We start from the raw sequence: 142,913 nt of genomic DNA, 5'->3' as shown, positions 1-142,913 counted from the left end.
TCTGTCTGTCTGACTGTCATTTGTGTTTGTAGAGAAACCGGAGCACCCGGAGAAAACTTGTGTTTCAACAAGATTAGTTGATTTTCCTAAGAGAGCAAATTACAATGTCTGTCTGTCACTTGTGTTTTTAGAGAAACTGGAGCACCAAGAGAAAACGTATATTTGAAGTAGTCTCTCTCTCTCGTTTTTTTGGAAAACTGGAGCACCCAGAGAAAACCTTTTGTTAAAATGATTTGTGCTACCTTCAAAGCTAAGGCCTCATATGTCTGACGTAGCTAACAGACAATCTTACAAAGATGTTATGTAAACGAGAAGTGAAAGCTGCTGTTTTCACATCCCATCTCATTCCTTGTCCAGCTGAGAAACAGTTCTTCATTTGACTATGAAATGGATGGGAGTTTTACATTTTTAGAAGTCTGTTGGCAATTCTCAGAGAAGTGCACAGATTTGGAGTTCAGTGAGGGAAATCTGACATGCTTGGTATCGGTAACTTTCTGACAACCCAGTGAAGGTCTGCAAGCCTTGCTGGTTTTTCCGTCAACATGTTTGTCAGAAAACGTCGTTCTTCCCTCACGGGACTTGGAGCAACTTCTCCCTGGTCTTGCTGCTGGCAGAGTCTCCTTAACGTCGTCATAAACAGGCTGTTTGCGTTTCTCAATTTGGATTCTTTTAATACTTTCGCCTCCACACACTCTCTCCAACTCAATTAAGGACAGCATGTCTTTCCTCTCAGCCTCACGCAGTTCCTTCTTCTCCTGCTGTTTACGACGTATCTGGTAATCCCATGAGTCAGTCAGACACTTGGTAGCTGCAGCTTTTTTCTCTTTCGCCAGTTTTTTATGCTTTTGCTCTGCAGCTTCCCGATGTTTCGTTTCTTTCGATATCTTATCCTCCATAAAAGTCCTTTTCATATCTTCTTTTTTCTTTATAAGGGACAGTTGGTCGTACACGATTTTTTTACGTATTTCACGACTTCTGTCCTTATCATCAATGTCACAGTCACTATCATTATCTAGAACAACTGATTCATAATGAACATCTCTTCCTTGTTCACTGACGTTGTTCTGTGTCTTCAGGTTCTGCTGAACCTCCTTCTTCTGTCTCCTGGCTCCAATTTCCTCAGCTCGATATCCAGGAAGAACTCCTTCCCTTTCAGTCCTGTCCGTTTCAATCTTCTTTGACTGTTTGTATTGCTGTCTGGCAGCCAATTCATCAGCCAGAGGTTGTTGCTTTGTAGTTTTCTGCTGCTGCTGTACTTCATGTGACATTTTGGCAAACTCGTCCTTGGCCATCTTGTTACAAGACTTTTCCTGTAAAAGAGAATCACAAGCAGCTTCTTTCTTCAATATATAATCTAAACTGTCATCAAAAGATTTATTTTGCTCTTTTTTGTTAAGTTGAGTCTCATTATGTCTCAAAAATGTCCGGCTTGTCTCTTTCTTCTGTCTCCTCATTTCCATTTCTTCATTTTGATGCAGTCTATCTGACTGCATTATGGCAGCCATTTGTTGCCTTGCAATTTCAGCTCTGTCCTTCTTCTTCTGTTCTTTAATTTCAATTTGAGCATCCAATGTGTCGGTCAGAGACTTTTTCAAATTGGCTTTCTTCTCCCTCTCTTGTTCCTCTTCAAACTTCTGGCGTAGCTGCTGCTTGGCCCGCTCTTTGCAACGCTTTTCATCCAAAAGAACAAAGTTGGCAGCTTCTTTCTTCTTTATATAATCCAGATTTTCAAAAACAACCTTCTTACAATCCTCTAGACAATTCAACTTTTCAGGAAGCCTCATTTCACTCAATTGTTTTGGACAGTCTGATTCAGATTGATCCGTCTCGTCCTGTTTGAAGAATTGTCTATCTTTCTCCTTCTTGTGTCTCCTCGTCTCAATCTCCTCAATTTGACACAACCTGTCTGCTTCCATTATGGCAGCCAATTGGAGACTTTCAATTTTAGCCTTTTCCTTCTCTTTCTGCTTTTTATATTTAATTTGAACATCCCATGTGTCCGTCAGAGACTGTCTCATTGCATCTTTCTTCTTCTTCTCTTGTTCCTCTTGTAACTTCTGGATTAACTGCTGCTTAGCCCTCTCTGTACGACGCTTTTTCTCCAAAAGAATGTAATTGGCCGCCTCCTTCCGCTGTATTTCCTCTAGATTATCATAAACAATCTTCTTACAATCCTGTTCCGTTTTACGTGACGAAGGCTTGTTAAACTGTTTGTCATTTCCAGAAACCTCGTTGTATTTAGCTGTGGACGCGTAGGGAGTTCTTTGTCTCAGCAGTCCTTCTGGCATTTTGCTTTCAGAGTCTACATCTTCTGTGTATTTAGTCCAGTTTGAAATAAAGGTGTCTAAAGATTCTTCCTGTTCTCGAAGTCGCAAAGGTCGGTTGAGTTCTTCATTTTGTTGGGTCTTCAATGTCCTCAGTAAAGGAATAATCCTCTTGGGTAATTGACGAGAATCCATCTTCCGTTTCTGTCTCACGATGCAAAGAGTAAAATTCACTATAAATCCACTGAAACTTTCTGCACGTCTGGTACTAGAACACAAGTAACAAACTATTTAAGAGGTTTCAGAGCTGATGTCATATGACACAAAGCATTTGATCCTAATGACATCATCAGTTAGGTAGAAGTGTCGCATTAGTTGCTATTGCTATGGTAACCAGGAAAAGCTCTGAAGCGATTCCCACCTTCTAGTAAATCAGATATTTCAAACCATTAAAACATTTCCAAATAAATTCGTTCATATTAAGACACATGAAACTTTTCCCAACCATTTAGACTAGTTTCTGCCAATGTGGCTGTAATTGATATGGGCTTAACAATGTGCAAAACACAATCACCTGGTTTCCCATTAAATCTGCTCAACAGTGTTTTCCTCATCTAAAGACGTTTTTGATGAGGAAAAGTGTTTGATGAACTCAGGTTAAACTGTGGCCGTTTCTCATTTAGACATCTTTAGTGCTTTTCTCCTTTATCTCATTTTATTTTGTATAACATATGACATCCGGTTTTTGATTTGATGTTATTTTATTTTTATTTTGCTCTATATATGTTGTAGAATGGCAGCTTAACGACAGAAAGGAACAGAAGACAAGTTACAACAGCGTGTTAAAATGTGTCTAGTTATTAGCGAACCCCTTGATAGAGGCACAAGGTATGTTTGTTTTGTAAATAAGGACGGTTCTAATTTTTAATCAATTGAAATTGTGAATTTGTTGTATATAAACACTAGGGCATAGTTTTGAATTAGAGTTGATATTTTTAGAGTTTTAGTTGAAACGTTCTGGTTGTAAGAGTGTGTTTTTGTAGCTTACACTGTCCTTTGTGTGTGTGTGTGTGTGTGTGTGTGTGTGTGTGTGTGTGTGTGTGTGTGTGTGTGTGTGTGTGTGTGTGTGTGCATACAGCTATTACAGTGAAACTCAAGGTTTACTTCCAATAAACCTCACTGTTCATCAGTAAAGCCACAATCCTTCATTTGGGGCTGGGGTTGTTACACACTTTTTTATCTTTAATCCTATTAGGCGTGTGCTGCTGTTCATGCTTGTATTATATGTGTGTGGCCCAGTGTAGACAAATGAGCCAAATACTGGAAAACATAAGTGGGATTTTATTCCCGACTGTCCTCAGATGGAACAGTATTAATTTTGGTTTGATTTGTATGGAAGCTCATTGCTATCACACAGGAAAAAAAATATTTTGAGTGCTATCACGTTATAGCGTGATACTTATCTTAGACGTGATACGTATCTTGTTTAAACGTAATAATTGTATGTCCAGGAAGTGGCGGTTTTATGCTAGGCTAGTACAGTGGCTAACTGTACTAGTTTTTTCTGGGTGTGTCTCCTCAGCAGGCAGGAGCAGCAAAGGAAGACAAGTGCTGCAGGTGCTGGTAAAAAGCTCCTGCAGCATGTCACTTTCAGTTAGGGGGGAATAATATGCTGAGGAGTTTTAAGTTACATTTATTCTTTGATTGATCTTAGTTAGTTCTAATGATTTGCAGGCATGTAAATATGTGTTGGTACCGTTTATTAGGTTTGTGTAAGTAGTGTTTGTTGTTTGTTCTTTTTTTTTGGATCACCCCTTTACTTGGTATAAGTGGTGAACTTGCCTCAGGTATAAATGTTTCTCGCTCTCACTGTGAAGAGTAAAGAAATTGGAAAATGGCACAAAAAAAAAAGGTGGAATGAAAATAAGAAAGGAAAGAGATTATATGAAGTACAAAAGTCAGTATTAATTAGAAATATTAATGAGAAAAACAGAAGGGAAGAAATAATAATGATCAGATTAAGAGTAGGTCATACCTATTTAAATGACATTTTATATTTAATAGGGAGAAAAAATAATGATAAATGTGAATGATGTGCAGAGAAAGAACATGAACACGTATTGATGAACTGTAAAACATGTGAAGCTGAAAGGGGGAAATTGAGAAGAATAGTTGGAAGGACAGGTCAATTTATTTACAGATTAAGGAAAGCATTATTTATTTATCTTCAGAATAGAAAATTTAAAAACAGAATTTGATAGATGTAAAGGAATGTTGCTACACACTCGTGTACAGTAGGTGGCGGTATGCACCTTAAAGTTGCATGCGATCCGCCAGGATGGGCAGTGGCTTTCCTTCGGCCACTGTACCACCAAGACCTGATTGGTGGATTGCTGCAGAGATGCTTGTCCTTCTGGAAGATTCTCCTCTCCCCAAAGAGGAACCTTGGAGCTCTGCAGAGTGACCATTGGGTTGTTGGTCACATCCCTGATTAAGGCCCTTTTCTCCAGATCACTCAGTTCAGATACATATATTAATTCAATCTGGAGAGACTCAGATGGAGATAAGAAGACAATTAGAAGAGTTTATTGACAAACAGAATTTAACGTCTTTGGCACTCAGGCCCCGGCTGGGGATAACGGTTATCGCCGAGTTAGCGATAGGCTTCAGATGAGCATTCCCGATGCTGTTAGGAACGTCATCCCCCCGGGCCCACACTGGTGGTGGAGGTTGAAGAACGGTCTGGGCCTCAGGACCGGGCAAATGGAGGAGAAGGGGTGGTGGTGGGTTGAGCTCGGCTGGAGAGCAAAGGACACCATGAACGAAGGTCCTTATCAGCTGGGACTTGGTCAATGATTGGACGTGACGTGGCTTGGTCCAGCGTTGATAGGTCGACGATTGTGGGCTGGTCGCTTCAATTAACGGGTCCCGGTGGGGATAAAAGAGTCTTCCAGTTTGAATTTGCGCCTAGGCTTCATTTCAATCTGGAGAGACTCAGACGGAGATAAGAAGAGAATTAGAAGAGTTTATTGACAAACAGAATTTAAAGTCTTTGGCGCCCGGGCCCCGGCTTGGGATAACGGTTATCGCCGCGTTAGCGATAGGCTTCAGATGAGCATTCCCGATGCTGTTAGGAACCTCATCCCCCCAGGCCCACACTGGTGGTGGAGGTTGAAGAAGGGTCTGGGCCTCAGGACCGGGCAAATGGAGGAGAAGGGGTGGTGGTGGGTTGAGCTCGGCTGGAGAGCGAAGGACACCATGAATGAAGGTCCTTATCAGCTGGGACTTGGTCAATGATTGGACGTGACGTGGCTTGGTCCAGCGTTGATAGGTCGACGATTGTGGGCTGGTCGCTTCAATTAACGGGTCCCGGTGGGGATAAAAGAGTCTTCCAGTTTGAATTTGCGCCTAGGCTTCATTTCAATCTGGAGAGACTCAGACGGAGATAAGAAGAGAATTAGAAGAGTTTATTGACAAACAGAATTTAGTCTTTGGCGCCCGGGCCCCGGCTTGGGATAACGGTTATCGCAGTGTTAGTGATAGGCTTCAGATGAGCATTCCCGATGCTGTTAGGAACGTCATCCCCCAAAAAGAGGCCGAGGCCGTGAATATAAGGCAGAAAGTAAAAAGGGGAAAGAAGTTGCGCTGACTTTGGCTACCAAGTTAATAACGTAAAGGAAGTGACATGACAGCTAAAGGAGAGGGAGAGTAGGACGGGAAAGTGAAGACCAGCTGAGAATGCTGCCGGCCAAGAGGTGGTAGAATACACAAAACACAGGGCATGGGGACGTGGTGTGAGAGCCGGCTGGGGATACGGCAGGACGAGGGAGGAAGGGATGTTGGAAGGTGACGGCCGGCTGAGGACACAATGGGGCATAGAGTAGCAGAACGCAGGGCATAGGGATGCTGGAGGATAAGCTGGCTGGAAATGCTGCGGGCTAGTGGAATGGACGTGGGCGGGCGATAGCCGGCTGAGGACACGGCAGGGCATGATGATAGAAAAGCCGGCGGGGAATGCTTAGGGCGAGAATGAAGGGATACAAGCGGGGCTTAGAAGAGGGGATGCTGGTTTGAAAAACGCCAGCATTAACTAATGCAGGGTATAGGATAGAGGGAGCAGGGCATAAGATAAAGGGACGCGTTGAATAGAGGAGATGGAGCGGGGAATAGGATACGGGGCAGCTGGCTAGAAAAAGAAGCCAGCTGGTAGCGGCAGGGCTTAGGAGGTAACGATGACATGGAAGAGAACAGCAGGGGAAGGAACAGGACAAGGGATGAGGGGCAGCTGGTTAGAAAAAGAAGCAAGCTGGAAACCCAGCAGGGCATTGAAGGAGAGAGGCAGATGGCTGAAGGATGGCTAGGAATGGTTCGAGGCATAGGGAGATGTGACACTGGGAGAAGAGTGATTGCTATGGGTGAGCGGGGACACAGCGGGGCATGGGCTGCTGGTAGAAAAAGGCCGGCGGGGGACACAGCAGGGCAAGGGAAGGTGGAATGCTGATAGGTGAAGGCCAGCAGAGGTGATATAATGATACTATGGAGTGATATTACTGATAGAGAATGAAATGCCCCAAAAAGGAGCTGAGGCCAGGGCCGAAGCTCAGAATTAGAGGCAGGAGGAGCTAGGCTAACTAGGGGCTTACAGGCTGTGTCTCGAGGAGTAATTAGAAGATAATTGCAGAGATAGAGGTGAGAGATGAGAAGCTGGTAGATGAAGGTGAACAGAGGTAGAGTGGATGCTATGGAAAGATATGTTAGCTGGTGGAAGGAAGCTAGCTGGGAGATATTGAGATAGCAAAAAGAGGATGGGAGAATGAATAGACTAGAGTGAGAAAATAACTTCCTGCTACTGGAGATGGGATACTGATGCTAGGATCAGACTCACAGGGTGACGTTAGAGGAAACGGGCGAAAGACAAGATCATTCTAGAATGAACCTGAAAATAAAGGTGTGAAGGACGATGAGGGGAAGGACATGCATCACATTGGCTGCATAAGAGTGTGCACTTTTGCCTGAGGTTGACTAACCACCACCAGTGGATCGTGCAGTGCTCGTCTGGCACTGAGGGAAGCTGCGAACACGGAGGAGAGATACTCATTACGTGAAAAGAATGCTGAAGATGAACTGGGGATTTTTATATATATACCTATATATAAATTATGTAAAACTTTCGCACTTATTGGATTAAAGAACAATGACTCGCCAGATCTAGAACATCATCCGTGTGTTTATCTTCAGTTGCATTGGTTACTGCAACGCGACTTTGCGGGTCTTTCCAACAAATCAATCGAATGCTGCAGCTGATCAAAAATGCTACTGATCACGTTCTCACTAAAACCAGGAAGATGGAGCACAAAACGCCAGTTTTAAGATCCCCGACACTGGCTCCCTGTTGCTCAAAGAATGGACTTTGAAATACTATTGTTAGTTTGCAAATCGCTGAACGACTTGGTACCACGAAACAATGAAGATCTGCTGTAAAGCATCAACCTCCCAAGCTCATGAGGTCTTTCCGTTTGAGCCTGCTCTACGACCCCGGGACCAGACCAGAAAGAGAAGCAGCATTCAGCATCTAAACCCCGCGAATTGGATCAACTCCCAGGAGACCTTAAAACAGCTGAAACGCGACTTTGATCAATCTCGACTAAAACCCGCCTGTTTAGAATGTATTAGAAACATGCTCAATCACAAAGTTAATGATGGAACTTGACTTGATATCATGTTTTGTTTGTTGCTTCCCTATGCATGACCTTGGTTCTTGAGCTATTATGATATAAAAGCACTTGCGCTGAAAATACCTTGCTGCCAAAAACAGCTTTGTTGAGTTGGATCTTTAAATACTACAGCCGCCACGAGCATCCGGTAAGGGATGAGAGGAGAGATTTCTGGTTCAAAATTTATTAAATAGAGCTGAGAGTGGTCTACGAGAAATACAGAAAAAGAGACAAATGAAAGCTATTATTTTCACTCGCTATGAAGTAATTTTTTTTTTTTTTGTACCAGCAGATGGCAGCAAGAGACGACAAATAAACCGCAACGACGTTATCATGATGATAACTCTTTAGATTGTCATATCTGTATTTCAGTTGCACGGATATACGAATCCTGCTTGAATGCGGAGAAAACTTACTTTTATTCGTTGACCCGCTCTCTTGAACAAACAGCTCTGAACGGCCTCTAACGATTACTTCGTAACGCTGAACGTGAGCTCTTACGACAACGGCTGATGCAGCTTGAGAGTACAAGGAACCAAACCAATCAAGGTAAACGTGAATCGGACGGTTTCCTGAGCTCTTAAAGCGCAGTTATGTTAATCCATTTACGACATGCTATACAATAAGAATTTGATTGATTGATTTGGCTGGCTAGTTGAAAAGTGCCGTGCAACTACTTGACTTGGACCCAGGCGATGATGAGGGGGTTTGGTTCTTTTATATAAAGCCATGGCTTCAGAGCGGCTTGTTAACGAATCCGTAAGGGAAACCGTAAGGTGCTTTATGATGATTAGTTCAGAAGCGAGACGGAACGAACGCGTCCGAGCCTGGAACTTGAGTAAGCTAGAGAACAGGTTGCATAAACCAGGAAGTGGCAGAATAATCTGAGAAATAATGGTATGCAGATTTCAGACGAGTTTCGGATGAGAGATGAAACGTAAAAGCGCTGGATGGGACATGGCTTGAAATATGAGAAAATGGGACAGCTGCTTATTAGCGAAGAACGGCCCTGACTCCGGATGAAAATTAACGGGTAGGGCGAAATGAATCTATGAGGCTGAACATGTACCACGACATCGGTAGCCTGCAGGCCACTTGTTAACAAGCGTAAGGTAATATTAGAGTCAACTCTTAGCTATCTGTATTACTAGAGTCAACTCTTAGTTGTCTGTATTACTAGAGTCGACTTTTAGCTATCTGTATTATGAGAGTCACCTTTTAGCTATCTGTATTACTAGCCCTCTGATGCATGAATTATGAATCCCTGAGTCAAGATTTTTTTTAAATGTGTTTTTACTCTTCTTAGGGCACATGTGTCAAACTCCAGTCCTCAAGGGCCGCTGTCCTGCAACTTTTAGATGTGCCTCTGCTGCACCACACCTGAATAGAATAATTAGGTCATTAGCAAGGCTGTGGAGAACTGATCTACACAAGGAGGAGGTAATTAAGCCATTTCCTTCCAGCATTTCGTACCTGTGGCACATCTAAAAACTGCAGGACAGCGGCCCTCGAGGACTGGAGTTTGACACCCCTGTCTTAGGGCATGAAAAAACAAATATTAACTTTTTTTTTCAAAAATGTTATTTTTCCAGGAAGTTACAGAAATGTCCACTACAGTGGACTACATGCGCTTCAGCACTCAACATAGAACAATATGAACTTAACTGAAGAATAATTTCATCTGAGTTTGATCATAAATCCACGACCTCATATTCCATTGTGGGCTTTGAAAAGCACTTGAACATGCTTTCATACACTCTAACATTCTATAGCCCTTCTGTTAATCCAAACCAAGAGAACAATCTTCATCAAACAACTCCTCTTCTAACTTCTCTCCTAACTCATTTTCCTAACTCCTAGGCTACATGAAAATTGGCAAAGCATCCAAGGCACAGTGCCACATGGCACTGCATGCAGATGCATTTGGTCTTCCTTGTGCATGCAGCATCGTGGCATCTGTTTGCATTTTTGACTTGAGTGAGCTCGGGCCAGTGATTTCCTGCGCTGAACCTGACCTCCCTGGGTACTTTGGTCACTGCTCTGCACTTTGCTGGAGGTGGGGCTCCATTGGGTCTTCCTTTTCTTTTTTGCTGACCAGAGCCAAAATTGATCAGTGCACGGGCCACAGAAGCTTTGAAGATAAGGAGATTCATCTTTTCCAACCCAGACATCAGGTAGAGTCGCCAGGCATTTACAACAGTCACATCCAAAAAATGAAAGAACACTCTGATGTACCACCACTTGTTTCTACGTCTGTGGGGATACATTGCCACACACTGGTCAACGAGATCCACCCCACCCATGTGTTGGTTATAAAGGGCCACCGAGTAGAGTCTTTGGACACTGATCTTGGCTTGGCTTGACCAGTACATCCGTGTCCTAGGATACCGAATGTACCCCATGACCATGTTGATCCCTAGAAAAATTTGCATTTCTTTGTTTGTCACTGCCAGATTTTCTTTCCCTTTCTGCAGCACATACATGTTGGTGTTATGCACTATCACATCAGTGAGATCTAAGGGAAACAAATACCTAAAGAAATCAATTGGTTCTCTTCCATCAACATTTACTCTCCTTTCTCCTAGAAAAGGTGGTAAGTCTCCATCAAAGTTATTGTCTTGGACTTTCCAGACATATTTGCGGGGTTGAGTGCAGGTATGGCCCTTGTGAACATTTCTCACAGCAGGTACCATGTGGACATTTTCCTCAGCTCCCTCAACTTGCTGACCTCCATCTGCATCCTGTCCTTCATCATCCTGGCCCTCATCATCTTGACTTTCAGCATCCTGACTGTCTGCATCTCCTTCATCATCCGTATCTCCAATATTTCTAGTGTTTTCTGGCAGCCATTCCTCATCACTGCTGTCACTATACTCGTCATCAGAGGAGTCAGAGGGAATTTCCTCGACTATTCTATAGTGTTCCTTATTTGCTGCACTTGTGGTCTAAAATTATGAGAAAATTATAATTTTACTAACAGAAACTACAAATGATCTGAATAAAAAATTATCTTTTTAAAACTAACATAGATATACTCAAAATGAATTTAATTGCAAGCAAAACAGTTATAATGAAAGATAAATCAACTACATGACTCATATTAAAAATATAGTCAGCAATGCATGATGTCCACTGTGTTGGACACATGGTTAATTGCAATTTCCTACTTACATGAAATAAAATTTTCCAAACTAAGTTAATAATATTGTTACCTAGATGCTCCTGCATGTCAGCATATTTTTTTACCTCTAGGATTCTCCGAGAATAGAAGGATTGAGAGGATATTCCAGGAGTGGTCATTGACTGTGTCTGTCTGCCGGCCATATTGGACTCCGATGACATTAACTTGTAGTTACAACAACTTGCCACTGAATTAACCTCAGTGGAGGGGAGCAGTAGAGAGCATTCTAAGGACTGATATGCAATACCACCGTAGAAGCCATTGCATTTAGGAGACAATGACTTCTAAACAGCTGTCCACTGTAGTGACCGCTATGCACCAGAGGGCTAGAGTCGACTTTTAGCTATCTGTATTACTAGAGTCACCTTTTAGCTATCTGTATAACTAGAGTCGACTTTTAGCTATCTGTATTACTAGTCGACTTTTAGCTATCTGTATAACTAGAGTCGACTTTTAGCCATCTGTATTACTAGACTCGACTTTTAGCCATCTGTATTACTAGTCGACTTTTAGCTATCTGTATTACTAGAGTCGACTTTTAGCTATCTGTATTACTAGAGTCGACTTTTAGCTATCTGTATTACTAGTCGACTTTTAGCTATCTGTATAACTAGAGTCGACTTTTAGCTATCTGTATTACTAGTCGACTTTTAGCTATCTGTATTACTAGACTCGACTTTTAGCTATCTGTATTACTAGAGTCGACTTTTAGCCATCTGTATTACTAGTCAACTTTTAGCCATCTGTATTACTAGTCGACTTTTAGCTATCTGTATTACTAGTCGACTTTTAGCTATCTGTATTAGTAGAGTCGACTTTTAGCTATCTGTATTACTAGAGTCGACTTTTAGCTATCTGTATTACTAGTCGACTTTTAGCTATCTGTATTACTAGTCGACTTTTAGCTATCTGTATTACTAGAGTCGACTTTTAGCTATCTGTATTACTAGAGTCGACTTTTAGCTATCTGTATTACTAGTCGACTTTTAGCTATCTGTATTACTAGAGTCGACTTTTAGCCATCTGTATTACTAGTCGACTTTTAGCCATCTGTATTACTAGTCGACTTTTAGCTATCTGTATTACTAGTCGACTTTTAGCTATCTGTATTACTAGAGTCGACTTTTAGCTATCTGTATTACTAGTCGACTTTTAGCTATCTGTATTACTAGTCGACTTTTAGCTATCTGTATTACTAGAGTCGACTTTTAGCTATCTGTATTACTAGTCGACTTTTAGCTATCTGTATTACTAGTCGACTTTTAGCTATCTGTATTACTAGTCGACTTTTAGGTATCTGTATTATGACAGTCACCTTTTAGCTATGATTACCTGTATCAAACGGCCCTATTCGCCTCAGTCGGTTGGTTTGGGGAAAAACTGCGCGCGGTTCTTTGCATTTGCTGATTGTTGCCGAGGTTCTAACGCGCCTGCGCTCTCCTTCGCTGCCCTCGGGTGTAACCCAGCGCGTGCGTCTCAGCATTCATGATGCGTTTAAAGGCGGCTCGGAGAAAAAGGTTACGACATGAAAACATCAGATAAGCAGTTTTAACTGCGAAAAAGGGCGAGAACACATGTATGGGAAGTGCGGAAGCCCCTAAATGTAACTGAGGAGCGTCTGAAGGAAAAGAAGGAGCCGAGCACGCGGCTAAGCGGCTTTTATGACGGACGTTAGAGGTGGAAGGACGAGCAATCACGAAGAAAAGGATCTGGTGAGATAGCTGACTGAGAGCTGAGGCGTGCAGCTGAACAGGTTGAGCTCGGCTGGAGAGCGAAGGACACCATGAATGAAGGTCCTTATCAGCTGGGACTTGGTCGATGATTGGACGTGACGTGGCTTGGTCCGGCGGTGATAGGTGGACGATTGTGGGCTGGTCGCTTCAATTAACGGTCCCGGTGGGGATAAAAGAGTCTTCCAGTTTGAATTTGTGCCTAGGCTTCATTATGTAACTTAATATATATATAAGGTGTGAGGCCTTTTAATTAAATTTTTATGTCATCATTATCATTATATATATATATATATATATATATATATATACAGGCACGTGCAGAGGGGGGGGCTGGGGGTGCTTGAGCACCTGCCCTTTTTGCTCCTTGCCCTAAAGTGCCCTTTTGGTCCAATTTTTTTTTTTTTAAAGTTAATTTCCCAAGCCCTCCTCTGATATGTACTAAAATTATTATTTTTTGTTGTTGTTTTTATTTAAAGAAAAACAACATAATAAGCCCTTTGGGTCACCTTGTTACCTTTGACCTTTTGTTCGTGACGCATGACGCAGCTGCCTCCCGCTCAGTCAGTGAGACTGCGCAGTAGCTTACTGCGGAGCTTAACGTGGAGGAGGAAGGAAGGAAAAGTAAGGAAAAACTCGAGCTCAGAGGATAAGAACCACCCGCGGTGGGTGAGAAGGGAATTTTATATATATATATATATATATAACTTAATTGTCATAATTAAAATGTCAGGATCGGTGTTTTGTTTTGTTTTGTTTTTTGTGGAAGCCTGCTGCTTCCCACTTCCTCCACCAGATGCCGCCTAGGAGCAGAGCCCCTGGAGAGGCGTGGGGTCGAACCCGGGGACACACCTGTGGCGCATTGTCTGACTGAGGCTGGGAGTATTTAAGAAGCGGCGAGCGACACTTCCTTGCCTGAGTGTTTGTTTACCTTGGTAACAAATCGTTCCTGAGTAGGCCCTCTGAGCATTTCCCAAGATAATCGCCTCCTGTGTTTTTTCCCTGTTGTCAGGTTTACCTGGATTCCTCCGGAGTTTTCCGAGAGGAGAGTTCTGTGGGTCGTTTGTCCCGGACTCCGACCAGCCGTCAGTTCGCTCCTCCGCTCAGTCTGACTTACCTGTCCGCCCTCCAACGGTTCGTTGCCTCTCCACGCCGCCCCTGGGTCCGTTGTTGCTCCAAAGGAAACATCCATCCGCTCCTAGTTAGCCTTTCCCTGCGTCAACATACATATTCATCCACCTTCCTGGATTCGTTTATTCTAACAGCTTCTCCTCGTTGACAGTGGCTGAACTGGTTGCCCCTTCCAGACTCCTGCTCCGTGTTTTCTCCCCAACCCTATTCCCTCTTGTCAATAAACTCCATTATTGTTTTGCACACGCGTCTCCTGATTGTGTTTGTGCATGTGGGTTCGTAAACTGGAACCAAACATGACATAAAAGGCCTCACACTTTTAATGATGACATATATATGTAGGGCAGTGGCTTAAATATGTCAGCAGATGCCACCAAAATGTTAGATTTGTTCTTTGAGTTGTGGAAGTTGGTAAAGTGTGTCCGTTGAAGAACACCGTACTTGGCGTCTGTTACGGTGCGCTGGCAGTACAACGGTCAGTATTTGCTGTTAATTCTGAAGGTAAGCAATGCTGACCACCAGCTCCTCAATGTAGCCAAATGTTACTTTTAACGTCCAAGTAGTTAGTTTTCTATCGTTTTGTCTTTTTCTTTTTTTTTTTTAAATATATGCTGTATCTGTTAAACAAAAAAAAAATAATAATAATAATAACTGCGTTAATGAGACTTATATTGACACGCAGTATTTGCTGTGAATTCTGAAGGCGAAGCCGCTGCGCTGTCGGTTGGTCCGAATAAACGGTCTGAACCACGATCTCAACCGCCGTGTGTGTCCGATTTCTGCCTCAAGTTTCCTTCCGACAACCACCACCACTAGGAGTACTAGGTTTTTGATTTCTCCCCAGACTTACTGATACAGAGCCAAAAGACCCTGAGTCCAAACTGACGACTCTGATGGCTCAAATTAGCATTCTTCGTCAATTGTAAATGTGGCCGTTGACCGTCAGGCCAGAAGGTAGGAGTGTGAATAGTCCATGTTGGGGGTGGGTATCTATGATACCTACAACTAGTCAGTTTAGTTTTGAAGCATACATGAAGTGTTTTTGGAGAGATGTGACCTTTTGCAGCTGATCCATGATGTTGTGCTGCATTATCCAGGTCATTTTGCCAAATGTACATAGAGTTTGCAAAACATACAATCTGTTTCAAAAAATATGCAAAGGTTTTTCTAAAAGAAATTAGTAATGTCTCTCTTTGAAATAAAGCTAAGAGGGTATAAAATGACAGTTTAGAAATAAACTAACCAAATTAATTGTGTTGATCCACCTCAAAAAAATCATGCAAAAAGTGTAAGCAAAAGAAATCTGGGAGACTTTGCACATGCAAATTTGCATGCAGCCTTTTGTGCTGTGGAGGATAAATAGGTGACTGCTTCACCTATTTAGTTCACAAGAACTAATGGCATTTATTTCAGTCATAATCTTGCGGGGGGTGACCAAGGTTCCATCACTATGTGACAGCTGGTCAGCAAACCTGGCAAACATGGAAACATTTATCAGGCATGCATTGGGGTGCAGGAGAGACGGGTGGACTTCCTGGTTGAGCTTGCAAAAGAGTTGGGTAACTCTCATGTGAGTGAGAAGAAGGCACACAAGGAGAAACTGCTTCGGCAACAACCTTCCACACCCAGCTTAGGCAAAAGGGCGAAGTGTCAGGTCAACCATCGATGCAGGATGCGTGTCCTGAGGCCGAAACATCGTCAGTGACCCCTCACACCCCCACCATGGACTGTTCTCCCTGCTGCCCTCTGGAAAGAGGTTCTGCAGCATCCGGTGCAGGTCCACCTGGTTCCGAAACAGCTTTTTCCCACTTGCCATCAGACTGCTGAACTCTTAACTGGACTGCACTCAAAAACTGGTCTCCACTTTATACCTTGCACATGTACAGAGCTAAATAACTTCTATTTTACTGTCAGTCCTGCACTTTATATTTTATATTTAGATTTATATTCATATTTTATACTATATTTTATTTTACTCACAACATTGGAACCTCAAACACCGTCCTGAGCCGTATGCAACGAAACTTCGTTCTGTATACACCCTGTGCATTGAAAATGACAACAAAGTCAGTCGAAGTCGAAGTCTAAGGAACAATTGTGCAACTGTGAGATGCGTTGAGGCCATTACCAGGGTACTGATAAGGTAATGGCCCTATTTACAGAACAAAAGCACCTGCTAGATAAAATCCTTCAGGTCATTTGGCCTGTCTCTAGACTGAATAGGTATATGTCAAAATGGACTAACTCCAGCACTTCTAGTACTGGGAGTACTAGGTTTTTGATTTCTCCCCAGACTTACTGATACAGAGCCATAAGACCCTGAGTCCAAACTGACGACTCTGATGGCTCAAATTAGCATTCTTCGTCAATTGTAAATGTGGCCGTTGACCGTCAGGCCAGAAGGTAGGAGTGTGAATAGTCCATGTTGGGGGTGGGTATCTATGATACCTACAACTAGTCAGTTTAGTTTTGAAGCATACATGAAGTGTTTTTGGAGAGATGTGACCTTTTGCAGCTGATCCATGATGTTGTGCTGCATTATCCAGGTCATTTTGCCAAATGTACATAGAGTTTGCAAAACATACAATCTGTTTCAAAAAATATGCAAAGGTTTTTCTAAAAGAAATTAGTAATGTCTCTCTTTGAAATAAAGCTAAGAGGGTATAAAATGACAGTTTAGAAATAAACTAACCAAATTAATCTGATCATTATTATTTCTTCCCTTCTGTTTCTCTCATTAATATTTCTAATTAATACTGACTTTTGTACTTCATATAATCTCTTTCCTTTCTTATTTTCATCCCACCTTTTTTTTTTTTTTGCCATTTTCCAATTTCTTTACTCTTCACAGTGAGAGCGAGAAACATTTATACCTGAGGCAAGTTCACCACTTATACCAAGTAAAGGGGTGATCCAAAAAAAAAGAACAAACAACAAACACTACTTACACAAACCTAATAAACGGTACCAACACATATTTACATGCCTGCAAATCATTAGAACTAACTAAGATCAATCAAAGAATAAATGTAACTTAAAACTCCTCAGCATATTATTCCCCCCTAACTGAAAGTGACATGCTGCAGGAGCTTTTTACCAGCACCTGCAGCACTTGTCTTCCTTTGCTGCTCCTGCCTGCTGAGGAGACACACCCAGAAAAAACTAGTACAGTTAGCCACTGTACTAGCCTAGCATAAAACCGCCACTTCCTGGACATACAATTATCACGTTTAAACAAGATACGTATCACGTCTAAGATAAGTATCACGCTATAACGTGATAGCACTCAAAATATTTTTTTTCCTGTGTGATAGCAATGAGCTTCCATACAAATCAAACCAAAATTAATACTGTTCCATCTGAGGACAGTCGGGAATAAAATCCCACTTATGTTTTCCAGTATTTGGCTCATTTGTCTACACTGGGCCACACACATATATACAAGCATGAACAGCAGCACACGCCTAATAGGATTAAAGATAAAAAAGTGTGTAACACCCCCAGCCCCAAATGAAGGATTGTGGCTTTACTGATGAACAGTGAGGTTTATTGGAAGTAAACCTTGAGTTTCACTGTAATAGCTGTATGCACACACACACACACACACACACACAAAGGACAGTGTAAGCTATAAAAACACAACCAGAACGTTTCAACTAAAAATAATGTTCACCTCTAAAAATATCAACTCTAATTCAAAACTATGCCCTAGTGTTTATATACAACAAATTCACAATTTCAACTGATTAAAAATTAGAACCGTCCTTATTTACAAAACAAACATACCTTGTGCCTCTATCAAGGGGTTCGCTAATAACTAGACACATTTTAACACGCTGTTGTAACTTGTCTTCTGTTCCTTTCTGTCGTTAAGCTGCCATTCTACAACATATATAGAGCAAAATAAAAATAAAATAACATCAAATCAAAAACCGGACGTCATATGTTATACAAAATAAAATGAGATAAAGGAAAAAAGCGCTAAAGATGTCTAAATGAGAAACGGCCACAGTTTAACCTGAGTTCATCAAACACTTTTCCTCATCAAAAACGTCTTTAGATGAGGAAAACACTGTTGAGCAGATTTAATGGGAAACCAGGTGATTGTGTTTTGCACATTGTTAAGCCCATATCAATTACAGCCACATTGGCAGAAACTAGTCTAAATGGTTGGGAAAAGTTTCATGTGTCTTAATATGAACGAATTTATTTGGAAATGTTTTAATGGTTTGAAATATCTGCTTTACTAGAAGGTGGGAATCGCTTCAGAGCTTTTCCTGGTTACCATAGCAATAGCAACTAATGCGACACTTCTACCTAACTGATGATGTCATTAGGATCAAATGCTTTGTGTCATATGACATCAGCTCTGAAACCTCTTAAATAGTTTGTTACTTGTGTTCTAGTACCAGACGTGCAGAAAGTTTCAGTGGATTTATAGTGAATTTTACTCTTTGCATCGTGAGACAGAAACGGAAGATGGATTCTCGTCAATTACCCAAGAGGATTATTCCTTTACTGAGGACATTGAAGACCCAACAAAATGAAGAACTCAACCGACCTTTGCGACTTCGAGAACAGGAAGAATCTTTAGACACCTTTATTTCAAACTGGACTAAATACACAGAAGATGTAGACTCTGAAAGCAAAATGCCAGAAGGACTGCTGAGACAAAGAACTCCCTACGGGTCCACAGCTAAATACAACGAGGTTTCTGGAAATGACAAACAGTTTAACAAGCCTTCGTCACGTAAAACGGAACAGGATTGTAAGAAGATTGTTTATGATAATCTAGAGGAAATACAGCGGAAGGAGGCGGCCAATTACATTCTTTTGGAGAAAAAGCGTCGTACAGAGAGGGCTAAGCAGCAGTTAATCCAGAAGTTACAAGAGGAGCAAGAGAAGAAGAAGAAAGATGCAATGAGACAGTCTCTGACGGACACATGGGATGTTCAAATTAAATATAAAAAGCAGAAAGAGAAGGAAAAGGCTAAAATTGAAAGTCTCCAATTGGCTGCCATAATGGAAGCAGACAGGTTGTGTCAAATTGAGGAGATTGAGACGAGGAGACACAAGAAGGAGAAAGATAGACAATTCTTCAAACAGGACGAGACGGATCAATCTGAATCAGACTGCCCAAAACAATTGAGTGAAATGAGGCTTCCTGAAAAGTTGAATTGTCTAGAGGATTGTAAGAAGGTTGTTTTTGAAAATCTGGATTATATAAAGAAGAAAGAAGCTGCCAACTTTGTTCTTTTGGATGAAAAGCGTTGCAAAGAGCGGGCCAAGCAGCAGCTACGCCAGAAGTTTGAAGAGGAACAAGAGAGGGAGAAGAAAGCCAATTTGAAAAAGTCTCTGACCGACACATTGGATGCTCAAATTGAAATTAAAGAACAGAAGAAGAAGGACAGAGCTGAAATTGCAAGGCAACAAATGGCTGCCATAATGCAGTCAGATAGACTGCATCAAAATGAAGAAATGGAAATGAGGAGACAGAAGAAAGAGACAAGCCGGACATTTTTGAGACATAATGAGACTCAACTTAACAAAAAAGAGCAAAATAAATCTTTTGATGACAGTTTAGATTATATATTGAAGAAAGAAGCTGCTTGTGATTCTCTTTTACAGGAAAAGTCTTGTAACAAGATGGCCAAGGACGAGTTTGCCAAAATGTCACATGAAGTACAGCAGCAGCAGAAAACTACAAAGCAACAACCTCTGGCTGATGAATTGGCTGCCAGACAGCAATACAAACAGTCAAAGAAGATTGAAACGGACAGGACTGAAAGGGAAGGAGTTCTTCCTGGATATCGAGCTGAGGAAATTGGAGCCAGGAGACAGAAGAAGGAGGTTCAGCAGAACCTGAAGACACAGAACAACGTCAGTGAACAAGGAAGAGATGTTCATTATGAATCAGTTGTTCTAGATAATGATAGTGACTGTGACATTGATGATAAGGACAGAAGTCGTGAAATACGTAAAAAAATCGTGTACGACCAACTGTCCCTTATAAAGAAAAAGGAAGATATGAAAAGGACTTTTATGGAGGATAAGATATCGAAAGAAACGAAACATCGGGAAGCTGCAGAGCAAAAGCATAAAAAACTGGCGAAAGAGAAAAAAGCTGCAGCTACCAAGTGTCTGACTGACTCATGGGATTACCAGATACGTCGTAAACAGCAGGAGAAGAAGGAACTGCGTGAGGCTGAGAGGAAAGACATGCTGTCCTTAATTGAGTTGGAGAGAGTGTGTGGAGGCGAAAGTATTAAAAGAATCCAAATTGAGAAACGCAAACAGCCTGTTTATGACGACGTTAAGGAGACTCTGCCAGCAGCAAGACCAGGGAGAAGTTGCTCCAAGTCCCGTGAGGGAAGAACGACGTTTTCTGACAAACATGTTGACGGAAAAACCAGCAAGGCTTGCAGACCTTCACTGGGTTGTCAGAAAGTTACCGATACCAAGCATGTCAGATTTCCCTCACTGAACTCCAAAACTGTGCACTTCTCTGAGAATTGCCAACAGACTTCTAAAAATGTAAAACTCCCATCCATTTCATAGTCAAATGAAGAACTGTTTCTCAGCTGGACAAGGAATGAGATGGGATGTGAAAACAGCAGCTTTCACTTCTCGTTTACATAACATCTTTGTAAGATTGTCTGTTAGCTACGTCAGACATATGAGGCCTTAGCTTTGAAGGTAGCACAAATCATTTTAACAAAAGGTTTTCTCTGGGTGCTCCAGTTTTCCAAAAAAAACGAGAGAGACAGTGAGAGACTAATCCTACTTCAAATATACGTTTTCTCTTGGTGCTCCAGTTTCTCTAAAAACACAAGTGACAGACAGACATTGTAATTTGCTCTCTTAGTAAAATCAACTAATCTTGTTGAAACACAAGTTTTCTCCGGGTGCTCCGGTTTCTCTACAAACACAAATGACAGTCAGACAGACAGACAGACACACATTGTCTCTACAAACATGATGCTACATAGGTTAGCTAGCTATAAATAGATAGGTCTATCAATAGGTAGGCAGGTAGAAACATAGATCTATCAGTAACACTTTATTTGACAGACTGTGCATAAGACTGACATGACATCATAAACATGACATAACATCTGTCATGAACATGAAGGAGTCTTTATGAATATTTATGACTGTTGTCATGAAGTGTCATTCGGTAAATAATTACATTTTAAGGCGAAGCTGCATTAAAAGTGCCAACTTTGCATTATTTTGAAAATAAAGTGACATTAATGCAAGATTGGCACTTTTAATGGACTTTCACTGCAACATTTAGAGCAACTTTGCATTAAAAATGTCATAATAATGACATTAAAAGTCATTATCTGTCTTTGAATAGTATTAAATTGGAGTGATATATATATATATATATATATATATAATGACAACATTAAAAGTGTCATTATTATGACACTTTTAATGTCATAATTAAAAATGTGAGGCCTTTAAATTATGACAATTAAAATTAAAAGGCCTCACACCTTATATATATTAAGTTACGTTGCTAATGGGAGGGCAAACGGTTTTCTACTCTGCTGGGTTTTGAGTCATTTATTTGGTTCTACATGAAAATGGCAATATAACGGACATTGTAAAGTCAATAAATGGGATTTTAGCCGCTACAACATAATTACCTTCACTTCCGAGTTAATGTTCACTTTCCCTTTTCTCATGACCAGCGCCACCGCGTCAGATTCGTCTCTGGATTTCCGCTTCTCTGCAAAGGCAAACAGCCTTTTCTCATTTTCGTTGTAGTAAATGGCAGGAATCCTGAACACATCTCCGCCCTTTGACTTAAAAATGATTTGTTTTTCAATTCTTGGTTCGCCGCGTTTTGAACTGGTTTTACCCATGGATGCTAATAGAGAGAAAAGTGATTAACTAAAGAATTATTTAAGTGTTGAAGAAACAACGGTCTTCTTACTGGTTGTTTTGGGCAACGATTTTTGTAATGGGCGCTTACTTCCCGTTCGTTTCTTGTTCCCATGACGACCCAGATGTTATCATTTGGCTGTTTCCTGTGGTCGAAACATTGTTGCTTCTTAGAGTAATATTCTGTTAATGTACGTTAGGTGTCTGCAACATGTTTTTTCGAATATTTGTGTATTTATTGACATAAAATTATTTATTTTCAACACATAGCAGAGAATCGGAAGCGGTATTAAACCTTTTTCACGACAACCGGAAGCACTGTTTCTGGGTGCTGGGAAACTTCCTTTTTTTTTTTTTTTGCAAGTCTAAGTACACTAAAGAAGATGTTTCTCTTTTCAACACCTTTGATTAATTTTCCAACCTTTTCTTTCTCTATTGTGAAGAAAATTGCGGCGGCAAATTAGCATGCCAGTAAACTTGAGAAAGGATATGTGTGAAGAATATATCCACAGCTATCAAGGGAAGAAAAGACTTCTTGTAAGGGACTCCGTCCTGAACCTTTCAGATCTCTCCAGTCTTCTGGTTCTGGTTCTGGTTCTGGTTCTGGTTCCGGTTCTGGTCTGCTCTGAGTCCCCAGAGTCAGAACCAAACACGGAGAAGCAGCATTCAGCTTCCATGCACCACAAATCTGGAACAAAAAGAAAATTGCAAAACAGCTGAAACACTGTGTTCCTTTAAATCCACACTAATGACCAATCTGTGCTTTTGTACTGTACAAACACTAACCAACATTTTGATGTGTAAATGACGGCACTTGGGAAAATGTAATGTTTCACTTGTTGATTTTTGTGTTTTTCTGATGTAAAGCACTTTGAACTCTCTTGTTGTTGAAATGTGCTATACAAATACACTTGATTGACCGATAACCCAATCAACTTTTGTGTTATCAATCCAATGCCGTCAAAACTGATTGTGATTATGTCACTGATGTGTTTGAAGAAGCTCTTCCAGGTACCGACATCCTGGAGTCGGGAGAAAAACTACACCAGCTGGAGTCCCAGCCACTTATTGCTCTTGACCTGGATGGTCTCTCAAATTTTGCAGCTGGTACCATCCAAATTTGAGCCTGTGCCACAGGGCTCATTGATATCTTACCTGCGCCCACCTGAGAATGATGCTACGGTAGCATCATCCTGCACCACATGGCTCCTGTCTTCCCCTCTCTTCCTTCGACGCTGTGTAGTCTTCCGAACACGTGTTCTGTGCCCACACTTGGTCAACTTATGCGTCTTCAAGTGTCACTGGAAATGTCTCGTGAAATAGAGGCCAGAACCAAGGAGCAGCCCAGATGTCCTGCGTGGGCACAGCTTCGACAACCAGGACTTACAGCTAACTGTTTCAGTGAATCTGGCAGAGGAGGCGTCTGCTGCCAGATTCACTGGCAGCTCGGATGATCTGCCGCCCTGAAGACTGGCCTGCAGATGGAGTCGGAGATGCTGGCAAACTACACTGAGATGTTGGGGGTCAACGTGTGGGACTGCGGGATTCATTGTTCGCCTTGACACATTGTGTATTGGCGCAACTCCAGCTGGCAGGGTGTATGACCCATCAGAACCACCCCCGTTTGGACTGGTGGAGGTAAAAATCAGTGTGAAGAAGGACGTGCCTCAGATTGCTCACCTCAAGATTCAGGATGGCTAAGCGATTCTGAGGCGTTCACACGCATATATGATATATACAAGGTCAGCTGGCAGTCACTGGACTGGAATGGTGCGGCTTTGTCACTGACACACTTACAACAATAACTGCTGAGCTGCTGTGGCGTGATGAGTCTTTCAGTGCTCAGATGAAATCTAAACTGGACATGTTTTACTTCAACATATTCATCAATGTGATTATGTCAATGTAAGAATTATAAAATATATAACTTACATTTTTGTTCCTCTGCATTATGAATATTCAGACTGCCAGCTTAGTGAATCACTGTAAATAGTGTAAATTGTTTACAATTTACATTATTTACAAGAACTCGACGCTTATGAAAAACACATAAATGTGCCAATTTCTTTAAAATGAAATTGTATAATTTTGGGGAAAAATCACTTATTTTCCTGACTGTTACTGTCTTGGAACTTATGTTTTAAAAATGCTTTTTGATAAGGTTGTCTTAAATATTTGCAACTATTCTTGTTTTGCAGCATAATTGATATCAGTTTATAGCGTGCAGTCATAAAATGTTAACTTAAATAGTTATGGAGTTACCAGATATTGTAAACTGACTTGACTTGTGCTATATAAATAAATCTGACTGATGGAACTGTCATGTTTTTCTTCCCCAGTCACATCTCCTACGAATAGGATTATCCATATCTCCTGTCCTCATGATGGAGCGGCACTCCATTGGAATCTTCTGGAGGTGCTCTTGTCTGCAAAATCAGTTGGTTTTCTGCTTTATTATAGTATATGAATGCTGTACACCTCATGGTGGTCCTGGAAAGAAAGACAGTGTTTCTGGATAAAGAATAGTTCTATAATTTGCATCTGAAAAGCTTAACTAGCCAGGGTACCATTAGAAATTCAATTTTCACTAATCCCTCCAGCACAAACAGACGTTTTGATAAATGGTCACAAGGGAGCCTTGTGCAGTAAGTAAGTAACCCACATGTGTTTCCACTAATGGAAACACATTTTAGCAAAGTTTTTTCCTGCTGGATCAGTAGAAGGTGAATTTTACATTATGAAAGTTAAATATGACCTACTAAGTAATTGAACACACAGATGTTATTTTGCTAGTTAATATATAAAAGAAATCTAAAACCTCTTCCGATTTTTTCCAACCACTTTATGAATGGGAAAATATTGACAGAGAACATTGACAGCCAGTAACAAAGGAAATGGCAAGCAAACCTCTGGCTTTATCAAGGAAACTGTTAAACATCACTGATTACCGATCAGGGAAAGCAACACCACCTGTTAATAAATACCAATAAGAATTTGCGTGATCACACATAAAACTGTAAAGGACCTATCAGGGTGTTAGGCGACAACAATGAGGAAATACCTGTAGTTTAATATTGTGGGGGAAAAGCAGCAGATAACATTTGTTTAATCATTTCTGAGTTAAAGTTATATGCTGAATGCAGAGGCTGAGTTTCACTGCTAAGTTGTTGAAACCTTGGGCAGCGTTGAAATGAGAAAGCATAGAAAATGTGATGATTCTTACAAATACAACTGTAATTTATTGAGGTAGTAAGTGACTGACACCAACACCAGACTGGTTCCAACTCAGTGTTTTTCTGTGTATTTAAAGGACACTAGTTCTGCATTTGAACTTTCCTTTGCACAATGATGTGAATTTTTGTTTGCAGTTGTCACATTTTTAAATTTTCTAAACATTTTCAAGAGAAAATTCTTAGCCGAAATATTATCACCATGTTTGGCGTTCACAATTTAACTTTAGCATACAAAATTTTAAAAACTTGACATGTACATGTCTGCGTGGTAACTTAGACTTAGACTGACTTTATTGTCATTTTGCATGCACATGGTGTATACAGAACGAAATTTCGTTGCATACGGCTCAGAACAATGTTTGAGGTTCCAATGTAATGAGGTTACTTCAGAATAAAATAAAATACAATATAAAATATAAATGTAAATATAAATATCCTAAATCACTTGATGATCGTAATTCCAGCAGACGCTGGCGATCATATGCTAACTTACTGAGTGGATGCAAAGTTTGTAGCGTTTTAGGCGGCGTATTTTGCTCAAATACTCGCAAGTTGTCGAGAGCCCATGCAGCCGCAGCCATACAGGGCGCCGCCATTTTGTAATAATACAGTCTCTTTTTTTTTCTATGTCGACGTCTTTCATAGAATCCATAAAAAGCTTTTTATTGCAAAAATAATCTGACTGCATGGAAATAGCACTTGATTCTTTATGTTTTGCAGATTTTACACAAGATTATCTGGTTGTTTGGCAAAGAACATTTCCAGAAATTTCCCTGGAACATTAAAGGATATTTTTAGTGTTTTAGTGAGTTATAAGTTGTCAATACTTCCACTTCAGCCATAATTTACAACATAATAGCAAAACACTTTTTTAAAAAACCCTGAACTTGTCATGATGGGTTCAATATATCTAGCCCACATGCAGAACACAACACAGGAGACACGTATATAATTAAGTGAGTTTATTGCGAACACAAACTGGAAAAAATAGTGAAGCGACGGGTCTCGTCCAGGGGAGAAGCGGGCTCACAGAAACGCTCGGCTCACTGGCAAGGCAGAGTGGGGGAAGATGATGAGTTCAATGCCGTCGGAGACGGAAGTAACAACTGTTAATAGGAGCGGTCTTACTTGTTAGACGGAGGTTCGGAGTTTAGGAGGGGTTTGCTGAAGTGTCCGGGGACTTGGTCACTTTGTGGATCCAGATAGTCCAGAGCTCAGCCACAGAAGTCCAGAAGGCAACGAGGAAGTGGAACAGAGGACGGACAGGTAGGCTCATGCAGTGGTGACGGAGGGACGGCGTGACTGCCAACCAGGAAATCCAGGAGGACCTGAAAATAGAGGAAGGCAACGAGGAGATTACTAGACGATCAAAATCACGAGGAACGTAGAGAGAAGCTCTAGGGGCTCAGAGGTACCGTTACTGGCTAACACTCAGGCATCGAAGTACTGGCAGTCAGCTCCTCTTGTACACCTTGCCTGACGAGCAGATTGATCTCAGGTGCGCAGGAGGATGACACACCACTCCGGAGAGAGGTGAGTCTGGCGCTATCTGGTGGCTAGATGGTGAGAAGCAGCAAACAGACTCCCACAAGGAAAACAAAGAACCCCGGAACACAACAGTACCCCCCCCTCAACGGTCGCCACCTGGCGGCCGAGACGAAGAGGAGGGAAGCGACGAGCGGTAGTCCGTGATGAGGGAAGGATCTAAAATAAAAGAGCCAGGGACCCAGGAGCGATCCTCCGGACCGTAGCCCTCCCAATCGACAAGGTATTGCCAACCACGACCTCGTCGACGGGAGTCCACGATCCGGCGGACAGAGTAGGCAGGATGGCCATCAACGTCTCGGGGGGGAGGAGGGGGCTCGGAAGGAGGGCAGAGCATGCAGGTCTGGACGGGCTTTATCTGAGAAACGTGGAAAGTAGGATGAACTCGGAGGGAGGCTGGCAGACGGAGGCGAACAGCGGAGGGATTAATAACAGATTCAATTTTGAATGGACCAATAAAACGGGGAGACAGCTTCTTGGACATGGACTTCAGGGGAACATCACGGGACGACAACCAAACCTTCTGTCCGGGAGCGTAGCTGGGAGCAGGAACCCTTCTACGATCAGCCTGGCGTTTATTTTGTTCAGCAGTATTGTTGAGATTGCGGATGACTGTTTTCCAAATGTTCTGGCACCGGCGGATGTGGTGACGAACAGAGGTGACAGAAATGTTCCCTTCATCGGATGGAAGTAGCGGGGGTTGATAACCTAGGGAAGCTTCAAATGGGGACAGACCAGTTGCGGCAGAGATATGACTATTAAGGGCGTACTCGACCCATGGGAGGAACCGACACCAATCTGAAGGATTCGAGGAGGTGAAACAGCGGAGTGTAGTCTCGAGGTCTTGGTTGCGTCTTTCAGTTTGGCCATTAGTCTGGGGGTGAAAACCAGAGGTGAGAGAAACCTTAGCATGTAATGCAGAACAAAAATTCTTCCAAACTTGGGAAATGAACTGAGGACCTCGGTCTGATAAGATCTCCTGCGGGATGCCATGCAGGCGAAACACGTGTTTGATTAATAGTTGAGCAGTTTGAAAGGCCGTGGGTAACTTACGGAGTGGGATGAAATGGCAGGCTTTAGAAAAACGGTCAACAATGGTCAGAATAGTGGTCATACCTTTAGAGGGTGGTAAGCCGGTAACAAAGTCGACAGCGATGTAGGACCAGGGGCGTCTGGGTATGGGTAGTGGCAGAAGGAGACCGGATGGAGGCTGATGGGAAGACTTATTTCTAGAGCAGACTGTGCAGGCTGAGACATATTCTTTGACGTCCTTATGAATGGAGGACCACCAAAACTTACGGTTGATGAGAGCAATGGTTCGACTGATTCCTGGATGACCTGAGAATTTAGAAGCATGAACCCACTGGAGAACACGGGCTCGGATCGATGTGGGAATGTAGATCCTATTAGGTGGGCACGAGTTGGGGGCTGGTTCGGAGAGTTGAGCTTGTTTAATAAGATCTTCTATCTCCCAGGTGACAGTTGCCACGGTGCAGCTGGGAGGGAGGATTGTGGCAGGGACCTTCTCAGAGTCATAAGGCGAGTGGAGACGGGAGAGTGCATCTGGCTTGATATTTCGAGACCCTGGACGGTATGAAATAGACAGGTTAAATCTGGAGAAAAACAATGACCAACGTGACTGACGGGGATTAACCCTCTATGGCATGGCGTTGCCCTCAGGCAACAAACCACATAGCTGTACCTCACATTGCTCCTTTATTTTATTTTTTGGGGGGCATGATTTTTGACATATTTTTGTCCAAAAAATAGTTCTTTTATGAATATAGTTTTTGTTTGATTTGTATTTCATTTCTCATAATCAGTGTAGACAATCTTGGTGTTCTAGACCAATGTTACCCTGAGGCAACAAACCCAAATCTGGTTCCAGGAGGTGTCAGAGTCCGATTTTATGATTGACATGTAATTAGGGACCACCAAGCTCCCAAAGAATGCAGGAAAATATTTCTTCCCCACAAAAATAAAAAGTCATGCCATAGAGGGTTAAGTCTTTTCGCAGATTGCAGGTATGACAAGTTTTTATGATCGGTCCAGACTAGCACCGGGTGTTCAGCTCCCTCCAACCAGTGCCGCCACTCCTCCAAGGCCAGTTTTATAGCCAACAGTTCTCGATCTCCTACGTCATAGTTTCGTTCGGGAGGGGATAATCTGCGGGAAAAGAAGGCACACGGGTGAGTCTTATTGTCGTGGAAGGAGACCTGGGAGAGCACGGCTCCTACTCCAGTGTCTGAGGCGTCAACTTCTACAATGAACTGCTTGGACGGGTCTGGTTGGATGAGTATGGGAGCGTTGGCAAACAGGTTCTTTAGACGTGTGAAGGCGGTTTCCGCCTCCGGGGTCCAGCTGAATGGGACCTTGGTCGAGGTGAGAGAGGTTAGTGGTAAGGCGGTCTGACTGTAATTCCGAATAAAGCGGCGGTAGAAATTTGCGAACCCCAGAAAGCGCTGTAGTTGTTTTCGGGTCTCTGGGGTCGGCCACTCCAGCACAGCTCGGATCTTCTCCTCTGTTGGCCTTACCTGTCCGCCTCCTAATATAAATCCAAGGAAGGACACAGATGACTGGTGGAACTCACATTTCTCGGCTTTGACGTATAGCTTGTTTTCCAGGAGTCGTTGCAGAACCAGGCGGACATGGTGTTTGTGTTCCTCTAGAGACTTGGAGTAAATCAGAATGTCATCAAGATAAACAAATACAAAAACATTTAAGAAGTCTCTCAAAACATCATTTACCAGGGCTTGGAAGAAGGCAGGGGCGTTTGACAACCCAAATGGCATTACTAGGTATTCAAAATGACCTATTGGTGTCTTGAAAGCTGTTTTCCACTCATCTCCTTTGCGAATTCGGAGAAGATGGTAGGCATTTCTTAAATCAAGTTTCGAAAAAATGGTTGCACCATGAACAGGCTCGAAGGCAGAGGACAACAGAGGCAGGGGATACTTGTTCTTGACGGTAATGTTATTTAACCCTCTATAATCAATGCAGGGTCTAAGTGATCCATCTTTTTTACCCACAAAAAAGAATCCTGCCCCCAAGGGAGAAGAGGATGGGCGGATAATGCCGGCAGCCAGAGACTCCTTGATGTATCTCTCCATGGTCTCCCTCTCTGGCCGAGAGATATTGTATAGGCGGCTTGTGGGTAACGGAGCACCAGGTAGGAGGTCGATGGCACAATCATATGGCCGATGAGGTGGTAATGATAGAGCCTTGGACTTACTGAAAACTGGAGCGAGGTCATGGTAATCAGGAGGAATGGTTGACAGGTCAGGCGGATCGGCTTCCTGCAGGTCTGCCGGTAGAGGACCTGGGGGGACAGCTGAGCGAAGACAAGAGGAGTGACAAAAAGAGGACCAGGATTCAATATGCCTGTCGGACCAGTTTATACGGGGGTTGTGTTGTTGGAGCCATTTGAAACCAAGGATGATGGGAGAACAGGGTGTGGGGAAAACCAAAAATGAAGCTTGTTCACTGTGGTTTCCGGAGATTATTAGATGTAGTGGTTTGGTGCAGTGAGTTACTTGGGGAAGGGCCTTTCCATCGAGAGCAGAAACGCGTAGTGGAGCTGTTAAGGGTTCAGTCTCAATTGACATCTGTTGGACCAGGGAACTGTCAATGAGATTCTGTTCACATCCCGAATCAACCAAGGCGGACAAGGGGAATGACTGGTTCTGGTGGATTACGGTGGCTGGTAATGATAAGCGAGGAGAGTCTTTGCATAGGAGGTGGTCCGCCAACCTCCTCGCCCCTACTGGCGGACCTGGAGGTTTAAACGGACCGGGCATTGGGCAAGGAAGTGACCTGGGGACCCACAATACAGACATAGACGAGCGGAAATACGTCTTTGTCGTTCCTCTGGTGTGAGGCGAGTCCGGCCCACTTGCATGGGTTTGGGGTCCTGAAAAGTCTGGGAAGGAGAGATCGCTAGAGTGGTGTTAATGCCACCTGGATGCCTAGCCGGCGGTTCTCTCCGACTCTTTTCCCTGACACGAGACCTGATTCTATTATCGAGCCGCAGTGTTAGGCTTATTAGGTCTTCTAACGTCTCCGGTTCGTCTAGGGTGGCAAGTTCATCCTTAATACTTTCATTTAGAGCGTTAAAATACACACTCTTTAATGCGGCTGCATTCCAATCGGTACCTGCAGCTCTAATTCTAAAATCTATGGCAAAGTCTGCTATAGAACGCTGGCCCTGTTTGATTTTCATTAATTCACGTGAGTTAAATGATTTGTCTGAGTTATGACTAAATATCTGTCGAAACTCTTTCAAGAATGCATCAAACGAGCAGTTAAAACTGGCTGGTGATGGAAACCGGGCCTGGGCCCAAGCTAAGGCCTGCCCGGACAACAGGGACAGAACGTAAGCAATTTTCGCGCTGTCGTGAGCAAAACTCTGAGGTGAATGATTGAATATGATAGAGCATTGCAACAAAAAACCCTGACACTTGCTCAGATCACCTGTGAATCTTTCTGGGGTTGGAGGATGGATCTGGGAAAACGTGGGTTGGCCTGGCCGGTCTGGAACAGGAGCAGGATCTGGGGAAGGAGTCGGAGGAACAGAGCATTTTAGAAAATTAGCAATTTCTATTAGCTGTCGGTTGGTCTCGGCTTGTCGTGTGCCAAGTTCTCTTAAGGCGGTTTCGTGCGACTGTAGCAGGGTGTGTTGTTCAGTTAATGTTCTCCTGATTGCATCTGCTGGGCTTGTTTGCTGGCCTGAGTGTTCTGTCATGATGGGTTCAATATATCTAGCCCACATGCAGAACACAACACAGGAGACACGTATATAATTAAGTGAGTTTATTGCGAACACAAACTGGAAAAAATAGTGAAGCGACGGGTCTCGTCCAGGGGAGAAGCGGGCTCACAGAAACGCTCGGCTCACTGGCAAGGCAGAGTGGGGGAAGATGATGAGTTCAATGCCGTCGGAGACGGAAGTAACAACTGTTAATAGGAGCGGTCTTACTTGTTAGACGGAGGTTCGGAGTTTAGGAGGGGTTTGCTGAAGTGTCCGGGGACTTGGTCACTTTGTGGATCCAGATAGTCCAGAGCTCAGCCACAGAAGTCCAGAAGGCAACGAGGAAGTGGAACAGAGGACGGACAGGTAGGCTCATGCAGTGGTGACGGAGGGACGGCGTGACTGCCAACCAGGAAATCCAGGAGGACCTGAAAATAGAGGAAGGCAACGAGGAGATTACTAGACGATCAAAATCACGAGGAACGTAGAGAGAAGCTCTAGGGGCTCAGAGGTACCGTTACTGGCTAACACTCAGGCATCGAAGTACTGGCAGTCAGCTCCTCTTGTACACCTTGCCTGACGAGCAGATTGATCTCAGGTGCGCAGGAGGATGACACACCACTCCGGAGAGAGGTGAGTCTGGCGCTATCTGGTGGCTAGATGGTGAGAAGCAGCAAACAGACTCCCACAAGGAAAACAAAGAACCCCGGAACACAACAGAACTACATGTGACATGATACTTATATTCAGTAGAAATGGAGGAAGAAATGCAGGACGGGTCCTTAAACCACAGACTGCTGCACCATTGGACTATCACTCCATTAGATTTGTGGATTGCATAGTGTTTAAGAAGGATAGAGCAGTGATTTCCAATTGACCTAATCTGCCATGTACAGTCATCACATTCAGGAATGGGAGCTTGCCTCAGAAGATCACGTGATTGTGAATACTGGCAAGGATGAGGGAGCAGATAAAGATTTTTATTACCAAATGCGACAAATGCAGGTCAGTAGAACTCAAGCAATTAAGAGAGACACTACACCCATGTGACATAGCCTACACACCTTGGGCTAAGGCAGGAATGGATCTGTCTTCTTGGCACAATAAAAACTATTTGTGGACTGTTATTAAAATTAGAAGGTTGATAACCTTCTGAACACCTAAAGGTACAGTGGTCCACAAAATGAAGGCACGCTTTGCTTGGCAGGGGATTCCTGATGTGCTCATCTCTGATCACGGGCCACGATATACCACACAAGATTAGAGTGTTCAGCCAAATTTTTTTTTTATCAAATTTTGCCATTTGAGGTGACCAGAGATGGTGTGAAATGAGTGGAAATGGACTAACCACAAAAGTGCATGGGGCATTAAGATGTGCTGAACTGAAATGTTTATGAAGAGTTTTCCTTTAAATGTTCTGACCTCGTTGAATAGTTTTCATTCATTACTTGCCATATCCATGGAAACACTATAGGGTTACAATTTACAATTTTATTTAGATACACATTAAAAAATCATCTTCCAGCAAACAGGTAACATATTGTTTATGATCCAAGATTGATTTTTTTGTTAACAGGACAAGTCTAAAGTAACAAGTCTTATCAGCTCATGTGTGACAAAAGACTAGAATAATAATTAGTCAGCAACAATAAAGTCCAAGATAAAGACTCGAGAACTTTATCAGGCCCACACAGAGGAGTTGACTTCCAGAGACCAAAACTGAGGCTGGAAATGATCATGTTTTTTCCAGTACTGCTGATAGTCTGTGCTGTCTCTGCAGCTCAGCTTCAAGAGTCTGACGACATTATTTCAAATTTAAGGCAAACTGAGGCACAAGTAGGAGAACCAGACCATGACTCTGCTACCCAGCAGACCCACACACAGGACATCGATGCTGTTCTGAGAAAGATGGCTGCCTGGTTGGCTGGATTGAAGGTGGAGGTGAAGCACTTACAGAGAGAAAATGAAGGTATGTTTACAAAGAGAGTTATAGCATTTGGAAATACAATTTTTCATTGATAAAATGCTCATATAAAATGTTGATTGTTTTTTTTATTTGTCGTTACAAACAGCAAAGACAAAAGAGCTGTATTCACTCAACCAACAGTACCAAGGTACTGACCTGTAGTAGACAATTTCTAAAAGTTCAATTAAAAAGGTAACTTTGAATATATGATAGGCATGTACTTGTCAACTATAACATTGTTTTTGTCATTGTTTTTTTACTTTAGCACAGGAAAGACAGATGAAAGAACTGCGGCAACAGAACCAAGGTATCTCTTTTTTTTCTGCAAGGGAAGAAGCAATAGAAATGAAAAAGAAAGAATATATAATAAAGAGAAACAGGCGAGAAAGAGGTTCAAAGGAAAAGGAGATAAAAGTAGAGGACAGAAATAAGGGTAGAGAGAAAAATATGAGTCAACGCCTTGGAAGTTTACTTCCAGACCTGCAGAAACAAAACCAAGAAACCACAGCAACAAAAGACGTGTGTATATAACAATTCCAAGTATAACATCACTGAAAAGTACATGGTGCTAGTTAATACAAGATGTATTTACAGCAGTGTCTCTCAATTTCTCAAATTAGCAATAGCCTAAGAAAAATAAGTTCAAAGACCCTTTCTGGGTTTGCATCCCCCGAGCTCATACATTCATACAATAAATGTAAGACATGGCGAGACTCAGTAAGGATACAAATCAATAATTTAGAGCAAATACTCTACAGATAATGTCTTACTTAAGTCTTTGTTTTTCCATTCATTTCAGTGCAGGCAACAGAACTGGCTACTGTTAAAGCCAAGGCAAGCTTCACCGAAAACAGAGTGGAAGGTTAGTAATGTTTGAAGAAAACTTGTCATGACATCACTCACTTTCATGTCAGTCCCTCTGACACTCCCTGTCATTTGCTAAAACTTATTGTTATGTTTATGTAATAAATTTTAGACATGGGAAGACATTAGTAAGGAAACAAACCAATTACGGCATTGCTCTTATTTCACACCAAATCTTTGGTTTTCCTTTCATTTCAGCTCAGGCAGCAGAACTGGCTACTGTTCAGGCCAAGGTAGACAATGCTGAAAACCAAGTGGAGGCTCTGAAGAGAGAGGGAGAAGGTTTGTGAACTCTGAAGAAAACCTGTCATGGCAACACACTACACTGTTTTTATCTTCTCAAGGACTTTGCATTGATTTCCATTAATTTTTCATTCATTTCTACTGCATGCCTTACCATTTCCAGTTGCTTTACCTACCTAGTCCCAAACCTAACCTAAACTCAACTCACACGTTATTGTAAAACCTAATACTAATACTTCACTTCTTTTTATGGGGCCCACTCTTTGTGCCCCATAAGGAGTAGCAGGTCTTCACACAGTGCAGTGTTTGTGTAAAAAATTTACTTTACAACATACACACACCCCCACAAACAAACAAGGCCTACACACACTCAAACTTAACCACACATACATTTGAAATATGAAGAACATCATTCTCAGAATAGTGTTTTGATGATTTAATGAAAAAAGGTGAAATACAAAAACTTACAGAAAACCACAAGAGCCAGGGCAGAAGACAAAATAATAAATCCAAAGAACATCCAGGCAAGGAGACCCAAGGAGAACAGGGAGTAGAACGGGCAAGTGTAGAAGACAAAAGGATCCGGCAAGGAGTGACTGAAAATCAGAGGCTGAAGTATTGGAGATGTTGGATGCTGACCAAAAGACCTGGGCTGATTAGCCAACTGGTTGCAGGTGTGAGTGGAGGGAGAGAGAAGCTGGCACAGGGGGTGAGGGAGAGTGCACACAGGTGAGCAGAAAAAAAATCTAACAAACTCCAGTCCTCCAGTCGCTGTCCTGCAGTTTTTAGATGCACCACAGGTACAAAACACTGGAATGAAATGGCTTAATGACCTCCTCCTTGTGTAGATCAGTTCTCCAGAGCCTTAATGACCTAATTATTCTATTCAGGTGTGGTGCAGCAGAGGCACATCTAAAAGTTGCAGGACTGCGGCCCTCGAGGACTGGAGTTTGAGACCCCTGATAGACTGAAGAACAATAAAACTAGGCTAGCAAAGAAAAACCATAAGCAAGAAATATAACTAGAAACAGGAATAAGACAAATCTAATCAAAATAAGAAACTAACGCAGAAATAATGAAACTAATATCAAATCAAACTACAAAACAACCTAACTGTCTGGGATCCTGACACCATTATCCTTAGATAGCTACTAAAAACTTTAGAACATTCTATGTACTATTATAGTTCTTAGCTTCTGAGGTAAAATTAGCACTTTCTGCATTATTAGAATGACTCAAAATGGCAACCACACACTGCACAGGACGAAACAATGTTTGAAATGGTTGTTTTTTAGGTTTTTTTACACTTTTTTTTTCTTTTACACTTGCTACGTCGCAGGCTATCTGGTACTGTCTGCCTTTCCATCACTTTTGGCTAAAAGTATTTGAAGGCATATCAAGATGCCTAAGAAGATAAAAAATGTAAAAAAAAAAAATCAAATATCTTTTGTACATGTTAATTCGATTTATCATGTTAGTAGGCCTGTTAAAACAATATTTATTGTGACAGTTGTTAAGGTGTTTATTACTTATTTTCCCTGCTGTAATTTAATGATGTTCCATTTCTGTCTCTCAGCAAAACGTCTGGCTTTCTCTGCCTCTTTTTTGGCATTGACTCCAGGAGACTTTGGACCATTCAACACACACACAACTCTGGTCTTCAGACATGTTGTTACTAATATTGGAAGTGCCTACAACCAACATACAGGTGCTGCAATTTACGGCTTGTATTTTGCATTTACATGTGCTCACAATTGCAACATACTGTAAATGTGGTAAATTTGTTCTGATAGGAAAGGTAAGAAAAAGCTTACATATCTGGCCATGATGCTTCACAGGGCTGTTCACTGCACCAGTGAGAGGAGCGTATCACTTTGAGTTCTACATATATGGACATGGTTCTTCAAATCCTACATATATAGATGTAATGTTTCACTTGTTGATTTTTGTGTTTTTCTGATGTAAAGCACTTTGAACTCTCTTGTTGTTGAAATGTGCTATACAAATACACTTGATTGACCGATAACCCAATCAACTTTTGTGTTATCAATCCAATGCCGTCAAAACTGATTGTGATTATGTCACTGATGTGTTTGAAGAAGCTCTTCCAGGTACCGACATCCTGGCGTCGGAAGAAAAACTACACCAGCTGGAGTCCCAGCCACTTATTGCTCTTGACCTGGATGGTCTCTCAAATTTGCAGCTGGTACCATCCAAATTTGGGCCTGTGCCACAGGGCTCATTGATATCTTACCTGCGCCCACCTGAGAAGTTCTAAGGTAGCATCATCCTGCACCACATGGCTCCTGTCTTCCCCTCTCTTCCTTCGACGCTGTGCAGTCTTCCGAACATGTCTTAAGCCTAGTCTTAAAAGTAATCTATCTGCCACACGGACTAAAAGTAGAAGCTGGCTCCACAGGAGAGGACCATGTTCAAATTCTAACTTCAGGACCCATTTCCACCTTTTTATGTCTCTCATTTGTTTCTTGTGTAATAACTGTGGATGGGGTTATTACACAAATTCTTTTTTTTTTTTTTAAAAGAAGGAAATATAGCTGAAAGCAATTATTGTGTGCTTTGCAGAGAGGCAACAACATTAGTGCAAATTGCTGCATTGATATACAGTACAGACCAAAAGTTTGGACACACCTTCTCATTGAATTCAATGAGAAGGTGTGTCCAAACTTTTGGTCTGAACTGAGTACATGTGGAGATAATGAAAGAAAAAATCTGTGTGAATTTTAGTCATCTGAGAAGTTGTAAAGAAGTTGTCTAAATCATTTTCCTAATCCACTGACAAATTCAAACTGTTTTGAAGATAAGAATAACATAGGAAGTTTCCTCCCACCTCAGACTCTGCTGTCAATGATTATAAAAGAGGCAATCCTTTATAATTGCCTCGACAGGAGGAGCCAGACTCATTTTCTTTGTAATACGTTGCACTTGAGACTTTAAGCCATGGGCTGCAGCAATTCAACTCCAATGAAAACCCAGAAAGAGAAAACAACTGTTTTTCTCTCCAAGGAAATGATCTTCAGGATCCCTGGTCTCATATTTGATCATGAGAGAAAAACTCTGTTGGCCTTTGCAGAGAAACGAAAATGTGAAAAAGATTCCAGCAGCGTGGCTCTTGTCATGAAAGCAGGAAACCTGACTAAAGCCGGCAACTCTTGGGCAGTTGAGGTAAATATCAGCATTTATTCTTCAATTCTTTTTAGTAATCTGTGTTTTTTTTTTCCATCACTGTTGCAAAAAAAAAAAAAAAAAACCAAAAAACCATCAGTTCAATCAAAATGTTAAATGTTGATGTTTACTTTAATTGTTCCTGTTTAAGTGGTCAGATTCTAAAGAAGTCGTGAAGAAGAAAGATCTGGGTGGACACCGCCCTATGAACCCGTGCCCGATCTACGCAAAGAAAAGAAACACCATTTACCTGTTTTTCATCGGGGTTAAAGGAACCACTTCAGAAAGCCATCAGATATGTTGGGGCATCAACGAGACTCGTCTGTACTACATCGCAACCAAGGATGGCGGCGAAACCTGGAGCGACCACGTTGATCTGACTGAGACACTTCCTGAAATAAAGAATTGGGCAACATTTGGTGTCGGACCGGGCCATGGTATTCAGAGCGAGACTGGTAAACTAATCGTCCCTGCTTATGCTTACCCTTCCTGTTCTAGCTGTTGTGAAAGCTGCCGTAGCTGCCTGGCTAGTTTGTTTTGTTGCTGTGATTCCTTGTGTTGTACAAAGTGTTGTCCTCCTCCCCATGCGCTCATTATTTGTGGTGACAATGTGGAGAACTTCAAATGTGGAAACATGCTGGAACAAACATCACTTGAATGTGAAATAGCTGAGACGTCAACTGACCAAGCCAAGATGTTGTACTGCAACGCTCGAAGCCAGGGAGGCTTTCGGGTCGAAGCGTTCCTTGATGATTGTGAGGGTGTTCTAGCCCCGTCTAAGCTTGTGGAAACAAACTCAGGCTGTCAGGGGAGTGTGGTCTCCTTCCCAGCTCAACCTGAGGAAGACGGTTCAAATCGGGGAACTCCGTGGCTGCTTTACTCCCATCCGACGAGTAAATGCAAAAGAGTGGACTTAGGGTTGTATCTAAACAAATCCCCAACAAATCCAAGTGCATGGAGCAATCCTTGGATCATAAACGAGGGACCCAGTGGTTACTCCGACCTGACTTACATTGAAGATGGCTGGTTTGCATGTCTGATGGAGTGTGGAGAGAAAACTTATACTGAAGAAATAGCATGTTCACTGTTCTCCTATGATGACATCCAGAAAGGCATCACAGGGTAAATGTGACTTCAAAAAAAAAATGTGTATGAAGGGATGTTGTACCAAACAGACAGCCTGCTCATTTTTCACCCATGACGATGTCCAGCAGGCCATTCCAAAGTAAAGGTCCATCCTGTTAAAGTGACATACCATCCATCCATCCATCCATCTTCTTCCGCTTATCCGAGGTCGGGTCGCGGGGGGTAGCAGCTTCAGAAGGGAGGCCCAGACTTCCCTCTCCCCAGCCACTTCTTCTAGCTCCTCCGGGGGAATCCCGAGGCGTTCCCAGGCCAGCCGAGAGACATAGTCCCTCCAGCGTGTCCTGGGTCTTCCCCGGGGCCTCCTCCCGGTGGGACGTGCCCGGAACACCTCACCAGGGAGGCGTCCAGGAGGCATCCTGACCAGATGCCCGAGCCACCTCAACTGGCTCCTCTCGATGTGAAGGAGCAGCGGCTCTACTCTGAGTCCCTCCCGGATGACTGAGCTTCTCACCCTATCTCTAAGGGAGAGCCCAGCCACCCTACGGAGAAAACTCATTTCGGCCGCTTGTATCCGCGATCTCGTTCTTTCGGTCATGACCCAAAGCTCATGACCATAGATGAGTGACATACCGTCCTCTTCAAATTCCTTCTCATTCAGTCCATGTTAAACTGCGGCACTGATGTGTTTTTGAGCATAAAACGAACACAATTAATCACTTTTGCAATCTTGCTTTACATTCGAATTATTACAAATATGAATGATGCGATGATTTGCAGTATTAACTCATAGTGTATTTAAGTTAAATTGCATTTCAGTGTATAGACTTCTGACTTAATAAAACCCTTGTATAAGGTTTTCCTTGTGTTTTTCTTGTTTGTACCTGTCTGCATCTCTGTGGCCCAGATTTAAAGCAACCTTCATTTCACCCTCATGAGCTTCTCGTTACACGCTCTTGTGTAAAACAAGAAAGAAGTATTTCAATGTTCAGGTTTCATGAGCGTGTCAGGAATGTCACTGCGAGCAGATACATGTAAAAACTGCTTGACTCCCTGTTCGTTCGGCTTTTGGTCTTATGAAATTCCACGGTATGAAAAACTAAAGGCACATTGCTTGTTACTGATCTGTTCTTCTGTTTCCCTCACATCTGTGCACACCATGAACTCTTAAACGAGCTAGCCAGAGGGCTGCTGGGTGGCAACTGGAAAAGCGTGTGCACACCATGGACAGAGGTTGTAATCCTCAACACGGTTGACCTTGGTTTCAGTTCCCGGTTTCAAGCCATTTGTTGAAACCTTAAGACACTTATGTCTTAAGTGCTGTACAGTAAAGGCTGACAGAGTCTCAGCAAAACGTTTTAAAAAACAAGATGACCAGACTAACACTGAATATCAATCAACATGTAGTTCATCTTCTCCAAAACAAAATGCCTGACAGTTTCTCAACTTGTTACATAACAATCCATCCATCCATTCTCAACAATGATTGTTTATATCACTTCCACCTCTTCTTCTTAATGGCAATAAAGAGTTCATTGAACTGCTGGTGTGAAGTCAGCTTAAATGCAAATCTTTAAAGTTGCTTTTGTTATAACTCCACGTTTGTTCCACTTGACACCAACACCACCGGCGAACTAAAATACACCATAAACTTAAGTGAGATGGTGTCATAAGTACAATAACGACATAAAAAATGATATAAATACATATAAACATACCTCGCCGGCTGACCCTTCTTTTGAGGTAGAAATGAGGTTATTAAATGAATTCTTTAAACTTAAATTACTTTACAGCCACTTGCTAACGTCATGCTTTCATACCACGTGCATCTTCTTTCTGGTGCCCCAGCGAACATGCTGGATTCAATCCACTTCCTACTTAAGCTTCTCAAAATAAGAGTCAAAATCACAAAAAATATGAATAATACAAAATAAAACATGTAAACTAAAATTACGGCAGTAGAAGCTTAACTGGAGAAATTTGACTTTGTATGGTGACTTAACTTCTGCATCCAGGAGTAAACAGACTGATGATGGTTCACTTGAGCCAGTTAGTTTTACAACCTTGTATTCACTATTTTGTACCTTGCTCTTTTTATTGGTTATTCATTTTTTTTACGATTCCATACTTGTTGAAGGCCAAAGAGACTGGGATAGTTGGAGGAAAGGTTGAACAACCCTTCTCAAATTGACACTCTTTCTGTTGAAGTGAGAATCTGATTTTCTCCCGTTTTAAGCAGGACATGATGTCAGTCGATGGATGTAAATGCGCAGAAAATTATTATTTTTTATTTATGAAGAAGTGGAACTCCTATGCATTGTAGAAGAAGAGGGCGGTGAGCCAAACATGTTGCATAATTGTCATGGAAGACTCTCTTTTCTCATAGTTTCAGCCTAAACATAAACTCAGCTAGTTCTGTGAATCTGTAGGCTTACGGCGCGTCAACATGGTCGCCTCTGCAGATGAAGGCATTTCTGTAGCATTTCCTGACACTGGTGATTCTCTCACAATATGCCTAAGAAGATTTGAAAACATGTTAAGCTGAAATCCACTGATGAGGTTCTGATAATAGTTAAGAGTATTCATATCTGTACCTGCTGTCCGCAACACACAAAGCTCTAAATATTGGTCATCTCGATGTCCATGTTTGTCACAATAGACACAGTAATTCTTCATATGCCTCTTTCTCTTCCTATTATGCAAAGATAATAGGCATTTGGTTCTCTCATTCTGCTTTGGTTTAATAGCTCAAAGTTGAAGAGCATTGGATGGAAAACTAAATCATGAACTTTAAGCTTGACCTTTAAGGAGTGAACATTTTTTGTGCTGTGGATTCATTTGAAAACATTAACTTAATATTGTTCTAAGTCGTTTGAATTTTACAACCCATACAGGGTGCATCATGACTTCTCTGAATATGTTTCTGATATTCAGAGGAAGTGAAAGTGTGTCTACAAGAAGCTTGCTTGTACTCTTGTACAAATGAACCTCCACTTGGGGCAGGACACCCCCACCCCTGACCCAGAGAAGGCACTCTACCCTTTTAGAGTGCCAAATTAGACACCTTTTGGAATTTATACCATTGGGACAGTTTTGAAGACAAAAGCCAGTGCAGAATGGTTTTAAAAAAAGAGAGATGAATCTAATAAGGTGATCATTGACAGTAAAAATACAGGACAAACTACCATCAACATATCAAATGAATTTATGCTGCCAGACAGTGACATCTTGTGGTGAACTTGTAAATTGTAACTCATGCTGCTTTTCCATGAAGAAATTGCTCTTTGAGGCCCCCTGGTGGCTACGGAAGGTCACGCTGTATGAGCTGCCGAGCAATGTGAGGTGCGTATCGCATCCAAACACCGAAGGACTCACTCTTCCGGGGCAGAGAAAAGAAAGATTAAGAACAGGGGCGAATCTAGGATCTGACTTTTAGGGGTGCTTAGCCCCCAGTAAGGCTAAGACCCATGAAAAGATATTGGCTGATATTTATATATCTATATAATATTAATATGTAACTTAATATATATAAGGTGTGAGGCCTTTTAATTTAATTTTTATGTCATAATCATCATTATATATATATATATATATATATATATATATATATATATATATATATATATATATATATATGTATATTAATATATAGCTTAATTGTCATAATTAAAAGGCCTCACACTTTTAATGATGACATTAAAAGTGTCATAATAATGACATATATAACATATATATATATATATATAAATTAATATATGACTTAATATATATAAGGTGTGAGGCCTTTTAATTCTAATTGTCATAATTTAAAGGCCTCACATTATTAATTATGACATTAAAAGTGTCATAATAATGACACTTTTAATGTCATAATTAATAATGTGTCATAATAATGACACTTTTAATGTCGTCATTATATATATATATACTGTATATACAGTATACATCACTCCAATTGAATACTATTAAAAGACAGATAATGACTTTTAATGTCATTATTATGACATTTTTAATGCAAAGTTGCTCTAAATGTTGCAGTGAAAGTCCATTAAAAGTGCCAATCTTGCATTAATGTCACTTTATTTTCAAAATAATGCAAAGTTGGCACTTTTAATGCAGCTTCGCCTTAAAATGTAATTATTTACCGAATGACACTTCATGACAACAGTCATAAATATTCATAAAGACTCCTTCATGTTCATGACAGATGTTATGTCATGTTTATGATGTCATGTCAGTCTTATGCACAGTCTGTCAAATAAAGTGTTACTGATAGATCTATGTTTCTACCTGCCTACCTATTGATAGACCTATCTATTTATAGCTAGCTAACCTATGTAGCATCATGTTTGTAGAGACAATGTGTGTCTGTCTGTCTGTCTGACTGTCATTTGTGTTTGTAGAGAAACCGGAGCACCCGGAGAAAACTTGTGTTTCAACAAGATTAGTTGATTTTCCTAAGAGAGCAAATTACAATGTCTGTCTGTCACTTGTGTTTTTAGAGAAACTGGAGCACCAAGAGAAAACGTATATTTGAAGTAGGATTAGTCTCTCACTGTCTCTCTCGTTTTTTTTGGAAAACTGGAGCACCCAGAGAAAACCTTTTGTTAAAATGATTTGTGCTATACCTTCAAAGCTAAGGCCTCATATGTCTGACGTAGCTAACAGACAATCTTACAAAGATGTTATGTAAACGAGAAGTGAAAGCTGCTGTTTTCACATCCCATCTCATTCCTTGTCCAGCTGAGAAACAGTTCTTCATTTGACTATGAAATGGATGGGAGTTTTACATTTTTAGAAGTCTGTTGGCAATTCTCAGAGAAGTGCACAGATTTGGAGTTCAGTGAGGGAAATCTGACATGCTTGGTATCGGTAACTTTCTGACAACCCAGTGAAGGTCTGCAAGCCTTGCTGGTTTTTCCGTCAACATGTTTGTCAGAAAACGTCGTTCTTCCCTCACGGGACTTGGAGCAACTTCTCCCTGGTCTTGCTGCTGGCAGAGTCTCCTTAACGTCGTCATAAACAGGCTGTTTGCGTTTCTCAATTTGGATTCTTTTAATACTTTCGCCTCCACACACTCTCTCCAACTCAATTAAGGACAGCATGTCTTTCCTCTCAGCCTCACGCAGTTCCTTCTTCTCCTGCTGTTTACGACGTATCTGGTAATCCCATGAGTCAGTCAGACACTTGGTAGCTGCAGCTTTTTTCTCTTTCGCCAGTTTTTTATGCTTTTGCTCTGCAGCTTCCCGATGTTTCGTTTCTTTCAATATCTTATCCTCCATAAAAGTCCTTTTCATATCTTCCTTTTTCTTTATAAGGGACAGTTGGTCGTACACGATTTTTTTACGTATTTCACGACTTCTGTCCTTATCATCAATGTCACAGTCACTATCATTATCTAGAACAACTGATTCATAATGAACATCTCTTCCTTGTTCACTGACGTTGTTCTGTGTCTTCAGGTTCTGCTGAACCTCCTTCTTCTGTCTCCTGGCTCCAATTTCCTCAGCTCGATATCCAGGAAGAACTCCTTCCCTTTCAGTCCTGTCCGTTTCAATCTTCTTTGACTGTTTGTATTGCTGTCTGGCAGCCAATTCATCAGCCAGAGGTTGTTGCTTTGTAGTTTTCTGCTGCTGCTGTACTTCATGTGACATTTTGGCAAACTCGTCCTTGGCCATCTTGTTACAAGACTTTTCCTGTAAAAGAGAATCACAAGCAGCTTCTTTCTTCAATATATAATCTAAACTGTCATCAAAAGATTTATTTTGCTCTTTTTTGTTAAGTTGAGTCTCATTATGTCTCAAAAATGTCCGGCTTGTCTCTTTCTTCTGTCTCCTCATTTCCATTTCTTCATTTTGATGCAGTCTATCTGACTGCATTATGGCAGCCATTTGTTGCCTTGCAATTTCAGCTCTGTCCTTCTTCTTCTGTTCTTTAATTTCAATTTGAGCATCCAATGTGTCGGTCAGAGACTTTTTCAAATTGGCTTTCTTCTCCCTCTCTTGTTCCTCTTCAAACTTCTGGCGTAGCTGCTGCTTGGCCCGCTCTTTGCAACGCTTTTCATCCAAAAGAACAAAGTTGGCAGCTTCTTTCTTCTTTATATAATCCAGATTTTCAAAAACAACCTTCTTACAATCCTCTAGACAATTCAACTTTTCAGGAAGCCTCATTTCACTCAATTGTTTTGGGCAGTCTGATTCAGATTGATCCGTCTCGTCCTGTTTGAAGAATTGTCTATCTTTCTCCTTCTTGTGTCTCCTCGTCTCAATCTCCTCAATTTGACACAACCTGTCTGCTTCCATTATGGCAGCCAATTGGAGACTTTCAATTTTAGCCTTTTCCTTCTCTTTCTGCTTTTTATATTTAATTTGAACATCCCATGTGTCCGTCAGAGACTGTCTCATTGCATCTTTCTTCTTCTTCTCTTGTTCCTCTTGTAACTTCTGGATTAACTGCTGCTTAGCCCTCTCTGTACGATGCTTTTTCTCCAAAAGAATGTAATTGGCCGCCTCCTTCTGCTGTATTTCCTCTAGATTATCATAAACAATCTTCTTACAATCCTGTTCCGTTTTACGTGACGAAGGCTTGTTAAACTGTTTGTCATTTCCAGAAACCTCGTTGTATTTAGCTGTGGACCCGTAGGGAGTTCTTTGTCTCAGCAGTCCTTCTGGCATTTTGCTTTCAGAGTCTACATCTTCTGTGTATTTAGTCCAGTTTGAAATAAAGGTGTCTAAAGATTCTTCCTGTTCTCGAAGTCGCAAAGGTCGGTTGAGTTCTTCATTTTGTTGGGTCTTCATTGTCCTCAGTAAAGGAATAATCCTCTTGGGTAATTGACGAGAATCCATCTTCCGTTTCTGTCTCACGATGCAAAGAGTAAAATTCACTATAAATCCACTGAAACTTTCTGCACGTCTGGTACTAGAACACAAGTAACAAACTATTTAAGAGGTTTCAGAGCTGATGTCATATGACACAAAGCATTTGATCCTAATGACATCATCAGTTAGGTAGAAGTGTCGCATTAGTTGCTATTGCTATGGTAACCAGGAAAAGCTCTGAAGCGATTCCCACCTTCTAGTAAAGCAGATATTTCAAACCATTAAAACATTTCCAAATAAATTCGTTCATATTAAGACACATGAAACTTTTCCCAACCATTTAGACTAGTTTCTGCCAATGTGGCTGTAATTGATATGGGCTTAACAATGTGCAAAACACAATCACCTGGTTTCCCATTAAATCTGCTCAACAGTGTTTTCCTCATCTAAAGACGTTTTTGATGAGGAAAAGTGTTTGATGAACTCAGGTTAAACTGTGGCCGTTTCTCATTTAGACATCTTTAGCGCTTTTTTCCTTTATCTCATTTTATTTTGTATAACATATGACGTCCGGTTTTTGATTTGATGTTATTTTATTTTTATTTTGCTCTATATATGTTGTAGAATGGCAGCTTAACGACAGAAAGGAACAGAAGACAAGTTACAACAGCGTGTTAAAATGTGTCTAGTTATTAGCGAACCCCTTGATAGAGGCACAAGGTATGTTTGTTTTGTAAATAAGGACGGTTCTAATTTTTAATCAGTTGAAATTGTGAATTTGTTGTATATAAACACTAGGGCATAGTTTTGAATTAGAGTTGATATTTTTAGAGGTGAACATTATTTTTAGTTGAAACGTTCTGGTTGTGTTTTTATAGCTTACACTGTCCTTTGTGTGTGTGTGTGTGTGTGCATACAGCTATTACAGTGAAACTCAAGGTTTACTTCCAATAAACCTCACTGTTCATCAGTAAAGCCACAATCCTTCATTTGGGGCTGGGGGTGTTACACACTTTTTTATCTTTAATCCTATTAGGCGTGTGCTGCTGTTCATGCTTGTATATATGTGTGTGGCCCAGTGTAGACAAATGAGCCAAATACTGGAAAACATAAGTGGGATTTTATTCCCGACTGTCCTCAGATGGAACAGTATTAATTTTGGTTTGATTTGTATGGAAGCTCATTGCTATCACACAGGAAAAAAAATATTTTGAGTGCTATCACGTTATAGCGTGATACTTATCTTAGACGTGATACGTATCTTGTTTAAACGTGATAATTGTATGTCCAGGAAGTGGCGGTTTTATGCTAGGCTAGTACAGTGGCTAACTGTACTAGTTTTTTCTGGGTGTGTCTCCTCAGCAGGCAGGAGCAGCAAAGGAAGACAAGTGCTGCAGGTGCTGGTAAAAAGCTCCTGCAGCATGTCACTTTCAGTTAGGGGGGAATAATATGCTGAGGAGTTTTAAGTTACATTTATTCTTTGATTGATCTTAGTTAGTTCTAATGATTTGCAGGCATGTAAATATGTGTTGGTACCGTTTATTAGGTTTGTGTAAGTAGTGTTTGTTGTTTGTTCTTTTTTTTTGGATCACCCCTTTACTTGGTATAAGTGGTGAACTTGCCTCAGGTATAAATGTTTCTCGCTCTCACTGTGAAGAGTAAAGAAATTGGAAAATGGCAAAAAAAAAAAAAAGGTGGGATGAAAATAAGAAAGGAAAGAGATTATATGAAGTACAAAAGTCAGTATTAATTAGAAATATTAATGAGAGAAACAGAAGGGAAGAAATAATAATGATCAGATTAATTTGGTTAGTTTATTTCTAAACTGTCATTTTATACCCTCTTAGCTTTATTTCAAAGAGAGACATTACTAATTTCTTTTAGAAAAACCTTTGCATATTTTTTGAAACAGATTGTATGTTTTGCAAACTCTATGTACATTTGGCAAAATGACCTGGATAATGCAGCACAACATCATGGATCAGCTGCAAAAGGTCACATCTCTCCAAAACACTTCATGTATGCTTCAAAACTAAACTGACTAGTTGTAGGTATCATAGATACCCACCCCCAACATGGACTATTCACTCCTACCTTCTGGCCTGACGGTCAACGGCCACATTTACAATTGACGAAGAATGCTAATTTGAGCCATCAGAGTCGTCAGTTTGGACTCAGGGTCTTTTGGCTCTGTATCAGTAAGTCTGGGGAGAAATCAAAAACCTAGTACTCCTAGTGGTGGTGGTTGTCGGAAGGAAACTTGAGGCAGAAATCGGACACACACGGCGGTTGAGATCGTGGTTCAGACCGTTTATTCGGACCAACTGACAGCGCAGCGGCTTCGCCTTCAGAATTCACAGCAAATACTGCGTGTCAATATAAGTCTCATTAACGCAGTTATTATTTTTTTTGTTTAACAGATACAGCATATATTTAAAAAAAAGACAAAACGATAGAAAACTAACTACTTGGACGTTAAAAGTAACATTTGGCTACATTGAGGAGCTGGTGGTCAGCATTGCTTACCTTCATAATTAACAGCAAATACTGACCGTTGTACTGCCAGCGCACCGTAACAGACGCCAAGTACGGTGTTCTTCAACGGACACACTTTACCAACTTCCACAACTCAAAGAACAAATCTAACATTTTGGTGGCATCTGCTGACATATTTAAGCCACTGCCCTACATATATACAGATATATATATATATATATATATATATATATATATATATATATATATATATATATATAGCCACTGATATTAAGACTAGAAAACTACTAACAATGCATGGAGGATTCCATCCCAAATCCAGCACCCTGAGACTGTACACGAGCCGCAAGGAAGGAGGCAGAGGACTAGTGAGTGTGAGAACCACAGTCCAGGACGAAACAACTAAGATCCATAAATACATCAGGGACAAAGCCTCAACAGACAATGTGCTCAGTGAATATCTCAGACAACAGGGAACGGAGGTTGAGGTGCCAGAGATACCATCATGGCAGGACAAGCCCCTACATGGGATGTACCACCAGCAAATAACCCAAGTGGCTGATATCAGTAAATCCTACCAATGGCTGGAAAAAGCTGGACTCAAGGACAGCACAGAGGCCCTCATCCTGGCCGCCCAGGAACAGGCCCTAAACACCAGAGCAATAGAGGCCCAGATATACCACACCAGACAAGACCCAAGGTGTAGGTTGTGCAAGGAGGCCCCTGAGACAGTCCAGCACATAACAGCAGGGTGCAAGATACTGGCAGGGAAAGCGTACATGGAACGACATAACCAAGTTGCAGGCATAGTGTACAGAAACATCTGTGCAGAATATGGACTGGAAACCCCGAGATCAAAGTGGGAAACACCCCCAAAGGTGGCGGAGAACGCCAGAGCTAAGATCCTGTGGGACTTCCAGATCCAGACAGACAAAATGGTAATGGCGAACCAACCAGACATTGTCGTAGTGGATAAACAACAGAGGAAAGCCGTTGTGATAGATGTAGCAATACCAAGCGACTGCAACATCAGGAAAAAGGAGCACGAGAAACTAGAGAAATACCAGGGCCTCAGGGAGGAACTGGAGAGGACCTGGAAGGTGAAGACCACAGTGGTGCCTGTGGTCATCGGGGCCCTCGGGGCAGTCACCCCGAAACTGGACCAATGGCTACAACAGATCCCAGGAACAACATCAGACATCTCAGTCCAGAAATGTGCAGTCCTTGGCACAGCCAAGATACTGCGCAGAACCCTCAAGCTCCCAGGCCTCTGGTAGAGGACCCGAGCTCAGAGGATAAGAACCACCCGCGGTGGGTGAGAAGGGAATTTTTTTTTTTTTTTATATATATATGTTATATATGTCAATATTATGACACTTTTAATGTCATCATTAAAAGTGTGAGGCCTTTTAATTATGACAATTAAGTTATATATATATATATATATATATATATATATATATATATATATATATATATATATATATATATATATATATATATAATGATAATGATGACATAAAAATTTAATTAAAAGGCCTCACACCTTATATATATATTAAGTTACATAATGAAGCCTAGGCACAAATTCAAACTGGAAGACTCTTTTATCCCCACCGGGACCGTTAATTGAAGCGACCAGCCCACAATCGTCCACCTATCAACGCCGGACCAAGCCACGTCACGTCCATTCATCGACCAAGTCCCAGCTGATAAGGACCTTCATTCATGGTGTCCTTCGCTCTCCAGCCGAGCTCAACCTGTTCAGCTGCACGCCTCAGCTCTCAGTCAGCTATCTCACCAGATCCTTTTCTTCGTGATTGCTCGTCCTTCCACCTCTAACGTCCGTCATAAAAGCCGCTTAGCCGCGTGCTCGGCTCCTTCTTTTCCTTCAGACGCTCCTCAGTTACATTAGGGGCTTCCGCACTTCCCATACATGTGTTCTCGCCCTTTTTCGCAGTTAAAACTGCTTATCTGATGTTTTCATGTCGTAACCTTTTTCTCCGAGCCGCCTTTAAACGCATCATGAATGCTGAGACGCACGCGCTGGGTTACACCCGAGGGCAGCGAAGGAGAGCGCAGGCGCGTTAGAACCTCGGCAACAATCAGCAAACGCAAAGAACCGCGCGCAGTTTTTCCCCAAACCAACCGACTGAGGCGAATAGGGCCGTTTGATACAGGCAATCATAGCTAAAAGGTGACTCTCATAATACAGATAGCTAAAAGTCGACTAGTAATACAGATAGCTAAAAGTCGACTAGTAATACAGATAGCTAAAAGTCGACTAGTAATACAGATAGCTAAAAGTCGACTAGTAATACAGATAGCTAAAAGTCAACTCTAGTAATACAGATAGCTAAAAGTCGACTAGTAATACAGATAGCTAAAAGTCGACTAGTAATACAGATAGCTAAAAGTCAACTCTAGTAATACAGATAGCTAAAAGTCGACTCTAGTAATACAGATAGCTAAAAGTCGACTAGTAATACAGATGGCTAAAAGTCGACTCTAGTAATACAGATAGCTAAAAGTCGACTAGTAATACAGATAGCTAAAAGTCGACTCTAGTTATACAGATAGCTAAAAGTCGAGTCTAGTAATACAGATAGCTAAAAGTCGACTCTAGTAATACAGATAGCTAAAAGTCGAGTCTAGTAATACAGATAGCTAAAAGTCGACTAGTAATACAGATAGCTAAAAGTCGACTCTAGTAATACAGATAGCTAAAAGTCGACTCTAGTTATACAGATAGCTAAAAGTCGACTAGTAATACAGATAGCTAAAAGTCGACTAGTAATACAGATAGCTAAAAGTCGACTCTAGTAATACAGATGGCTAAAAGTCGACTCTAGTTATACAGATAGCTAAAAGTCGACTAGTAATACAGATAGCTAAAAGTCGACTAGTAATACAGATAGCTAAAAGTCGACTCTAGTTATACAGATAGCTAAAAGTCGACTCTAGTAATACAGATAGCTAAAAGGTGACTCTAGCCCTCTGGTGCATAGCGGTCACTACAGTGGACAGCTGTTTAGAAGTCATTGTCTCCTAAATGCAATGGCTTCTACGGTGGTATTGCATATCAGTCCTTAGAATGCTCTCTACTGCTCCCCTCCACTGAGGTTAATTCAGTGGCAAGTTGTTGTAACTACAAGTTAATGTCATCGGAGTCCAATATGGCCGGCAGACAGACACAGTCAATGACCACTCCTGGAATATCCTCTCAATCCTTCTATTCTCGGAGAATCCTAGAGGTAAAAAAATATGCTGACATGCAGGAGCATCTAGGTAACAATATTATTAACTTAGTTTGGAAAATTTTATTTCATGTAAGTAGGAAATTGCAATTAACCATGTGTCCAACACAGTGGACATCATGCATTGCTGACTATATTTTTAATATAAGTCATGTAGTTGATTTATCTTTCATTATAACTGTTTTGCTTGCAATTAAATTCATTTTGAGTATATCTATGTTAGTTTTAAAAAGATATTTTTTTATTCAGATCATTTGTAGTTTGTGTTAGTAAAATTATAATTTTCTCATAATTTTAGACCACAAGTGCAGCAAATAAGGAACACTATAGAATATTCGAGGAAATTCCCTCTGACTCCTCTGATGACGAGTATAGTGACAGCAGTGATGAGGAATGGCTGCCAGAAAACACTAGAAATATTGGAGATACGGATGATGAAGGAGATGCAGACAGTCAGGATGCTGAAAGTCAAGATGATGAGGGCCAGGATGATGAAGGACAGGATGCAGATGGAGGTCAGCAAGATGAGGGAGCTGAGGAAAATGTCCACATGGTACCTGCTGTGAGAAATGTTCACAAGGGCCATACCTGCACTCAACCCCGCAAATATGTCTGGAAAGTCCAAGACAATAACTTTGATGGAGACTTACCACCTTTTCTAGGAGAAAGGAGAGTAAATGTTGATGGAAGAGAACCAATTGATTTCTTTAGGTATTTGTTTCCCTTAGATCTCACTGATGTGATAGTGCATAACACCAACATGTATGTGCTGCAGAAAGGGAAAGAAAATCTGGCAGTGACAAACAAAGAAATGCAAATTTTTCTAGGGATCAACATGGTCATGGGGTACATTCGGTATCCTAGGACACGGATGTACTGGTCAAGCCAAGCCAAGATCAGTGTCCAAAGACTCTACTCGGTGGCCCTTTATAACCAACACATGGGTGGGGTGGATCTCGTTGACCAGTGTGTGGCAATGTATCCCCACAGACGTAGAAACAAGTGGTGGTACATCAGAGTGTTCTTTCATGTTTTGGATGTGACTGTTGTAAATGCCTGGCGACTCTACCTGATGTCTGGGTTGGAAAAGATGAATCTCCTTATCTTCAAAGCTTCTGTGGCCCGTGCACTGATCAATTTTGGCTCTGGTCAGCAAAAAAGAAAAGGAAGACCCAATGGAGCCCCACCTCCAGCAAAGTGCAGAGCAGTGACCAAAGTACCCAGGGAGGTCAGGTTCAGCGCAGGAAATCACTGGCCCGAGCTCACTCAAGTCAAAAATGCAAACAGATGCCACGATGCTGCATGCACAAGGAAGACCAAATGCATCTGCATGCAGTGCCATGTGGCACTGTGCCTTGGATGCTTTGCCAATTTTCATGTAGCCTAGGAGTTAGGAAAATGAGTTAGGAGAGAAGTTAGAAGAGGAGTTGTTTGATGAAGATTGTTCTCTTGGTTTGGATTAACAGAAGGGCTATAGAATGTTAGAGTGTATGAAAGCATGTTCAAGTGCTTTTCAAAGCCCACAATGGAATATGAGGTCATGGATTTATGATCAAACTCAGATGAAATTATTCTTCAGTTAAGTTCATATTGTTCTATGTTGAGTGCTGAAGCGCATGTAGTCCACTGTAGTGGACATTTCTGTAACTTCCTGGAAAAATAACATTTTTGAAAAAAAAAGTTAATATTTGTTTTTTCATGCCATAAGAAGAGTAAAAACACATTTAAAAAAATCTTGACTCAGGGATTCATAATTCATGCATCAGAGGGCTAGTAATACAGATAGCTAAGAGTCGACTCTAATATTACCTTACGCTTGTTAACAAGTGGCCTGCAGGCTACCGATGTCGTGGTACATGTTCAGCCTCATAGATTCATTTCGCCCTACCCGTTAATTTTCATCCGGAGTCAGGGCCGTTCTTCGCTAATAAGCAGCTGTCCCATTTTCTCATATTTCAAGCCATGTCCCATCCAGCGCTTTTACGTTTCATCTCTCATCCGAAACTCGTCTGAAATCTGCATACCATTATTTCTCAGATTATTCTGCCACTTCCTGGTTTATGCAACCTGTTCTCTAGCTTACTCAAGTTCCAGGCTCGGACGCGTTCGTTCCGTCTCGCTTCTGAACTAATTATCATAAAGCACCTTACGGTTTCCCTTACGGATTCGTTAACAAGCCGCTCTGAAGCCATGGCTTTATATAAAGGAACCAAACCCCCTCATCATCGCCTGGGTCCAAGTCAAGTAGTTGCACGGCACTTTTCAACTAGCCAGCCAAATCAATCAATCAAATTCTTATTGTATAGCATGTCGTAAATGGATTAACATAACTGCGCATTAAGAGCTCAGGAAACCGTCCGATTCACGTTTACCTTGATTGGTTTGGTTCCTTGTACTCTCAAGCTGCATCAGCCGTTGTCGTAAGAGCTCACGTTCAGCGTTACGAAGTAATCGTTAGAGGCCGTTCAGAGCTGTTTGTTCAAGAGAGCGGGTCAACGAATAAAAGTAAGTTTTCTCCGCATTCAAGCAGGATTCGTATATCCGTGCAACTGAAATACAGATATGACAATCTAAAGAGTTATCATCATGATAACGTCGTTGCGGTTTATTTGTCGTCTCTTGCTGCCATCTGCTGGTACAAAAAAAAAAAAAAAAAAATTACTTCATAGCGAGTGAAAATAATAGCTTTCATTTGTCTCTTTTTCTGTATTTCTCGTAGACCACTCAGCTCTATTTAATAAATTTTGAACCAGAAATCTCTCCTCTCATCCCTTACCGGATGCTCGTGGCGGCTGTAGTATTTAAAGATCTAACTCAACAAAGCTGTTTTTGGCAGCAAGGTATTTTCAGCGCAAATGCTTTTATATCATAATAGCTCAAGAACCAAGGTCATGCATAGGGAAGCAACAAACAAAACATGATATCAAGTCAAGTTCCATCATTAACTTTGTGATTGAGCATGTTTCTAATACATTCTAAACAGGCGGGTTTTAGTCGAGATTGATCAAAGTCGCGTTTCAGCTGTTTTAAGGTCTCCTGGGAGTTGATCCAATTCGCGGGGTTTAGATGCTGAATGCTGCTTCTCTTTCTGGTCTGGTCCCGGGGTCGTAGAGCAGGCTCAAACGGAAAGACCTCATGAGCTTGGGAGGTTGATGCTTTACAGCAGATCTTCATTGTTTCGTGGTACCAAGTCGTTCAGCGATTTGCAAACTAACAATAGTATTTCAAAGTCCATTCTTTATATATATATAAAAATCCCCAGTTCATCTTCAGCATTCTTTTCACGTAATGAGTATCTCTCCTCCGTGTTCGCAGCTTCCCTCAGTGCCAGACGAGCACTGCACGATCCACTGGTGGTGGTTGGTCAACCTCAGGCAAAAGTGCACACTCTTATGCAGCAAACGTGATGCATGTCCTTCCCCTCATCGTCCTTCACATCTTTATTTTCAGGTTCATTCTAGAATGATCTTGTCTTTCGCCCGTTTCCTCTAACGTCACCCTGTGAGTCTGATCCTAGCATCAGTATCCCATCTCCAGTAGCAGGAAGTTATTTTCTCACTCTAGTCTATTCATTCTCCCATCCTCTTTTTGCTATCTCAATATCTCCCAGCTAGCTTCCTTCCACCAGCTAACATATCTTTCCATAGCATCCACTCTACCTCTGTTCACCTTCATCTACCAGCTTCTCATCTCTCACCTCTATCTCTGCAATTATCTTCTAATTACTCCTCGAGACACAGCCTGTAAGCCCCTAGTTAGCCTAGCTCCTCCTGCCTCTAATTCTGAGCTTCGGCCCTGGCCTCAGCTCCTTTTTGGGGCATTTCATTCTCTATCAGTAATGTCACTCCATAGTATCATTATATCACCTCTGCTGGCCTTCACCTATCAGCATTCCACCTTCCCTTGCCCTGCTGTGACCCCCGCAGGCCTTTTTCTACCAGCAGCCCATGCCCCGCTGTGTCCCCGCTCACCCATAGCAATCACTCTTCTCCCAGTGTCACATCTCCCTATGCCTCGAACCATTCCTAGCCATCCTTCAGCCATCTGCCTCTCTCCTTCAATGCCCTGCTGGGTTTCCAGCTTGCTTCTTTTTCTAACCAGCTGCCCCTCATCCCTTGTCTTGTTCCTTCCCCTGCTGGTCTCTTCCATGTCATCGTTACCTCCTAAGCCCTGCCGCTACCAGCTGGCTTCTTTTTCTAGCCAGCTGCCCCGTATCCTATTCCCCGCTCCATCTCCTCTATTCAACGCGTCCCTTTATCTTATGCCCTGCTCCCTCTATCCTATACCCTACATTAGTTAATGCTGGCGTTTTTCAAACCAGCATCCCCTCTTCTAAGCCCCGCTTGTATCCCTTCATTCTCGCCCTAAGCATTCCCCGCCGGCTTTTCTATCATCATGCCCTGCCGTGTCCTCAGCCGGTTATCGCCCGCCCACGTCCATTCCACTAGCCCCGCAGCATTTCCAGCCAGCTTATCCTCCAGCATCCCTATGCCCTGCGTTCTGCTACTCTATGCCCCATTGTGTCCTCAGCCGGCCGTCACCTTCCAACATCCCTTCCTCCCTCGTCCTGCCGTATCCCCAGCCGGCTCTCACACCACGTCCCCATGCCCTGTGTTTTGTGTATTCTACCACCTCTTGGCCGGCAGCATTCTCAGCTGGTCTTCACTTTCCCGTCCTACTCTCCCTCTCCTTTAGCTGTCATGTCACTTCCTTTACGTTATTAACTTGGTAGCCAAAGTCAGCGCAACTTCTTTCCCCTTTTTACTTTCTGCCTTATATTCACGGCCTCGGCCTCTTTTTGGGGGATGACGTTCCTAACAGCATCGGGAATGCTCATCTGAAGCCTATCACTAACGCTGCGATAACCGTTATCCCCAGCCGGGGCCCGGGCGCCAAAGACTTTAAATTCTGTTTGTCAATAAACTCTTCTAATTCTCTTCTTATCTCCGTCTGAGTCTCTCCAGATTGAAATGAAGCCTAGGCGCAAATTCAAACTGGAAGACTCCTTTATCCCCACCGGGACCCGTTAATTGAAGCAACCAGCCCACAATCGTCGACCTATCAACGCTGGACCAAGCCACGTCACGTCCAATCATTGACCAAGTCCCAGCTGATAAGGACCTTCGTTCATGGTGTCCTTTGCTCTCCAGCCGAGCTCAACCCACCACCACCCCTTCTCCTCCATTTGCCCGGTCCTGAGGCCCAGACCCTTCTTCAACCTCCACCACCAGTGTGGGCCTGGGGAGATGAGGTTCCTAACAGCATCGGGAATGCTCATCTGAAGCCTATCGCTAACGCGGCGATAACCGTTATCCCCAGCCGGGGCCCGAGCGCCAAAGACTTTAAATTCTGTTTGTCAATAAACTCTTCTAATTGTCTTCTTATCTCCATCTGAGTCTCTCCAGATTCAATTAATATATGTATCTGAACTGAGTGATCTGGAGAAAAGGGCCTTAATCAGGGATGTGACCAACAACCCAATGGTCACTCTGCAGAGCTCCAAGGTTCCTCTTTGGGGAGAGGAGAATCTTCCAGAAGGACAAGCATCTCTGCAGCAATCCACCAATCAGGTCTTGGTGGTACAGTGGCCGAAGGAAAGCCACTGCCCATCCTGGCGGATCGCATGCAACTTTAAGGTGCATACCGCCACCTACTGTACACGAGTGTGTAGCAACATTCCTTTACATCTATCAAATTCTATTTTTAAAGTTTCTATTCTGAAGATAAATAAATAATGCTTTCCTTAATCTGTATATAAATTGACCTGTCCTTCCAACTATTCTTCTCAATTTCCCCCTTTCAGCTTCACATGTTTTACAGTTCATCAATACGTGTTCATGTTCTTTCTCTGCACATCATTCACATTTATCATTATTTTTTCTCCCTATTAAATATAAAATGTCATTTAAATAGGTATGACCTACTCTTAATCTGATCATTATTATTTCTTCCCTTCTGTTTCTCTCATTAATATTTCTAATTAATACTGACTTTTGTACTTCATATAATCTCTTTCCTTTCTTATTTTCATTCCAACTTTTTTTTTGTTGCCTTTTTCCAATTTCTTTACTCTTCACAGTGAGAGCGAGAAGCATTTATACCTGAGGCAAGTTCACCACTTATACCAAGTAAAGGGGTGATCCAAAAAAAAAGAACAAACAACAAACACTACTTACACAAACCTAATAAACGGTACCAACACATATTTACATGCCTGCAAATCATTAGAACTAACTAAGATCAATCAAAGAATAAATGTAACTTAAAACTCCTCAGCATATTATTCCCCCCTAACTGAAAGTGACATGCTGCAGGAGCTTTTTACCAGCACCTGCAGCACTTGTCTTCCTTTGCTGCTCCTGCCTGCTGAGGAGACACACCCAGAAAAAACTAGTACAGTTAGCCACTGTACTAGCCTAGCATAAAACCGCCACTTCCTGGACATAAAATTATTACGTTTAAACAAGATACGTATCACGTCTAAGATAAGTATCACGCTATAACGTGATAGCACTCAAAATATTTTTTTTCCTGTGTGATAGCAATGAGCTTCCATACAAATCAAACCAAAATTAATACTGTTCCATCTGAGGACAGTCGGGAATAAAATCCCACTTATGTTTTCCAGTATTTGGCTCATTTGTCTACACTGGGCCACACACATATATACAAGCATGAACAGCAGCACACGCCTAAAAGGATTAAAGATAAAAAAGTGTGTAACACCCCCAGCCCCAAATGAAGGATTGTGGCTTTACTGATGAACAGTGAGGTTTATTGGAAGTAAACCTTGAGTTTCACTGTAATAGCTGTATGCACACACACACACACACACAAAGGACAGTGTAAGCTACAAAAACACAACCAGAACGTTTCAACTAAAACTCTAAAAATATCAACTCTAATTCAAAACTATGCCCTAGTGTTTATATACAACAAATTCACAATTTCAACTGATTAAAAATTAGAACCGTCCTTATTTACAAAACAAACATACCTTGTGCCTCTATCAAGGGGTTCGCTAATAACTAGACACATTTTAACACGCTGTTGTAACTTGTCTTCTGTTCCTTTCTGTCGTTAAGCTGCCATTCTACAACATATATAGAGCAAAATAAAAATAAAATAACATCAAATCAAAAACCGGATGTCATATGTTATACAAAATAAAATGAGATAAAGGAAAAAAGCGCTAAAGATGTCTAAATGAGAAACGGCCACAGTTTAACCTGAGTTCATCAAACACTTTTCCTCATCAAAAACGTCTTTAGATGAGGAAAACACTGTTGAGCAGATTTAATGGGAAACCAGGTGATTGTGTTTTGCACATTGTTAAGCCCATATCAATTACAGCCACATTGGCAGAAACTAGTCTAAATGGTTGGGAAAAGTTTCATGTGTCTTAATATGAACGAATTTATTTGGAAATGTTTTAATGGTTTGAAATATCTGCTTTACTAGAAGGTGGGAATCGCTTCAGAGCTTTTCCTGGTTACCATAGCAATAGCAACTAATGCGACACTTCTACCTAACTGATGATGTCATTAGGATCAAATGCTTTGTGTCATATGACATCAGCTCTGAAACCTCTTAAATAGTTTGTTACTTGTGTTCTAGTACCAGACGTGCAGAAAGTTTCAGTGGATTTATAGTGAATTTTACTCTTTGCATCGTGAGACAGAAACGGAAGATGGATTCTCGTCAATTACCCAAGAGGATTATTCCTTTACTGAGGACATTGAAGACCCAACAAAATGAAGAACTCAACCGACCTTTGCGACTTCGAGAACAGGAAGAATCTTTAGACACCTTTATTTCAAACTGGACTAAATACACAGAAGATGTAGACTCTGAAAGCAAAATGCCAGAAGGACTGCTGAGACAAAGAACTCCCTACGGGTCCACAGCTAAATACAACGAGGTTTCTGGAAATGACAAACAGTTTAACAAGCCTTCGTCACGTAAAACGGAACAGGATTGTAAGAAGATTGTTTATGATAATCTAGAGGAAATACAGCGGAAGGAGGCGGCCAATTACATTCTTTTGGAGAAAAAGCGTCGTACAGAGAGGGCTAAGCAGCAGTTAATCCAGAAGTTACAAGAGGAACAAGAGAAGAAGAAGAAAGATGCAATGAAACAGTCTCTGACGGACACATGGGATGTTCAAATTAAATATAAAAAGCAGAAAGAGAAGGAAAAGGCTAAAATTGAAAGTCTCCAATTGGCTGCCATAATGGAAGCAGACAGGTTGTGTCAAATTGAGGAGATTGAGACGAGGAGACACAAGAAGGAGAAAGATAGACAATTCTTCAAACAGGACGAGACGGATCAATCTGAATCAGACTGCCCAAAACAATTGAGTGAAATGAGGCTTCCTGAAAAGTTGAATTGTCTAGAGGATTGTAAGAAGGTTGTTTTTGAAAATCTGGATTATATAAAGAAGAAAGAAGCTGCCAACTTTGTTCTTTTGGATGAAAAGCGTTGCAAAGAGCGGGCCAAGCAGCAGCTACGCCAGAAGTTTGAAGAGGAACAAGAGAGGGAGAAGAAAGCCAATTTGAAAAAGTCTCTGACCGACACATTGGATGCTCAAATTGAAATTAAAGAACAGAAGAAGAAGGACAGAGCTGAAATTGCAAGGCAACAAATGGCTGCCATAATGCAGTCAGATAGACTGCATCAAAATGAAGAAATGGAAATGAGGAGACAGAAGAAAGAGACAAGCCGGACATTTTTGAGACATAATGAGACTCAACTTAACAAAAAAGAGCAAAATAAATCTTTTGATGACAGTTTAGATTATATATTGAAGAAAGAAGCTGCTTGTGATTCTCTTTTACAGGAAAAGTCTTGTAACAAGATGGCCAAGGACGAGTTTGCCAAAATGTCACATGAAGTACAGCAGCAGCAGAAAACTACAAAGCAACAACCTCTGGCTGATGAATTGGCTGCCAGACAGCAATACAAACAGTCAAAGAAGATTGAAACGGACAGGACTGAAAGGGAAGGAGTTCTTCCTGGATATCGAGCTGAGGAAATTGGAGCCAGGAGACAGAAGAAGGAGGTTCAGCAGAACCTGAAGACACAGAACAACGTCAGTGAACAAGGAAGAGATGTTAATTATGAATCAGTCGTTATAGATAATGATAGTGACTGTGACATTGATGATAAGGACAGAAGTCGTGAAATACGTAAAAAAATCGTGTACGACCAACTGTCCCTTATAAAGAAAAAGGAAGATATGAAAAGGACTTTTATGGAGGATAAGATATTGAAAGAAACGAAACATCGGGAAGCTGCAGAGCAAAAGCATAAAAAACTGGCGAAAGAGAAAAAAGCTGCAGCTACCAAGTGTCTGACTGACTCATGGGATTACCAGATACGTCGTAAACAGCAGGAGAAGAAGGAACTGCGTGAGGCTGAGAGGAAAGACATGCTGTCCTTAATTGAGTTGGAGAGAGTGTGTGGAGGCGAAAGTATTAAAAGAATCCAAATTGAGAAACGCAAACAGCCTGTTTATGACGACGTTAAGGAGACTCTGCCAGCAGCAAGACCAGGGAGAAGTTGCTCCAAGTCCCGTGAGGGAAGAACGACGTTTTCTGACAAACATGTTGACGGAAAAACCAGCAAGGCTTGCAGACCTTCACTGGGTTGTCAGAAAGTTACCGATACCAAGCATGTCAGATTTCCCTCACTGAACTCCAAAACTGTGCACTTCTCTGAGAATTGCCAACAGACTTCTAAAAATGTAAAACTCCCATCCATTTCATAGTCAAATGAAGAACTGTTTCTCAGCTGGACAAGGAATGAGATGGGATGTGAAAACAGCAGCTTTCACTTCTCGTTTACATAACATCTAATGACATATGCTACGTCATTAGTCTGACGTAGCATATGTCTTAGCTACGTCAGACATATGAGGCCTTAGCTTTGAAGGTAGCACAAATCATTTTAACAAAAGGTTTTCTCTGGGTGCTCCAGTTTTCCAAAAAAAACGAGAGAGAGAGACTAATCCTACTTCAAATATACGTTTTCTCTTGGTGCTCCAGTTTCTCTAAAAACACAAGTGACAGACAGACATTGTAATTTGCTCTCTTAGTAAAATCAACTAATCTTCTTTAAACACAAGTTTTCTCCGGGTGCTCCGGTTTCTCTACAAACACAAATGACAGTCAGACAGACAGACAGACACACATTGTCTCTACAAACATGATGCTACATAGGTTAGCTAGCTATAAATAGATAGGTCTATCAATAGGTAGGCAGGTAGAAACATAGATCTATCAGTAACACTTTATTTGACAGACTGTGCATAAGACTGACATGACATCATAAACATGACATAACATCTGTCATGAACATGAAGGAGTCTTTATGAATATTTATGACTGTTGTCATGAAGTGTCATTCGGTAAATAATTACATTTTAAGGCGAAGCTGCATTAAAAGTGCCAACTTTGCATTATTTTGAAAATAAAGTGACATTAATGCAAGATTGGCACTTTTAATGGACTTTCACTGCAACATTTAGAGCAACTTTGCATTAAAAATGTCATAATAATGACATTAAAAGTCATTATCTGTCTTTTAATAGTATTAAATTGGAGTGATATATATATATATATATATATATATATATATATATATATATAATGTCATTAAAAGTGTCATTATTATGACACTTTTAATGTCATAATTAGAAATGTGAGGCCTTTAAATAATGACAATTAAAATTAAAAGGCCTCACACCGTATATATATATATATATATATATATATATATATATATGTTATATATGTCATTATTATGACACTTTTAATGTCATCATTAAAAGTGTGAGGCCTTTTAATTATGACAATTAAGTTATATATTAATATATATATATATGTATATATATTGTTACGGCCCAAGGCTATTCCTTTGGGGTTTAGCATCCCTGCTCCAGATCTTCTGATTGGTGCTGATTGGAAGTGGAGGCAGCTGGCCAGTGTCTCCATGAATGACATCAGATCAGCTTAAAATGCACCACCTTTTTCTCACCAGGCCAGCCCTTTTCTTTTTGTCTGTCAACCTCTCCTCTTTTTTCCCCTTTCCTCTCCAACCAGTTATGACTTTTGTTAAATAAATCCTGTTTTAAGTTATCCCACGCGTTGCTTCCCTTTCATTTGTTATGGTACTAGAGCCAGACCATAACAAATTGGGGGCTCGTTCAAATTTATGTTATAATGTTTTTTTTCTCTTCTTTTTTCTGGTTTGGGGTAAGTAATTTGCTTTCATTTCTTCTGATGACTCTAATGGTAAGTGTGATTGTTGACTGGTTTGTGCAATTAAGTATGACTGATCTGAACTGGTTCTCCTTTAGGCCTCAGCGTGTCTCCCCTTTGGGTTTCATGTGCTCAAAAAAAATAGTAGTGTGAGATCATATGGTTAGAGCAATTGTCTCGGGGGCACAGCCGTAGTGTTGAGAAGGTTGCCAGTTTTCTGGTCGCTTTTTTCACTCTACTGGTATTTCGTGCATAAGTACCCACCGTCCCTGATCTCTGAAGACTAGGGTTGAGCTAGTTAGTGTCTGATAGGCAGTTAGATGGGAGGTTCAGGTTGGTTGTTTTGTGTTGCACAAATTGTCAGCAATTTACTTTAAATTTTGAAACATTGTTTTCTGATTAAGAATTTAATTATGTCTGAAGATTTTAATAAAAATCCATCAGCAGAATTTCTGGATCTGTGTTCTAGAGAACAATTAGTAAAAATTGCTGAGCACTTTAAAATAAGTGTTGGTGATAAACGGTTGAAAGAAAATGTTAAAGCAATTTTAAGGGAAAACTTAATTGAAATGGGTGTTTTGTCTTTGCCTTCAATGCCTGAAGATTTGGATTTAGAGGTTGTAAAGCCTAAATTTTGGGATTTTGAACAACAAAAAGAGATGTTAAGGTTAAGAATGCAACTGGAGAAGGAAAAGGAGTTGTCTTTGGAGACTTTACGACAGCAAGCAGATTTGGATAAGGTTCTTGCTTTGGAAAAACTAAGACAGGAAACTGAATTGGCAAGAATACATTTAGAAAGTGAGAAATTAAATCTGATGAAAGAAGGCCAATTGTTTGTGGAATCTTGTGTTATGGACTCAAAATGTAAGGCCTCTGACATTTTAAGTGACTTGCGTTTGGTGCCTAAGTTTAGTGAAAAGGATGTCGAAACTTTTTTCACTTTGTTTGAAAGGGTTGCAGAGACAAGAGACTGGTCTGATTCAGACCGCATAGTTTTGCTTCAGTGTGTTTTGGTTGGTCGTGCTCAGGAAGCTTTTTCTATGTTGAGCTTAGATGATGGCCAGGATTATGCCAAGGTTAAAGCTACAATACTGAAAGCGTATGAATTAGTCCCTGAAGCATACAGGCAGAAGTTTAGAAACTGGAAAAAAGGTGACAAAACTTATGTAGAGTTTGCAAGGGATTTGGAGATTCATTTCAGTCGTTGGTGCACTTCCTCTGAGGTTAAAACATTTGGTGACCTCTGTAATTTGATGGTTCTTGAACAATTTAAGAACTCTGTTTCTCAATGCATTGCAGTGTACATTAATGAACAGAAGGTAAAAACTGCATCAAACTGCTGCAGTTTTGGCTGATGATTTTGTCTTGACACATAAAGATACTGGTGGAGAGCACACAGATGGGATGAGTGCTCCAAACTGGCGTTCAACACGTTCTGGAGGGTTTTTATCAGACCGCAGTCTCCGTGATCTGGACAAAATTTGTAATTATTGTCACAGAAAGGGTCATTGGAAGAAGGACTGTGTTTTGTTGTAATCTAGAAATAAAAATGGAAATCAGGTTAAACCAGCAGCACTTGCTGCATCAGTTTTAAATGTTTCTAACAACATGACTGAAGTGCCATTTGCCGGAAAACCTGATTTGAGTTCTTACAAACCATTTCTTATGGAAGGAGAAGTTTCTTTAATTGGGAGTGACGTCAGGGTGCCAGTTACCATTTTAAGAGATACTGGTGCATATGATTCATTCATTCTGGCATCAGTGTTGTCTTTTTCAGATGAGTCTGACACTGGATTATCAATACCTGTGTTGGGTATGGGCATGTCTGTGTTTTGTGTTCCAGTACATAAGCTTGTGCTTCATTCAGAGTTGTTTGAAGGAGAAGTAAGGATGGGTGTTAGACCTGCACTACCTGTGGTTGGTGTCACAGTTATACTGGGGAACCATATAGCTGGAGGGAAAGTCTGGCCTGATCAACCAGAATCTCCAGTTATTGTTTCAATACCTTTGGTCAGTAGTGGTCCTGACGAAAATGAAAAATCACACCCAGAAGTTTTCCAAGCATGTGATGTGACACGAGCAATGAAAGCATCCAGTGATGTGCATCTGGATGAAGACTTTGGAAAAGATACACAGACGTCCTCTTTTTGTTGGTCTAACATTCCTTTGTCTATTTCACAGAATGATCTGGGGCAGGAGCAAAGATCTGACCCCACAATACAGCATTTGTTTCAGTCTGCATTACCTGCTGAGGAGATGCAGAACCATGCTCATGGATACTTTGTTGAGAACAAGGTACTGTTACGGAAGTGGATGCCATGTGGTGATGATGCTATTGGGCAGCCAGTTTATCAGGTTGTGGTGCCTTTGAAATTGCGTGACTTGGTTTTGCAGGTATCCCATGATGAGTCCGGGCACATGGGAGTTAGGAAAACCTATGACCGCATTTTAAGAAATTTTTTTTGGCCGCGGCTGAAAACAGATATTGCTTCATATATTAAAACCTGTCACACCTGTCAGTTGACTGGTAAACCCAATCAAGTCATAAACTGGGCACCACTGTATCCTATTCCGACTATTGGTAAACCATTTGAGCACTTAATAATTGATTGTGTGGGTCCTCTTCCACCTTCACGTTTAGGTGCTAAATATCTTTTGACAGTCATGTGCCAAAGTACCAGGTATCCAGCAGCATATCCATTGCACACACTTACTGCAAAGTCTGTGGTGCGAGCGCTTGGGCAATTTATTGGCATTTTTGGAATACCTAAAGTCATTCAGAGTGACCAAGGATCTAATTTCTCCTCTCATTTGTTTGCACAGGTTTTGAAGCAGCTACACATTCAGCATAATCAATCTACAGTGTATCACGCACAGAGCCAAGGAGCACTGGAGCGATTTCATCAGACATTAAAATCTTTACTCCGTGCTTACTGTGTTCAGATGAGGGCTGATTGGGAGGATGGTCTGCCTTGGTTATTACTTGCAGCGAGAGAAGTAACACAAGAAAGTACGGGCTTTAGCCCTAATGAATTAGTATTTGGTCATGCTGTGCGTGGTCCGTTAACAGTTTTGCGAGATGAGTGGAAGGATGCTGAACCACCACAAAACTTGTTGCATTATGTTAATGGGTTTAGGCAGAGACTCTTTACTGCAATGCAGTTGGCAAATAAGAAACTATCATCTGCACAGGAAAAAATGAAGTGTTTGTATGATAAGAAAGCTGAACATCGTGTTTTTCTTTCAGGTGATCAAGTACTGGCTTTACTTCCTGTTGTGACTTCACCATTTCAGGCCAAGTTTTCTGGCCCACACACAGTTTTGAAACAGCTTTCTGACCAAAACTCTCATTGCAACTCCAGAAAGACTGAAGAAACAGCAGACGGTTCATGTAAACCTCTTAAAACCTTACCATGTTCGTGATAAGACTGTATTGGTGGATGACATTCACCCTGAGTGCATTAGTGAAACGGTGACATCTGCTGGAGGTGAATGGAATGGCGATGGGTTGCCTGTTCCAGATTCAGCCATGCTAACTGGTGGACTTATAAATTCTGAAGTACTGAAGAACTTGGACACTATGCTGAATTATTTACCAGAGACTCAATGTTTTGAGTTAGTTCAGTTGATTAAAATCTTACTCTGATTTATTTGCAGATATTCCATCCTGCACACATCTGATTGAGCATGATATTGAGGTGGGTGATGCGCAACCTATAAAACAGCAGTTTTACAGGGTTAGCCCTGAAAAACGCAAATATCTGGATGCTGAGATTGACTACATGTTAAAAAATGGGATCGCTCAAGCATCATGTTCAAGCTGGTCTTCACCTTGCTTGCTAGTTCCAAAATCAGACAAATCCTATAGGTTTTGTTCCGATTTCAGAAAAGGCAATAGCATAACCAAAACTGATTCATACCCACTACCTCGTATGGATGACTGTATTCACCAGATTGGTAATGCTAAGTTCATTAGTAAGATAGACCTGTTAAAAGGTTATTGGCAAGTCCCTTTAACTAAAAGGGCACAGGAATCGCTGCCTTTATTACACCTACTGGTTTGTACTCTTACAATGTTATGCCTTTTGGTTTGAAGAATGCGCCGGCGACTTTTCAGCGCTTGATGAATGAAGTTGTTGGGTGTTTAGAAGGTTGTTCTGTGTATTTGGATGACATTGTTGTCTATTCTCATAGTTGGTCTTCTCACCTGGAACAACTCACAACTTTGTTTGACCGTTTGGTGGATGCACGTCTTACAGTGAATCTAGCCAAATGTGAGTTTGCTCGAGCAACTGTCATTTATCTTGGTCATCAAGTGGGTCAAGGTAAAGTATGTCCAGTTAAAGCAAAGGTGGAAGCGATTGAAAAGTATCCACCACCAACTACTAAAAAGGAACTCATGAAATTCTTGGGTTTAGTTGGGTATTATAGAGCCTTCTGCAGAAACTTTTCAACTGTGGTTGCACCTCTGACAGATCTTTTGAAAAGTAATGTGAAATACATCTGGTCCTCAGTCTGTCAGCAGGCTTTTGAGGATGTGAAGAGGATGCTATGTGATTCTCCTGTCTTGTTGGCTCCGGATATGAATAAGTCTTTGAAACTACAGGTTGATGCCAGTCATGTTGGTGCACGGGGAGTCCTTTTGCAAGTGGATGTCTTTTCAATTGAGAGACCTGTGAGTTTTTTTTTCTAGGAAGTTTAATAGACATCAACTGAATTATTCAGTCATAGAAAAAGAGACCCTTGCTCTTATTTGGTCATTACAACATTTTGAGGTTTATGTGGGTTCAGGTCCTTTAACTGTCTTCACAGATCATAATCCTCTGACCTTTTTGAATTCTTTTCGATGCCCAAATCAGAGACTTGTGAGATGGTCGTTGTTTCTGCAGTCATTTTCTTTAGATATTCGTCATATCAAGGGAAAGGATAATGTCATCGCAGATGCTTTGTCAAGAGCACAAAGTCAGTAATTTTTTTTTTTCTCCCCTTACCTGTCTGAGTCACTTCATGGTACCAGTTGTTGACTTGGGGATGGGATTTAAAAGGATCCAAGTTTTGTTTTCTGTTCCATCTCAGCTTGTCTGAGATATTGTGAGTGTATTTAAACTTGTTTTTCTTTTTTTTTTTTTTCCAGATGTTGATGCATAGGTTGCCCAGGGTTCCAGTGGGGACCCTGTTTGAAGAGGTGGGGTGTTACGGCCCAAGGCTATTCCTTTGGGGTTTAGCATCCCTGCTCCAGATCTTCTGATTGGTGCTGATTGGAAGTGGAGGCAGCTGGCCAGTGTCTCCATGAATGACATCAGATCAGCTTAAAATGCACCACCTTTTTCTCACCAGGCCAGCCCTTTTCTTTTTGTCTGTCAACCTCTCCTCTTTTTTCCCCTTTGCTCTCCAACCAGTTATGACTTTTGTTAAATAAATCCTATTTTAAGTTATCCCACGCGTTGCTTCCCTTTCATTTGTTATGGTACTAGAGCCAGACCATAACAATATATATATATAATGACAACATTAAGAGTGTCATTATTATGACACTTTTAATGTCATAATTAAAAATGTGAGGCCTTTAAATTATGACAATTAAAATTAAAAGGCCTCACACCTTATATATATTAAGTTACATACATATATATATATATATGTAACCCTGTCCGTGTGAGACGACACCTCGCTGTTCCTTAGACTCTGCGTTGTGTTTTCTTTAATGGTGGTTGTCGGAAGGAAACTTGAGGCAGAAATCGGACACACACGGCGGTTGAGATCGTGGTTCAGACCGTTTATTCGGACCAACTGACAGCGCAGCGGCTTCGCCTTCAGAATTCACAGCAAATACTGCGTGTCAATATAAGTCTCATTAACGCAGTTATTATTTTTTTTTGTTTAACAGATACAGCATATATTTAAAAAAAAAAGACAAAACGATAGAAAACTAACTACTTGGACGTTAAAAGTAACATTTGGCTACATTGAGGAGCTGGTGGTCAGCATTGCTTACCTTCATAATTAACAGCAAATACTGACCGTTGTACTGCCAGCGCACCGTAACAGACGCCAAGTACGGTGTTCTTCAACGGACACACTTTACCAACTTCCACAACTCAAAGAACAAATCTAACATTTTGGTGGCATCTGCTGACATATTTAAGCCACTGCCCTACATATATATATATGTCATTATTATGACACTTTTAATGTCATTAAAAGTGTGAGGCCTTTTAATTATGACAATTAAGTTATATATTATATATTTATATATATATATGTATATAATGAAAAAGGCCTCACACCTTATATATATTAAGTTACATAATGAAGCCTAGGCACAAATTCAAACTGGAAGACTCTTTTATCCCCACCGGACCGTTAATTGAAGCGACCAGCCCACAATCGTCCACCTATCAACGCTGGACCAAGCCACGTCACGTCCATTCATCGACCAAGTCCCAGCTGATAAGGACCTTCATTCATGGTGTACTTCGCTCTCCAGCCGAGCTCAACCTGTTCAGCTGCACGCCTCAGCTCTCAGTCAGCTATCTCACCAGATCCTTTTCTTCGTGATTGCTCGTCCTTCCACCTCTAACGTCCGTCATAAAAGCCGCTTAGCCGCGTGCTCGGCTCCTTCTTTTCCTTCAGACGCTCCTCAGTTACATTAGGGGCTTCCGCACTTCCCATACATGTGTTCTCGCCCTTTTTCGCAGTTAAAACTGCTTACCTGATGTTTTCATGTCGTAACCTTTTTCTCCGAGCCGCCTTTAAACGCATCATGAATGCTGAGACGCACGCGCTGGGTTACACCCGAGGGCAGCGAAGGAGAGCGCAGGCGCGTTAGAACCTCGGCAACAATCAGCTAACGCAAAGAACCGCGCGCAGTTTTTCCCCAAACCAACCGACTGAGGCGAATAGGGCCGTTTGATACAGGTAATCATAGCTAAAAGGTGACTCTCATAATACAGATAGCTAAAAGTCGACTAGTAATACAGATAGCTAAAAGTCGACTAGTAATACAGATAGCTAAAAGTCGACTCTAGTAATACAGATAGCTAAAAGTCGACTAGTAATACAGATAGCTAAAAGTCGACTCTAGTAATACAGATAGCTAAAAGTCGACTCTAGTAATACAGATAGCTAAAAGTCGACTCTAGTAATACAGATAGCTAAAAGTCGACTCTCGTAATACAGATAGCTAAAAGTCGACTCTCGTAATACAGATGGCTAAAAGTCGACTAGTAATACAGATGGCTAAAAGTCGACTCTAGTAATACAGATGGCTAAAAGTCGACTCTAGTAATACAGATAGCTAAAAGTCGACTCTAGTAATACAGATGGCTAAAAGTCGACTAGTAATACAGATAGCTAAAAGGTGACTCTAGTAATACAGATAGCTAAGAGTTGACTGTATTACCTTACGCTTGTTAACAAGTGGCCTGCAGGCTACCGATGTCGTGGTACATGTTCAGCCTCATAGATTCATTTCGCCCTACCCGTTAATTTTCATCCGGAGCCAGGGCCGTTCTTCGTTAATAAGCAGCTGTCCCATTTTCTCATATGTCAAGCTCATGTCCCATCCAGCGCTTTTACGTTTCATCTCTCATCCGAAAATCGTATGAAATATGCATACCGTTATTTCTCAGATTATTCTGCTACTTCCTGGTTTACGTAACCTGTTCTCTAGCTTACTCAAGTTCCAGGCTCGGACGCGTTCGTTCCGTCTCGCTTCTGAACTAATCATCATAAAGCACCTTACGGATTCGTTAACACGGCCATCAGCACTTACAAGCCGCTCTGAAGCCATGGCTTTATATAAAGGAACCAAACCCCCTCATCATCGCCTGGGTCCAAGTCAAGTAGTTGCACGGCACTTTTCAACTAGCCAGCCAAATCAATCAATCAAATTCTTATTGTATAGCATGTCGTAAATGGATTAACATAACTGCGCTTTAAGAGCTCAGGAAACCGTCCGATTCACGTTTACCTTGATTGGTTTGGTTCCTTGTACTCTCAAGCTGCATCAGCCGTTGTCGTAAGAGCTCACGTTCAGCGTTACGAAGTAATCGTTAGAGGCCGTTCAGAGCTGTTTGTTCAAGAGAGCGGGTCAACGAATAAAAGTAAGTTTTCTCCGCATTCAAGCAGGATTCGTATATCCGTGCAACTGAAATACAGATATGACAATCTAAAGAGTTATCATCATGATAACGTCGTTGCGGTTTATTTGTCGTCTCTTGCTGCCATCTGCTGGTACAAAAAAAAAAAAAAAAAATTACTTCATAGCGAGTGAAAATAATAGCTTTCATTTGTCTCTTTTTCTGTATTTCTCGTAGACCACTCAGCTCTATTTAATAAATTTTGAACCAGAAATCTCTCCTCTCATCCCTTACCGGATGCTCGTGGCGGCTGTAGTATTTAAAGATCTAACTCAACAAAGCTGTTTTTGGCAGCAAGGTATTTTCAGCGCAAATGCTTTTATATCATAATAGCTCAAGAACCAAGGTCATGCATAGGGAAGCAACAAACAAAACATGATATCAAGTCAAGTTCCATCATTAACTTTGTGATTGAGCATGTTTCTAATACATTCTAAACAGGCGGGTTTTAGTCGAGATTGATCAAAGTCGCGTTTCAGCTGTTTTAAGGTCTCCTGGGAGTTGATCCAATTCGCGGGGTTTAGATGCTGAATGCTGCTTCTCTTTCTGGTCTGGTCCCGGGGTCGTAGAGCAGGCTCAAACGGAAAGACCTCATGAGCTTGGGAGGTTGATGCTTTACAGCAGATCTTCATTGTTTCGTGGTACCAAGTCGTTCAGCGATTTGCAAACTAACAATAGTATTTCAAAGTCCATTCTTTATATATATATAAAAATCCCCAGTTCATCTTCAGCATTCTTTTCACGTAATGAGTATCTCTCCTCCGTGTTCGCAGCTTCCCTCAGTGCCAGACGAGCACTGCACGATCCACTGGTGGTGGTTGGTCAACCTCAGGCAAAAGTGCACACTCTTATGCAGCAAACGTGATGCATGTCCTTCCCCTCATCGTCCTTCACATCTTTATTTTCAGGTTCATTCTAGAATGATCTTGTCTTTCGCCCGTTTCCTCTAACGTCACCCTGTGAGTCTGATCCTAGCATCAGTATCCCATCTCCAGTAGCAGGAAGTTATTTTCTCACTCTAGTCTATTCATTCTCCCATCCTCTTTTTGCTATCTCAATATCTCCCAGCTAGCTTCCTTCCACCAGCTAACATATCTTTCCATAGCATCCACTCTACCTCTGTTCACCTTCATCTACCAGCTTCTCATCTCTCACCTCTATCTCTGCAATTATCTTCTAATTACTCCTCGAGACACAGCCTGTAAGCCCCTAGTTAGCCTAGCTCCTCCTGCCTCTAATTCTGAGCTTCGGCCCTGGCCTCAGCTCCTTTTTGGGGCATTTCATTCTCTATCAGTAATGTCACTCCATAGTATCATTATATCACCTCTGCTGGCCTTCACCTATCAGCATTCCACCTTCCCTTGCCCTGCTGTGACCCCCGCAGGCCTTTTTCTACCAGCAGCCCATGCCCCGCTGTGTCCCCACTCACCCATAGCAATCACTCTTCTCCCAGTGTCACATCTCCCTATGCCTCGAACCATTCCCAGCCATCCTTCAGCCATCTGCCTCTCTCCTTCAATGCCCCGCTGGGTTTCCAGCTTGCTTCTTTTTCTAACCAGCTGCCCCTCATCCCTTGTCCTGTTCCTTCCCCTGCTGGTCCCTTCCATGTCATCGTTACCTCCTAAGCCCTGCCGCTACCAGCTGGCTTCTTTTTCTAGCCAGCTGCCCCGTATCCTATTCCCCGCTCCATCTCCTCTATTCAATGCGTCCCTTTATCTTATGCCCTGCTCCCTCTATCCTATACCCTGCATTAGTTAGTGCTGGCGTTTTTCAACCAGCGTCCCCTTATCTTATGCCCTGCTCCCTCCATCCTATACCCTGCATTAGTTAGTGCTGGCGTTTTTCAAACCAGCATCCCCTCTTCTAAGCCCCGCTTGTATCCCTTCATTCTCGCCCTAAGCATTCCCCACCGGCTTTTCTATCATCATGCTCCGTTGTGTCCTCAGCCGGCTATCACCCGCCTACGTCCATTCCACTAGCCCCGCAGCATATCCAGCCAGCTTATCCTCCAGCATCCCTATGCCCTGCGTTCTGCTACTCTATGCCCCGTTGTGTCCTCAGCCGGCCGTCACCTTCCAACATCCCTTCCTCCCTCGTCCTGCCGTATCCCCAGCCGGCTCTCACACAACGTCCCCATGCCCTGTGTTTTGTGTATTCTACCACCTCTTGCCCGGCAGCATTCTCAGCTGGTCTTCACTTTCCCGTCCTACTCTCCCTCTCCCTTAGCTGTCATGTCACTTCCTTTACGTTATTAACTTGGTAGCCAAAGTCAGCGCAACTTCTTTCCCCTTTTTACTTTCTGCCTTATATTCACGGCCTCGGCCTCTTTTTGGGGGATGACGTTCCTAACAGCATCGGGAATGCTCATCTGAAGCATATCACTAACGCGGCGATAACCGTTATCCCCGGGCGCCAAAGACTTTAAATTCTGTTTGTCAATAAACTCTTCTAATTCTCTTCTTATCTCCGTCTGAGTCTCTCCAGATTGAAATGAAGCCTAGGCGCAAATTCAAACTGGAAGACTCTTTTATCCCCACCGGGACCCGTTAATTGAAGCAACCAGCCCACAATCGTCAACCTATCAACGCTGGACCAAGCCACGTCACGTCCAATCATTGACCAAGTCCCAGCTGATAAGGACCTTCATTCATGGTGTCCTTCGCTCTCCAGCCGAGCTCAACCCACCACCACCCCTTCTCCTCCATTTGCCCGGTCCTGAGGCCCAGACCCTTCTTCAACCTCCACCACCAGTGTGGGCCCGGGGGGATGAGGTTCCTAACAGCATCGGGAATGCTCATCTGAAGCCTATCGCTAACGCGGCGATAACCGTTATCCCCAGCCGGGGCCCGAGTGCCAAAGACGTTAAATTCTGTTTGTCAATAAACTCTTCTAATTGTCTTCTTATCTCCATCTGAGTCTCTCCAGATTGAATTAATATATGTATCTGAACTGAGTGATCTGGAGAAAAGGGCCTTAATCAGGGATGTGACCAACAACCCAATGGTCACTCTGCAGAGCTCCAAGGTTCCTCTTTGGGGAGAGGAGAATCTTCCAGAAGGACAAGCATCTCTGCAGCAATCCACCAATCAGGTCTTGGTGGTACAGTGGCCGAAGGAAAGCTACTGCCCATCCTGGCGGATCGCATGCAACTTTAAGGTGCATACCGCCACCTACTGTACACGAGTGTGTAGCAACATTCCTTTACATCTATCAAATTCTGTTTTTAAATTTTCTATTCTGAAGATAAATAAATAATGCTTTCCTTAATCTGTATATAAATTGACCTGTCCTTCCAACTATTCTTCTCAATTTCCCCCTTTCAGCTTCACATGTTTTACAGTTCATCAATACGTGTTCATGTTCTTTCTCTGCACATCATTCACATTTATCATTATTTTTTCTCCCTATTAAATATAAAATGTCATTTAAATAGGTATGACCTACTCTTAATCTGATCATTATTATTTCTTCCCTTCTGTTTCTCTCATTAATATTTCTAATTAATACTGACTTTTGTACTTCATATAATCTCTTTCCTTTCTTATTTTCATTCCAACTTTTTTTTTTGTTGCCTTTTTCCAATTTCTTTACTCTTCACAGTGAGAGCGAGAAGCATTTATACCTGAGGCAAGTTCACCACTTATACCAAGTAAAGGGGTGATCCAAAAAAAAAGAACAAACAACAAACACTACTTACACAAACCTAATAAACGGTACCAACACATATTTACATGCCTGCAAATCATTAGAACTAACTAAGATCAATCAAAGAATAAATGTAACTTAAAACTCCTCAGCATATTATTCCCCCCTAACTGAAAGTGACATGCTGCAGGAGCTTTTTACCAGCACCTGCAGCACTTGTCTTCCTTTGCTGCTCCTGCCTGCTGAGGAGACACACCCAGAAAAAACTAGTACAGTTAGCCACTGTACTAGCCTAGCATAAAACCGCCACTTCCTGGACATAAAATTATTACGTTTAAACAAGATACGTATCACGTCTAAGATAAGTATCACGCTATAACGTGATAGCACTCAAAATATTTTTTTTCCTGTGTGATAGCAATGAGCTTCCATACAAATCAAACCAAAATTAATACTGTTCCATCTGAGGACAGTCGGGAATAAAATCCCACTTATGTTTTCCAGTATTTGGCTCATTTGTCTACACTGGGCCACACACATATATACAAGCATGAACAGCAGCACACGCCTAATAGGATTAAAGATAAAAAAGTGTGTAACACCCCCAGTCCCAAATGAAGGATTGTGGCTTTACTGATGAACAGTGAGGTTTATTGGAAGTAAACCTTGAGTTTCACTGTAATAGCTGTATGCACACACACACACACACACACACAAAGGACAGTGTAAGCTACAAAAACACACTCTTACAACCATAACGTTTCAACTAAAAATAATGTTCACCTCTAAAAATATCAACTCTAATTCAAAACTATGCCCTAGTGTTTATATACAACAAATTCACAATTTCAATTGATTACAAAATTAGAACCGTCCTTATTTACAAAACAAACATACCTTGTGCCTCTATCAAGGGGTTCGCTAATAACTAGACACATTTTAACACGCTGTTGTAACTTGTCTTCTGTTCCTTTCTGTCGTTAAGCTGCCATTCTACAACATATATAGAGCAAAATAAAAATAAAATAACATCAAATCAAAAACCGGACGTCATATGTTATACAAAATAAAATGAGATAAAGGAAAAAAGTGCTAAAGATGTCTAAATGAGAAACGGCCACAGTTTAACCTGAGTTCATCAAACACTTTTCCTCATCAAAAACATCTTTAGATGAGGAAAACACTGTTGAGCAGATTTAATGGGAAACCAGGTGATTGTGTTTTGCACATTGTTAAGCCCATATCAATTACAGCCACATTGGCAGAAACTAGTCTAAATGGTTGGGAAAAGTTTCATGTGTCTTAATATGAACGAATTTATTTGGAAATGTTTTAATGGTTTGAAATATCTGCTTTACTAGAAGGTGGGAATCGCTTCAGAGCTTTTCCTGGTTACCATAGCAATAGCAACTAATGCGACACTTCTACCTAACTGATGATGTCATTAGGATCAAATGCTTTGTGTCATATGACATCAGCTCTGAAACCTCTTAAATAGTTTGTTACTTGTGTTCTAGTACCAGACGTGCAGAAAGTTTCAGTGGATTTATAGTGAATTTTACTCTTTGCATCGTGAGACAGAAACGGAAGATGGATTCTCGTCAATTACCCAAGAGGATTATTCCTTTACTGAGGACAATGAAGACCCAACAAAATGAAGAACTCAACCGACCTTTGCGACTTCGAGAACAGGAAGAATCTTTAGACACCTTTATTTCAAACTGGACTAAATACACAGAAGATGTAGACTCTGAAAGCAAAATGCCAGAAGGACTGCTGAGACAAAGAACTCCCTACGGGTCCACAGCTAAATACAACGAGGTTTCTGGAAATGACAAACAGTTTAACAAGCCTTCGTCACGTAAAACGGAACAGGATTGTAAGAAGATTGTTTATGATAATCTAGAGGAAATACAGCGGAAAGAGGCGGCCAATTCCATTCTTTTGGAGAAAAAGCGTCGTACAGAGAGGGCTAAGCAGCAGTTAATCCAGAAGTTACAAGAGGAGCAAGAGAAGAAGAAGAAAGATGCAATGAAACAGTCTCTGATGGACACATGGGATGTTCAAATTAAATATAAAAAGCAGAAAGAGAAGGAAAAGGCTAAAATTGAAAGTCTCCAAATCGCTGCCATAATGGAAGCAGACAGGTTGTGTCAAATTGAGGAGATTGAGACGAGGAGACACAAGAAGGAGAAAGATAGACAATTCTTCAAACAGGACGAGACGGATCAATCTGAATCAGACTGCCCAAAACAATTGAGTGAAATGAGGCTTCCTGAAAAGTTGAATTGTCTAGAGGATTGTAAGAAGGTTGTTTTTGAAAATCTGGATTATATAAAGAAGAAAGAAGCTGCCAACTTTGTTCTTTTGGATGAAAAGCGTTGCAAAGAGCGGGCCAAGCAGCAGCTACGCCAGAAGTTTGAAGAGGAACAAGAGAGGGAGAAGAAAGCCAATTTGAAAAAGTCTCTGACCGACACATTGGATGCTCAAATTGAAATTAAAGAACAGAAGAAGAAGGACAGAGCTGAAATTGCAAGGCAACAAATGGCTGCCATAATGCAGTCAGATAGACTGCATCAAAATGAAGAAATGGAAATGAGGAGACAGAAGAAAGAGACAAGCCGGACATTTTTGAGACATAATGAGACTCAACTTAACAAAAAAGAGCAAAATAAATCTTTTGATGACAGTTTAGATTATATATTGAAGAAAGAAGCTGCTTGTGATTCTCTTTTACAGGAAAAGTCTTGTAACAAGATGGCCAAGGACGAGTTTGTCAAAATGTCACATGAAGTACAGCAGCAGCAGAAAACTACAAAGCAACAACCTCTGGCTGATGAATTGGCTGCCAGACAGCAATACAAACAGTCAAAGAAGATTGAAACGGACAGGACTGAAAGGGAAGGAGTTCTTCCTGGATATCGAGCTGAGGAAATTGGAGCCAGGAGACAGAAGAAGGAGGTTCAGCAGAACCTGAAGACACAGAACAACGTCAGTGAACAAGGAAGAGATGTTAATTATGAATCAGTCGTTATAGATAATGATAGTGACTGTGACATTGATGATAAGGACAGAAGTCGTGAAATACGTAAAAAAATCGTGTACGACCAACTGTCCCTTATAAAGAAAAACGAAGATATGAAAAGGACTTTTATGGAGGATAAGATATCGAAAGAAACGAAACATCGGGAAGCTGCAGAGCAAAAGCATAAAAAACTGGCGAAAGAGAAAAAAGCTGCAGCTACCAAGTGTCTGACTGACTCATGGGATTACCAGATACGTCGTAAACAGCAGGAGAAGAAGGAACTGCGTGAGGCTGAGAGGAAAGACATGCTGTCCTTAATTGAGTTGGAGAGAGTGTGTGGAGGCGAAAGTATTAAAAGAATCCAAATTGAGAAACGCAAACAGCCTGTTTATGACGACGTTAAGGAGACTCTGCCAGCAGCAAGACCAGGGAGAAGTTGCTCCAAGTCCTGTGAGGGAAGAACGACGTTTTCTGACAAACATGTTGATGGAAAAACCAGCAAGGCTTGCAGACCTTCACTGGGTTGTCAGAAAGTTACCGATACCAAGCATGTCAGATTTCCCTCACTGAACTCCAAATCTGTGCACTTCTCTGAGAATTGCCAACAGACTTCTAAAAATGTAAAACTCCCATCCATTTCATAGTCAAATGAAGAACTGTTTCTCAGCTGGACAAGGAATGAGATGGGATGTGAAAACAGCAGCTTTCACTTCTCGTTTACATAACATCTTTGTAAGATTGTCTGTTAGCTACGTCAGACATATGAGGCCTTAGCTTTGAAGGTATAGCACAAATCATTTTAACAAAAGGTTTTCTCTGGGTGCTCCAGTTTTCCAAAAAAAATGAGAGAGACAGTGAGAGACTAATCCTACTTCAAATATACGTTTTCTCTTGGTGCTCCAGTTTCTCTAAAAACACAAGTGACAGACAGACATTGTAATTTGCTCTCTTAGTAAAATCAACTAATCTTGTTGAAACACAAGTTTTCTCCGGGTGCTCCGGTTTCTCTACAAACACAAATGACAGTCAGACAGACAGACAGACACATTGTCTCTACAAACATGATGCTACATAGGTTAGCTAGCTATAAATAGATAGGTCTATCAATAGGTAGGCAGGTAGAAACATAGATCTATCAGTAACACTTTATTTGACAGACTGTGCATAAGACTGACATGACATCATAAACATGACATAACATCTGTCATGAACATGAAGGAGTCTTTATGAATATTTATGACTGTTGTCATGAAGTGTCATTCGGTAAATAATTACATTTTAAGGCGAAGCTGCATTAAAAGTGCCAACTTTGCATTATTTTGAAAATAAAGTGACATTAATGCAAGATTGGCACTTTTAATGGACTTTCACTGCAACATTTAGAGCAACTTTGCATTAAAAATGTCATAATAATGACATTAAAAGTCATTATCTGTCTTTTAATAGTATTCAATTGGAGTGATATATATATATATGTATATATATATATATATATATATATATATATATATATAATGACATTAAAAGTGTCATTATTATGACACTTTTAATGTCATAATTAAAAATGTGAGGCCTTTAAATTATGACAATTAAAATTAAAAGGCCTCACACCTTATATATATTAAGTTATATATATATGTTTTATATATATGTTATATATGTCATTATTCTGACACTTTTAATGTCATCATTAAAAGTGTGAGGCCTTTTAATTATGACAATTAAGTTATATATTAATATATATGTATATATAAATATATATATATAATGACAACATTAAAAGTGTCATTATTATGACACTTTTAATGTCATAATTAAAAATGTGAGGCCTTTAAATTATGACAATTAAAATTAAAAGGCCTCACACCTTATATATATATATATATATATATATATATATATATATATATATATATATATATATATATATATATATATATATATATATGTAAATATGTATATATGAACTGTAAAACATGTGAAGCTGAAAGGGGGAAATTGAGAAGAATAGTTGGAAGGACAGGTCAATTTATATACAGATTAAGGAAAGCATTATTTATTTATCTTCAGAATAGAAAATTTAAAAATAGAAATTGATAGATGTAAAGGAATGTTGCTACACACTCGTGTACAGTAGGTGGCGGTATGCACCTTAAAGTTGCATGCGATCCGCCATAATATAAAGAAGAAGAAGAACTGCGAAGCTGGGTGTCGGTTCAAATGTGATCTGCAGCTTCAAATGAATCTCGACCGCATTTTGTCGCCTTGCCTGCTTTCCTGGACGCAGAGCCACCGCCGGTCAGAGTGAGAGCGTGCCTCTTGGTAATGTAATGTTTAGGAAAACGATTTGCGTCGCTGCAAATAGAAAATTAGCTTGATAGCTTCCAGTTCAACGAGAAGGACCTCGCTGCAGCAAACAGAAAGGGGCGGGGCCAGTCCTAGACCTTATTTGGAAACAATAAGGTATAGGATACCTTAAAGAAGCGGGGTTAAGAGGTTGACTGAAAGAAGTTTGAGAGGTTCTTCCACTGATGTTCGGCACACGATCCACAATGCAAAACCCACAAAGGCAACAAAAGGTATTTGTATCTTAAAACTTTTTTTCACATAATGAATCAGTGTACTATATATATTACGCTTTTCTAGATCAGGTTGAAAATATAATAAACAATAATCTAAGCTAGTGAAATTCGTAATTCACACAGGGGAAGGCTAATTTTAGCATGTAGCATAGCTAATTATTTCCCTGCAGGTCACCATTATAGTGGCTCTTTGGCAGAGTAGTCGTCTTGCGATCGGAAGGTTGTAGGTTCAATTCCAGCTTCCTCCTGCCACATGTCGATGTGCCTCTGGGCAAATTGCCTACCGATCTGTGTATGGGTGTTATAAATGTGTGACTGGGTGAATGTGACTCTAGTGTAAAGTGCTTTGAGTGGTCAAAAATGACTGGAAAACGCTATAGAAGTTCAGTCCATTTAACATTAGATAAAAAGTGGATAACATGTATAATTGAGAAATGTATTTTATGCTCAAACTTTGTTTTCAAATTTTCATTATTCAGATCCACGTATCCGTTTGCAACATTCGGAACGGAGAGGAGATTCTTCCGTATTGCGTGAACGATAAATATTGCTGTCCCCTTTGCTCGTACAGTGCCGATGCATCGTACAAGGTACAGAACCATATAGCAACAACTGCTATGGTTCAACATAACGGTATGTAAAACTACACTTGAAAAATATTTAAAAAAAAATTTTTTTACATACTTACCAGTGCAAACTACACAAGTAAGAGTAACAAAGTAGTTGGTGAAATGGCTATTATTAAGTACACTAGGAGTACTAGGTTTTTGATTTCTCCCCATACTTACTGATACAGGGCCAAAAGACCCTGAGTCCAAACTGACGACTCTGATGGCTCAAATTAGCATCCATTCATCCATTCTTCTATTCTTCTATTGTACATGTGGTCGTTGACCGTCAGGCCAGAAGGTAGGAGTGTGAATAGTCCATGTTGGGGGTGGGTATCTATGATACCAGCAGGAGATCAGGTCTCCTGTAGGTAATGCTCTTCAGTCTAGTTTTGAAGCATACATGAAGTGTTTTTGGAGAGATGTGACCTTTTGCAGCTGATGTTGTGCTGCATTATCCAGTCGAAGTCTAAGTCTAAGGAACAATTGTGCAACTGTGAGATGCGTTGAGGCCATTACCAGGGTACTTAAGGGTACTTACAATCCTTCAGGCCATTTGGACTATCTCTAGACTGCATAGGAGTGTTGTCTACGTGGACTAACTCCAGCACTTCTAGTGTTAACACTTTTTTTTTCTTTTTACTGATCGTAATGTGCAATGTAATATTCATAAAAAATGAAGTTATGTGCACTGTTAGGTATTTTAAAACCAAAAATGAAAAATATTAATACAAGACAACAAATTACAGTTAGAAGAAACCTAACATAAACAACATTTATCCGTGTATCATGTTTTTTTGTTTTTTTTTAATGGTTATTCATTCAGTTAAGATACTCGCATTAGGTTGCGTATCAACAAAATTTACTCAAGAGCATAACATATGGAAAAATAGTCCTAATTTTATTTTATTTTTGTCAAAAGTTACAGAGTAATTGAGTAAATCTAATTGCCCTTGGCTGTTTGAGCAATATCACTTTTACAATTTCAATTTTTGTATTTTTTTTTGAGTATACATTTGTTATCTGGAAGCCATTGTGACTTCTAAAATTAACTGTTAAATCCTACAAAACAGTAACAATAATGTTAAAGAATCTACAGTGATTGATTTCAAACATGCCTTTTTTTCTACCAATCATTTGCTTATTTCCTGATGTGTAATAACCTTTTTCTTTTATGTTAGTAGCTATTAAACTGTGTCCTTGCTCTATTTTAAGTGGGAATGAACCACGTCTTGTTTAAGAATATCTGCAATGTATATAGATGTTGTTTTTAATTTTATTCATTTCTTTTTGTTACTGCAGAATTCCATATATTCAGATGTGGCCTACCCTGTAGAGACACATCTCACTTTCATTGCCCGTACTGTTTTTCGACCATTGACAGAAGGGACAGGTTTGTTAATCACTTGGTTAAGCACACAGCGACTTTCAATATGGTGTCCAGCTGTGCATCAGCCCAGACACTTGTCCAGCCAGCAGCTACCAACATCCAGGCAACACAGACACTTGTCCATCCAACAGCTACCAACCTGCAGGCAGCACAGACACTTGTCCATCCAACAACTACCAACATCCAGGCAGCACAGACACTTGTCCATCCAACAGCTAACAACCTGCAGGCAGCACAGACACTTGTCCATCCAACAACTACCAACCTGCAGGCAACACAGGAACCTGTCCGCTCAGAAGATATGATTACATGTGAAATGTGCAATCTGCGCCTGAGAAAAAAGAATCTTCGTATTCATTTGAAAAGAAAACACCAGGAAAATGTGGAGCTGATTTCACAAGATCATCATTTAAGGAGTCAGTGTGTGGATGCCGAAAAAGGTGTTTTTGCTGTTGAGAAATCCTTTTATGGTCCATCAAAACCTTTACATGTAATAAAAAACACCTGGTCACAGTTTCACAGATCAGAATGTGAGCTCGACAGGTGTAATGCGAATGCACAGTTTGCCAAGCGAAGTGGGATTTTGCCTTTTGAATGTGAACACATTCAGTCATTACGCTTTTGTTCACTCGCCACAGACTCAGAAGGACCTCTGTCTGAAACTACCCTCAACATCCTGGTTGACAACTTATGGTTCAGTCTTCAAAGAAAAGAAGAACTTTTAAACAATCAGCAGGAGGCGCTATCAAATAATACGCCGTTTTCAGTTCTTCTTTTTGGCAGTGGGACAGACACAACATTTCACGTGTCTGTCTTTGAACCTAAAGTGGTGTTTTTCAGCAGACTTGGACGGGTCATTGTCACTTATGACAAAGGAAAAAACACCTGGCATTGTGCATGTACAGAGGGCAAAAGGTCCTGTACGCACAAGGCTACAGCAATGTGGCATCTCTTTGAAAAAATGCCAGACATGTTCAGAGAGGCAGTGAATTCAGAGGAGGATGTTATGTGTGGGACAACAGTATCAGAATGTCAGGAGGAAAGTCGTTCCATCACTGATGAAGCAGCAGAGAGGATAATCAAGTACTTGATTTACCAGAAGAAAATACCTGCCGATCTTCCCGACAGCCTTATCACCAGCAGTAGAGACGCCAAGGCTCTCAGTGGGTTCCCCAAACATCTGATCCCATCAGAGACCGAATGCACAGAATGTGGACAACACGCCAGTCTTGGTGACCCTCAGTTGGTATCTTCCACTGCTAAAATATTGACTATGACAGGAGTAGTTAAAGGTTTGTAATTTACTCTACTCCGCTCTGATTACAAGTGTGCTGATTTATTTTTATTTCCATAAGACTAATATTCCTATTTTTATTCCATCATGTCAACGTAAGATCTTAATGGTAACCTTTTTAATATCCTTGTAGGCATATCAACATACAGGAAGACTTGCCCCACCTGTTCCATGGTTTACCGATATCAAGACTGGGAAGATGGTGTCCACAACTTCAACGATCACTTGCTGCTGTCCATACATCTGTGTCTGGTACTGAGGAATGCATTGCAGGTTAGTTGTAGTTTTTAATTATTTGTGTAGAATGTGAATATTATTTTTAACACATTACAACAAATGGTAAAAGACACATTTGTGAACTTTTCATCTAAATGCATTACTGTGACTTTGCAAATGTGCCCTAATTCTTTCCGTAGACTCACACCGCTGTAAGTCGCATAATCGAAATGATCGAATACACAGAAGGAGAGAACTTTCCTAACAAGGATCGGATCCTGCAGGCATATCTGTCGTTTGAAGGTCTAAGTGACCATGACTACCAATACTCATGCATTTCATGTGGGTATCATCCTGCAGTTGTTGTCATGGAACGCCATAAGAAAGGTGTTTTCAGCATGCCAGGTAGGTCTTTAGGTTTGAAACCTGCAAGGATGAAAATCCTTTCATTTGAAATGAACATTTGAAAAAAGATGGAATCCTGTGTTTTTTGTTTTATTTTTAAAGTTAGTGAAATACCAAACCCACCTCAACACTATAATGGCAAAGTGAATGCACGCTCTTTTTGGGAAGCGGTTACTATGGAAGTGATTAGCCGTGGACTTTATCCGCGCAAGTCTGGTGTCTATTCAACAGAGACGTTGGAAACATTTCGTGCACCAAGTTATTCATGCATTAATGTGCCTCAAAAAATGTATTTGCTTGTCGCCATTGCATTTCTCAGCTGGCCGCAGGAATCCTTTTGTTGTAAAAGCTACTTATCACAACTGGTCCCCCTGGATTGGACCACAGACGAGACGATCTGACATTTTGATGAACACAGAGAGTGAAAAAGTCCACTTGCCTGATTCCAACAGTGATGTAGACCAGTTTCTCACAGAAGAGCGGCTTGCAGATGAGGTTCTCAATCTCAAGGTAGTCTCTTGTTTATTTATTTTTTATTTTTTCGAATTTTCTGATTGTGTTGGTGTTTCAGGAGGGTTAAAAAACATTACAAATAACTCCCATTTTGTGTTGTTTTAAAGCTACCTGAGATCAGGAGACTCTGCAGTCAATGTGGAATTGACAGCACAGGTTCTAAGATGGATCTTGTGCTCCGTCTGCGGGACAGAATGGCTTCTAGAGCCACACATAACGAGGTTTTTGATAAAGTGTGCGGTGCCTCTGGTAAGTGTGTGACAGCAACTTCTAACAGAAAATGTTCAATTTGTTGCCATTTTACCCCTACCAAAGTACTGTAACTGTATGAGCTGATAAAAATTTAAATGACAAAAAAAACAGCCATGCCTTGTTTATCTGCTATTTTCAACATGGAACACATTGTCATAGTAATGTCAATGCTTTTGTTGAGCTTAATTTAGTACACAACAACAAGGAGCCAGATAAGTTAATATGCTGTACAAGTAATGATATGATTTGTTGTTTCAGGTGGGTGGGCTGTAATCACTTGTCCCTGTGGAGTTATTTATTCTGTAAAGTTTAACCTGAGAGCGGAGAGCCCTAGAGACTTTGCAGACCTTCTTTTGTCCTGGAAGTTTTTTCCAAATATTACGGTGTACGACAACCCCAGGGGATTAGTAAGTCATCTAAAGAAGAGGTGCCCTGAGGATACACCATTTACCATCCACGAAGGTAGATTGGTTGAACCCACACCTGAAAACATAAGACAAGCTACTAAGAAAAACCTCGCTGTGAACCTGCCCTGGTTGAAGCACCGGAAAGAACCTGGAGACAAGGGAGGACATCCTGTTACTGGCTCATTAGAGCATTATTGTCTCAGTGATGTTTCCCGCCGAGGCAATAGCAAGGACGACGAGGACGTCTTGCGGCGGATTGAGATGGTTCCGGAACTTGCAGGAAGATTAAACAGTCAGTGTGCAAAGCAACTATTTGCAGGCATGAGGAAGAACAACTACTTCCTCAACACGCTCACCCCATCCACGCACGTCTTTCTGCAAAGAAACATCCTCCACCATTTCAATGTTCGGAAGAACACAGAAGCCAAACAAGGAATTCTAAAAGTTGCTGGGCCACACGCAACATTGGTCCTAAACCAAAATGGATGCATTTCTAACGGGTAATACTCAACGTTAGTGTTATTGTTGTGGTAGTCTCTGAAATTAAAGCACAGTATGTATATTAATGTAGGATTGTTTCTGTTGATAAAGGCTGTGAGAAAAACCAGCAACATGCTTGCAGCTTGGAAGCCAGCGTTGTTCAATGTCCTCTTGCTGACTCTTTGACAAGCTTAAAACCAACTGAAGCAAATAAATCCACCTGGAGTCAACAGCCTAATACCACAGAAACGACTTTGGTAAATGTTTATATCGACTTTGCTTTGTGTTTGTCTTTGTAATATTTCTTTCGGGGGTTTTTTTGTAAGAATTGTCGGTACTTGCACTTATGACATGGTCATGTGTTTCAATATTTGTTTATTACAAATCACACTGCACAACAGTGTTCCCAATAGTTTTCTACTGGAGAAAATCAGTCATGAAGTAAAAAGTGAAATTTCCACAAACCAGCAGTATAAACACATTGTAAGTTGTGCATATCAGTACACATACTTGAGGAATGCATAATATTGTGAAAAATCAAGTTAATACAAATGTATTAATCTTCAGTTTTTCTTTCCTAAGCTTGCTCAAGTATTAGACCAAACCAGAGATGCAGGTGAATATGTTGCTTGTGTTGATGGGCAGGTCCTCACTAGAAGAGATGTGTTCACTCTTGGGTTGTTGCAAGACATCAGTGGGCAGGTGAGTTTAAATATATTTCAAGCCATATGAGTTAATGTTGTAGGGTTTTTTTTAATGTTGTGAAAATATGATTTACCCTAATCCTAACCCTTTTTCAGATGCCTTTGAATGTACTTGAAGCTGTTCTCCAGGAGGTGGCGCTAGCACAGGGAGACTTGGCTTACCTCACCTTGGCATTGACCTGCAAGTGCTTTGAAGCCGTTGTGTCTGACCCAGTTTTCAGGAAGAAGACTCACTTTGCTTGGCTGGATGGTAAGGACCTTTGCCTTTTTTCTTTCACCTCAAACATGCGAAATTAGATTTTAACTACATGAAATCGGTTTTTCATTAACAGGTGAGATCAACTGGGGCAAATTTTCAGAGTCATTCAAGGCAGAAAACCGGATTCTTTTTTGCGGTTGTAACGTTTTCTTCCTGCAATATAAAAACTGTGTGGGCTTCACCGGCAATGGAAGACGAGGAGAGTACCCTGGTTACTACTGTGATGGCCGACCTGGACACTGCACTGACTGTCAATACTGAATGCAAGGAGAATATTAGTTGTTTTCCACAGTCTTTCACACATTTCAGTTGCCACACGTTGCTGTTCGTCTTTTTTTTTTTTGTGACATGCCACTTTAAATCATTTCTGCTGAAGCACATTTGCCTTTTGACTTGTGCAGTCATCCTTTTTCCTAATGTGTTCTTTCAATATTATGTACGGTTTTGAATGTTCCTTTTGTTGCAGCTCAGCTGATTTACATTATTTAGTTTTCATAGAAATGGTGTCGTTTCCAGACAAAGTTACATTGTGGCTGTAACATGTTGACGAGAGAGTAGAACCAATAAAGTACCGCACCACATTATAAGGCGCACCTTCAATGAATGGCCTATTTTAAAACTTTTTTCATATACAAGGCGCACCGCATTATAAGGCGCATAGAATAGAAGCTACAGTAGAGGCTGGGGTTATGTTATGCATCCATTAGATGAAGCTGCGCTAAAGGGAATGTCAACAAAATAGTCAGATAGGTCAGTCAAACTTTATTAATAGATTAGAAACCAGCGTTCTGAAAACTCCGTTCATTCCCAAAATGAATAAACAGCTGTTGCTTCCTCCACTTCAGCACCATTGATTCGTTCATGTTAAATTCTCTGGCTGCTGCTCTGTTCCCGTGTTCTACTGCGTCACTGATCGCCTTGAGCTTAAACTCTGTGTCATAAGCGTGTCTCTTAATAGGAGACATTTTGGGGTCTTTACACAAAACCCAGCGTGCACCGCGCTCTTCTTCTTCTACGGGGGAAAATGAAGTCGGCGGCTGCTTACCGTAGTTGACCTGTTGTGACTCAATGTTGGTCCATATATAAGGCGCACTGTCGACTTTTGAGAAAATTGAAGGTTTTTAGGTGCGCCTTATAGCGCAGAAAATACGGTAGTTGTAAATATATTTTAACAGCGTTGTTTAACAATTGGATAACCTTGTTTTAAAAAATTTGAAATAAAAGCAAAGCTAATAACTTGCAGTATTCTCTATGTGTAAATAAAATGGTTCCTATAGTTTTTGAACAATGACTGGAATCAATACAAATTTTCTTTACAAACCTGACAAACGGCTAAGTTTATGTTTTAGCAGTCAGAATCAACTGTTGGTTTTGTTTTTTTTTTTTTTAATAAAGCGAGGCCATACAGAAACATATTGTTAGGTTACAAAGTCATAATACAAACATAAGATTAAAGGTATGCTGAGCGAAGGTGGAGACTGGGTGGAGGTGATGGAAGCTCAGGTGAGGAGCAGTTGCACACATCAAGCCGTACTTTATGAAGGGTGGAGGAGATGAGACCGCCGCCGTTAGGGAGGCGCGTGATCAGGTGATTGGCTGAGCAGGTGAGATGTAGACAGTTATAGTTAGAATGTACACATTGGTTTAATTTATTGTCTGTTATTGCGCAATAGCCAGCCCCGCCCACTCCTCACAACTCTCCTGGGCTGACTACTGACCAGTTCTCTAACAGGTCCGGAAAATCTCTAAGACCTGGGTATTACCCTAAAAGAGATCTATAAGAGATAATCTATTCAAACTGGTGGCAAAAGCGATTCGTCTAGCTCTAACTACCTCCGATCCAGAAGCTACGACCCTTTACAGTTAAGAAACAATCAGCTGAGTAGCCCTCGCAGCTGCATAATTCCAATAACCACTTCTGTTAACGGTAGCTCGCTTCCTAAAATATAACTCGCTCTTGGAACCGGCTAGATTAAATTTAGTGACTTAGATATAAGTCCCAGGGTCATTATTTACACTCACTAAAGGAAATTATGAAGCCACCTATTTACTGGAATCATGTACATTAGTTTTACCTCGATTAAAAGAACTGAAAAATAATTAAATGACTCAATTAATTCCAATGTCCACCAACTTTGTTGGAATTTTATAGTATAAATTTATTAAGCAAGCTTAAGCAGGGATATGTGACATACAAATCAACGATTAATTGTATATAATTCAAGAGCAGTATAATAAAATCAACATGTATGACCATACTATCCTGTCTCTTTTCCCTAACCAATGTCGCAAATTCTGAGATGGACTTTTAGAGATCAGATTCAACTCACACCCAGTTGATGGTGGATCTTGGCAACAGAAACATCCAGAATCCTTGGTCAGAGTCTTTGTCCTTGTGTGGAAAAATCCTCCTTAGAATGGAAGCAAAGCAGAACGGGTCCAAATCCTTCGAAAACCCCGCTCTTTCTCCCTCAGGGATCTTTGTCTTTTCTCCAAGTCTGTTGCAGAGTTTGAGATCGTTGGGTTGAGGCAGGGCCGACGGTCGAATCAGGAACCAGGGCTGGGGCGATAGGATCTTGTCCCTTCTTAGCGGCGCGAAGTCTCAACTTCCCCGTGGCTCCGAGGTGCGGTCCTCTGCTGTTCCTCAATCTGCTTCTCCGTGTTGACTCGTCTCCAGCGCCGCGGACTAAGAATGGTTGCTTCCTCTTTTCAGTCCTCCTTTATACTCTTTTCACCCATATGTGTGTATGGGGAGCTTGGTCTACGTGTTTTTTGTTTTTTTTTCTGAACTTCTGCTAAGTGTTTTTTTTTCTGAACTGAAGTCTCGTGGAAAGTCCCATCTTTCCCCAACTTGGGACATATCCTGACAGCAGGGCCTTACCCATCATGCTGACTTTACCGTACTGAATTCCTCTCTTTTCTATAACTCACTATATTATCTGTTACAAATCATTAACCACATTCAACCTGTATTAAAACCATTTGAATCAATTTCAAACCATCACTGCTTTGATATTCATTAAGAATTAATCACATCTTTCACTTATTATAAATCATCATACATAATCATTACATTGTTGTTACCTTTACAGTTCATTACTCAGAAATACATTTCAGAAAGTTATTTAGTGATTACTTATACCCATATTACCAATTGTACTCATACATATTCAACTTAATTATTATTTTAATCAAATCACAAGATTGCTTTATTTCTCTCAGGCCTTTATGCACCTTTTCTGCGTGTACCTGGAAAGATCTCACAACCCCATGCCAGTTTTCTTGACATTATGTATCCAGTGACTTTATTCAAAAAGGTTTTCATGTAGGAAAAAAAAAGCTTATCCACAGCAGATCATTCTCTCTGGCAGTTACCAGCTCAGTGTCTACTGCCGGGGTCCGAGCGCCGAAGATTATTTCTTGTCAAATAAACTTTCTAAAACCTCCTTTCTCTCTGTGTGAGTCTTTCCAGGTTGAAGCTGCATTTAAAGTTTTAAATTAATCACTTTGGGTTTTGCGACGACTGGATATTTAAGGTCTATGAATCCATTGCAATTGGTAGAATTGAATTTCTAAATGGAATAGTGGGTTAGACACCAATCAGTTTACTGGTTGAACTGGAGTCCTTATAGGAAAAGTTTCCAATGAGACATTCTGGTAAATGATGATAATAGCTGAGCCAGGTCACCTGCAACCAAAAATATTCTAGTTTTTGGAATGTCACTTGTTAGAAGTTCAAAAGTCCTTTGGTTTGTTTGTAAATTATATTCACAATGTGAATAATAATAAAAATGTTTGGCAAATAAACAGAACAACAGTGCACTGTGAATGGACGTTCTAAGTTGGCCAAAATTATTGACAAAATGTTTTATCGACCAAACCCTCTTTTCCACCTAGTCCTTATTAAACAAGGCAAAGGCTGTTATATTTTAGATTTTAACTTATTTATTTTAAGAGTACCATTCACAACATCAAAATCTGTTATTTGAACTTCAGCACCAGCAAGTATTTGTTTATATCTGTTTTTTGCAACAACTGGATATTTAAGGTCTATGAATCGATTGCAATTGGTAGAATTGATATGGAATTTCTAAATGGAATAGTGGGTTAGACACCAGTCACCGCCAGCACTGGGACCAGTAAACTGATCAGTCATCACTTCAATTCACTGGTCGCCTCCGTCTCTGCATTTGGCAGTCCTACATCAGCCTTCACCACAAAATGACACTTACAAAAATGCATGGCCGTGACTTTCTTTATTTAAGCTTATGTAAAGCAACAAGTCAGAAAAAAACATTACAGAGATTTCTATTGGTTTTGTATCATTGCAAATAAATCGGAAGTGAAAAACAAAGAAATGAACACAAAGTAATAGGAAAACAGTCCATGACCACTGCCAGAATTACCACAGTAATTGCAAAGAATATAAGCATACATTGTATGTTAGTCTGCATAAAATTCATTTCATTTTGTGGTCATGATTTTAATGTGCAATATCTAAGTGATAATGTATTTTGCTTTTTTGTTTTAGCTGGAGCTCTTATTCAATCACCTGAATCTCTTTTTTTTGTACTTAAAGCTATTTTGAAATCTGAACAGACAGAGGCCTCCGACTGATCTAATAGAATAGAATAGAATAGAATTCAACTTTATTGTCATTGCACTGTCACAAGTACAAGCAACGAGATGTAGTCTCTGCTACACCTTTACAGAAATTTAAGGTTCTAAATAAAAAAGCTTTAATGAGTAAAGCTTATTAAAGCTTTACTTTAAATAAACCTTAATAATTACAAAGTGAGTTTAAGAGTCTTACTTTAAGTCATTTTTATCATTACTGCCACATTCAGATTCTACCCATACAACCTGAGCAATCATCAATAAATAGCATACACAAATATTTGAAAATATTAGAAGTATTAAGTTTATTCTAAAACAGAATTTAACATTTCTATAATTGACTAAGGCATTTTCCCTTCCAAATAAAAGTGCCGCAAAACTCTTTGCCTAGATTCCCAGTAAAAGGTAAACAGTGCCCTCTGCTGGTAAGCTCTTAGAAATAATGATGTCGGTCCACCTTAAAAATAACAAACATGGCGTTTTTCCGTGTTGGTGGGGCGAAGTGTCACGTCCTGCCCCGCCCGTCGGTGCTTTCAAGGCTCCGTAAATGCCACGGAGGGAACTTTACTGTCAAAAGTCCACAGACATCATGAACTCCTGATACGCACTAAGTCCAATGGTCAACGTCGCCTGGCTGGCCTTTGGATGTCCGCGGCGCCGCTGTTGCTCAAAGCAGCCAGTCTGCATGAGGACTTCAAAGCCGAGTGGCGGCCAACTGCGCGTGTTGATTTAAAAGCAGAACAAGAAAGAGAAAAGTTGGGCCGAGGGGACCGCGGGCATGTCTGAGCCGAGGAGATTTGTGAGTCCGTTTCACCGACCGCAGTTTTTGGCTGCCGCAGCTCCGGCGGGGAAAGCCAAACTAACGCACCCGGGCAAGGCTATTCTGGCAGGTAAGGAAGGGCTGAGCGCTGCGGGGCTGAGCGCTGCGGGGCTGAGCGCTGCGGGGCTGAGCGCTGCGGTCTGCGCCTTGTGTTTACAAGTTCCACCGCTGTCAGTCTCTGGACTGAAGCGTGTTTCCTTTCACTTCCTAGGGAAACGCTTTTTAAGGACTACCCTGCTAAATTACTGATGAATATGAATATCTAAGAAAATATGTGCGTTAACCAAGGTATTATCGATAATAATGTCAATGTGTTTCTTTTCTTTTTATAGTTATTGCGGAACAGGTTATGTTTCTGATCTAACTTTAGAATACATCGGAAGTGTACAAGAATAATTTTAAAAAATCCAAAAATGCTTTTCTTTTTTTTTTCACATGAAATAAGACACTCTTAAAATAAAATAATGGAGCCAGTGTTCTCACAGGAACGTGTATGTACTTTTGACCTCTGACCCTTTCACATTGGTCAACATTGGAAATGCGAACAGATTCCATAAATCCCAAAACTCTGTTTTAAAAAAAAAACTGTTTAAGGTGTCTTTATTTTACAAGTTGCAAAATTAATGCAGAGTCTGGTTTGTGTAAATGACTAAAGTTAAATATTTTCTTTTGCAAACTAGGGATCAAACAACAGTCCAGATTCGTTAATGATGCTGTGAATTAAGCCTTCAGTTCTGAATCAGCTACCAGCTTCAGCATCATGTGCCTTGCTCGTGCCGCCCCCACTGCAAGAGTAGTTCCCTTGGCGGTGAGCCATAACACGCTGATAGATTAACCTGATAACGTTTTGGAGCCGTCTGCATGGGTCCAGTTCTCTGTCGGTTAATTGCACTGACATAAAAATCCTTTTGTGCAGAATAAAATCTAAAGGTGGCATCGCTGAAGTTTAGCTAGTTCAACTTCAACTTTGCACTCAAGCATGTTGGCATCCTCACAATATGACAATCTGGTGTAGAAACGCCACATTTCATTTGCAGATCTCAAACAAAAATCTGCGTAGAATGCTTACATTTCTTTGTTAAACAGAAAAACAACCACTGTTCCTACATGTACTGAAGTCTCTCTTTACAGCTCAGTGAAAGGAGTTTAAAAATGGTGGAACATTTTAGTGCTGTTGATACCACAACTTTTAAAAACGTAAGTTTTTTTTTTTCACACTATCTGACACTGAATCAAACTAAAGGTTTTCTGTTTTAGGGCAGTAAATATTCCTGTTTGATCAATTAAAGAATAATTAGAGGTTTTCTTAAGACATTTGATTTGACTTTATTTAGATTTAGAGGTTTACATTCACTCAGACAGGGACCTGCAACCTTCACAATACAAACAGCCATTTTTACCCTGAGTCCAGCGCCGCAAATGTTATCGAATCTTTTGGAAAAATACGTCTTATAGTTTTTTTAAAATAAATATCTAATGACAGCAGATATTTTTTTAAGTAAAAAATGTGCTGTTATTTTAAAGAGCAACCACTTTCTGCCTATTTTCAGGTTGCTATGTATGTGTGTAAAAAAAACAAAACAGCACGTTTCCAAAAATGATGTCTACATTTAAAAAAAAATTTTTAGGATGTTGATATTTGCACATAGTTTCCAGTGTAATAAAAAGAAACATAGATCAGAATGAAAACGATTTGCGCTTTTGGTTCTTGATTCTTTTGTGAAAATTTAATTGTAATTATTCCATGGAAAAAAACAGAAAAAAATGTTAAAGCCTACATTTGTTGTTAGAGAAACAGCTGCAGTTTTAAAAATATATCTAATTTTTAGTCAAAGTTTTCTGGAGCCGTAGCTTGTAGACTCCTGCACTAAGAAGAAGACTATACCCAAATAACATAGGACCACCCCTTTGATGATTTCATAGCTTAGCAAGCCTCTGATAGGCTAATTCAAAACATCAGAGTCAGGTGGAGGTAAACCTGTGCCTGTCACTATTTCAAGCTTTCTGCAGTTGTTTCTTTTTTCTTTTAGAGTAACCCTCCAGAGACGGGTTTAGTTTACAGTCACACCTATGACAAGTATGTAAGTAAGCAGGTGTGCAGCTTTGATGTATGTCTGGAAAACATCTACATTTCTGTCAGTCATGTCTGAAGACCCAACGTAACAACTGTTGAGAAAAAAGTACTTCCTTTTAATTGTGACATTGTGATAACATAGACCTGAATTCAGACAAGAAGTAAAAGGCTTGGTGACAAAAATGTGAATTAGAAATGGACACTGGCCATAAGCTCACCACTAAATCACTTCAAATGCAACGTGGGCGGTCCACGGCCTGACCCAGTTACAGCTGTTGCCTTGGGTGAAATGGGCCGAAATTCCAGCAAAGTATTGTGTAAGAACGCACAAAGTGTTTGACCAAAAGTCATAGAGTTTAACAGGTGATTCTGCCAAATACTACTGACTCCGGTACTGACACTGACTCATTATTCTGGGATTTGGTAAACATACAGTACAGACCAAAAGTTTGGACACGCCTTTCTAATTCAATGGGTTTTCTTTATTTTCATGACTATTTATAAGGCAAGAAATCCCACTTATTAACCTGACAGGGCAGGTTGACCTATGAAGTGAAAACCATTTCAGGTGACGACCTCTTGAAGCTCATCAAGAAAATGCAGAGTGTGTGCAAAGCAGTAATCACAGCTAAAGGTTGTTACTTTGAAGAAACTAGAATATAAGGGGTATTTTCAGTTGTTTTACACTTTTTTGTTTAGTGCATATTTCCACATGTGTTATTCATAGTTTTGATGCCTTCAGTGTGAATCTACAATGTCAATAGTCATGAAAATAAAGGAAGGTCATTGAATTAAAAGGTGTGTCCAAACTTTTGGTCTGTACTGTACATAACTTCCTTGAAGAAGAGTTTAGCATGAGCTAATGTCAGACAGTAAGGAAATAAATAGTCTTTTTGTCCATTGTTTAAATATCTGGTTTTAACTGCACCCTGAGGTAGTGACCAGTCTATGAATATGCATATTAATGTGCCCTCAGTCAGATCTCCAGATCTTCTTTGATGTGGATCGATGTATGTCAGCAGGGATCTTAATTCCTGGAAAATTCCTCGTGTGCTGCGACAAGAAATCCCCACCGTAACTAAACACAACACACAACAACTTTATTCTGTAAATATTTTTTGTGAAAAGTTAATTTTGTATTTTTTTAAAGAAACATTTTCCAAAGGCTTCAGTCACTCATTGCTAGTGATGATTAAATACAGCAGACAAAATATGTTTTGATGACAGCTGAATGGAAGCGTGTGATCAGAGAAGGCTTTAGGATGGCTCTTAAAGGTTTCTGATATTTTGTTCTGAAACGTCCCACTTTGCATCAGGGACTCGTACCTCAGACTTCAGCTCAAGCCTCTTTTGCTCGCCTGTCTCTCTAGTCAATCAATGACAGACGGTCGGACTCACAGATCAGCATGTACTAGAGAGTAATCTCCTATCTGCAACGTTGCATCATGAGCACCGTTAACACAGATACAGTGACTCTAGGACACTATACTACTGCTGATCACGTTTAAAACTTCAACCAGATTCACAGTCGTCGGCCATCGTTTTCCTGAACGTGACTCCCTGTGGTTCAGTCGGTGTTTATTAACCTGCTGCCCTCATTGAGGTTTGCTCAGAGGCCCGGGCCCCCGGCGCTCGCGGTCACAAGTCACGATGACGAGGCACTTTGCTCCCAGATTACAACACGCCTGCACCGGCCCCAGGCTCAGTTCAGGGGCTTAACCCCCCCCCCCCCTGATGTTACAAACAGATTGCTTTTTTCAAACTTGTCCTCAGGGTGGAGTGGTAACAGTTGAGGGCATAAAAGCAACAAGCTTACTCTATATATTTATGTAAGACAAACATGGGGAAAACTCTGTAGTCCTCTTAGTTGCTGCCATAGACTGGTTTACTGCACATCCACTTGTTTAAAGGAGGAGCCCAGAAATGTGCCTGTCTCTCTGGCAAATAAAACAAGGGGAATGGACAAGCGAATGACCACCTAAGGATTATCTCTACTTAAATAGAGCAACGCTAGAGATTCTGTGTTGGATATTTCTAGTTCTAATCCTACTTCAAACCTTCCCTTAAATGAGATCTTAACTAAAGCCGGGCTGAAACAAATTGGATCAATTAATTGGATTAATCATGATGGCTCGATTAAATGAAATAATCATCAGCTAATTTAGTAATGGATTAATCGTTGACTGCAGTATACAGACTCCAAAAAGGCTATTAGCCTAAGCAACAACATATTCAGAGCACAAATTAAGCCAAATCTGAACGCATGGATATAGATTTTGTCTGTAGATGTGTTCAACATAGAAATCATTAACTTTAGCTTCACCTGGTTCAAATTCTATAAAGAAAACCTCCTATTAAACACCTTCTGTTATCCAGTTATTGATCACTTAACCCCACAAAAGTAATCAACAGATCATTGTTAAACTGTATTGATGTTAAGTCAGACATGCTGCAGGTTTAAGTATTTTTTTAAACTGCAGATTCATTTTTCTTTTTGTTTTGTTTTGCTAGAAATGATCAAGCATTCACTAAAAGAATACTGCTGTTGCATTTTAGGCAAAAAAAAAGTTTCCTTTTTTAAAAAAGGAATTGAATTACTTGTTTGTTTTTTATGACCTCATATATTTCTTGTAGTGTATAAAAAAAAAGATTTACGTGGCTAAATGAAGAATCTGCAGAATTACTCTTATCTGATTAATCGTCAGAATAATTAACAGAATAATTACTGCTACTAATAATCATTAGGTGCAGGCCTGAACTAAAGCCTAACTAGTACAGATCTCTTGTGTTGTCACCATATTCACTATTTAAATGTTAAATGTTGCTGTTACTAGTGGAATCCCCCAGAGGCTAGTTGTGTTCACAGATAACCTAAAACCAGTAAATAACTATGTAGGTCTCGAATACTTTAGCAACTCTATCGGCCACTTTTTGTTTTTTTCTACCGTCCAAAATAAATATTCTTGGGAGAAAAATACTTCATTCCAAATGTCAGGCTGGCGTATGTGATCAACTGTGTCAGCAGCATTGTTGTGACAGTGCGCTGCTCCTCGATTTATGACTTGCAAACTTGCAGGACGAAAACCAGCGTGATGCATATTGTAGGAGTTTTGTTTCAGATCTCCAATAAATAATTTTCAGTATTTGTATCCTGGTCAGATGTCTGTAGAGACACCTAGTTAAGTGGGCAAAAATAATCAAATTTACATCGCATAGGCCTCAGCCATTAAGCAGACAGCAAGATGAGGAGTTATGAATTATACATTAGTCTTAATGTAACAAATTTAGACTCAAAATGGTAAGATCTTAAGGGTGTAAAATTCAGTGCATCAGTTCATCTGGATATAAATGTTACGTTTTCTATGACAACACTCCAGTTCAGTTGGAGGCCAAAATTGCGACATTTGTTGCATTTTTTAGCTGCTGCGGTTCGCTTTCACATGCACTGTGTCAAATGAACTAAATCCGTTTCCTCTCTCGCCTGTGGTGACGCTGCACCCAGGACCGCTGAAGGAAATCACACAAAAACCTCTGAAGAAGACACCGAGAGCAACTTCCTTCTTCACAAAATGTAAACATAAAAGGAGTGGCGTCAGATTTTATTCATTGTAAGATTTATTTATTTTTTTATCTTTGGTAACAGGCCATGATCCATTTCTCCCGCCAGTGCTAGACTCACGCATTTGTTTTGATTGTATTTACCCAGAATGCCCTGCACTTTAGTCCGCTTCCTGCTTTTGAAGCGGCCTCTGGGCCGCCTGGCATTCACATACGCATTCAAATTGCACCAGTGCATTTTAACCAAACCAAGGCCGAGGTTTTTAGGGGGACCAGAGTTCACTTGTATGGACCTCATCAGAGTTTGATTGCACATTCACATCTCCCCAAATGAACCAGACTTTCCAGGTAAACAAGCTAGAGTCGTATTAAAGCAGACCAAACAGGGTTGTGAATGCACTCTCAGTGGTTGTTTTACCATCTATGGCCAAAAGTAAAATACTCTATACACATGTTTGCGTTCCTCCGAGTGGTAAAATTATTATTTTCTGAATTAATCAGAAAACGAGGTTGGGCTGCCGTCAGTAGAAGTCACTCCAAATATCCAGCGTACCGACGTGAGCCGATCTTCATCGTCGCAGACGAAGCAGCCGCATGGCATAGCATGAGACTGAATACCGTGGCTATTAAATTAGAGAAAGTTTCAATGGCTTGTTTTTACTAGTTTGATAAATTCTCTCTGGAGCCTGGTTAACTCTCGTCAGAAGCGCTACAGTGTGTTTTGTTTGTTTTCATCCTGTTGAAATGATTTTTAAATCGATGGAACACGTCTGAACTGGTTCTTTGTCTTTCCCCAGCTTGAATATGTGGACCACTGCAGGTACTGCCAAGTCTTGTCTCTTGATGACTGTGTTGTGCACTGTGATTTTGATCCTGGCTTAATTTGTAGTTAGAGCTTTAGAGCCAGCCTCTAACTACACTGCCTGGGTGTGTCGCATCCAGCACTGTTGGCACGTTTAGAACAGGCTTTTATGAAACACTAGAAGGTTTTTATTCAAGCCCTGGTCCGGGAAGGCTGCAATTCTGTGGTTGTATTTTGCACAAAACCCCCCCGACTTGTTTGCGTTGATTGTTGGCTTGAACCACTGCTGTGCTGAATTTCACTGCATGACTGTTAATTTGTATTTTTTGTTGTAAATGCATGTTAGGAGCATCAACACACTATGACTTTTTTATTCATAGGGGTACATTCAAACTAAAGCACAGTTTAAGATTGTTTTTTTTTTATCTCCCATTTTATCAGTGTGTTTTTTCATGTTTGCTTCCTTCACTTTATGCATACAGTACACCTCTTGTTTGCATTACAAGAACGTGTCCACTCACAGACACTGGATGTGCTCTGGTGGCTCACCAAAGTGCTGATCAGGAGGCAACACGCCCCCTTTGACTCGGAGCGGGGCTAAGGGGCATCTCAAGGCAGAATCACACTGAGATCAGCCGAGCCAATCAGCTGCAGGCGCCGTGTTTGCTGTTCAACAGCAGATGTGTGACCGCCAGGAGTTTAAGGTGGACCGGCTCCACCGCCCGTTGGAGTTTTTGCAGCCCAGCACCGGCTTCACTAACAACTCTTTGTGTTTTGTTTATGCATCTGTGTGTCTCACGTCGTGTGTAACACTTTATTCATGTTTTTAAAGCATGCTGTGTTTATTTTATTCCTTGTGACAAAAACAAGAGCCTTTTTTGTGTTTATTTGTGTTAGATATGATGAGTATTATTAGCGTCCTTCTGACTTTTATAACTTTACAACTTCAAAGTCGTTGCATGAATTCAAATGGAAAGAAAATTCTGAATGGTTTTCACATTATTCACAAAGAATCTATTACAACTGACTTCTGAATGTACTGACATCTTATTTAGGGGTATGAAAGTAAAGGGGACTGAACACAAGTGCATGCCAGATATTTCAGATTTTATGTATTTTTATGCTATTCATTAATCAACATCAGTGTGGATCATTTTTAATTTTAGATATTGTTTTGTTTACAATTTTATAGAATACTTTGATCTATTTTGTGCATACATTTTTTTTTTAAACCAAACTTAAAACAACAAGCCATGAACGGGACATTCTTTTGTCCCGTGTGCTGTTGTGTGTAAAAAAGCTGTTGCGTTCTCGTTGTGACCCGGTTTCGCCACAGGAAACCGTCTTCACCCAGATGTTTTGTGTTCACTCAGGCGGGATTGCAGGAGGCATTGAGATCTGCATCACCTTCCCAACAGAGTATGTGAAAACACAGCTGCAGCTCGATGAGAAAGCCAACCCTCCCAAATACAGAGGAATCGGTGAGTTTGCCCTGACTAGTGTAACCCAGTGTGGCCTCAGCAACATTTAACTGTTTATTTGTTGGTTTTGAAATTTTAAGGTAGTCCATGCATCTTTCTTAGTTCCAGAAACTTTAAGGGGCGATGTTACGTCGTATTTTTTTTTAGCTTTACGTCATTTCATAATGTTATTCCTTCATGGTGCCTTTATTCTTTTATGCGTGTTTGAGAGATCTTTCAATCTCCCGTGGCAACCATTCAGCTGTTCAAAACGTCTGGGTGAACGTAGCCACGCCTTCAAGACACAGCTCCTCCTCCTCTTAGCTACGGTTTCCAAGCTGCACAGCTTCTGCCTCATAGAGCAGACCTTCCCTCTCCTCTCCTCCACTCAGCTCCTTCAGACCAACCAAAATTTATTTTTAGTCATATTTGACATATAGGATTTTTTTTTTTTTTTTTGGAAACCACTATTGAGTTGAAGTGAAGCAGAAGAATTGGTAAATAGTTCTCTGTTTTTATTATGTTTCCCCCACCAGGTTTAACAGTTGGGAGTGTTTAGTTTGAAAGCCTTACATAAATGGACTAAATGGGAAATGGACTGAATTGTTATTAGAGGTTTCCCAATACAACTTTTTTTTTATTTCGGATACGATACAGAGATTGCGGGTTTTAGATTGAGCTTCCCAGACATTGAGGTGTGCCCGACATGGAACAAAAATCAAAAGTTGTTTCAGCCTGGATTTAAAAAACCAGCTTCAATTATTACTGAATATTGTGACTGAACTGTCTTCCATCATTCAGAACTATTGTCACCAAGAGAAAAAAAAAAGAAATCAGGTTTCCAAATATACCAAACTAGAAATGAACTCACCTTTTAAAGTGAGAAGAAAATCTTTTTATGCTCTATGTATATTTAACCTGTGATAACTTAAGTTATCACAGGTTAAGAGTCAAGCAAACAGACGTTTGTTACGTCGTAATTCAGCCTTTGACTTTTGAACCTTGGCACAGATCTTTATACAAGCCCAACTTGAAAACAAAATTCATCTGATCTTTGTGTCCCTTCCACCTATTTAGGTGTCATTAATGCTTTATAAACTAACTTGAGTCCATTTTGTCCTAACAGTGGACTGTGTGAAGCAGACGGTGAACAGCCATGGGGTGAAGGGGCTCTACAGAGGCCTGAGCTCGCTGCTCTACGGCTCTATACCCAAAGCAGCGGTCAGGTACTGCAGACGCAACACTAAACATACACAAGTGGTTCTCTAATAAACAATAGAGTTTATGGTTTAGATTCTCTGAAGCAGCCTCTTATCTTTTACACTGATTGTGTTTGTTGTTGATACAATCGTAACAGGCATCAGATTAGAAAGTAAAGACTTCTCCATGTGAAGCACTCATGACGCCATTGTCATGTCTACAAATTGTCTGTCGTGTCAACAGACAATTTTTTTTCAGCAATAAAATTGCTACGTTGGCAACAGTGGTGTGACTATTGTTTAGCCGTGTCCAGATGTGACCCTGTGGGCAGGTGTGTGAGTCAGCCCTCTCTGCCTGCAGCTCAAACGGGGGGATGATTTTCATGCCTTTGCGAAAGTTGAGATCGGTGGATAAAATTGTTTTTGATTTCCTCACCCTGGCAGGTTCGGGATGTTTGAATTCCTCAGTAACAAAATGCGAGACGAGAGCGGCAAACTAGACAGCAAGCGAGGATTCCTCTGCGGTCTGGGAGCCGGAGTCGCCGAGGCCGTGGTTGTAGTCTGTCCAATGGAGACCGTTAAGGTATAATTAAAAAGTTCCAATACTTTGGGGGAAAAAAATATTTTTGTGTACACACACAGGGCCTTGTGTGTGGAACTCCTTCCACATTTTGTCACTTTACAATCACAAATCTCTTTGGAAGTTATTGAGATTTTATATGATAGAGCAGCAGAAATTGATGCATAATTATAAAATGACAAAAAATATACATCGTTTTTCAAATATTTTAGAAATAAATATCTGAGATATGTACTCTGATAACCCTAAATGAAATCCAATGTAGCCATTTAGTCTTTGCAGGTCATTTAATTAATAAAATTCAAACAATTACTAGTCAAAATACATAGAAGTAGGTGGTTGTAACACGATGAAATGGAACAAAACTTCAGGGGGTTTGACCACCAAAAATGCAAATGAATGTCATAAAATATATATATATACATGTGATGTGTGCTTCTCAGGAAATTCCCTGTTTTGCTTGTTCTATGAGAACTTACATTTCATGAACAAGCAGTTCTCAAAGAAGAAGAAGAAGAAGTTGCAGCAATAGAAGTTCTTGTGCAAAAGAACAAGTGAAAATGTGTCTGGATGTTTTGTTTTTTTTTACTGGTGTTTGGTGGATCTAAGCTAAACCTCAGCAGCATCACTAAACTCAAAAACAGACTCTGGGCTCCTGCTGTGTAATTTTGCTCATGTAAACTAGTTTCTTCTTCTTCTTCTTCTTCTGTGTCTTTTTAGGTTAAATTCATCCACGATCAAACATCAGCTAACCCAAAGTATAGAGGATTTTTTCACGGGGTGAGGGAGATTGTGAGATCCCAAGGTGAGGAAGGTTTTATTTACATATACTGCCCCCTGCTGGTTAACCACCACTATGCAGACAATGATTCTGCCACATTGGAAATGACTGATTCCGCTGGGTCTGCGTTGTTTTCGTTCAATTGAACAAAAGCTACACAGACCAAGCAGTTCATCTTTCCTCTCTGATTGGTTGATGTTATTTTAACAGACCACATCCTCCTTCCACTTTGTTAATGAAGAGTTTTATTGTCTGATGCGTCTTCAGGACTGAAGGGGACCTATCAGGGACTGACTGCCACTGTGCTAAAACAAGGCTCCAATCAGGCCATCCGCTTCTACGTCATGACCTCGCTGAGAAACTGGTACAAAGGTACGAAAACAAACCGCTGCAGTTATAAAAATCCATCTAAAGCTGCAGCTCTTTCAAACAGACTGCTTCTCGTCCCTCTTCAAGGTGACGACCCCGACAAAGTCATCAACCCCCTGATCACCGGGCTGTTTGGAGCTTTCGCCGGTGCCGCCAGTGTCTTTGGAAACACTCCACTGGATGTGATTAAGACCAGGATGCAGGTTAGCTCCCTCGCACATTTGATCCTCGCCTCAGAACTCGACCTGCAGCTCTCTTGGTGACGGGCTGTGTTTTTATCAACAGGGACTGGATTCCCACAAGTACAAAAGCACAGTGGACTGTGCCGTTCAAATCATGAAGTATGAAGGACCAATGGCGTAAGTGCAATGGGACAGACTGAAGCTGGGGATAAAAGTTTCTCTTTTTGGTCTCTGCTTTGGTTGCCCTGTGACGGGGTGGCGACCTGTCCAGGGTGGACTCTGCCTCTCACCCTGTGACTGCTGGAGTTTGCCATCGCTCCTACTCAGAAACAAGCAATCGGAGCCAGGAGGAGGGTCTTAGGACTGTCAATCATGCTGGTGTACGCATTGCTCACACCGTCCCCCACACAGCGTGTACGAGCTCACGATTGCTGGTTGGCTGAAGCTGTGCTGATGGAAGCTGAGAGAGCAGCATGTACACAAGCATGACTGACAGCGCTAAGACACTCCTCCTGGCTGTGATTGGCTGTTTCTGACCAAGAGCGGTGCATTTCTGCAGATGACACTAGGACCACAGGGAGAAGGCAGAAGAGTTAGATTTTTTTATTTTTTACACAGATTATCTGTCTCATATTTTACTGTCAGGACATAGTGACAGCTTAAACAAATATGTAAAAAAAAAATATTTTCCTAAAAGCTAACTATACTGCAGCTTTAAGTAGCAAAATCAAAATTGAATCACAGTGTCTTGTTGTAACATCATGCTCTCCCCATGTCCAGATTCTACAAAGGCACCATTCCTCGTCTGGGTCGGGTGTGCATGGACGTCGCCATCGTTTTCATCATCTACGAGGAAGTCGTCAAGTTCTTGAACATTGTGTGGAAGAGTAACTAAGCCGGACGCCCACGTGATGCACTACCTGGAGCCTCAGACAATTACTAAAACAGGCTAAAAATCCCATCTTCTTAAATCATGTCTTCTGGGTTCTGACGTCTACCTCCAAGTATTTTCAGGTAGAAATCAGAAACGGGTTGGCTTAGTACTTAATTCTTTGTTTCTAATAGCACAGCGGCAGTGCAAGCATTACCAGCCTGCCTTAGAGATGCAGAAATGCTGCTCACATTTGCTCTTCCCACCCGCCTCTCTCAAATTTCCTGATGGGGGAATTTTCCTTAAGAGCTAAGGGAAAAGGAGCCAGTAGATCTGCTCTACTAAAAGAGATGCTAGTGCCTGTCAGCACAAACTAATGCTGTGTTCACTTAATAAAAAGCTAACAGCCAACCCCTTATAATGTGATTTAAACACTAGAGGAACAAACATATACTTGAAGAAAAAAAAAAACAACAACTCAGAGGTCTAACGTTTTAAACCCTTTATTATTTTTTTTTTACTTGTGAGGAACTAGAGAGTTTATTAAATTGGTACCTAATGCAATAAATAATATGCTGCTGAGGGTCAAATAAATAAAGAAACAAATGCCTTAATTCTAGAATGTTTAAGCATGTAGATTATGTTATGAGGTGTAGTTTAAAGATATTGCTGTATGATAATTTCTTTAATATCCTTAAGAATGAGTCGGAAGTGGCGTGAGGAGGGTTCGCCTTTAATTCACAAACATGTTCTATATTAATTTACGCGTTGCCCTGGGAAGTGCCTGTTTTCTGTGGTTCGTTTTGAGCTTAAGGATGAGAGAAGGATGTCCTCCATCACTACAGATTTTAGGAGCGAACTCGGTTTCATACACTGTTGTCAATTCTCCAGCTGTGCCTAAAGTATTTCTAACACGTTTATATCTTCTCAACTCATCTGTATCGGCATCAGTGTTTCTTTATACTTGTTTTTTATTTTTCTTTTCTTTTTTTTGCTTTTTAAATTGCATACTTTGCTTTTAAAGTGCTTCGGATGCAACTAGTGGTGCCTTTCATCTCTGTCCATAGAGTCTTTCTAATACAGGTACCTAATTTCGGTCTTTCTCAATTTAATTGCCTTTACTTTTTATGCCAACCGAGGACCTAATGTGCTGCAAATAATAACACAACTGTATGTTATGGACTTAAGAGATTGTAGCTTGTGAAACTGGCTTGTTTACATGCAGTGCTAATACTTGCTTTGCTTATTGCAGTATTTGTGTACAACATGCTATGTTTACTGTGAATTATACTTATCTTTCATGTTAATCTCTTAACCCTGGACTCCATCACAGCTATTTAAATATGTCTGGGGTTTTTTGCATTAACAGTAAAAATGTTCACAGACCATAGAACATCATGTGCCTTGAGTCTCATTATGGATTACCACAAATAAACATGGTCCAGACTATTTGCTCTGTGTGTTTATTTTTTGTTGTTGTTTGCTCACACACTGTACTCACACTGTACTATTGTTCATTTTGCATCAAATGGTGACTTTTGTGTTTGAGTTGCACGTTGTCCCTTTTAAAAAGCCAGGTTAAAGAAAATAAATCCATTAATAGTTTATACTGACAAATGTGCAAAGCTTACTGACATTTTCCAACACAGCCATGAGGAGAGGCAGCTGGTAATGGCAGTTACACCATTTCATTTTTCTTTGGGATCAATGAAGCATATTTGAATTGAATTATTTTTTTTTTGATCCACAAGTGGGATCTAGCTAACAGCAGATTCTACAGGATCATAAAGCACTGAAGGGAACTAGTTTCTGCAAACTAGTTGTGGATGAACAACAAATGTAAATGTTCATTTTCATCCATAATAGCATCATTTTTACCCTGTGATTTTTCCTGAGCTACTGTCATCTCACTAAACACCGTCTGTTTTTTCACAGTGAAAAGCTCAAATATTCAGAAAACTAAGTTAGATTCAGAAAACTGCACAAACGAGTATCTTCTCATGGGTCTTAGCCCTGCTGGGGGCTGAGCACCCCTAAAGGTCAGATCCTAGAATTGCCCCTGCTGAAAATTATACACAAATGGTAGCAAGACAGAAATAAATATGTTACATAAACCCACCTATACTTATTGGACAGATACTGCTATGTTAAAAAATGTCTTCACATCGATACCGATTTTGATATCGATGTATTGTGCATTCCTAAAAAGGAGTTTCCTTTCAATCTGGTTTTATTTACATTTTAGTAGAACATGACATGATGGAAATGATTCATGTTTTAATTTATACCCTTTTCTTTGATGCCTCCACAGATTTTTATTAGATTCCACTCATAAGAACGATGACGGTAAAAAAAATTAAATATGAAGCCCAAATTTCACCTGAATGAATATGAATTCAGCTCATCTCGACTTTTTACAAGTTTATAGCCTGAGTTTAATATACGAATAATAACTATGGACAATACTCTAAAAAACAGAGTGAATTGTCAAACTGCAGAAAAAAGCGGAGCATGCTAAATTTCTAAAATAGCGTCGATGGAACCTGTTTTCCAGTTGCACAGTGGTTTATGACCTTGTTTGGCACTGTTTGGCCATCTCGCCCACCGTACTTCCAGCAGCCTCTGTATCTGCTGTGCTTGGGCCGAGCGGTAGAAGATGTCTGTGTCTGTGTAGCGGAGTCCGGGGATGGTTAAACATGTCTGTGACTGGAGGAGGATGCAGAGGTTTCTACTTCAACACCGTGCTGTCTCTGGCTCGGTCGCTCGCGGCTCACCAGCACGCGCCGCTAGACAAGGTAACGAGGCTAGCTCGTAATGGCAGGCTAGTAACAAACCTTTACCCTGAATGTGACATTGACGTCCTGAACGTCGCTGTTCTCTCTGTACCTGGTGTGTTCCAGTGTTCCTGTGGGTCGGAACTGACTTTACGTTCCTCTGGTAGTTTGGAGCTTTGTTGTTATTTGGAGGTTTAACGTAGCTACGCAGTGGGGTTTTTTTTTTAGCCCGCATTTAATCTGCTCAGGGTGTAACTGGATGAGCTCTGTCTGATTTTCTTCCTCTATTTTACTCTCCTTTAACTTCCAGTGTGCGTTATGGACATCATGTAAGAAACTATGTACAAAACAAACAAAAATCTCTTAAGACCAATAAAAGTTTCATGACATTGTAAAGAGCAAGTAAAAAAAAATAAGATGAAGAAAATGAAAAAGAATCACATTTACAAAGTTCTTCTGTTTAAAATTATATTGCAATGCACTCCGTTCGATTTTAAATATTAGGTTTGACAATTGGATTTATTTTAACAGTAAATACTAGAATTACATCAAACATCCTGAGCATGCGCAGGGCGGAGGGCGACAATGGAGGAACTGTAGACAGGAAGAAACCTTGAGAGGAGCCAAACCCAGGAAACTGGTTTGAAGTTGCAGTATGACCTTTTTGATAAGCAACGATGAATTTATATTAAATAATTCATCCATTCATGTGTTGATCAATTATTGAATCCATGCATCCTGTCCTGTGGTTGAACTACTGTTGAATTGTTTAATCAATGTTCTGTTTCAGGCTCTCTCTCTCTTTTTAAAAATATTTCGCAGCCCTCCTCCCTCTAACTAGTGTTTATTCTGTTTATCCCCTACGCCATCGTCATACTATATATGTATACTGTTTAATACTTTTTGTCGTTGCAGTGATGACAACAATAATCTCCCTTCTGATCAAATTTCAATTCAATTTCGATTTCTTTCAAACACATAGAGAACAAGAGTATACACAATTAATCCCCCAAATGAGTTTACACTTGGGAAGACTTGTTTAGTCCTACCTCCTCTCCAAGACTTAATAATAATTTGTTCTTCTGTTGCCTTATTTTAAATGATAAAATAATAAATTCAGCAGAACTTAAGCAATAATCATTTTGCTTACTCTGTCAGTTTTTCTATGTGAATAACAACAAGGTAGGACTAAACAACATACATTTCCATTAATTTACTGCTATAAAAACTTATTGTTGCTCTGTGTTGAAATTGGACTTCCTATCGTTACACAAACATACCCCCAACACCTTCCGACCATATATGGACAAATTCATATACAATTGTTTGTAATTTTTCTCAAGCATGTATTGCATTTACACATGCATACATGCACACCTACTAACACATACACACAAATATATATTAATTACCCATATCAAAGAAAGTGTGAGTCATAAAGTTAATAATAATATGTTATATATACACATTAATACTTGTAATATATCCATCTCAACCCGTTTATCTATCTGTACAAGCAGCCAGAGGTTGAGCCGGTTGGAGGAGAGATTTCAGAATTGGGAAGTTTTAAACAGGAAGCACCTAATGTGATGAAAGGTCCGTTTCGACAACAATACCGCTTTACTGCATGGTGTTTTTAAGATTAATGATCAGTCAGGTTTGGTTCTGCTTTTTTTTCTGGGTGTTTGGACTTTGATTTCAGAGAAATTGTTTGACTCGCTGAGAAAGTTGCAACACAGTAGGAAGCAGAACAGGAAGTCACAATAAAACAGCGATTATTATACAGTTAGTCAGCAAAGTCAGTCATTTTCATAGGGCTTTTAAAAGTACAACAGTTTTGTTTCCTTCAGGTTTTTTTGCACATTATGTTATTAAGTTGAATAATTTTTGCTCTAAAAAGTCATTTTAATTATGTAAAAAAAGTAGCATGTTGCATAGATGATCCTCGCAGAGACGTTCTCCCATAGGAGAACCTTGAAGTTCACAAACAGGCATTTGTCATCACTCTTGTATATTTTGCTGGCAAATGTTCAAACAACAGCGATCCATGAGAACAAACTTTTAGCCACTTGTTCTTAAATAAACAGAAAGCCAAATAATTGTAGTAATATTTTTGTAGATAGCTGTGGTGTTTTTATTGAATTTTCCACAAACATCAACATCCCATAGAAGAAAATTAATCCATTTTCTTTTTGTAGATGTTTTTTCATTTTCGTCATTTGAAAACCTAAAAATAGAATTTAATTTGGGGTTCTATGGTAGATATTTCTCTGAAATATATATATATTTTATTTTTCTAAGCGTCACGTAACATTTGTGGGTGAAGTTTTTTATTTTGCTGACCTGAGGGTAGAAATGGCTCTATGGGTTGTAACAGGAGGTTTTTGGCTTAGTTCCTAAAAGGCGTTTAGGAACCTAATCATTAAGACTAATGGAGCTGAAGTATCCCTGCAGGGAAGGCAATGTCAACAGTAAATGTGCTAGTTAAAGTTCCCCTAACAATATATTACATAAATACGACACTGTAATTTGTATCACTAAAGTGCTCACGGTAACTGCAATAATCATATTTTCAAATGCATTGATATTTATTGATGCTTTCATTGACCAAACAATGGAGAAAATAGTAAAACTAGCAGTACAGATAGTTGTGGAATGCTTTAAACATTAATTGGTCTTTATCGTCCCAACGATAAATCTAAATTCTTATCATGTTAGAAGGTTTATCACGATAAATAATAAACGATAAGATAAATGCCCGCTCCTGTACATTAACTCTTTTTATTACAATACATTGATTTTACTATGGCGTCACATTGATTTATTAAATTATACATTTTTGAAATAACCCTAAAATGACACATCTCTGAATTTAAGTCAATGCTCTCTTCTTCAGCATTGGCCTTGGTTACCTTCTAATTCATATAGTTGAACAAAAGGTCTGTTTTATTAACCCGTGGTGTTGCACTGCAGGTGCAGAAGCTGCACTGCATGTGCCCTGTGGACTTCAGAGGCGTCTTCCAGCTTGATGAGAGGAGGCGGGACGCCGTGACTGCTCTTGGGATTTTCCTGGTAGAGTCCAACCTGCAGGTAAAACCCGTTTCCGCCGCTTCGCCGTGCGTTCACGGCAGGGGCGACTTGCTAAACGCGACGATGCTGTTGTGTTGCAGCACAAAGACGTCATCGTCCCCTACCTTCTTGGGCTGCTCAAAGGGCTTCCCAAGGTTCAGTGGATCGAGGAGAGCTCGGAACGCAAAGGGCGGGGTCGGTATCACTGCGGTGCTCAGATCAAGTCATCGGAAGGTTTTAATCTCTGTTTTTGTCTCGTCCTACAGACGCTCTTCCGGTCGCAGAAAACTTCAGCTTTTGTCTTGTGACGCTGCTCTCAGATGTTGCCCAGAGAGATGAGAACTTTAGAGGACAGGTGTGTGCTTATATGTTCTTATTTAGTCATACAGATTCACAGACACATAGTTTTTAGTGAGTGCATTAGTAGAGTAGCCGTGGATAGATGCAGATTTGAAATAAAATCAAGGTGCTTTGGTTTCTAACCCCTTATTGCTTATATTTATTTCATATTATATAATAAAATAGCAGACTGGTGGTTTTGTTGTCTGGCAGTTTGTAAATCAAATGAAGATTATTTTTATTTATACCCAACACATGTATTGGATCTAAACTTATAGTATGATGCCAATTAGTGACATTGGGCATAATAGTAACTGAATACATTTTCAATGTCAGGTATGTAGTTTCTTTTATTGATGCTGCTATGGCTAAACAGAAATACAGCATCTGTTTTTGTAAGATCACGCTGGTCAATCAGCACAGTGCTTGAAATACAGTCTAATGCTGTAAAATTACAGCTGGTGTCTTTTTTTTAAATGTATTTATTAATTAGGTTTATTTGATAGGGACAGACACACAATAACAGACGAATTGAATAAAGCAGCAGTCTTATGCCTGTATCATGATGTGTGTCGTTAACGCTCTGGCCACTAGATGTAAAGTGCTTCCAATACAATCCTAGGTATGTGTAGAATATTCATCACTAGGCATCTCTGCAGTACTTAGACATGAAAGAGTTTGAGGTGATTTTGTGTTGATAGTCTAAAAATGGTTTAGTGTTTGGAATGAAAAGACTAAACAACAAGTAAGTGTGTTTGTGAATAAACAAGCTGCACTTTTAAGCTACATTTGTATTAAAAAAATAATGAAATAGAAGAAAATAACACATGCGACTTATTTAAATTAGATGGAGATCCTCAGGGATCTATACTTGTCTGTTTTTCTTTCTCTTTTTGCCTATGTCCTTTGTTTGGCCCAACTTTTCCAAAGATTCAGTTGAGTTTTTTGATATGCTGATGATACATAGATGGCCTACTGAATGTTATCATTTCTCCTTGAATGGATAGCTGGTCACACCCTTGATATTATTCTACATGACGACATCAATGCCCTGAAGATGCCAGTGTCCTACTCCGCTTAGGTCAAAGAAATACAGAATTTTGTCCAGTTGTTGTCGAGGTCTTGATGCACTGTGATGGTCCGTGACACCATAAGGGCCAGGAAAATCAGTGTTAATACAAGAATAACATAACATCTGTTCCCTTGTCTGAAGATAGAACTTTACAGTTGTGACGTACATGAGATTTAATGACTTTTGCGCTACGTCCTCATGAACTAGTTTTTGAAAAGCCAGCCATGTATTTCAGATCCTGGAGGCGCTCATGGACATCATGCAGGTCCTCCAAGACATCTGCAAAAATCCAGATGCTCACGATAAAGGTGCTAACCTAACACCCTTTACAGTTTCTCCATGTTTCACCTAGTTATTCCAGATGGTCTTATCCGTTGCGTCCATTTCGTCTTGCAGGATATCTGTGCAGGTACACTGTGCCCAGCCTGCTGGGTGTGGCCAGGGCGTTTGGGCGATACAGTAACACGGACGAGCCGCTGCTGTCCAAGTTGTTCCCCCGACCCGCTGCTCCGTTGCTCTCTTCGCGTGACTGCAGCGAAGCGGCCCGACGGCGCTCCTTCAACGACTTCCGCTCCATCCTGCCGAGCTCTCTGCTCACGGTGTGTCAGGGAGACTCTCTGAAACGTAAAACCTCCTCTGTGTCCAGCGTTTCACAACAGGTATCAGCAGCTCCAGAGGGGAACAGGCAAGGCGACTTTGGACTCACGTTAAAATTAGATACACCATTTGTCTGTTTTGTAGGCAAGTCCAGAGAGAACGGGACTGACGCCCAGCTCTCCTGCCGATCCGTCTGCGCAGTACTTTGAAGGTAAACACAGCCTGTGCAGTGCCATGATCGTCTCCATTGATCATATCATTGCACAATTTGACAATTTTTGAAAATAAATTAACTTAATGGAAACACAGCAATTTCGAAATTGGTTTATTTAGCAAAACTGCAGAGGAAACATTTTGTCTGCGTCACACGAGTCACATGATCAACAACCAGTTGTTGCCGCTGGCACAAACCAAGAAGAAGAAGACGACAGGAAGTGGTTAGAGGATGATTGTGTGGTGTGTTTACTTATTGCATGAGCAAACTTATTGGCATGGGATTTTAATTGCATTTCTTATTTAATGGAAGCATCACAATTGTGAAATTGTGTTTTTTGACATTAGTGGGATATTGACAAAGTTTTGCACACATTTATATTGGAAATGCTCCAGGAAGCATAATTTAAACGCAGCACGTTCACATTTCCAATTGTTTGCTTTTACTTGCATACAAATGTGCACAAATCCTTGTCAGCATTCCATTAATGTTGAAAAAATACAATTTGGCAAATGCGTTGTTTCCATTAGATAAGAAATAAAATTAAAATCACGCGTGAATAAGCTTGTTAATGCGAAAAATCCTTAGCGGCTCCTTATGCAGTGTTTTAGAGACATTGCAGTCGGTGATTTTACAGAGGAGCTGTGAATTCAACATGTTAGAATGACACACAACTTTATATGAGCTTTGTGACGCTGTGAGAACTCTGGTGGAGCCAGCTGCACGTCGTCTGAAAAAAACAAAACAATATTCCTCCTACCACTTCCTGTCGTCTTCTTCATTATTTTCACCAGTAGTAGCATCCGGCTGTTGATCACACGTGACTCGTGTGATGTAAAAAAAAAATAATGTTTCCATTGCAGTTTTGTAAAATACATCCATTTCAATCCAGTCGAAAAACCACCTCATCCCAATACACAAACGTCTTATAAAAAAAGTTTGTTTTTTTAAAATTGCTGCGATTCCATTAAACACATTTATTTTCGTAATTTCAAGTTACACAACACATTGACTAATTCACCACTTTTTTTCCCAAAAGAGCCTCCTTATAGCACTTCTTTTCTTCCCCCAGGCTCCTACCTCCCTGATGGCAGCGCCGTGGACCCCGATTATTACTTCTCCACCATCAGCTCCAGCTTCTCTGTCTCTCCTCTTTTCACTGGGAGCAGCTCCGGAGAGTTCCAGGTCCCTCTGGAGATGCTCAGACAGCTCCTTCACATGGTTAGCACTAGCAACACTCAACACTTTCACCGCTAATCGCAGCACAGTGCAAAACTGAAGTCTGTTCTGGCTTCAGACTTCGTAGTTAGACTATTACCTCAGTAATGCAAACATAAAATAGTTAATATCTTCTGCCATTAGTTTATTGTGAAAATAAACATTGCTTGCTTGTCTTGATCAGGTTGAGCAATTTGTTTCCGAGTCGTTTTTGAAGTCACTGGATGGCATCTTAGCAGAATACCAGGAGGTAGGTCTGCTACATCGAAGTTTGTTCTCTTTTCTGTGAATATATCAGATTTATTACTTGCAATTAGATTAACACCACTGTTGCCAACTTATCAACTCTGTCGCTTTATTTAGCAACTTTTCAGACTTAAAAAAAAAAAAAAATCTGTGTCGGCCAAAGTCAGAATCAGACCAGAAACTGCAATCTGTGCACCCGTACTTGTAATGGTTATTACTTACTGGTGCTGTTCTCTTCATAGAGCAATCCAGAAATTCATCTTTTCTACAAGACGTTCAGTGATCCGTTATATGTGGCCATATTTAAAATGCTGAGAGATACTCTTTACAATCTGAAAGGTGAGGAAACCGTTCTTGACTTTCTTCAAATCTTTTAGAAAACTATGACTAAGAGTTAGTCATAGTTTCCCTAACAGATAAATGTATTCTTCATGGTTCAGACCTTCAGACCGACTATGTGAAGGAGGTTCACGACTTCGTCCTGGAGCAGTTCAGCAGCAGCCAGTCAGAGCTGCAGAGGATTCTCCATGACGTGGAGTACCTCCAGAGCGAACTGAGCCCGCTCAAACTGCGCTGCCAGGCCAACGCTGCCTGTGTTGACCTCATGGTTTGGGCTGTCACAGAGGAACAGGGTGAGACTCGGATCATTTGACCCAGTCTGACAAAATGTCATTTGACTTTTCACACTACTTGAAAGCTGTTTTGTTTTTGTTTTGTTTGTTTTTTTCACCAGGAGCTGAGAACCTTTGCACCAAACTGTCAGAGAAGCTGCAGTCGAAGACATCTAGTAAAGTTATCATCGCCCACATGCCCCTCCTCATATGCTGCTTACAGGTGAGAAAAAAGAGAGAGAAATAAATTCTCAAACATGTTTTCGTTGTTACAAAGCACTTAGAGCTGAATTGACTTTCATCTTTTGTCCGGTGAGTTCTCAGCAATTACAGGAGAGCGTAGTCTGGCAAAGTGTGCAATTTGATTTAATTGGTTTCCAAATCTGCAAAAGTTTTTGTTGAACCTGCTGATTATTTTAGTTTATCTGAGTTACAAAGAGATGAATACGTATACAATCTAAAATCCAAAATTCCCTTCTTCTCTATGTAAAACATTCATTGTAATTGAAAACAATCCGCCTAGCCTGGTGAAAGCAGGAGCGCAGTGAACTAACTTGATACTGTGTTGGTATAACATTTAATCTGTTTAGCATATTGGTACGCTGCTCATTAGCTGATCACTCAGAGACTCCCATTGTGCCTTCAGGTTTTCTATTTATTTCTCTCGACCTTCTATCCCAGCTCTGACTTCATTTGGTGACAAAATGGTCACTGAGCTGCCACCATAGCTACACTGTTACTTCCTGACTGCATGAAATCAGTGGAAAGTGGTCCAGAGCTTGATGCCTAGCAGCTGTTAGCGTTGCCATGTACCTCCAGGGCTTTGATGTGCGTGTTGTGTTTGTGTGCAGGGTTTGGGTCGTCTGTGCGAGCGCTTTCCTGTCGTAGCGCACTCCGTCACCACGTCTCTCAGAGACTTCCTGGTGGTGCCCTCTCCTGTTCTGGTGAAGCTCTACAAATATCACAGCCAGTGCGCTCCAGGTAACAACGGCGCTCCCAAGTGGACAAGTTGTCCTCCTCAGACAGAGGGGGTGCATGTAGCGTTATCATAGATGTCTCGTATTCAAGTCACAAACACCAAATAGTAAAAATACCCAATTTTTTAATTCTATGAGATGAACCAACAAAAAGTGGCACATTTTTGTGAAGTGGAAGGAAAAGTGTAGCATGCAGCTCCTTGGACTATTACATCTCTACTATTGCTATAATGCGTAACTAAATTTCATTTTCCTCCGTTATTAATTTTAAACAATTTTTTAAAATGGTTTTAGCAGAATAATGTCACTATTTTATTTTTATTTCTAGCAGCTGATGCTGTAGCATTAGCAAAAGTACTTAGCAACTATTTAGCAGAAGCTAATCCTGAGACTGCAACCCTTGAGCACCAGTTTAATTTTGACATTATAATTTACGTACTATGTAATGCCCTTATATAATGTATTTCTGTTTAAATCTTATGCTCAACTGTCCATGTTTTATTTTCTTCTTGTATGTGTCTTGTTGAAAATAAAACTGCAGCATAAACAGTCTTCACCCATTTCAAAATAAGAGCATGAATATAAACATCAGACTACCTGAAGAACTCTTACCAGTTGATGACCAAATGTCGAACTTTATTCAACTGAATGTTTACAAAACAGCCAAGTAAAGTGGCCATTTGGAATTGGTTTGGAAACTTTAATTTAGGGGAAGCTAACTGCGCTTAACATTTTCAGTTAGGAAAAGCGCTAAATACAAACCTAGCTCATCTATTAGCGGATTAGTGGAAATGAGACCACCACTTTGCTAATGGAGTGTTTCTTACAAAATAACTGTCTTTTCAAGGAGGAAGTGACATCAAGATCCATGTGACCAATGAACATTCTCAGTCAACCATCAGCACCAGTGCAAGCAAGAAGAGCCAGCCCTCCATGTACGAACAGCTGCGGGACATCTCCATCGATAACATATGCAGGTGAGTAAGCACACACACACACACACACAAAAAAAAAGGCTTGATGTCTCTCTCCATATTTGAGGAAATTCTGAAAAAAATAAGGTGCACACTTCTTTTAACTGCTTTATTTCCATTTAGTTTTATTTAAGTATTTAGATGCAAACTCTGTTTTAAATCCAGACTAAAAAACCACCTTTTGTTTAGAGTTGCTTTTAAACCACAATAAATGGAACATTGACCCACATATTCGATGAAATGTGATGTCTGTTATTGGTTTTCACAACTGTTGATGATATGATTTGCGTATTATGGGTTTTTTTATGTTTCCACAATGTAAAGCATTTTGAACTGCCATGTTGCTGAACGTGCTATGCAAATAAACTTGCTTGTTTTTTCAGTTTTATATTTTGTGTTTGCAAGCATAAATGCAGAATTCCAATTGTTTGTTTTAAAGTTAACAGAAAATATGACCTGCAGAGGAGGAGAGGGGACTGAAATTACCTAGCCGAGATGTTTTTGGGGTAGATTTCTATCTGGTTTTGGTTCATTTGGTTTTGGTTCCAGGGAGTAAAAATGAAAGGAGGAGGAAAATTTATCCCAGAAAACTCCATGAGGTCCTAGTATGCATTTTAATGTACTTTGCCAGTAGAAAGTCCTGAAAAGGATCAGGTAGCAAAACAGTTAGCATAACAGAAAGTTATGGGTTTTTATCCAAGTTCCAAACCAGGATTCCCTCTTTGTTCTCTCCCCAGGTGCCTGAAAGCTGGCCTCACGATGGATAACGTCATTGTGGAGGCTTTCCTCGCCAGTCTGTCCAACCGTCTCTACATCTACCAGGAAAATGACAAGTTAGCCAGATCCAGAAATAAAAAATCACCCACCTAATTGTGCTGAAACAGATCATTTAAAGTCGTTCCCTCTTTTTCCAGGGATGCTCACCTGATCCCGGACCACACCATCAGAGCTTTGGGCCACATCGCCGTGGCGCTGCGCGACACGCCCAGGGTGATGGAGCCCATCCTGCAGATCCTGCAGCAGAAGTTCTGCCAGCCGCCTTCGCAGCTCGACGTCCTCATCATAGATCAGCTGGGCTGCATGGTGATCACTGGCAATGTGAGAGCTGACAGGTTTTTTTCTCGCCTCTAGTCGCAGATAAACTGCTGATTCACCGCCGCGAACCGGGATGTTAATTATTCAAATAAATGGATATTTGCACATAACAAAAAAAGATTTAAAAGTGAGTCATTGCTTTAAAAAATTTCATTCGTATGTGGTGGCTTAATCACTCTTGTTTCCCTTTTAGCAATACATCTACCAGGAAGTGTGGAATTTGTTCCAGCAGATCAGTGTCAAAGCGAGCTCCATGGTTTACTCCACCAAAGACTACAAAGACCACGGTTACAGGTGAGGGGAACCTTGGCACAAGTTTGCAACTTAGCTCTGGTGGTTACATGCAGGCCAGTTCATTTTTCTTCCATTATGCAATGCAGGAATATTCTCACGTTTCCCCTGACGACCACAAATTTAATGCATATTTTTGGGGTTTGATGTGATTGACCAACACAGAAGTGTGAAGTGGAAAGAGAAGGACACAGATTTAAGCATATTTACTTCTGAAATTCTGTGGTGTGCATCTGTAAATAGTAAAGCGCCGTGCAACCAACGGCTTTAAGATGTCACTTAATATAGAGGTGCAAAAGTTTCCTTGGTTTTGGGTAATCACCTGATGCATGTGAAGCCGATCTTGTCCTCCAGTCGTATCTGGCTCGCCAAAGGTCTGACGGAGCTGCAGTTTCCAAGCATCCAAGCTTCCAAGCCCCCACTCAGTTCCTTCAGACTAGCCAGGAGTAATTAGCAAACACCTGGAGGAACTGTACATCTGCTGAGCTCATTATAGGAGCTGCTTTTCAGAGGAGCACTGGTAAAACCGTTGTTGGAAGATTAATAGACAGTTAATGATATTGCGATGACTTCCTGAAGGCGGAGCTTCAGAAAAAGTAGGAGTTTCTTAAAGAGACAAAGGCCCAATTTCAGGGTGTTAAATTATAAAGCATAATTTAAGTCATATTTGCTATATACAGAATTTTTATAACAACTTAGGTCAACATAGTTACTTGATTGTGATATAAAACGTCACTATGTACCTGAAAAACACAGGTACCCCTTAAAGATCTTCAAGTGTTTAGTAAAAACTAAGTAAATGAAACATAAGAGACAGTTATTGATTAGATGTTGCTGCTTATTTACGATGATGTTCTAAAGCTGTATGCTGGACTTTCATCCGACTTGCTTCCCTCCTCTTTCTGCAGACACTGCTCTCTGGCTGTTATAAACGCTCTGGGTAACATAGCAGCCAACATGCAGGCTGAGCAGATGGTGGACGAGCTGCTGGTCAACCTGCTGGAGCTTTTTGTGCAGCTGGGCTTAGAGGGGAAGAGAGCCAGTGAGCGGTCCTCGGACAAAGGCCCGGCCCTGAAGGTACACTTTGTATTAACATTTACGCTCAACATTTGAACATTTACTGAACTCTCACATTGAGTCCATTTAACTGTTTTCACTGTTTTCATCCAACTATTAAAATATCTCAAAAAAAGACAACGCAAATAAGGCATCCTTTCATCAGATGTCGATGCTACGTGTGGCTTTAATAAATAGGAAGTAGAGGTTATAAACTAGTGTCAATCACACATCTCAGAAAATTGGAGAGAGTCGTCCTCTCTGAGCTGGAGATTTGGATTTAGAAGTTTCTCACAGTTTCGTACCTCTAGTAAACCTACGTACCTGGCGTACCTCCCACCAGTGGAAGTGAAGATTTGCTACGTCAAAACTTATTCAGTAAATGTGTTTCCATCTTTCCTTTAGCACATTAACTCTGTTTTTTTTTTTTTTTTAAAAGCCAAACCTCAAGCGAGCGGAAAAACGTTTCTGCAAAACTGAGGAACTTGTCTCCAATTTTGCAGGTTCCACCAACTTTTTAAATGCGCATAAAAATGTTGATGGAACCACAGTGAATTTTGACTTTTCGAGTTTACATGGGGAGGAATTGTTACCGTAAACCCCGTCTTTAATACCCACCAGTCTCAGGGCTGGCCTAACCTCACACTGCTGGGTCAGTTGTTTACCTCGAATAATGATATCTTCTTTCTAACTTAATTTCACGAATCAAAATGATTAATGAAATTAATTTAAAATCCCATTTACAGTTTTCATATAGACATCTTACGGAAATCACACGATTCTGTGACAGTTCTTCTCTAAGATTGAGGCTAAAAGATTAGTTATGTTAAGCTAAAATATGCATATAGAAAAACTTTATCCAGCAGTGGAACTATGAGGTTTGTCTTTGAATATCTTCATGCTGGAAAGCAGAAACACGTCTTTGTTTCTTTCTCTCCAGGCCTCTAGCAGTGCTGGAAACCTCGGCGTCCTCATTCCGGTTATAGCCGTGGTAAGTGATCCAGATGTTCAGCTCTTTGCTTGTTTTGTGTTTTTTTGTGTTGAGAACCTGTAAACTGAAGCACCTTTTTTTCACTGTGCCGAATGCTAAACCTCCAGATGTACTTCTGGCCATTTTTAAGCATAACTATGTTTTCCATGCCAGCTGACGAAGAGGTTGCCACCAATAAAGGAGGCAAAGCCGCGTCTGCAGAAGTTGTTCAGAGACTTCTGGCTCTACTCTGTCGTCATGGGATTCGCAGTGGAGGGCTCAGGTACGATACGTTTACTCAACCCTGCTTGTAAATCATTTATGTTGTCGTTCACCTTTTCCATTATCAAGATTTTTAGCATGGCAAGCTGAAAATGAAGCAAAAGATTCAAACATTCACTTAATTTTTTTTATCTTTTCAGGCTTCTATCAGAGAAATTAGACTGATACATTGGCATAAAACCCCAGATAACATTAAACTAGCGATACAAATATAAGATCAGTTCATAGCAACAGAATATTTGTTGCTTTTTTAATTATTATTATTTTAAATTTGTGTTTTGGTACAATGACCTACAGGAAGGCCCTGCAAAAGATAGTTAAGGGAATTGAATAGATTAATGGAGAATCTCAACCCTCTGGGCAAGTTTTAGTTTCAATATGTTTAAGGATTTTTCACACTAATATGTCTAATCTCTCAGAAAAATACTGTCTTGAAGCTTGGGCTAAACAAGAAATTTAGTCAGGAAAGTGTCACATTTTGAAAGTGGATTGTCATGGCTTTGAAAACTTCTGAGGTTAATTTAGGACTAGCTTTTTGCATCTACCACACATGGGAAGTGATGAACAATAGCGACAGGCAAAAGTCATCTCCATTCGAGATGAAAATGTATCTGTGCATCACAGGTCAGCATTTACGAGAATGTCATTGTTCACTTGGCTGGAGGAGAGCTACCGATTGTCGCCTCATCGCGCAAGCTGCATAGGAAATGAATGGAGATGAAGCCCTTAAGTGCAAATTTTTAAAAAAAATCTTAAAGTTGAGGAGAGCCACGTGAAATGTGAGAAGCACAAAGCTGTTGCCAAGAGCCACAAACAGACCCTATGAAATTTCACAGTTTTTACTATTCTTGATTCTAATACAGCAGGATGGGGATGGTATAGTTTTTCCGTTTTAAACTTCCTTCATGGTGGCATTAAAAAGGTCTTAAAAAGTCTTAAATTTGACTTGCTGAAACCTGCAGATGTCGAGAACAAGAATTATTGTCTTTTTACACAGAAAGTTTGTAAATCTATGCGTTCTACTGTATTCATTGTCTTCTTCTTCTTTCCCTCCATCTGTGTTGAAACAATCAGGCCTGTGGCCGGAGGAGTGGTACGAAGGAGTTTGTGAAATCGCGACCAAATCGCCGCTGTTGACGTTTCCCAGCGGGGAGCCTTTACGCTCCGAGCTTCAGTATAACTCTGCGCTGAAGAACGACACCGTCACTCCAGTATGAACACGCCCTCACACACACACACACACACACACACACACACACACACACACACACACACACACACACACACACACACACACACACACACACACACAGAGGCAGGTGCACAGTTTTCTGACTCCAGCTGCTACGCGACAGGCGGAGCTGAATGACCTGCGCAGCACCATCATCAACCTGCTGGACCCGCCTCCAGAGGTGGCCGCCCTCATCAACAAGCTGGACTTTGCCATGTCCACATACCTGCTGTCTGTCTACAGGCTGGAGTACATGAGGTAAAACGATGCCTCCACAACAAAAGGAAGTCTAACCTTTACTATGACTGAAACAATTAATCGGATTAATCATTACAAATTGATTATTGAAATAATTGTTCATTAATCGGTTAACTGTTAACCAGAGAATACAGACTCAAAAACAGGCAAGATATTAAGGGCAGTAACTAAGACAAAACTGTATAAAATACATATACATTCCTCAAGTGGCATAGTTTCACTTGGTTTAAATGAATGCTCTTTTATTGCATTTTAGGCAATAAAATGTTTATCGTCTTGTTTAAAACCAGAACAAATTGTTTATTTGCATCTTTAAATGTATTTCTCATAGTGTATAAAAAAGTCTTCAGTGGTTAAACAATCTGTAGACAGTGGCTATTTTTTTTAATCTGATCATCAGAATTATTGGTTACTAAAATAATCTTTAGTTGCAGCGTTGTTCTTTACACGAACAACATGATCTCATGCCATCTCTGTTTTTGTTTTTCATTATGTTTAGGATGCTGCACTCTCTGGACTCGGACCGCTTCCAGGTCATGTTTCGTTACTTCGAAGACCGAGCCATACAGAAGGATAAATCTGGTAATGGCGACAGAAAAGGAAAACTGTCCTCTGACAGAGAAATACTGTCCCTCGTGTATTAATTCCATGTTTTTCCAGGTATGATGCAGTGCGTGATCGCTGTCAGCGACAAGGTGTTTGAGGTTTTCCTTCAAATGATGGCTGAAAAAGTGCGTGAGGTTTTCCGCTCTTTTAGAACCAACTCAACTTGATAGTACTTGTTATCAACCCTGATGTCTGCATTACATCAATAATTTCAAACCCTGTTAGAAAATGAAGATATTTTTATAATAGTATTTGTTGTTTATTGTTTCTAAGCACAGTCCGTTTACCATATTTTCTTGTTTGAAAAGCCTAAAACCAAAGCTCACGAGGAGGAGCTGGAACGCCACGCTCAGTTTCTCCTGGTCAACTTCAACCACATCCACAAGCGGATCCGCAGAGTGGCCGACAAATATCTGTCTGGTCTCGCTGAAACGTAAGTCGGCTCTGATCCACCAGTTCTTCCTCTCAAAATTACTTCTTCTTCTTTCATAAACACTCCAACATCTCTCCCCTCAGCTTCCCCCACCTGCTTTGGAGCGGCCGGGTGCTGAAGACCATGTTGGACATCCTGCAGACTCTCTCCCTGTCCCTCAGTGCAGTGAGTGATGATCGTTTAATCCACAAGTGTCAAACTCCTGTCCTCAAGGGCCGGTGTCCTGCACCTTTTAGATGTGCCTCTGCTGCACCACACCTGAATAGACTAATTAGGTCATTAGCAAGGCTCTGGAGAACTGATCTACACAAGGAGGAGGTATTTCATTTCATTCCAGCGTTTTGTACCCGTGGCACATCTAAAAACTGCAGGACAGCGACTGGAGGACTGGAGTTTGACACCCCTGGTTTAATCCATCAAAGCAGTGTGTATCTGTGAATCTGTACCATGATTTTATGAGTGTTGACGGTGTGTTGCAGGACATTCATAAAGATCAGCCGTATTATGACATCCCTGACACTCCGTACAGAATCACTGCCCCGGACACATATGAAGCCAGGGAGGTAACTTTTTTTTCTTTTTTACTCATCTTGATGCTAAATAAAATGCAAAAAATCACTTATGAACATGTTACGTTAACGCTTTTTTCTGTAATATTTAGAGCATTGTCAAAGATTTTGCTGCGCGGTGTGGAGAAATCCTTAAGGAGGCTATGAAGTGGGCTCCGTCTGTAACAAAGTCCCACCTGCAGGTATTATTTCTCAAGCCTTTTCTCCTCTATCGTCTTGAAGAGTGCATCGCAAAGCAGCTCTACACAGTTGCTGAAACTAGAAGTTTACATTCGCCGAATAAAAAGACACACATGCACACATTTTCTCTCACTGTTTGAGGTTAAATCAGACCAAACTTCTCCTGTTTCAGGTTAGTTATAGTTTCTAAAATTATTTCTGTTTGCTAAATGTCAAAAAACTTAGTGAGAATTTTTTTTAGACATTTAGATTTTTTTAAAGGAAAGCTGAAACTGAAAGTATGTGTAATAAATCATTATACTTCTATATTAATAGGATATTTGTATAAAGTCTATTGAAAAAGTTAATTTTGTGCCATTCTTAAATGCTGTGTGTCAATCCTAAGAAATGTTAATGTCAACCTAACATGTCCAGCATGAGAGAAACTAACATTTAAAGTTTGAACTCCCTGTTTCCATGCGGTGTCAGGAGTACCTGAACAAACATCAGAACTGGGTCTCGGGTCTGTCCCAGCACACGGGTTTGGCCATGGCCACTGAAAGCATCCTGCACTTTGCTGGCTACAACAGACAGAGTACCACTCTGGGGGTGAGTCACAAACTGACTTCTTCATTTAAGTTGCTTGAAGTTGCATAACTGGATCATTCTGACCAATCAGACAGACATTTTCTTTTACTTTAAAAATGTGAAGAGAAATTTTGAGATTAAAAAATGGGGAAATAAATGGAGGCCAAGAATACAACCCTGAGGGATGCCAGGACTTTAGAAGATTTTAGTTATGATATAATGGGTATGGCGTTAAGAAATGGTGTTAATTTCATTCACTTTCTCATTTAGTCCACCCAGCTGACTGAGAGGCCAGCCTGTGTGAAGAAGGATTACTCCAACTTCATGGCATCGCTGAACCTACGGAACAGATACGCCGGAGAGGTACGGTCATCCGCATTGTGTTGAATGCCACGTAATCCAGCATTACTTATCGGACCGATAGCAATATGTTAAAAAATGACTAACATTGACCGATACCAATGGGAATGCAGGTACATTGTATATCACTAGATTTATGAATCTGTTTAGCTGTTATTAGAAAAATTAGGTATGAGACTACAGATGTACAAGATGGCGAAGAAGTGAAATGACAATCACTGCAAGTCTGGCTTTGTGTTGTAGCAATGAAGAGCCGACATGCTTCTGTATGAAATGAACTTCCAATTTAAAGAACTTTGTATAACTGTTGTTCTTTCTCTGACTTTAATTCTAAAAGCTTTAAGGAAGCAGTATCACGTAAAATTGACTTTTTTAAGATTTACATCATGTTATAATGTCATTCCCTCATCAAAAACATATCTGGATATCTTCCATCCCTCCATATCTTTCATGCATGTTTGAAAAATCCTTTAATCTTGCTTGGCAACCATTCAGCTTCGCAAAACGCCGGGGGTCAGGGGTCAGCCCTTCCACTCAACTACTTCAGACTAGCCAGCAGCAATTAGCAAACAGCTGGTGGAACGCTGCATCTGCTGATCTCATTATAGGAGCTGCTTCTCAGTGAAATGCTGGTAAAAATGTTGTGAAAGGATTAATAGAGGAGTTTCTTAAAGAGACAGAGGCCTAATTTCAAGGCTTTAAATTATGAAGTCAAATTTCTTTTAAATCATTTTTGATATAAATAGCATGTTTATGATAACTGAAGTTAACATATAATTACTTGATTTTGCTATAAAATGGCACTATGTGGCTGAAAAACACATCATACTGCCGTTTTAAGAATGTCTCCTTGCGTCTTTCAATGAGAGAAAGAAAAGGGATCAGTTTTGTATTTTAGCGACTATCCAACTGTGCCCAAAACAAATGAGCTGACTTGATCTCCATCATTTTTAACCAATCAGGCTAGACTGCACTGAGTTGCATATGAAACTAGGCCTGTCGCGATAAACAATAAATCAATTAATCGCACGATAAATTAAAACTATTGACCTCATTTTAATTATCGACTTTATCGTCTCTTCCGGCCTTTTTCTCTTTCTGTTGATGACACTGAATGAAAAAAAGGCTCAACTCTGGTGCTCTCCACTGACCCTCCCTTCCTCATTTTCTTAGCGTAATGCCCAGCACACACTACAGGATTTTAGAGCTGTCGGCGATTGTCGGCCCATTTTCAAACCCTGAGAGATCACACATTAGCCGACAGAAATCCTAAGTATAACGATTCGATGTGTGGTGTCCAACAATGGGCACAAAATAATGGCTACAAGTCCAGTTAACTCATTTTAAAACCAGGCATTAATTAATGCTTTACTACAATTTACCTGCAATGCATGTGGCTAGTGTCAGCGTAAAGTCCTGACTGAATGAAAATCAGTATAATTTATTTATGTCACGTTAACGAAGAACAGCTGAAAAGTTACCGGCAATTTCGCTCCAACTCCTCTCCTTGTCATTTCTGTATTCTTTGCACAAAATGTTGAATAAACATTAATGTTGTTTCCAAATATTATCTCCAATGTCCGCTGGACTTCGGGTTGCGCTGTGTCAGCTGTTTGGGATTCCCCTGCATAATTTCCCCTCAGACGAGGAGAATCCGCGCTTTCTGATTGACTACCTGTCACATTCAACAGGCTGCGTTAACGGTCAAAGTCGGGGAAAATTCCTGATTTGGATCGGAGACGATCTACCGTAACACACCACACATTGCAGGATGATCGGTTACGAAATCGTAAGCGTCAATCTTAGAACGATCAATGTCCTAAGATTGTCATAAGGGGAAAATCGGGGCAAAAAATCATGTAGTGTGAATTATTGCATCAGGTAGTCGATGTGCCCATCTTCTCTATTTAAATCTAATTATTACTGAAGGGCAACATGATATACAGACTTCATAATCTGCACTCTTTTGGTTGAATGCAGTATTTATTTCCACTTTGGCTTTATGTTGTTTAGTCTTTATTCAAGTAAATGTTTTATTAATGGAGACTGAGAATCCGTTTTATTTTTGGTTGTTTTGTTTATTTTGTTTATCAGCTCAAGTGTTAAGTGTTCTTTTGAAAATAAAGTGTATCTTTAGCAGGAAATAACATGCATTATTATGTCATTTCCATTACATCAGTGTAAAAAGGTCTTCAAACAATATTATCATTTATCGCAATAATTTTTGAGACAATCGCTCAGCAAAATTTGTTATCGTGACAGGTCTATATGAAACACAAGTTTAAATAAGATGGACCCTCAATATGAAGTGTGCAGGAAAATAATGTGCCAATAAAAACTAATCTACGAAACATTTAGTACATTTGATTGAGCATAGACATTAAAGTTTTGATTGCCTGTTAGCATTAGGTTGGGTTATGTTTCCCCTCTGATCTTATGGTGTTTTTTCTCTCTGTAGGTTGCAGGAATGATCCACTTTGCGCAGGCAGTCAGGGGCCAGTCGGATCTGACCCGGATCATGATCAAACAGATGGAGGAGGCTCTGGACTCTGCTCAGCCCGAGGCCTTCACTGAGGCCATGTTCAAGCTGGCCGCGTTGCTCATCAGCAGCAGAGGTACGACTTTATTGGTCTGTCATTTTTTCCGTTCCCCGATGCTCCAACTCAGCTGCTGTCGTATTCCACTCTGCAGAATGCGACCCTCAGCTCCTGCACCACCTCTGCTGGTCGCCCCTCAAGATGTTCACGGAGCACGGCATGGAAACAGCCATTGCATGCTGGGAGTGGCTGCTGGCGGCGCGTACGGGGGTGGAAGTACCGGTACGCTGTTCGATGTGTTTGACCTTCTCTTGTTTCCCCGCGTTTCGTTAGCGTCGTCTCTTCATGGACCCTCGTCTTCTTCTTCCCAGTTTATGCGGGAGATGGCTGGAGCATGGCAGATGACGGTGGAGCTGAAGATGGGCCTGTTCTCCAACGCGCAGGTGGAGGCCGATCCTCTTGCCGCGTCAGAGGAAAGTCAGCCTGTGCCCTGCCCTCCAGATGTCACCCCTCACCACATCTGGATCGAGGTCAGAAAAAGTCTTTTTTTTTTTTCACAAAGACATCCCTGTTTTCTCCGTTTTTCCTTTTATGTCTGTGATTTCATTCTTTTTTCTATTCCAGTTTCTTGTCCAGAGGTTTGAAATAGCCAAATACTCCAGCGCGGATCAGGTGGAGATCTTTGGCAGCTTGCTGCAGCGTTCCCTGTCCTTGGGCGTCGGCGGATCTAACAGCGGCTTGAACCGCCACGTGGCTGCCATTGGACCACGTTTCAGGTATAGCGCATCCTTCCAGGCTGTTACCCCAACCTTACAAATTCACAAATTCATACCGCCTGAACAGAAACTGCATTCTGTCCATTCAGAACAACAATATTGTAATATGTATTTTGCTGGGGTCCAAAACTCAAATAGCAAATTTTGCTGGATGATTAACTGTCCCAGATATTATTGAGATAAACAATAATATTGTTGTTTTTTGAGAACATTTTAAGGTGAAGTAATTGTAATAACATAATACTAACAGTAATGGAAGAACACATTCTCATAGATCAATAAGTAATAAACATTTAACACTGGAAATGGCAGACATTTTAAATATCCACAATAAATAAACCAAATAACAGGTAAAATGGATTATGGAGACACAACTGTCCCTCAAAAAAGGGCCACTAGAAACTAAACTACCGCACCAGACTGAAGACTTTTGTCCTTTTGTTTTTTGTACAAAGAGAAAAATAATAAATGCAAATAAAAATTATTGAATTTGTTTAACTTTATCATGCGGTTAATTGATTTACTGCTTGTGGCGACCTAAAAGAAGCTCCAAAAATGTGCAAATTTGACGCCTTTCTTTGACACAAAACACCATATAATTTTTCTTCCTGCAGTTTTGTTAATAATAAAGAGGGGGGAAAAAGTGAAATAATTATAATAAAACATTTTTTAAAACTCAAAGGAAATCGTCAAAGTACCCACAACGTGGACATGTGTGGCCTACATAAGAGCGACCTTTACAAGTAATTTCATTTCTCTCAAAGTTAGTGGGTGCTGCTTTCATTCAGATGCGCTCAATAGTCCGGAAATTACGGAAATACATTTGCAAGGCATAAATGAGCTGAATGTGAAGACTTGTAGACAATGACTGGAGTTGATGACAACAGTCATATTTGTTGGTGTGTTAGGCTGCTGACTTTAGGTCTGGCTCTGCTGCACTCTGACGTTCTCACCAACTCAACTGTGAGAAACGTCATCAGAGAGAAGATCTACTCCACCGCCTTCGATTACTTCAGGTGAGGATTCAGACTTCGGCTGACAGATTAGCTCACGTTAGCTGTTATGAAATGCGAGTGCCAAAGTACAATAAATAGATTACTTAGGAAATAATTGTTTAATTCTATCATAAATTTTTTTAAACTGGAAATGATGTCAGAAATTATATGTGCCTCAGTAAATGTGTTGCTTTCATTTTAAAAAGTAGAAATAATTATTTTGTGACTTTATAAATTTATTTATGTCTCTGTAAATTAATTTACATTTCTGAATTTATTTCCAGCTTTAAAACCATTTATGACACATTTAAATAATTATTTCAGCTGTTATTTATTTATTGCAATTTGGCAAAGAATGTTTGTTAACTTTTAATTAATATAAAGTTTCTTAGTGAACACACTAAAAACACATGTTTACCAAGTAAAATTTTGTTTAGTTTTTAGTGCAAATGTCTCTGAACACCTGAAAACTAACATACATTGTTTCACTTCTATCATGGGAAAAAAATATCTTGTTATAATTTTAAAAATCTGCTAGTGCAACTAGTACATTTTAATCAATGTTGTGGAATTGTTATTTTAAAACAAGCTCTTAGATATTGCTGAAAAGTTACTTGTAAGTTAGTTTAGTCTTATTTTAATGCATTAACATATTTGCACTAGAAACTAGAGCAAAATTACTTGGTAAGATTTTATGTTTTCTCAGGGAACTAATTATTTCCTGCCTTGTTTTTCTGGTCGGTGTTCATGTTTAGTGTCATTTTCTAACCTTTTATGCTCACATAGTGTCTCTCCTCACATGTGCCCAGCATAGTATTGCTGGTGAGCGTCTCCTTATCGACGGACTCTTTCCAATGTTTCACAGCGCGTCTCCGAAGTTTCCCACCCAGGCCGACAAGCGTCTCCGCGAGGACATCTGCATCATAATCCGCTTCTATGCCAGCATCCTGTCGGATAAGAAGTACCTGGCAGCGTACCAGCTGGTCCCACCCGGTGAGCTTGGTACTACCTCAGCCCCGAGCACTCTCTCTGCTGGGATATTCGGATCGCTAATCGTGTCCAGCACTACTCCGATATCGATCTTAAGTAAGCCTAAAGCGGTGGAGCACGGGCTGCGCTGCAGCAAAGGGGGCATGCTGTCACGCCTGTCAGATTTGACGCAGCTTCTCCTCACGGTGCTGTCCAGGTCTAAATTTTCCAACTTTCATTTTCAAATTTTTTTTTTTCTCTCTCTCTCTTACCTTGAGTTTTACTTTGAAGACAGCTGTGAGGAAAAGCCCAAATTTGGCATCAGCGTCATGATGCATGATGATTCATCATCAAGCCCACCCGTCCGCCTCTTTCCTCAACCTGATCAGTTTGGTCTGAAAAGAAGAAATCCTAAAAAGAGTTTCTTTTTTTTTTTTTTTTACTTCCACCTCAGAAAAATCCTGTCCACTTCATTCCAGACGATCCAGAAAAAAACAAAAAAAACATGGTTTCATTCTCATACACATCAACCCGCTTCAGGTAGATTAGGCCTGTAATCCCAGTACCTGGATCAGATTTTCTACATCTGACCGAGTATCAGTGGATTAAGGCGACTGCTTCCTCCATTTCCAATCAAATATCCCGTTTACAAAGTGCATGACCATCGCAGCAGAAGAAGCGACACAACTCATCTCGCTTTCCAAACAAACCTTCATCATCAACCATGCTGTTTAATTTTTTTATTGTTAAAAAATTGCTATTTTGAACCGAATCACATTTTTTTCCCACTTGAAAACCATGAACTTCAAAGTATTTTATTAAAATGAAACCAACTTCAATAAAATACTCCAAAGTTTGTGGTTTGTAATGTGAATTAGTTCAGAATACGTCTACATACTTACTGGTTTTACAAGCTAAGCTAAATCTTGTAGATTCAACTTGTGTTCCTAAACCACGCGGCTTCGGCTTCGTTTGGTCCTGATTCTGTTTGTCCGTGGACAGATAATCAGGACCCGTCCTTGAACAGCCTATCGGTGATGAACGCCGCTGACCTGAGGAGCAACGTGGACTCCAGCTCCCGATCCCAGCAGAGCGCCCAGGGGTGGATCAACACCTACCCTCTGTCCAGTGGGATGTCCACCACATCCAAGAAGTCCGGTACAGTGCTACCAATCACACAAAGGGAACTAATTCAACGTTTTCATGCGAAGCAAACCGTCACCCACAATAGTTATGTTTCCTTTGACCATATCTTTGCACAAGTTGACATTTAAAAACTGTGTTCGCTCAATAGAAACAAACCAATTAAAAAAAAAAAAAACAAACTCCAGTTTGCCGTTAGGATGAGGTGGTTTTGCGACCGTGTCGTTATTGGGGCATTTCACAAAACTGCAACGGGAACTCTTTATCATCACACGACACAAACCACAAAGATGAAAAAGACAGGAAGTAGCTGAAGGATGTTTTTTAATGACTTGTTGTGTGAGCAGGCTTATTCGTGTGTGATTTTAATTTTTATTCCATTTATTTGTAACTTGACTTAATGATTGATTCTATATTGCATTGTGATTCTGTGTTTGTTATGATGTAAAGCACTTTGAAATGCCTTGCTGCTGAAATGTGCTATACAAATAAAATTTGATTGATTGATTGATTGATTGATTTGTCTATTTGACAAGAACAATGCCCACAAACACAGAACGGATCAACACTCCAACTGATGTGTTGCTCCAAGACCATATAGCTACAGCTAATTAGCAACTCCAGTCCGTGGTTGGGCATCGTTATTTAATAGAATCGCCACAATAACAAAATTATGTTTTTTCAATATTAGCGGAAAATAGACAGAGATTTGCACTTATTTGTAATGAAAGCACAGGAGGGTCATGGTGTCGCATGTTTTCTAGTGACTAATCGCATGAACAAACGTACTGACGTGTGATTTTAATTACCTTTCTCACTCTGTGGAAGTACAGCAATTGCAAAATAGCGTTGTTGTTTTTTTGTGAGTTTTTTTGTTTTGTTTTTCTTACATTAGCAAAATATAGACAGAGCTGTGCACACGTTTCTAATGGAAACACACTTTAAAAGTTTTGGACACTTCTATAGTGGCCCTATTCTGGGCGCCGCGGCGGCACTGGGATAAAGCGTAACCAGTGTATGGAGGCCTCACAGGTTCAAGTCCCGGCCCGATGACTGCCTGTCTGACAACTGTCAAATAAAGGCCACTAGAGCCGACAAAAGCTTTACAAAAAAAAGTGGTCAGTTGATGTGTACTTGTGTAGTGAAAGAGTTTGTAGCCTAAGGAGATCAACACCCAATATCAAAGTGTGCATCATTGTTTTGCAGTTTCCATTCTTCAGGAAAAAATAGTCCAAAAACTAGATTTGACCGAAAGGACTTATGGACCAACAAGTAGTCGGACCTTTTCGAGTGAAAGACAGACTCAAAATCAACACCAAGGTTTGACTTTCTGTGCTTTTTTTAAATTTTTTGAAGGCACATCTAAAAAGAGCAACAGAGGAACTCAGCTTCACAAGTACTACATGAAACGCCGGACTCTGTTGCTGGCGCTGCTGGTGAGTTCGGAGGACAGCGTTGACCGAGTTTACTGGTGCAGCTCCTATGTTCACTCTCTTCGTCTCTTTCGGCAGGCCAGTGAGATTGAGCGTCTGACGACGTGGTACAACCCGCTCTCCACTCAGGAGCTGGCCATCGCCACTGAGCAGTCGGTGGAGACCAGCATCGCCAACTGGAGGTCCAAGTACATCAGCCTGACGGAGAAACAGTGGAAGGACAACGTCAATCTGGCCTGGAGCATTGCACCTTACCTGGCTATGCAACTACCTGCAAGGTGGACATTTGTTTTTTAATCCATAAAACAAGTTGGGATCTTTATAGAGTGAAGCTTTGTGAGTTTAGAAAAAAAAGAAATGTTTGTTGTTTCACCTAAAGGCTAAAGGTTCATGAAACACCCAACAAAACGTGCCATGAGACTCTGTCCGACTGGATAAATATTACATCAGCGTGTTCACATTGTTATTGCGGTGCCATTATAATTACTATATGTTGGACAGCCATAGACTTTACTCTGAGCTGAGTCTATGGACATGTTTCCTGCAAGGTCTGGAAAAGTCTGGAATTAGATTTCAGGGTTTTCTGTCTGAACAAGACAGAAAATATTATTGTTTCCAGTACTTTAAATATTTAAATATCTACATTTTGTTTCTTTGTTTCTTCCTTTCTCACTTTCTTTTCCCCTTCTTTCTTTCTTTGTGTCTTCCTTTTTTTTCTTTCATGGTTTCTGTCCTTTTTACTTTTTTTTTCTTTTTACCATTATTCTTATTTCTTTCTTTCTTTTTGCGATCTGGAGTCAAACTTTGAGTTTGTGTTTTATGGCTTCTGTGAGCGAAGCAAGAAATATGCATCAACAGATCAATCATAGAACAAATAAAAGAAACAATTCATTAAATAAAAAAACAAACGTCTCAATAGAAAGTTGCTGCCCCCTGGTGGTCCGTACAGTTATTGTTAAAGCTACATAATCCTCCACTCTTTGATTGTGATTCTCCTGCTTTGCCTCTTTTCCCTTCCAGGTTTAAAAACGATGCCATCGTTGCCGAAGTGACCCGGCTGGTGAGGTTGGACCCCGGAGCGGTGAGCGATGTACCCGAGGCCGTTAAGGTACGAACTATCAAGGAGTCCAGAGTGGGAGAATTAAACGTAAACGTTTTAAAACATGGATGTTTTCCTCCCTGTCTGTCGTCAGTTCCTCGTGACGTGGCACACCATCGACGCAGACTCCCCTGAGCTGAGCCACATCTTGTGTTGGGCTCCGGCTGACCCGCCCACCGGTCTGTCCTACTTCAGCAGCATGTACCCTCCTCATCCTCTCACTGCACAGTATGGAGTTAAAGTGCTGCGCTCCTTTCCTCCGGTAGGTCACACATATGTGGGATCTAGCAACGTAGAGAAAGGTCCTTCTTTTTTTTCTTTTCTTTTTTTTTTTACAGCAAAACATTTTGTTATTTATCTCCGTAGGACGCCATCTTGTTCTACATTCCTCAGATTGTGCAAGCGCTTCGTTATGATAAGGTAAACACGGTTAAATACCTTCTCAACCATCGTGGAAAAACATGGGTATGAGCCATTCTCTCCTTTCAGATGGGTTACGTGAGGGAGTACATCCTGTGGGCGGCGCAGAAGTCTCAGCTTCTCGCTCATCAGTTCATCTGGAACATGAAGACCAACATCTTCATGGACGAGGAGGGACACCAGAAAGACCGTGAGTCACTTTGTTCACCCGGAGCAGACATTAGGAGTCACGGCACGGCTCTTTTGTTGATTCTTTTGTCCGTGCAGCCGACATCGGGGAGCTGCTGGAGCAGATGGTGGAGGAGATCACGGGTTCTCTGTCCGGTCCGGCCAAAGACTTCTACCAAAGAGAGTTTGACTTCTTTAATAAGATCACCAACGTGTCCGCCATCATCAAGTAAGTGCAGCCGAGCCTCTTCGCTGTAAAATTGCCAAGATAGAAAATGGTTGAGGAGCTAAGATGAATCTGTTTTGTTTGTTTGTGTATTTTGTTTTCAGGCCGGTTCCGAAGGGAGAGGAGAGAAAACGAGCTTGTCTCAAAGCGCTGTCGGACATCAAAGTGCAGCCAGGTAACCTGCTATCGACTACCGGCTCTCTGGGATGGATCGAAAACTTTGTGTTTTTGTTTTGAAAGATATATTATGTCTGAAACCATGAAAAACAATGTCCATTTAATTTAAAGAGGCAGCATGATGCAAAATTGGCTTTCTTGAGTTTTACACCATGTTTTAATGTTATTCCTTCATCAAAAACAAATCTGGAGAGTTGCCTTCATTCTTTCATGCATATTTGAGAAACCCTTTAGTTTCCGTTGGCAACCATTCAGCTTCAATCTCCATTATATTAACAATATTGCTTTGTTTATATATTTTGGATATTTGAAGTCCAGAGAAAAACTTACTTCTATTCATCTACTTCTTGTGCGATGGCACTATGTGGATGTTCTCTTCAGCTTGTTGAATGTTAATTAAACCAATTGAAAATTAAATGCAATTCAATATTCAATAAAAATAGATTCTGACTGGATTTCTTTTTGACACCATCAGTCAAAATGTCCAACAACGAAGAAGTCTGACTTTGGTTTTGATAAACAAAATCTTCTGATAAGCTTTCTGTCTACAAAACCAATGTTTTACATTGGAAAGCCTTTGCACCCTTGCTTTTGCTTCTTTTCTTCCCCCAGCATGTCCCTTCTAAAATATCCAGTGTATTTTATCCAGAAAATCTTTAGCAAGTTAAAAAAATTAAACAAACCTCACACAACATGCCCAGAAAGGACGAAAAATTAACTGCCTCACAACGCAGGACTAGAACTAAACATGACAACATAGACAACCTGAGTTATCCATCTCCTTTACATCTTCCAGGTTGTTACTTACCCAGTAATCCAGAAGCCATAGTGCTGGACATCGACTACAAGTCTGGAACCCCCATGCAGAGGTAACTATGTCTTATGTTGCAGAATATGTTTTCATTAGCCCTATAGCTTCCTGTGTGTATTTCATCAGTGTGTGTGTGTGTGTTTTCAGCGCTGCCAAGGCTCCCTATCTGGCCAAGTTTAAGGTGAAGCGCTGCGGGGTGAGCGAACTGGAGAGGGAGGGTCTTCGCTGTCCGTCCGACTCCGTGGAAGAAGGAGAGGAAAATCCAGACGGATCGCGCAGGGTTTGTTGGCAGGCGGCCATCTTTAAAGTGGGAGACGACTGCAGACAGGTACTGGTGTCTGTTCAGCTGAATGCGTACATCTCCAGACTATCAGCAGTGGCAGAAGTTTCATGTGACTGTTCTGTGATGCTCTCTGTCCTCCAGGACATGCTGGCTCTGCAGATTATTGGGCTGTTTAAGAACATCTTCCAGCTGGTGGGTCTGGACCTGTTTGTCTTTCCGTACAGAGTGGTTGCCACGGCGCCAGGGGTAACACACTTTCTGATACTATTCTTTCAAGTCCTCCCCTCTCTTTATTTTTGCAACTAACTATTTTATCAGTTGATTATTCTATCAATTATTCCAACAATTGATATGGATAAAAAATTAGCCACTTTCTGCAGATGTTATATTTAACCATTTAAGCCTATTTGATGCAATATTAGAACATTAAATCATGTAGATAAACAAATAATACAGTTCTACTTTTACATAAGACAATAAACATTTTATTGCCTAAAATCCAAAACCATCAACATGTGAAAAGCTCAGCCCTTTCTGTTTGACTTAACATCAGCATAGTGTAAATCTGATTCGATACCCAGCGCTAGTATTAATGTTGGATATTGACATCGACCCAGATTTTGAAATCGGTGCATCCGTACCAAATATTTATCTGTCCTTTGTTATTTTTGGCATTTCAGGTTCAGTGACTATGATCTCCTGTTTGTCTGAGTTGGAACAGTATTTATGAGATGTAATCAAAGCAAAGACTTCTGTCTTTATTTCTAAACGCTGAACGTCACCGTCGTTCATCCTGCTGAATTCCAGTGAAGTTTAGAGAACTTGATTGATTTGGACTGATCCTCCTTTCCTCAGTGCGGTGTAATCGAATGCATCCCAGACTGCAAGTCCAGGGACCAGCTTGGTCGCCAGACAGATTTTGGGATGTACGATTATTTCCGTAACCAGTACGGCGATGAATCCACCCTGGCCTTCCAGAAGGTCTGGAGTTTGAAATATTTGACTTTGTTTTGATTATTGTCCTGTTTTTTTCTTCCTTTTTGACAGATGCTGTTTTATTTAACTCCTCTCCTCTTTTTCTACAGGCTCGGTACAACTTCATCCGCAGCATGGCCGCCTACAGCCTCCTGTTGTTTCTGCTGCAGATCAAAGACAGACACAACGGCAACATCATGTTGGACAGCAAGGGCCACCTTATCCACATTGGTACGGTGGCCGCTTCCTGTGAAACTCCTGCTCATGAACAATAATCTTGCGCTCTGTGTAGATGATCTTTCATGGACCAGCAGAATAATTTGTCACATTTGAAGGTCATGTTTTTAAATGATTTCGGATAAATTATTTTTGTTTTATCCAGATTTCGGCTTTATGTTTGAGAGCTCCCCAGGCGGTAACCTGGGCTGGGAGCCGGATATCAAGCTGACGGACGAGATGGTGATGATCATGGGAGGAAAAATGGAGGCTACGCCTTTCAAATGGTTCATGGAGATGTGTGTCAGAGGGTATCTGGCTGTGCGGTAAGAAACGTCCAGATTTACACTCTGCTAATAAGTTGTTTTTATACCGTCAGCTGGGTTTTATTGCGGATGTTGACCTTTTGTTCCCTTTTTGTTTTGTTTTTTTCTATCTTCACAGGCCCTACATGGATGCAGTGGTTTCCCTGGTGACCCTCATGCTGGACACGGGGCTGCCATGTTTCAGAGGACAAACCATCAAACTTCTTAAGTTAGTAAAACTCACACAGATGCAAATTATCTGTGTTGCAGGTCAGAACTTTTAGAGATTTTGTGTTATTATTCCATAATTGTTCATTTCTTTCTTTTTCAGGGGTCGTTTTAATCCGCAGATGAGTGAGAAAGAAGCAGCAGCATTCATGATAAAAATCATCCAGAGTTGTTTCCTCAGTAGCAGGTGAGAAAAGCATCAGTAGGGTCATAAATTTAAGTCTTAAATTTGACTTGCTGAAACCTGCAGATACCCCAGAACGTTGTCTGTCCCGTTCGTTACAATGACAATCAACATGAAACTCCCCTTACGGATTACCACCTGTTGTGTGTCGTTTCACTTGAACAGGAGCAAAACATACGACATGCTGCAGTACTACCAGAACCAGATTCCTTACTGAGGGGCGTCCGGCAGAACTCCGCTCCCACTGACTGAGTCCACAGCAGCATCTTTAGGACGATTGTTTCCAAGGACCTGACCAGACAGCAACTGGGCACTTTAACCCTCCAGTTTTACTCTGCACACTATAATTTTATAATAATGTCCCTCTATGTTTTAGAGAATTTCTTGACAGGGATCTGAACTACCCTTTAACTTCTGTGTTGATGCTATGTTTTTTGTTAGTTTACCAGCAAACACTAAAGATTTACACTTGGAGAATGAGGTTAAAAAGGGACTCGGTTTCTGCTCGTCAAAGCAGGAACCTCACTGTTGTTTACCATCTTTTGTGAACAACAGTGAGGTGTTGCTGTGCTGTTACCCACTTTAATGCACTTTATAGATCAGCAATAGATCAGTATATTCCTTAGAGATGAAAACAATCCAGATAGTATTGTAGACTTAGAAGAACATGAATAGAAGTTGTTATATAGGTAAAGTATATATATATATATATCATTGCAAAAGTCAGTCCACATTTATTCTAACAGTAGTCTGTAGTCAATTAAAGGTAATATGACAATAAGCTGTGATTTTACAGTAGTGTGTACTGTAGAATATTTACTGTAGTCACAGTCAGAACACAGGCAGCTTTATCAGTCGTAGTTACATGTTAACATTTACTTTCACCAGGGTTTTAAGGAACTTTTAGCCGTTACAGCGAACCTCACCCTCATGTCGCACGTTTTCATGTCAGTGTTGATGGGCACCCATTACAAAAAGGCAGTTTTCCACTATAGGAACTTATCAACCCATAACTTGAACTCTGCTGCTACTTCCACTTTCCAAAGTGTTTTTAACCCAGATGTTGCAAATTTGGTTGATGTAATTTTTTAATTATGAAATGTCTGCAGAGTATTGGCATTAAGAAAAACTGTGGCACTAAAACACTCAAGAGTGAATTGCTTTACCTTTCTGTGTGAGACACAACATAACGTTACTAATATTAACGCAAATTCTCAAAGACTGAGTATTACAGACGCACCAATCAGGCTTTTTCTGGCCAATACCGATTCCAATTATGACTGTTTTCTTTTTTTTGTTTGTTTATTTTTGGAACTGGAAAATAGCAGGGAAATGTGCTAACAGTGTTTTGACAGAGGTAGTGTTAAACCCAACAGAAATTAGAATATTGTTGCAACTTTGTGAGTAAACTCATAACAAAGTGCTTTAAAGTAGATGCTGTTGGTTGATTGCATTTATTGAATTTGGGAAAAAAGGTTTTATTATTATTTGACCATTTTGATCCAATTCTGGTCGCTGACCGATTGAGTGGTGTGTCTCTACAAAACATAAACTTACAATTTTAGCATTAGTTCCACTAAGATGTATGCTCAGAAGTTATCTTCCAGGAAAATATATAACAAAGCACAGGGTCACAGTGGTTTTCATTTGTTCCATCAGAAACGTGGCACTTTACATTAAGTGTATTATGATTATTAACATTATATTCCTAAATACATCATTATAAATTTGAGGTCACTAGTGAAATGTCATAAGAAATGGGTGAAATAGTCACACTGAGTGAGTGGACATTGACGACAGGAGCAATACTCTGAGCTAGAGCTTTTTTTTATTTCAAGAATACTATCAAAAAGCATTGCTAACAGGTAAAATAATAATGTTCCAGCAACAGTTCAGAGTTTCTTCAGCTAAGCATTTTTCCATCTTTCCTACCTGAAGCAAAAACAATGATGTTTAAAAGTTATGAAACATTTAAGTTGGAAGTTGGAAAAAGGGACAAGTTGCCTAACATGAACCGCCTCAGACGAGGATAAAATCATAGTCGCATTGGCTTTACAGATCCTTATCCATACTTGGAAAAATCAGTATTGTGAAATGCAATGATGCATTTCCTCCTAGTATTCTGATGCAGTTATTACCTTTTTTATTAGATAAGCAGCAGGTGGCGCAGCCTCATGGAAACAAGCCAAGAAACGCAACTGAAATTATCACTGCCCCGTCTTAAAATGAAATGACATGTTTTTAGATAACTACAAGCAATGAGTCCCTTTGATTTTAGCCTGATAAAGATGTATTATGGCAAATAAAAACTTAAGTTTGGAATGATCAGAAAGAAATATTTATGGATTTACAGACGCTTCTCTTACAGTATTCAACATGACAAATATAGCAAATGTTTAAAGTTTTTTAAACACGTATTGTTACGAGTTTATGCCGTTAGAAAGTCATTGACAATCTCCTGCATTACTATGTAACAACTCTCTCTAAAGGGCATAAAAGAACTGGGGACATAAAGAGCTGCAAATATACCACATACGCTTAATCAAGATGTTCAAACACATTTCCTGAAAACAATCATGTTCCATTAGCTGTCATGTTAAAGTTGTTTTGCTTCCGTCTACAGACAAATACTGACCTCGCATTAAAAATACAGCTGCAAGGTAGAGAACAGATGAAAAAGCACAAGTTCTAATTGTAGAAAGAGTGAACATTTTTGCAACTTTTTACTTGTTTCTTTCAGGTTTACCCTCTTAAATTTGGGATATTTTAATGTTATATTTTTTGGATTTCTTTTTCAATGATCCCTTAATTGTAAATGTCTTTTTTTTTTTTTTTTGCTCCTTATCCCTTACTGACTCAGCTTTTCAAGGTCTGTCTTTACATTTATTTCCTGTCCAGTGACGTTTGTCAGACTCAGTGCTCGCTGTTTTGAAACATTCCTCATATTATTATGTGTCTTTACATTTAAATCAAGCCTCTTGAAGACAGAGCTCAAGATGATATTACCTGATACAAGCCATTTATCCTACCCTCGGTAGAAAAAGCTGTAGTAACACTTGAGAAGAAAAAGACTCAATTTATGCAATATATTTCTGTGTACTGACGCTTCGTCTGAGTGCTGTATTGTATCGCCCTCTGTTACATTGCCGGGTGTGTGTGTGCGTGTGTGTCTACTTCTGCAGCTGTCTTCCTGCTGTTGTTGTGTTTGCAAATCGACCTGAGGTATTCACCTCTGCTGTGATCAGAGAGATGTTCTTGAAATGTAAAGTAAATTCATCATGTCTACTGTTTTAGTGTGTGTGGGTGTGTGTGTCTGTAAAGGTGTCTTCATGAGGACCAGCAGAGTTTTAGGGTGTTTAGGGGGACGATGTTTAAGGCGTCTTACTCAGATCAGGGTCAGATGGAGAGATTGAAAGTTTTTGGACTGATTTGTGTTTTTTTGCACTCCAAAACATGTTATTGACCTCTGTATCATTCTGATGGCATTATCTACATCTATATGCCACACCAAAAGATGCAATAAGATTCACAGCTTTAAGGTATTATGCCTGACAGGTATTAATAAATGTCCTTATAAAATTTCTGTGCAGACATGGGTGTGCGTTTGTTTTGCTCGGTTTATTTATGTATCATTGCACCTTTTAGATGGTCTGCTTTCTGAAACTGTAGTTATTTCCGCAATAAATGTGAACATTTTCACTGCAGTGTGGCCCCTTTTCTCTTTTTTTTTTTTGGCACTATAGTGAATTCTATTCAACTTGACAAGGAGAAGGGCAGGACTGGGAATCGAACCAGGGACTGCAGTGTGGCGCTTCTGTTGTTTCATTATGTGGCACTTCCTCTACCACTGAGCCCCCTGGTTCCATCCTTCTCACTTATTTTTTAAGCACGCATTGTTCCTTTTTAGTCAACTTTGTGTCCCTGACTGCCTTCAGAAAAAAAACGTATAAAATTTTGTGGAATGATGCAAAGTTCCCAATTTCTATCAAGTAATTTTACTTTTGACTATCATTTCTCAAAGTATGAAGCTTGCATACAGAGAATATGACACAATTAGATAATATTTTGTCTGTATATCTCAAAGCTGTACGTTTTCAAGAAACTGCTTTTATTCTTACAGTTAATGCATTTGTTTTGAAATGTACAAAATGGCATAGTGTGGTTCTTAAATTATATATATATACAGTACAGACCAAAAGTTTGGACACACCTTTTAATTCAATGAGTTTCCTTTATTTTCATGACTATTGACATTGTAGATTCACACTGAAGGCATCAAAACTATGAATAACTCATGTGGAAATATGCACTAAACAAAAAAGTGTAAAACAACTGAAAATAGCCCTTATATTCTAGTTTCTTCAAAGTAGCAACCTTTAGCTGTGATTACTGCTTTGCACACACTCTGCATTTTCTTGATGAGCTTCAAGAGGTCGTCACCTGAAATGGTTTTCACTTCATAGGTCAACCTGCCCTGTCAGGTTAATAAGTGGGATTTCTTGCCTTACAAATAGTCATGAAAATAAAGAAAACCCATTGAATTAGAAAGGTGTGTCCAAACTTTTAGTCTGTACTGTATATATATATATATATATATATATATATATATATATATATATATATATATATATATATATATATATATATATATATATATAATTGTTAATCCGATCAATTAATTAATATTTAAATCACAATCTTCTTGACAGGGTATCCACTATAGTATCTACTATATCTTACACATTTGGATTTGTTGAAAGGGCGGCAAACAGAAAGTCATGAGAAAATGTGTTTCGTGTATTCCTCTGTCTCATTTTTATTTATGACAACACATCGTGCGAGTCCTTACTGTGGCTCAGATATGGGAACATTTTGCTCAGGTGCTTATTTACAGCTGACTGAGTCACAGAGTGAGTGTGTGCGGCTCTCAGGTGTTCTGCTGAAACTGCCACAGGTAAACTTCCCCCTCTGCGCGGTGACGTCAAAGGGATGGGCGGGTCACGTGGTCTAGTCAAGAGAAACCTGGGGTTTAATGTTACTGAAATGGGAGAAACAAGAAGTGGGGAACGAAGCGAAGTGAATAAGGTAAGAGACCTTCACGCTTCCTTCCAACAAGGCGGTACGGAGGGGAGCACACTAGAGGACACAAACAAAGAGGCTTTTTTTTTAAAAGGACTATAAAAGTTAAAAAGTCAGCTGTAAAAATGACGCTGCGTTAATTCGTAGCCACTTCGAGTGAAATTCACTCCTCCGCCGCCCTTTTTACCGGATAAAAGCTATAAAATTAGCCGAAGTTAAAATGTATTGCCTATTACACAAGAAAACAGACATTAAATACGTCGTGAGTTAAAAAATGCAGCTAAGAAAGAGTCTAGCCGAGTTTTTACTCCTGCAGAGTTTCAGCCGCTGCCACCTCAGGTTTATTTGTTATCACGGGCCTCCTCTGCTGCACACAGTGCGCTGATTATTCTGGAAACGGAAGCATGCGGGGCTTTTTCTGCTCTGTGTAATTGGGATAAGTTTGGAAGTTTTGTTGTATTTTTATTCTGCTTGCTTGGGGGGAAAAAATCCACCATAAACTAAACTTTATTTCTACTACTACTCCATTTCTGTATCACTATGGGAGTTCGATTATTAAAAATATTAGTATTACTCTAAAAAGTTATTAAAGGAAAAAAAAAAGCTTGAAAACTTAAGTTTGGCATATGATTATATTTTAAAGTTATAAACTGCAACATTTTAAAGAAGATTATACATATTTCTGATAAATACAGGTGGTAATATCAATTCAACGTTAGGAAGACTGTCAAAAAGGTGAAACTCCTATAGGTAGATCAATTTAACGTACTTTTGTTATGTTGATAATACATTTAATGAAAGCCAAAAATTCAGCTTTTAGACAAATTAGAATATTTTCTAATAAAAAAAACAAAACAGCAATCCATTGGAAGCTGAGTGGAAGAACCGATGTGTTAGAAAAGCCGTGAAAGGTTTTGGCTTGAAAATAACTTTTTCTTATGTGTGAGGAAGTGCACAGATATATTTTATAAGTATAAAATGCTGAAAAAAAAACATATGTTCACTTGTAATAAGTAACAATAGTTAGCCTGATGTGAATGTGGTTAGATAGGTGGAA

General features: G+C 40.5%; 6 protein-coding genes and 4 long non-coding RNA genes across 22 annotated transcripts in view; 7 read left to right on the top strand and 3 right to left on the bottom strand.

Annotated features, from left to right (window-relative positions):
• Positions 1-13,689: 13,689 nt before the first annotated feature.
• LOC111609593 lies at positions 13,690-14,241 on the top strand. Its single transcript, XR_002753202.1, has 3 exons — positions 13,690-13,824; positions 13,902-14,090; positions 14,172-14,241. It is a non-coding gene; the product is annotated as an uncharacterized LOC111609593 (long non-coding RNA).
• An 11,825-nt stretch (positions 14,242-26,066) lies between these two features.
• Positions 26,067-26,913, bottom strand: LOC111609551. Its single transcript, XR_002753180.1, has 3 exons — positions 26,562-26,913; positions 26,275-26,474; positions 26,067-26,192 (listed from the first exon to the last, which is right to left on the bottom strand). It is a non-coding gene; the product is annotated as an uncharacterized LOC111609551 (long non-coding RNA).
• Positions 26,914-31,238: 4,325 nt separating this feature from the next.
• LOC111609403 lies at positions 31,239-32,070 on the bottom strand. Its single transcript, XR_002753108.1, has 3 exons — positions 31,954-32,070; positions 31,667-31,866; positions 31,239-31,584 (listed from the first exon to the last, which is right to left on the bottom strand). It is a non-coding gene; the product is annotated as an uncharacterized LOC111609403 (long non-coding RNA).
• A 1,074-nt stretch (positions 32,071-33,144) lies between these two features.
• On the top strand, positions 33,145-37,150 carry LOC111609547. Of its 2 annotated transcripts, none has more exons than XM_023338661.1 (7): positions 33,145-33,407; positions 33,511-33,552; positions 33,670-33,711; positions 34,204-34,266; positions 34,467-34,550; positions 36,088-36,219; positions 36,611-37,150. In XM_023338661.1, exons 1-7 carry the CDS (start codon positions 33,170-33,172, stop codon positions 36,787-36,789), a joined length of 780 nt encoding a protein of 259 aa, XP_023194429.1. In that variant the 5' UTR covers positions 33,145-33,169; the 3' UTR covers positions 36,790-37,150. The 2 variants fall into 2 exon arrangements, with proteins under 2 accessions (XP_023194429.1, XP_023194430.1); XM_023338662.1 differs by having other exon boundaries at positions 36,350-36,704.
• A 57-nt stretch (positions 37,151-37,207) lies between these two features.
• LOC102221448 (sialidase-3-like) lies at positions 37,208-38,994 on the top strand. Its single transcript, XM_005817255.2, has 2 exons — positions 37,208-37,694; positions 37,846-38,994. Exons 1-2 carry the CDS (start codon positions 37,470-37,472, stop codon positions 38,818-38,820), a joined length of 1,200 nt encoding a protein of 399 aa, XP_005817312.2. The 5' UTR covers positions 37,208-37,469; the 3' UTR covers positions 38,821-38,994.
• A 40,619-nt stretch (positions 38,995-79,613) lies between these two features.
• Positions 79,614-87,130, top strand: LOC111609528. 8 transcript variants are annotated; one of them, XM_023338547.1, is made up of 13 exons: positions 79,614-79,999; positions 80,482-80,635; positions 81,913-83,292; positions 83,428-83,567; positions 83,711-83,915; positions 84,235-84,425; positions 84,536-84,677; positions 84,939-85,587; positions 85,679-85,824; positions 85,969-86,050; positions 86,150-86,269; positions 86,368-86,521; positions 86,604-87,130. In XM_023338547.1, the coding sequence occupies exons 1-9, from the start codon at positions 79,952-79,954 to the stop codon at positions 85,683-85,685; spliced, it is 2,916 nt and encodes a 971-aa protein (XP_023194315.1). In that variant the 5' UTR covers positions 79,614-79,951; the 3' UTR covers positions 85,686-85,824; positions 85,969-86,050; positions 86,150-86,269; positions 86,368-86,521; positions 86,604-87,130. The 8 variants fall into 8 exon arrangements, with proteins under 8 accessions (XP_023194315.1, XP_023194313.1, XP_023194311.1 ...); XM_023338545.1 differs by lacking the exon at positions 85,969-86,050 and having other exon boundaries at positions 86,213-86,269; XM_023338543.1 differs by lacking the exon at positions 85,969-86,050.
• Positions 87,131-87,879: 749 nt separating this feature from the next.
• LOC111609531 lies at positions 87,880-89,731 on the bottom strand. Its single transcript, XR_002753170.1, has 2 exons — positions 88,861-89,731; positions 87,880-88,126 (listed from the first exon to the last, which is right to left on the bottom strand). It is a non-coding gene; the product is annotated as an uncharacterized LOC111609531 (long non-coding RNA).
• A 1,938-nt stretch (positions 89,732-91,669) lies between these two features.
• Positions 91,670-105,292, top strand: LOC102234906 (tricarboxylate transport protein, mitochondrial-like). Its single transcript, XM_005812021.3, has 9 exons — positions 91,670-92,037; positions 99,775-99,882; positions 100,988-101,087; positions 101,505-101,643; positions 102,361-102,445; positions 102,689-102,793; positions 102,878-102,993; positions 103,076-103,149; positions 103,753-105,292. Exons 1-9 carry the CDS (start codon positions 91,926-91,928, stop codon positions 103,865-103,867), a joined length of 954 nt encoding a protein of 317 aa, XP_005812078.1. The 5' UTR covers positions 91,670-91,925; the 3' UTR covers positions 103,868-105,292.
• A 1,149-nt stretch (positions 105,293-106,441) lies between these two features.
• Positions 106,442-140,481, top strand: LOC102234647 (phosphatidylinositol 4-kinase alpha-like). Of its 2 annotated transcripts, none has more exons than XM_023338103.1 (54): positions 106,442-106,638; positions 109,591-109,707; positions 109,788-109,881; positions 109,953-110,041; positions 111,333-111,405; positions 111,494-111,756; positions 111,839-111,905; positions 112,981-113,129; positions 113,311-113,376; positions 113,615-113,711; positions 113,813-114,004; positions 114,106-114,206; positions 114,835-114,964; positions 115,808-115,937; positions 116,672-116,767; positions 116,849-117,032; positions 117,223-117,323; positions 118,229-118,397; positions 119,317-119,367; positions 119,521-119,629; positions 120,703-120,839; positions 120,984-121,117; positions 121,617-121,699; positions 121,778-121,848; positions 122,032-122,156; positions 122,240-122,321; positions 122,636-122,719; positions 122,818-122,907; positions 123,374-123,493; positions 123,743-123,835; positions 126,291-126,447; positions 126,524-126,651; positions 126,741-126,899; positions 126,994-127,145; positions 128,054-128,161; positions 129,006-129,133; positions 130,112-130,267; positions 131,609-131,688; positions 131,764-131,963; positions 132,706-132,793; positions 132,879-133,046; positions 133,151-133,204; positions 133,274-133,394; positions 133,472-133,601; positions 133,703-133,773; positions 134,572-134,644; positions 134,734-134,914; positions 135,011-135,115; positions 135,725-135,850; positions 135,955-136,075; positions 136,227-136,386; positions 136,505-136,594; positions 136,697-136,780; positions 136,943-140,481. In XM_023338103.1, the coding sequence occupies exons 1-54, from the start codon at positions 106,540-106,542 to the stop codon at positions 136,992-136,994; spliced, it is 6,288 nt and encodes a 2,095-aa protein (XP_023193871.1). In that variant the 5' UTR covers positions 106,442-106,539; the 3' UTR covers positions 136,995-140,481. The 2 variants fall into 2 exon arrangements, with proteins under 2 accessions (XP_023193871.1, XP_014329171.1); XM_014473685.2 differs by having other exon boundaries at positions 129,006-129,226.
• Positions 140,482-141,763: 1,282 nt separating this feature from the next.
• marveld2 (MARVEL domain containing 2) overlaps positions 141,764-142,913 on the top strand; it is a 14,857-nt gene continuing 13,707 nt past the window's right edge. For 3 of the 4 annotated variants that reach the window (XM_023338474.1, XM_023338473.1, XM_023338472.1), the window contains exon 1: positions 141,764-141,862. The gene's annotated coding sequence lies outside the window, so the exon portion shown is untranslated. The remainder of the gene's footprint in view (positions 141,863-142,913) is intronic. The other variant, XM_014473688.2, reaches the window with a different exon arrangement.

Source organism: Xiphophorus maculatus, chromosome 8, assembly GCF_002775205.1.
Source record: "Xiphophorus maculatus strain JP 163 A chromosome 8, X_maculatus-5.0-male, whole genome shotgun sequence".
Classification (NCBI taxonomy): Eukaryota; Metazoa; Chordata; class Actinopteri; order Cyprinodontiformes; family Poeciliidae; genus Xiphophorus; species Xiphophorus maculatus.
The sequence above is the reverse complement of the archived record's forward strand: the minus strand, read 5'-3'. Positions and strand labels throughout refer to the sequence as shown.

What these genes read in the sequence shown, in the direction of transcription:
- LOC111609547 (XM_023338661.1), top strand. Translation starts at nt 33,170, where the DNA reads ATGATCATGTTTTTTCCAGTACTGCTGATAGTCTGTGCTGTCTCTGCA. An exon ending in CTTACAGAGAGAAAATGAAG is followed by an intron (nt 33,408 to 33,510) that starts GTATGTTTACAA and finishes CGTTACAAACAG; the next exon opens with CAAAGACAAAAGAGCTGTAT. An exon ending in TCTGAAGAGAGAGGGAGAAG is followed by an intron (nt 34,551 to 36,087) that starts GTTTGTGAACTC and finishes TCTGTCTCTCAG; the next exon opens with CAAAACGTCTGGCTTTCTCT.
- LOC102221448 (XM_005817255.2), top strand. Translation starts at nt 37,470, where the DNA reads ATGGGCTGCAGCAATTCAACTCCAATGAAAACCCAGAAAGAGAAAACA. An exon ending in GCAACTCTTGGGCAGTTGAG is followed by an intron (nt 37,695 to 37,845) that starts GTAAATATCAGC and finishes TTCCTGTTTAAG; the next exon opens with TGGTCAGATTCTAAAGAAGT.
- LOC111609528 (XM_023338545.1), top strand. Translation starts at nt 79,952, where the DNA reads ATGTTCGGCACACGATCCACAATGCAAAACCCACAAAGGCAACAAAAG. An exon ending in ACCCACAAAGGCAACAAAAG is followed by an intron (nt 80,000 to 80,481) that starts GTATTTGTATCT and finishes TTCATTATTCAG; the next exon opens with ATCCACGTATCCGTTTGCAA. An exon ending in TAAAGTGTGCGGTGCCTCTG is followed by an intron (nt 84,678 to 84,938) that starts GTAAGTGTGTGA and finishes TTGTTGTTTCAG; the next exon opens with GTGGGTGGGCTGTAATCACT.
- LOC102234906 (XM_005812021.3), top strand. Translation starts at nt 91,926, where the DNA reads ATGTCTGAGCCGAGGAGATTTGTGAGTCCGTTTCACCGACCGCAGTTT. An exon ending in GGGCAAGGCTATTCTGGCAG is followed by an intron (nt 92,038 to 99,774) that starts GTAAGGAAGGGC and finishes GTGTTCACTCAG; the next exon opens with GCGGGATTGCAGGAGGCATT. An exon ending in TCCCAAATACAGAGGAATCG is followed by an intron (nt 99,883 to 100,987) that starts GTGAGTTTGCCC and finishes TTGTCCTAACAG; the next exon opens with TGGACTGTGTGAAGCAGACG.
- LOC102234647 (XM_014473685.2), top strand. Translation starts at nt 106,540, where the DNA reads ATGTCTGTGACTGGAGGAGGATGCAGAGGTTTCTACTTCAACACCGTG. An exon ending in ATTCGCAGTGGAGGGCTCAG is followed by an intron (nt 119,630 to 120,702) that starts GTACGATACGTT and finishes TGAAACAATCAG; the next exon opens with GCCTGTGGCCGGAGGAGTGG. An exon ending in CCACCCTGGCCTTCCAGAAG is followed by an intron (nt 135,851 to 135,954) that starts GTCTGGAGTTTG and finishes CTTTTTCTACAG; the next exon opens with GCTCGGTACAACTTCATCCG.